The sequence below is a fragment of the Oncorhynchus tshawytscha genome, linkage group LG07 (genome assembly GCF_018296145.1).
Source record: "Oncorhynchus tshawytscha isolate Ot180627B linkage group LG07, Otsh_v2.0, whole genome shotgun sequence".
In the NCBI taxonomy this organism is placed as follows: Eukaryota; Metazoa; Chordata; class Actinopteri; order Salmoniformes; family Salmonidae; genus Oncorhynchus; species Oncorhynchus tshawytscha.
Window position 1 is genome coordinate 52,469,011 of NC_056435.1, and position 144,179 is coordinate 52,613,189.

A 144,179-nucleotide genomic window follows, 5' to 3' on the forward strand; every position below is an offset into this window, starting at 1 on the left:
CACACAAAGCCATACACGTGGTCTGCGGTTGTGAAGCCAGTTGGACGTACTGCCAAATTCTCTAAAATGACATTGGAGGTGGCTTATGGTAGAGAAATTAACATTCAATTATCTGGCAACAGCTCTGGTGGACATTCCTGCAGTCAACATGCAAATTGAACGCTCGCTCAAATTTGAGACATCTGTGGCATTGTGTTGTGTTACAAAACGGCACATTTTAGAGTGTCCTTTTACTGGCCCCAGCACAAGGTGCACCTGTGTACTGATCATGCTATTTAATCAGCTTCTTGATATGCCACACCTGTCAGGTGGATGGATTATCTTGGCAAAGGAGAAATGCTCACTAACAAGGATGCAAACAATTATGTGCACAAAATTTGAGAGAAATACACTTTCTCTCTGGGATCTTTTATTTCAGCTCATGAAACATGGGGTCAACACTTTACATGTTGCATTTATATATTTGTTCAGTATAACTGCCCATATAAAAGCTACCACCAAATTGAAATATGAAAGCCATCATTTGAAGATTGAGTTATCATTACAAGATTATTGTGATAAATTTAATTTTACTCTAAAACATTCCCTAAAAACAACCTATTTTAGGTAACTGGAAGTGGGCCCGACAGAGAGAGCAAAGACAGAATGATATTGAATAATCACTCGCTCTTTCTCAATTCAATTCAAAAGTGAAATAAACAATTAACAGTAAACATTACTCACAAAAGTTTCAAAGGAATAGATACATTTCAAAGATTAAATTATGGCTATGTACAGTGTTGTAACAATGTGCAAGTAGTAGAGTACGAAAGGGAAAATAAATAAACATAAATATTTATCACTATCTCACGCCGCTCTCTCTCTCTCCAATTACATGTGTCCCATGATAGAGCTCCTCAGGGGACGCTACTGACAAGATTACGTGTGCCGTGCGTGAAAGGGTTTATTTCGACAGGAGAAGAGTGGAATTGTTTAGGGCATGGACTTAACGTCTCCGTTTAAATGTAATAAATATGAATCGAAACGAAGTATTTGAAGACTTGTTGGTTGATACACTTTAATGATGACATATCAGGCACGTCAACTCAGTTTGCACATGGCATTGGACAATAATGAAGTTGCTGAATAGCGACGCACTTGCATTGTTTGAGAAATTTCTGAAGAACGTCAGTAGTAGCCTATAGTGGAGAAGCAGAAAGGTTTTTTTTATTTTAATTTTAGACGAATACATTTATCTCGCCTGCTGACGGATGCGTGCGTAGGCCTACAAAAATATTTATGGAATTGAGCAGAGAACATTCGAATTTCGGAGGATTACCTTGATAGACAACCTTCATCATGATGAATCGGGCTTTCTGGGATGCGATATTTCTCATTACTGGTGAGTTCAATGAAAAAAAAACAGTTGGTAAAATATTTGAATGTGTAAAATGTTAAATAAAAAATGGATTTGAGTAAATCTGAATTTGCTATACCATAAGGGAAAAGGTCATTATTATTTCCTAATAAACTAGCTTTGCTTCTGTAGACCATTTTCCTTACAAATAAAACCTCAACCAGAGGTCCCTGAAAAAGCAGGGAGAAACGACAATTGTAAATACAAAATATTAACAGTAACCTCTATCTCAATATTTTCGTGGGCATCAGAAAGGACAAAGTTGATACTCCAGGCCTATATAGCCTAACCTAGCCTACTCATACCCTGGGAATTTGGTTTCCAGGATTCATTGAATATGGCTCCAATTTGTGAATTCTAACCATTTTTTGTGGCTATCCCTCAGGGTCAGTGGCATTTCACCTTTTCTATGAGAAAAAAAGATGGTTGGCCGACCAATGAGCCACTGTTGATGTTTGATGTAGCATGCGTTAACTGTCAGTTCAGACCTATTCATAGGTTTCTAATGGCCTCGTCCTTTTAGTAGGGAGGGAATACTTGACCCTGCTACTGTTATTGGTTGTTCAGTTACACTGGTTGTGTACAAAATATAGCCCTATTCCCTAAACAGTGTACTAATTTTGACCAGGGGTCTTAGGGCTTGGGTTAAAAGTAGTGCACTATGTAGGGAATAGGGTGCCATTGGGGACAATCGCTGCCTTGACACAGCATTCATTTGCCCTCTCTATTTCTGGACTTTGTACCTTGTTACGCGCACAGTGTCCTTAGCAAGATCACAGGGATGTCACCCATTTAACTGACGCTCAGTATTTAAAATTGTTTTATTTAATTTTTAACCATCATTTGAAATCTCAGAAAGGGAAGAGCTTGCAAGAAAATGGCCCTTCCTGAAACCCTTATGACAGACTGCAACCATCTCTTATCTATTTGAGCAGTATGGTGATGGCTAATTTGATACTCAGCATTTTTATTGTCTGAGTGGCGCAGCGGTCTAAGGCACTGCATCTCAGTGCTAGAGGCGTCACTACAGATCATGGTTTGATTCCAGGCTGTATCACAACCGGCCGTGATTGACAACAAGATGGCGCCGAAGAACATGGCTGACGTTTTACATTCTCCCAACCAATTGTGCTATTTTGTTAGTTTTTTTGCGTTTTTATTTTTTTAACTCATTGTGTACATAATGTTGCTCTTATGACTGAAAATAACTTATTCTTGAACTGCACTGTTGGTTAAGGGCTTGTAAGTAAGTATTTCACGGTAAAGTGTACACTTGTTGTATTTGGCGCATGTGACAAATAAAGTTTGATTTTGATTGGGAGTCCCATTTAGGGTTTGGCTGGGGTAGGCCGTCATTCTAAATAAGAATTTGTTCTTAACTGACTTGCCTAGTTAAATAAAGGTTCAATAAAAAAATGCCTTTCTCCATATCACTGAATAACAGTGAATACTTACAGTATTCTAATTGTGTGATCTCTCTCCCAAGACCTGTCTATATTAAGACTATCCCAGCTTAGACCTATTATAGACCCATTGTAGTGTGTTCATCCTATTGCCACTCTTGGACTACTCAACTGGTAAGAGGAGCTCCAAACATAATGATAAATGTGAGCGGTATGAGTACAGAACATGCCTCAGCATGCAATCCACAATGAGCCCAGTGCAATATAAAAAAGAGGAGTGGTTAATTAGGATCAAGTAATAGAAATAAGATACTATAATATGATTGCAGTGCAAAGATCTCCTGGCAAAAGCCAAGACATTGAACAGAAGAGGGAGGTGGAAAGCAATCATGGGAAATCCTATCCTCCCAATGGGGCAAAGTGGTTTAAGTCAAGTAAGTTTGATGTGAACATGTAATGGTTGGAAACAGAAAACAAAAATCAGTGTTCTTAGGTAGTACCCCCCCCATGGCTACGTTTACACAGGCTGCCCAATTCTGATATTTGTTTCACTAATTGGTCTTTTGATAAGCTCTGAAAAAGTGATGATGTGGCTGCGCAGCCCATTTCAGTCAGTTTCACCTCAGTGAATAGTACTCAGGATGATAAATGGGGATCTAATTAATGCCACCTTGTCTTGTGTTCCAAGTGGGAGATTAGTTATACTTTAAGAGCAACAAGTAATCTGGAGACGGCCTGTTTCCTGATTGTCAACTATTAAAGCCAACTGGAATTTTGTTAGTTTTTCACTGATCACTCTTGACATTATTACTGATGTATGTACTTTATCATTTCATAATCTGTTTCTTCCAATAGGTTCCCTCTTTACATATGGAACAGGCCAGGATAATTCCACTATTGCTACTAATTCTACAATTACCACCACACCTCCTGTAACTACCACCACTACCACTGTAAATGTTACTACCTCTTCTACTACCACCACCAGTATCACCACTACAACCACCATTCCAGTGAAAAGTATGTATTTGTGTGTGTGTTTTGTCTCTGTGTGTGTGGATGTGCAGGTGACTGCACACACACATTTTATAAATGCCTTTATAAAACCTCTCTACAGGGTGCTCCAGAGAATTGTTCACCTCTTCAGACTCATTAACTGGTGCCAATGGTAATTCAAGGCTTTTCTAGTGAAGAGTCAGATGGCAACAGAGAATGTATTTCAAAAGTGGACACATACTAAGCTACACATGAATTAATTGGTTTATTTTTTTCATAAATCTAGTTTCTCAGCCTGGATAGAATGTAGCAAAAAAAAAAAAACAAGTAGCCTAAATCCCAGGTTACCAACTATCACATTTCCGTCATTATCTGCGAGGCACCATTTAAAATCCAGAAATGCCTAATGACTAATTTCCGTTCCTCCTAAATGTTATCCTCGACTGACTGCCAAAATCACATGAAGAGAGAGATGGAGCTGTATCCCAAATAGTGCACTATGTAGGGAATAGGGTTCCATGTTTGACCAGAGCCCTATGGTCCCTGGTCAAAAATAGTGCACTATAGTGAATAGGGTACAATTTGGGACTGCTAGAGAGGGGCTGAGGGGTAGCTGGGGCAGATGCCTCAGGGAAGAACAGAGAGCTTTATACAGACTCTGAAAGAGAGAGGGGAGAAAGGACAATGCATGTAGGCTGGAATCCAACCAGCCATTTACTAATGGAATGGAGTGTGTTACGGTCGGCTGTACTGCAGCAGTCTGTCTGTTCATCCTCTCTCTCTTTCTCACTTACTCCCTCTCTTCCTCCCTCTCTGAATGCCACATTGTGACATCTGTTTTGGCTGCCCGAGAAAAGATACTCAGACTTTTGTTTGGGCCAGTCAGGTTGGAATTTGAAACCCTGACTGTATAGTTGATGAGTAAGAAATTTGTCCAGACACAAAAATGTGGTTACCGTGTTCTTCCTGAGTTCTGACCTCTTCAGCTCATCCCAATGTTAATTTATTTCAGAAGATGAATTTTGTTATTCTAGCCATAATAAATCAAGTTTGATTGGATGTAAAGGGTAGAGGAGAGAGGCTGTCTGAGAAGCTTACTAGCTGTCAAATCCTTGTCTCCTCTGTCCTTGTTTCCTGAATTCCTCTCAAAGCTCAATAGAGTAGAGCTCGGAAGGAGGGACCTTTTGATCCACTCCATAAGGAGGAAGCAAGGACATGATGGCTAGTAATCTTTTCAGACACAACCATGGAGTGAAAAGGGTGAGCGTTTTACTTCCTGGCTTCAGGGATGTGCTTCTAATGGGTTTGATGATGGACAGATGTTTTGTTTGCTGTGTCGTGGCACTGGGGATTTGACATGGGGTTAGACTTGTCCCTTGGAGGGCCCTGTCCCTGACATAAGCCATGACAACCCCAGTCACTCAGCGATGTAACAAAAGGCTTAGAATAAGTCTCCTCTGCCTCAGGAACTTCCCAAACTGGAGGCATGGGATGGAGGCGTGGGAGTAGATTTTGACATTGTTGTCCAAGAATTAAGTTATTTTCGATCTATGACACTGACTGACCTATGGAGTTTTGGTAAGGCGTATGGCCAGGTTATTGGGCTCTTTTACAGTGTAATCCTACAAAGAGAGAAACGGCATGTTGGAGGGGATCAGTTTGAGCAAAGCTAAGTGCAGAATTTCTCATCATCACATATTGAGTAGTTATTTGGAATACAAGGTGATTTATAAATCATTGAGTACGTGCAATCTGACTGCAATCCAGTTGCACAATGTTTTAGAAATACCCTTAAATGTCATTCATTCTCTCTGTCAGAGTTTGTTGCAGCAGCTGTTCGATCCCACTTCGATGACTGTCCTGACTCCCACAGCCACTTCTGTTTCCATGGCACCTGTCGTTTCTTGATTCTGGAGGAGACACCCGCATGTGTGTAAGTTCAACTTCTCTTTCTCTCTCGCTGATACACGCACCCACATAGTTGAAATAAGGCTACGTCCCACAGTAAGGCATTGTCGTCATTATTTCAAAATCAGGTGAATCATCATTGTTACTCAGTCTGTATGGGAAATTGTTCTTCGATAATGAACTTGTGCCCTGTCTTTGCTGGTGACCTGTCACAAGTAAACTGTAAAAGGTTAGCATATGTTGTAAGTATTTTATTTTGAGTGGTCACCAGTTAGTAGGATTTATGGAGAGTTTGTTGGGTAAGCCACCCAGTTTTAGGTCTGTCTGTGACATCCACTTGCTTATCCCAGTTACTAATAATCATGTACCCATTAAGAAAATTACTAAAACTGTTACATCCCTGTGGATTGATAAGTAATTGAAAAATTGTATGGTTGAGAGGGATGAGGCAAAGGGAATGGCAATTTAAGTCTGGCTGCACAACTGCTTGGCAAACGTACTGCAAATTGAGAAATCATTTGACTAAACTGAATAAAAAGAAGAAGAAACTACACTATGAAACAAAGATAAATGACAAAAGAATGATAGTAAAAAGCTTTGGAGCACCTTAAATGAAATTGTGAAAAAACATTCCTCTACCTAAGAATAGTAAAGCCCCCTTTACTGGCTGAAATAGCTGACCAATCAGCCTGTTACCAACCCTTAGTAAAGTTTTGGAGAAAATGGTGTTTGACCAGATACAATGCTATTTTACAGTAAACAAATTGACAACAGTCTTTCAGCACGCTTATAGGGAAGGACATTTAACAAGCACAGAACTTACACAAATGACTGATTGGCTGAGTGAAATTGATGATAAAAAGATTGGGGGGCTGTTTTGTTCAGACTTCAGTGTGGCTTTTGAAATTATCGATCATAGTCTGCTGCTGGAAAAACATATGTGTTATTGCTTTACATCCCCTGCTATATTGTGTATAAAGAGTTACCTGTCTAACAGAACACAGAGGGCGTGGAAGCTTCTCCAACATAATCCAGGTAGAATCAGGAATTCCCCAGGGCAGCTGTCTATGCCAATCTTTACTAACGACAGTGTGTCTATGTATGTGGTGTATGAGTAAAGCCAGTGTGTCTATGTATGCAGATGACTCAACACTATACACATCAGCCACTACAGCAACTGAAATGACTGCAACACTTAACAAAGAGCTGCAGTTAGTTTCAGAATGAGTGGCAAGGAATAAGTTATTCCTAAATATTTAAAAAACTAAAAGCATTGTATTTGTGACTAATCATTCACTAAACTCTACTAAATCTTGTAATAAATAATGTGGAAATTGAGCAAGTTGAGGTGACTAAACTGCTTGGAGTAACCCTAGATTGTAAACTGTCATGGTCAAAACATATTGATACAACAGTAGCTAAGATGGGGATAAGTCTGTCCATAATAAAGTGCTGCTCTACCTTCTTAACAACACAATCAACAAGGCAGGTCCTACAGGTCCTAGTTTTGTCACTCCTGGACTACTGTTCAGTCGTGTGGTCAGGTGCCACAGAGGGACTCAGGAAAATTGCAATTGGCTCAGAACATGTATGTCAATCTCTCCTGGCTCAAAGTAGAGGAGAGATTGACTTCATCACTACTTGTATTAGTGAGAGGTATTGACATGTTGAAAGCACCGAGCTGTCTGTTTAAACAACTAGCACACAGCTCAGACACCCATGTATACCCCACAAGACATGCCACCAGAGGTCTCTTCACAGTCCCCAAATTCAGAACAGACTGGGATGCACACAGTACCACAGAACCATGACTATATGGAACTCTATTCCACATCAGGTGCAAGCAGTAGAATAAGATTTTTATAAAAATGAAAATTACACCTTATGGAACAGCGGGGACTGTGAAGCAACACACACACATAGGCACAGACATATGCATCTATATACACACACGATAACATACACACACATACACATTTTGTGTTGTAGATAGTGGAGTATCGACCTCAGGGAACACACTTAGTGTGTTGTGAATTATGTCATTAATGTATTGTCATGTTTTTCTAAAATTGTTTAACTGCCTTAATTTTGCTGGACCCCAGAACGAGTTCATTTGGATCCATAATAAATACAAATGCATCCAAAGTGTGTTTAGGATCTGTTCTGTCAGTGCTATGTTTGTACACTGATTCGCTGCAGTTCGTAGAGCTGGTCTGATCATGATACGAATTTCACTGGCCTATGGAATTGGAGCGCGACAGTTCACTTCTCACTGAGTGAGATGAGCAGAAAAGGGAATTCCGTCCAGGGTTAGGCTCTTTGACCTAAACCCTTTACTAAAATGCTCTTCAGTAGCGACCTCTTGAGACACTTTATGGCATGTTCATAATACAAAGGGTATTGTATGGGTAGCAATATGATGCAAAATAGTTTTGCAGACTGAACTATTCTTTCTGAAACGTAGGGCTAATAGTTCTACTTACCTGTTCTACTTCATTAATCTCTACCTCTATTAGTCTCTTCCATAGAGATACAATTTATTTATAGATGTTATATTTAATGCTGTGGTCTCTCCATTGCAAATGGAGTCAGTGAGTTTGTCAAACAGCCTTGAAGGATCAAGTCCATGCTGCTGTATGAAGTTTTATGTCCTTTCTCCACTTCATGTTTGACAGGTGTCACCAAGGCTTTGTAGGGATGCGATGTGAGCACGCTGACCTGCTAGCTGTGGTGGCCACCAATCACAGGCAACAGACAGTTGCCACGGTGCTAGTTCTGTGTGTGATTGGTTGCGTCTTGACGATGCTGCTCTGCACCCTTTTACAGTAAGTACATGATGTCTGCTTAATAGGAAAATCTCTCCATGACTTATCCCATTTACTGAAATGGCATATCATAAAGACAACTACGTGGTTGATTAACCAACCACACTGTGCTTAACCAACCACACTGTGATTCTGCTCAATGTGCTGTCCACAAGAGAACAGCAATCTCCCTCTGACACTGCCCATTCACTGAGCCTACATACCTTGTGTAGACATCTGCGTCATCACACTGTGATTAACCAAACATACTGCACATGCTACCATGATGAGTTTGTCCATAAAGTAAGATTAAAAACCCTCCACTGGTCTTTAGAAGGTAATTTGGTGTGTTGACCTGAAATCATTCGTCATGAAGAGTTTGTCCTCTCTCTCCTAGTTGCTGGTGGAGGCGGGACGGTTTGGGGCGGAGGCACAGACTCCACTGTGCCCCAGAGAAACAAGGCAGTATGCTGAAGGGCAGAGGGTCATGCTGTCACTCTGAAAGTGGTACAGACTTCAACTTACTTTTCATTTTGTACTTATACCTAGTTTTGTCTTTTGTCTGTTTCACATTCTCAACTGTTATCATGTTTGAAATGTGAAACTACAGGGTTTCTAATTATGGTAGTCGGTATGGGGTATTTTTGTAATCAACTGGAGAGGGTAGATGGCTATGAGCCTTAGAGGTCGGTTTAATGGCCTACTGTGTCCAATCTGCTGAAGCATACTGAACCTTTCTCTGTGCATATAGGACCCATCTGGTTTGATCATGACCGTATTAAAGGCTCACGCGGTGTATGGGAACCATTGAGGTGTTGCTGACACTGCTGTAGCTAATGGACGTTTCCTGTCCTTTACATCCATAGACTTGTAGAACTCTCACTTGAGGACTCTACTCTAGCTCCCACACAGGGTTCTGAGAACACTATACTGAGAAAATTGTTATGCCCATATTAGAACAGGGTTCTCTATAGACTATGCTTACTACTGTACTCTTTCTCATGCTGTATGAACTTTGAATGTTCTTGACTCGTGTTTTGGGGGAAGTACACACTAACAACATTATCACACCCAGACCGCAATGTCAATCAAATTATAAACCACCTTCCTCCATAGATATACTGTACTGTAGTTAGATGCTTGAAAGACTCAGGTCTTCTCAGTGGCCTCTCTTACCCAGCAGTGGCATGCTATGGGTCTATCTGATGGTTATGCAAACCCAGGGCCAATATTTCCTTAACTTCTGCCCCCTCATGTAAGTTTCCTATATCATGTAGAAATTTGACTTAATCTGAAACACAATTTTAGAATATAAGGTACTTTTCTGATATAATTGAATGACATGTTCTGTTTCTACTTTGTCCTCACATCCCTTATTCACAAGGTACCATTGGGATTGTGTTTTGTTGTTTTTAGGTGGCCTAGACTACAGACTTTATCTCTGTTTGGTGGGATAGTGTGTTATTGTAGTCCAGATCAATGGTTGGAAACTCATCTCTCATTTAAAACAGCGATCAGACAATTCTCATGGAATTGTCTTCAAACCTTAGTGCATAGAATAGACTGTAGTGACTTTGAGCATGACTTCTGAGTCTCCATACCACAATGTCCTTTTTACAAAATGGGTTGATATGGCTATCTGATTTCCTTGTTTTTTTTATCTTATGATTTCCCCTCAGTGGTGTAAGAGAAGAACTCCTGCTTGGAACGCCAGGGATTTTCATGATGGGCTGCCTTCTCTCTTCCTCTGTCTATTCAATCCTAAAGACTGCTGGGACATATGGATCATCCCTAAGATGGGCATCAGACACCTGGCTAATAACATCCTCATAAGACTGAGAGGGAGTAGAGACCCCCTCTATCTCTATTACCAGACCAAGGGAGGCCCATTTGATGTGAGAGTTTCATGTCGTTTCAGAACCTCCGCACACTTTGAATACTGTGATCTCACTACTGTTTTAATGCATGGAGGAGAAGAGATGGGAACTGACCGGTCAGAAATACCAAATTCTCCGGGAACAGCTCTCTGGAACTGGACTCCTGAACAGATACCCTCTAAATTGTGAGCGCTTAGTGTGACATCATCACTGTAAAGATGATGAAGTCAAGGACATGACCAGGAACATGCTGGACATAAGAGAAATACTTTTGACAACTTGGTGTCCTGTGGGGTTTTTGGCACATGAAAGCAACTATTTCAGATTTCGATTTGAGGTATAACTTTGTTTTATTCACTCAAACTCAGAGGAACTCCAAATTTTTGTCTTTTAAGAAGCTAAAAACACAATGAACAATTGTTTCATCAAAACTTAAAGCGCACAGAGATTTAGGTGGGGCAAGAACATTTTAGTTTCTGTTTTAAGCAAGGGATATTGACATACCTCACCTGACAAAAATGGGAGATTGCTACTGGGACTCTTTAACCCCACTGTGGATTAAGGACCAATGGTGGGACTTGGACATAGATATGGGAGAAATTAAATGCATGCTAAAAAAGTAGATATAAGAGGACTGTATAGTCTCCAAAAACATTGCCAACCTATAGTCCCTTATTAACTTATCTCCCACCATGTATCATTATTCCTGATATGCCCGGCTTTCTATGAGTGTGCACATTGCATTGTACCTCAGATATTGTAGTGTTGGTTGTTTCTTTCCGTTCCTGCACAAAACCTGCATTACATTTTCCTCTGCCTCAGAGGTTTGAGTGAGTGATGCACATACAAACAGACGTTGTGTTCTAGCACTTGTTTTATGCACATATGTTACTGGGAACATTGTATGCATGAGATTCTTATCATGACCTATTCTAGATGTACACTTCATTGTATAGTAATGTTTTCTTGTGGTACACGTCATAGCAAGCTTGCTCACGATTGCATAGCACACTTCTGCACTTAGGTTTCTGTTACTTCACATGTGAGAGATGCCAAATGCACCTGAAGATCTTACATGTCTGATAGAGCACAGAAAGACTCATGTGACAAGCGTCAGTTCTGGGTAATAACACTGTAACAGAACGATTGAGACTCAGATATTTCACGTTAAAATATATGTAAAGGAAAAAACAATAATTGCAAAGTTAAACAAACCATACAGTTAAATGCACAGATCTACTTTGAACAACTTCCACAGAAAATGTTACAAAAACATAACGGAAGGATAGTTTGTGCTGTTTGTGCCATCATTCTTTTTACCAAACTTTGTATATGCACTGTTCTTCAATGTATTTATTTGTATGTCAAAGTAGTCCTTATGCATAGTTGTATGGTTTAACTTTGCAAACAGTTTTTTGTTTGACATACATTTAAAGTGAAACCTCTGTCCCAGCATCACTGTTACCATGGAATTGCCCTTCTATAGGGTGCATCCAGTCATGCATACACAGGACCCTGTTTCTATTTATGAAACATATTAGACAGCACAGTGTTTGTATTTATTGCACACCACAAATATGCACAAAACACAGCTTTTAGCTGGAATGACTTGTTAACTGGAAATTGTGCAACACTTTTTATAGAGCATCATTTTTAGAAACTGTTAAAACCACACTTTACAGATATGGTACAATAGATGTCTGAATAAGAAAATATGGTGGAAGTAGAGCGCTGAAGCGTATGAATGGCAATTCTTGTACAGTTTTGGACAAAAATGAATTGCTGAAAAACAAATACTTGGGGAAAAGAAAGTTGGATGGAGACCTGCTTTATATTTATTTATAAATGTATATATTTAATTCAGACATTTTGTCTATGATTATTATACCATAAGCCTACCATTTGGTGGAAATGGAAAGCAGCCTAAAACCACATTTTGAAGTAAATAAATGTTTGGAGCTTTCAAGTGTATTAAAAATTTGCAAGAGATGGTGAAAGAGAATTGAAGTAGGAGGGGTAAGCATGGAAAACACACCTACTGAACAATGTAAAGTTGTAAACTATACAAATGAAATATAATTTGTGTACTCCCATGTTTTTAATTTGAAGAGAATAAGGATCATGGACTATACAGTATTAACTTCAGACTTGACCTTGTCAATGATTAACCTCTTGGATATTCATCAACAGTACAACTGTACTGGATATTTTCGTTGGAACTAACCAGTTGTATGATGATGTAATGTCCTTGACTTATGTTTTTTTTCTTTTTCAATGAAGACTGAAATCTGTGAAGGTGGCTGTCTCCCTGCTGTTTTCTGTTGCACAGTAACATAGCAAGACGTCTACTCGCTAACAGAGGAGAAAGGGTCAATAATGAGAAGCTGTGGATTGTTGGAACACAGTGTAGACTTACACCCGTCTATATGACACACTTTTTGATCCTCACTTGACTTTCTCTCTCCCTCCATACTCTCTCCATTGCGTGCCGCTACTTTCACCTCTCCTCTTACGGCAGTTGCTCTCTTTATTCAGAGCTCTGTCCACCCCCCCTTCTACTGAATATTTTAAAAGGCAGAATAAATGAAAAAAAAAACTCTAAACAAAACCTCAGGCACAATTGGGGAATAAAGAGCCTCGGTCCTGAGTGCTTTTTTTTTTAGCTGAGGGAAGGAAAGGTTTTATTCTAATTACTTCCATGGCTATTTGTTTGCTTGTTCCTTGTTGAGTAAGAGTAGATGTCGCTACAAGAAAAAAATAAACTGTGCCTGTACTTGTTCAGTGCATGAGTATAGCCTGTGTGACGTTGACTCACTATCTCCATTCATTTGGCTTTTTCAGTTGCAGATGTCTTTTGCTTGACCACCACCACCACTCGTATCCATCTTTTGCTCTACCCTTCCTGTTTCTCCCTCCACGTGCTTCGTTTCCCAATCCCATTATGTTAACAATTGGATTTGTGTGGAGTGCTTAAGAGCCGTTTGGCTGAGCTACTAAACCCAGCTTTGAATTAAGAAGCTCTTTTGGGGCATCCCTCCCTATGGATACCACTGGAGGCTGGTTGCTATTTAATTGGTGAGGATGGACTCATTCCAATGGCTGGAATGGAATGATATCAAACACATGGTTTCCACGTGGCTAATACCATTCCATTCACTCTCTTCCAGCCCTTATTATGAGCCATCCTCCCCTCGGCAGCCTCCTGTGATAGATGCACAAAAGGCTTACTGTGTGATAGAGAGGAAGAATGGATAGAAAGAAGAGGATGATCAGATGGAGGTAAAGGGGAAAAACCAAAGGCAAAGCTCCAGTTCAGCTGTTATGGCCCTATAATGGAGACAATGATTTTGCCTAAAGCTCTTTGGTGCCTCTCAGGGCCATCTTTTTCTTTTGGTGTTGGTTTTGAACTTCTGACCATCCTCTCTGATCCTAACCCAACATTCCCAGCATCTGCCTTGGTGCAGATGGCAAGGCTAGGCTAGGAATAACAGTATTAGGGTTAAGTGAGCAAGCTCCATCTCCCCCGCCTAGCTGTCCATCCTCCCAGCCCGATGTTCCTTCTCTCCCCCTCTGATATAATCGCTGATTGTGCTCATACACATCATCATGATCTCTGCACTCAACATGTATGTAAACGCAGGCACTCTTCAATGGGATATTTTTTTGTAAAAAGGGATCTATTGTTTCCGCAGTAACGGCCTAACTCTTCCGTTTCCGCATTCACTTATCTCTTCCATTGACGCAGTGCATGGTTATCTCGTGTCTTTGGCATCATTAAATTGAATACTTATTTTATCAAATAAATTCTCTATTATTACGTGATTAAACTAAGCATGTAAATGTAACTAACTAGGAAGTATGGGCACCAAAGAAAATCTTCAGATTACAAAGTTATAATTTTCCTAATAACTCTTCAGATATTTTAATATCTGATCATTTAGTCTAATTAATGAATGATTCTTTACCTCATGTTAGTCTCATTCCAAACGTCGTAAATTGTTGGTTATCTGCATGAACCCAGCCTCTATGATTCATCCGTACATCAATTGTCTTAATAATTTATTTACTAACTAAATAAATAATACAAATGCATAAACGAACAGATATGGTTACAAGGAAATGATAGGGGAGATTCCCTAGTGGGCTAAGCCGATATGACGGCTTGGTGGAGAAAGGGAAGTGTGTGTGGACTGAGAAGGGTGGGAAAGACAAATGAGTCGCTACACAGTTGATAATTATATTAATTGAAATGCTAATCCTCTGCACATGAACGCTCACTCATTTGGGAATAATTGCAATCAATATATATGTCATCTTGATCTCTGTTGGAATCATCCGTCTTTCTGTTGGAAAGTTCATCCAAGCGTCTCTCTGCTTCCCGGAAGTCTTTCGTGGTTAGAATAGATACTTCAGAGTACCATTCAGAAATGTTCTTATAGAATAGATGTTTCGGCAGTTGTCGGTCTTCGCATCCCAGGTTAACAATTTCTAGCTGCGGACTAGTAATTAGTATCTAAGATTTGCTCTTATTCTGTTTAACCATTTCCACCCTTGTAGCCAATGCTCCACGTGGTATGGTTAGAAATTCCACAACCATTACAACCTTAGCTTGTACTGAGGGTTTTGTGGTCTCTACTCAAACCTTTGCCCCCTCAGCTGACCTAGGTAAGCATGGTCTGAAGAGGAATTCTTCAGGTGGGGTTTTTATTCGTAACAGTAGAGAAGGGCTGTTCCATGACGCCAGATCCTGTCTGTGCTCATGGGGGCGGGCCAATGACTTAGTTAAACTTTAAAGGGAATACAATTCTCTCACATTAACATCATTTCACAAATAGTTTAATCTTTACTCATCTCATTCATTTTATACAATAATTAGACATGAACCTCATAATGGAGGAACCTGTATAAACAGAGATATGGTCATGTGGCTGTGTTGTCTTTCATGAGGTCACAAACATGAAACAAAACGGACCAGGTCGTAGCTGGCTTCTCCACCGACTGTTTACACATTCTCCAAAACATGGATAATTGTTCAGTTCTGTGATTGTAGAAGAAGTTCCTTTATTCTATTGTGAAACTCTATCTCTATACTGCATGGCCAGGAGGAGTCTCTTCCAGGAATTTACGACCTGAGTTAACAGAACCTGGGTGTAGGAGAGGGAGGGGTTTGCCACACTCTATACCCAGAAAGGGCCACGTCATGACAGTTGTATAGCAGATGTCAAACTCATTCCATGGAGGGCTGAATGTCTGCAGATTCTCTCCACCCTTGCACTTGATCGATTAATTAAGGTCACTAATAATTAAGGAACTCCCCTTTCCTGGTTGTCTAGGTCTTTAATTGAAAAGAAACTAAAAACCTTATGTTTTGTAGGATTTTGTCATCCCAATCATAATCATATTACAACTTTTTTTCTTAATTGAACCCATTATATTTGAGTTCGTTGTCATTTGATCCAGTACAATACAACAAAATGAATGTATCATTGATTAGATACCTTTTTCAACAAAACTTGAGTTATTTGATTCTTATTCATGCCACATCTTTGAATTAGACATTACAATACTAGAACAAGATTAGAGGATTTCCCCCCTTATATGCAAATAAAAGTGAAAAATGTGGTACAGTATCAAAGATATGAGCATTTCTTTCATTTAGTATACAGTAGAATAGTCAGCATGCATACAAATAGAGAATGTAGCCTCTACCCTCTGTTGGGATAGGGGGGTCCCCCCCCACCCACCCACCCAAATCAACACCATTATCCCAGGACCCCTAGACCCACTCCAATTTGCATACCGCCCCAACAGATCCACAGATGACACAATCTCTATTGCACTCCACACTACCCTTTCCCACCTGGACAAAAGGAACCCCCCATGTGAGAATGCTATTCATTGACTACAGCTCAGTGTTCAACACCATAGTGCCCTCAAAGCTCATCAATAAGCTAAGGACCCTGGGACTAAACACCTCCCTCTGCAACTGGATTCTGGACATCCTGATGGGCCACCCCAAAGTGGTAAGGGTAGGTAACAACACATCTGCCACACTGATCACCGCCTGGTATGGCAACTGCTCGGCCTCCGACCACAAGTTACGACAGAGCCTGGGCACAAACCCAGAGTCTCTGGTGGCACAGCTGGCGCTGCAGTACAGCGCCCTTAACCACTGCGCCACCCGGGAGGCCACCTAGGTTTATTTGAGTAAATACTTCAACTTGTTTTTCTTAACTGCATTGTTGGTTAAGGGCTTTTAAGCATTTCACTAAGGTCTCCACCTGTTGTATTTGGCGCATGTGACAAATTTAAATTTGTTTTGACCTACAGTGCATTTGTGAAGTACTTAGGCCCCCTTGAATTGTTCCATTTTGTTGTTACAGCATTATTTTAAAATTAAATTGAAGAAGAAAAAAAATCTACATACAATACCCCATAATGACAAAGCAAAAACATGATTAGACATTTTTGCAAAATGTATTAAAAATAAAAAGTATCACTTTTACATAAATATTCAGACCCTTTACTCAGTATTTTGAAGTCTTCTTGGGCATGACGCTACAAGCTTGGCACACCTGTATTTACGGAGTTTCACCCATTCTTCTCTACAGATCCTCTCAAGCTCTGTCAGGTTTGATGGGGAGCATCGCTGCACAGCTATTTTCAGTTCTCTCCAGAGATGTTAGATCGGGTTCAAGTCCGGGCTCTGTCTGGGCCACTCAAAGACATTGTCCCGAAGCCACTCCTGCGTTGTCTTGGCTGTGTGCTTAGGGTCCTTGTCCTGTTGGAAGGTGAACCTTCACCCCAGTCTGAGGTCCTGAGAGCTCTGGAGCAGGTTTTTTAATCAAGGATCCTCTGTACTTTGCTCCGTTCATCTTTCCCTCAATCCTGACTAGTCTCCCAGTCCCTGCCACTGAAAAGCATCCCCCCAGCAGGATGCTGCCACCACCATGCTTCACCGTAGGGATGGTGTCAGGTTTCCTCCAGACGTGACACTTGGCATTCAGCCCAAAGTGTTCAATCTTGGTTTCATCAGACCAGAGAATCTTGTTTCTCATGGTCAGAGTCCTTTAGGTGCCTTTTGGCAAACTCCAAGCTGGCTGTCATGTGCCTTTTACTGAAGAGTGGCTTCCATCTTGCCACACATAAAGGCCTGATTGGTGGAGTGCTGCAGAGATAGTTGTCCTTCTGGAAGGTTCTCCCATCTCCACAAAGGAACTCTATCAGAGTGAACATCGGGTTCTTGGTCACCTCCCTGACAAAGGCCATTCTCCCTTGATTGTCCAGTTTGGCCGGGCGGCCAGCTCTAGGAAGTCATAGTGTTTCCAAACTTCTTCCATTTAAGAATGATGGAAGCCACTGTGCTCTTAGGGACCTTCAATGTTGCATAAATGTGTTGGTACCCTTCCCCAGATCTGTGCCTCAACACAATCCTGTCTCGGAACTCTACGGACAATTCGTTTGACTCCATGGCTTGATTTTTGCTCTGGCATGCACTGTCAACTGTGCAACCTTTTTATATAGACAGGTGTGTGTGCCTTTCAAACCATGTCCAATCAATTGAATTTACCAAAGTTGGACTCCAATCAAGTTGTAGAAACATCAAGGATGATCAATAGAAACAGGATGAACCTGAGCTCAATTATGAGACTCATAGCAAAGGGTCTGAATAATTATGTAAATACGTTTTTTTATTTTTAGTTTGAATACATTTGCAAAAATGTCTAAACCTTTGTTCACTTTGTTATTATGAGGATATTTATTTAATTCATTTTAGAATAAAGGCTTTAACGTAACAAAATGTGGGAAAAAACTAGGTTTGAGTACTTTCCGAATGCACCGTATACAATCAGCTGACCTATAGACAAAGGAACTTGTATCTTACTCTATAATTATGTAGCATGCGTTATGACGTAGAAGTATTTACCACATGTAAAGACATTAATTTGGCTCCCTGACTTGCATACTGCTAGGCTACTGCTTTTTGAGCTCCAGACAACAATTATCTGTAGAGAAGTTATAAACATATTCTCTGAAGATGGGAATTTCCTCACTGCAGGAACAATAGGCAGTGAGGTGTGAGCCTCATTCTGGTACACGCTTAATTTAAGTTTGTTGTGGAGGACAGGCTCATAGTAACACACAGTGTTGAAAATGTTAACTCCTGAATCAACACAAAGAATGTTATATTGAAAAGGTAACACTGGCCAATTTGCTGTGTAACAAAAGAGCTCTACTATTAATGAAAGACCAACAAAGAATTCATGCCTTTTAGGCCAAAACTACACAACAATGAAAATAGGCTTAAGATGGATAGCGGTATGCTTTTCACTGGGTTGTACTGAATGGTGGGATGGACCACCCATGCAAACAAATAAAGACTGGTTCCTGCCCTCAGATTGGATGCACTTTGGAGTGCTTCTCTCAATCATGTGCAGCCAGTCATAGCTTTTTATGTCAGGTAACAGTTTTGACTGGATGGGATGCAGTTAATGTCAGAAGTGACGAACAGGTTTGGAGAACTTATGTAGACGGTTAGGAGAATTAGATTAAAGTTAAGTAAAATGCTAAAAACATGCAACTTTTGATATCACTTTGACATTAGCTGCATCATATCTAGCCACGACCATAAATAACCGGCCCGATTCCTCCTCGCTCAAGTGAGCTGAAATCTAATGCTGTATGGAAAAAAAATGTATTCATTTCCAAGAGAAGTTAAGTTGTAGAAGAACGTAGCACTGGCTGTAGAACAGGCATTTTTATTTATTGAACATAATACATTAATTGGAGGGTGTCACAATGTGATATATATTGGCGAAATAAGTTACAAAAACATTAGATAAATTATACGTACATATTTAGATAATCTAAAAGTGGTCATTGCATATGTTAAGTTTTGGGGCTAGTTTCACTGCCATAGATTAAGGCTTGGCTTTTATATATAGTTTTTATACTTTAATGTCAAGTGCAGTGAAACAGTGCGGTTTGTTTGAGTCCTGGCTAGAGTTTACTTGTGTAATAGATAACATTTAGTCCATATGTTGCTGGAGACGTGCAGGTAGCTCCTCCAGGGTCTTTAGTCGATGCTGTGGGGGAACATCAGGGTATTTATTCCTGCCCTGTCTGTCCAGCAAGTACCCATGGAGGCCCAGTGACCGAGAGGTCACATAGTCATAGACATAATGGTCCCCAATGTGAGCTACACTCGCGGCTGTTACGCCACATTTCTCTAGTGCCCGGTGGAAGATGGCTGGGTTAGGCTTGGCTATACCGGCCTCCTCTGAGGTGAGCAGGAAGCTAAAGTGAGACAGAAGGCCACAGCCTCGTAGAATCCCCTCCAGGCGATTGTCAAAGTTGGACACCACACCCTGCTTCAGTCCCAGGGAGGATATGCTCTCCAGGGTCTTCGCCGAGTCTGGAAATACCTTAGGACGGAAGATACAGGCTATTAATTTCACAATGTGGCACAATTGTTCCAATTGATATTGAGGATGTTTACAATTTAACTATTTTAATGAATGCATGATCATTTTGCACAATCATAATATCACATTTTTGGAGATGTTACATGAATTATACAACATACTGTCATGCTGAGTGAAGCAATTATTATAATCCCCTCACCTCCCAGTTATTAGGGCTGCAGAAGCCATGATACAAGTTGTGGGCCAGTGTGTCCAGTAGGGCTGCGTCCTGTACTCTACACTGGGCGAAGGTGTCCCGAACCACTCCCATCCACCAGGCCTTCCCCCCCAGGCCCTTGGCCGTACCGTAGTTGGGGTAGAGTTTGGAGTACTGGTGGAAGGACTGGCGGAAGGCAGCCTCCACCTCTGTAGGGTTAAGACTGAAACCTGCTGTTCGCTGGACCTCCTGGCAGTACTGCTCCCCGACAGACCTGCGCACCTTCAGCAGGGTGTCTTTCACATCCCACAGCACCCAGCGCAGTGGCACATGCATCACACCTGCCACAGAAATACACAGATCCACAAGCATCTCATGTTGTAGATGTAGCTGAGATGGAGGAAATCAGAAAAAGTATGAAAAATGGCTCAGCTACTTCACTGCATTGACAAAAAGAAAATTAACAAAATAGCTAAGGCTGCAAAATAAAACACAAAAAAGCTCTGGAAGGCACTGAAAGATTAGTGGAATCTGTGTGGGTAGCTGGACAGGTAGAATGACTGACAGTGAGGGTGAACAGGTGGTCACGGGTCGAGTGACAGAGGAATGGATGAGACTGAGGAAGGAATTATTTTAACCATAAAGTGGTACATTTACTGAGTAGTCTGTGTTGCATCACAAAGGAAACAATATAACATGTATCCAATCAAATTCATAATCAAAGATCAAATCATATCATTCATTATTAACATAATTTAAGGAATTCAACAGTCCAGTTCATTAAGAAGTCAATAGTAATCATCCGTGAGTTATTTAGGCTCGTAACTATTTATCATAAATCATGAAAGAATACGAACAGTGAATGGTTATTCAATCTATAATCCCCAGTAGTTTGATATCAAAGTTGATCAGTTCAGCAAACAATGACGTTTCTCATTTCACCCCTTCATGTGTACATGTAATTAATTTCATTAACCATTTAACCATATCGATTGCATAATTGGCATATGAGGATCCGTAGGGCCGTGATCATTGACAATTCACATTACACAATATGTTTGAAGCGTGCGCTCCGCAGTAATAACAAACAATAACTGATGGCCCACTCTCCGGATCGCAACAGATTGTTACCTTTCATCTGAACTGAGTCGGTGGATTTACGTGGATTCATGGACGCACAGAACTTCTGGATCATACGGAGTTAAGGAAGAGAAAGCAGTGAGCTCAGGCGATGGCAATTTCCTCCTTTTTTTTGGAGTTGAGATCTGTCTGACTTTTCCACCTGACCTAATTAAAGCGCCCCTGGCCCAGCTGAGTAAGTGGCAATGAGTTAAAGGATTATTCCACCAACTCCATGGGCCTTTTCTACAGGTACAAAGTCCAGATACTGTTTTATTTCTAACTGATTGATCCCACAGTAATACACTGACTTTTTTGTTAGTTGCTCAATGATAACACCACATAGTGGTGCCTGGAGAAGTGACTATACTCTGAGCAAAACATTTCCCAAATGGCCTGCCCGGTGAAAGAAAGCTGCTCTGTGTGAAAATGTATGAGAAACAGTGACATACACTCTGAATGACCTACAATTATCTTTCACAGTCAGGCCAACCCAAGCTGTACTGTACAGGTAGGCCTACTAGTGAAACAGATAAATGGAGGCTGTCAACTAAGCCAGGTTTTCGCTCTCAAAGTTGTTAAATTCATATTTCTGTTATTACGGGGCTATCACTCAGTCAAGAGTGTGCCTGCGCAGGGAGTCTTGTGGTTGATGGACATAGCCTAGAGTGGAATGGCTACCTTGTAGTGTGTTCATACGGTATAGTAAACTTTGTTCAACTGGAACCTTGTCGTTGTGTCATTTCGAGTTAAAAGTCACACTTTTTTAATAGAAAAACAACTAAATAGGATGTTATATGTCCATAACAATGCTTAAACCACACCAGGAGACCACTAAGGTCTGGGAATTGTATTTGTTGTTGTGTAGTTATCGTTTAATTTAAGTGTCAGGCACCTAGAACTGCTGTTTGGCTAGCAGTGTTTCTGAGATGTTGTTAGCACAACATATGGCCACTGAACTGATGCAGATAATCATGATATCATTCTGCCAGGTAGGCAAAGACTACTTTGTAGCTAGTTAACATTTTAAATTGAGAGTTTTTGGGAAAGCCTTTCCATCTACCAGAAGACGGTTAGGCCTACCATTAGCATCGCTATATTTTTCCTTCCTTACGTTTTACGTCATGACATTATGAGGCATGTTTTGCCTTGCTTCATAGTAGCCTATAGCCAAAATCCCACCATAGAAACACGGAGAGAATGATTTTATAAAGACCTCAATGTTCTCCTGTTCTATTGGTTTACTTTAAACTTTATTACATTGTCTAGCAGCCAAAGGTATGATCCTAGTCATATGATCCTAGCAACCCATGATAGTTGTAAGTTGTTGCATCTTCAGAGCTCCCTTCTTTCTAAAATGTCTAATGGATATTTCTATTTCTATCTATAAAACTGCTTTCAGGTATGGGTGGTGCACATTTTAGAATGCTTTTCCTGTAAATTGCAATTTGGAACATTCACATGTAGGCCTGCACCGTGTGTGCATTGCTGCACCTAAAATGTGAGGAAATAATAGTTAATCAACATTTTAAGCTAAACATTTTGATATGTTCCATCAACCTTATTAATTGATATGACATATACCTTCAACCAAAAAAAATTGATCATATTACTCCAGTGCTAGCCTCCCTACACTGGCTTCCTGTCAAGGCAAGGGCTGATTTCAAGGTTTTACTGCTAACCTACAAAGCATTACATGGGCTTGCTGCTACCTATCTATGTACATACCTACACGTACTCTACGGTCACAAGACGCAGGCCTCCTAATTGTCCCTAGAATTTCTAAGCAAACAGCTGGAGGCAGGGCTTTCTCCTATAGAGCTCCATTTTTATGGAATGATCTGCCTACCCATGTAAGAGACGCAAACTCGGTCTCAATCTTTAAGTCTTTACTGAAGACTCATCTCTTCAGTGGGTCATATGATTGAGTGTAGTCTGGCCCAGGAGTGGGAAGGTGAACAGAAAGGCTCTGGAGCAACGAACCGCTCTTGCTGTCTCTGCCTGGCCGGTTCCCCTCGTTCCACTGGGATTCTCTGCCTCCAACCCTATTACAGGGGCTGAGTCACTGGCTTACTGGGGCTCTTTCATACCGTCCCTAGGAGGGGTGCGTCACTTGAGTGGGTTGAGTCACTGATGTGATCTTCCTGTCTGGGTTGGCCCCCCTTGGATTGTGCCGTGGCGGAGATCTTTGTGGGCTATACTCGGCCTTGTCTCAGGATGGTAAGTTGGTAGTTGAAGATATCCCTCTAGTGGTGTGGGGGCTGTGCTTTGGCAAAGTGGGTGGGGTTATATCCTTCCTGTTTGGCCCTGTCCGGGGGTGTCCTCGGATGGGGCCACAGTGTCTCCTGACCCCTCCCGTCTCAGCCTCCAGTATTTATGCTGCAGTAGTTTATGTGTCGGGGGGCGAGGGTCAGTTTGTTTTATCTGGAGTACTTTTCCTGTCCTATTCGGTGTCCTGTGTGAATTTAAGTGTGCTCTCTCTAATTCTCTCTTTCTTTCTCTCTGAGGACCTGAGCCCTAGGACCATGCCTCAGGACTACCTGACATGACGACTCCTTGCTGTCCCCAGTCCACCTGGCCGTGCTGCTGCTCCAGTTTCAACTGTTCTGCATTATTATTATTATTCGACCATGCTGGTCATTTATGAACATTTGAACATCTTGGCCATGTTCTGTTAAAATCTCCACCCGGCACAGCCAGAAGAGGACTGGCCACCCCACATAGCCTGGTTCCTCTCTAGGTTTCTTCCTAGGTTTTGGTCTTTCTAGGGAGTTTTTCCTAGCCACCATGCTTCTACACCTGCATTGCTTGGGGTTTTAGGCTGGGTTTCTGTACACACTTTGAGATATCAGCTGATGTACAAAGGGCTATATAAATAAATTTGATTTGATTCACTAGACCACTTTGAAATGCATCGAGGGGATTAAGTAGTGAGTATACGCAATGCCCATTGAAAAATAAGTGGCTATACAGTGTATACCCTCCACTACACCACTGACAACACACATAGGGGCAGGTGTACCGAGACTGCTTGCGTTACACGCGTTATTACATGCTGACGTTCGTCATGGTGTATACTTTTTAACCATGAAACAAATCAAATTTTATTTGTCACACTTTGTAAACAACAGACTAACAGTGAAATGCTTACTTACGAGCCCTTTCCAACAATGCAGAGAATACAAAGAAATAATAGAACAATTATAACAAGAAGAATAAATACACTGAGTAACGATAAGTTGGCTATATACACGGGGTACCAGTAGCGAGTCAATATGCAGAGGTAGTTAGCGACACCGTGTGCTATGGGGGGTGATCAGGGACATAAACCTAGGCAACCGTACCACCTGACATGATACCAACGCCTTACAAACGTCTGTGTGACTCCTGCGTTACGGGTCTGACTGACATGACACCAACGCCTTACTAACGTGTGCGTGATGCCTGCATCACATATTAACCTCTCTAGAGTTTGTGGGACGCCATCGTCCCACCTGTCCAACATCCAGTGAGATTGCAGAGCGCCAAATACAGAAAAGATACAACTATTTTACATTGGTTTAAAGATGAACTTCTTGTGAATCCAACCACTGTCAGATTTCAAAAATGCTTTATGGCAAAAGCATACCGTACAATTATTTGAGAACATAGCCCTGCAGACAAATCATTACAAACAGTAACCAGCCAAGTAGAAGAGTTACACAAGTCAGAAATAGAGAGAGAATTAATCACTTACCTTTGATGATCTTCATATGTTTGCACTCAGAAGACATTCATTTATTCTTATATCCGAAAATCTCAGTTTTGTTTGCTTGTTTTCTTTAGTAATCCACAGGCTCACACAGTCACAACAGGCAGACAAAAAACAAAAAAATTCAAATTGTATCCATAAAGTTCATAGAAACATGTCAAACGATGTTTAGATTCAATCATCAGGTTGTTTTTAGCCTAAATAATCTACAATATTTCAACCGGACAATAACGTTGTCAATATAAAAGGTAAACAAGAAAGGCACTCTCTGGTCGCGCTCATGAAAAAGCTCTGACGCGGCAGGGTCCACTCATTCAAAATGCTCTTACTCCCTCATTTTTCAGAATATAGGCCTGAAACAATTTCTAAAGACGTAACATCTGGTGGAAGGCATAGTCCTAAATCAATGGATACTGTAATGGCATTGAATAGAAAACTACAACAACAAAAAAATCCTACTTCCTGAATGGATTTTTCTCCGGTTTTCGCCTGCCAAATCAGTTCTGTTATACTCACAGACATTATTTTAACAGTTTTGGAAACTTTAGAGTTTTCTATCCAAATCTACTAAATATATACATTTCCTATCTTCTGGGCCTGAGTAGAAGGCAGTTTAATTTGGGCATGCTTTTCATCCAAAATTCCAAATGCTGTCCCCTACCCTAGAGAAGTTAATGAAAGTCATAATGTGCATTATTTATATTAATTAAGTCTCAACCATAAATGTTAGAAACGTACAATTTCTCCCGTGCAAACAGACATTCCAACGTAGCCACATTGAACTATAGTGTAGCCTACGTGTATATTTCCTGTTATGGCCTAGAAAAGATGATGCCCAATCTATAGATAATCTGTCTTTCCCTCAACACCTCATAGCATGGTATGTTATCTTATCTCTATACAGATCTAAATGTTAGCCAATCACAGACGGTGTTGTTACCAGTTCCACAGACAAGCAATAACAGTTGTGTCCACAGCTTTCAGAGGAGTTCATAGGTGCAATTAGGGATCCTTGGGATGTCCTTTCAGTCGAATAGAGCAGTTCATAGACTTTCCCAGAGGGTCTGTGCTAATCGGACTCCTTGGGATGTCCCTCCCTCTATCAAGTACAGAGGGAGCCCCTGAACAAAGCAGTTAACCCACTGTTCCTAGGCCATCATTGAAAATAAGAATTTGTTCTTAACCGACTTGCCTAGTTAAAAAAAGGCACAAAATAAAACAAAATAAAAAAGTATAATAATGTAAATTGGTTAAGTTTAGTGTTAAAGGTAAGGACGTCCCAAGGAATCCAGATTGCAGTGACTGTTCATAAAGTGAGAGACTGGTACGGTATTTGAGAGCTCGGCGGCGACACATTAATTCATTCTTGTTTTTTTTTACAAGTGACAGAAGCGATTTGAGTGTCTGTCCCAGGTAGTTTCATTAGAAACTATGAAAATAATTACCAAGGTGTACTTGATCCAATTGAGGCGTAAGTAGGCTATATCGTTAGGAAATATTTAGGCCTACTGTGTTAAGGCAAATTTGGTTTATTTGAAAATAATATTTTTTTGTTGATAACATATTGTCGAAAGCACGTAGGCACTATTATTTACTGAGGAGTTCATATGCTTTCCCAGAGGGTCCATGCTATTTGGGCTCCTTGGAATGTCCCTATCAAGTATAAATGTATAAAATTGTAAAGTTCAGGGTAAGGACGTCCCAAGGAATCCGGATAGCAGTGACAGTTCATAAAGTGAGTGACTGGTACGGTATTTGAGAGCTAGGCGGCAACACAGACATTCAGTTGTTTGTTTGTTTGTTTTTCTACAAGTGGCACAAGCGATTTGAGTGTCTGCCCCAGATAGTTTCCTCATTAGAGACGATGAAAAGAATTACCAAGATGTCCTTGATCCAATTGAAGAGTAAGTGGGCTATATTTAAGTTGCGATATCGTTAGGAAATATTTATGTCTACTGTTAAGGCAAATGTGGTTTATTTGAAAATAATTTTTTGTTGATAACGTATTGTCGAAAGCACGTAGGCAATATTATTTACTATGTCGATAGCAGAGTAGGATAGTGTACAATAACGTCATTTGATGTGCTAGTATTATTTATTTCATGGATTAATTAAATTGTAAATTAAATAACTACTTTTCACTAAAGGGAAATGAGGTACAACATGCAACTTCGATTGGAGACCTAAAACCACACAACGGTATCCTAATATAGTGTGGATACAGTAGTAGCCTATTCTACAATCTAACTGTATGTGCTAGTATTATTTATCTAATTTATCAATTAACTGTGGATGGGTATGCTATTTCATTCCATGATTATGTTATTGTAGATACAAGAGTAGTCTATATCTACAACAATAATGTAATTGAATGTGATATAGTATAATTTATTTCATTGATGAATACAATTGTAAATGGGGATGGGTAGGCTACTTTATTCAGTGAATACATTGCTATCTGAATACATTGCTAGTATGTTAATGACAGCTTTTCAGCTGTTGAACTATGGCAATGTCTAACTAATTTCTGAATCGCTTTCTTTTAGTCAAGATGTGATGAGCCAGTGCAACCAATCAGCTTCACTGCAGGTGCTCAACCCACCACTGTTCTCCCTCCATAAGTAACCACATCCTCTTCTCCTGTTCAACTAATTTGCCACCACACAAAAAATGACTGTACATATACCCCTGTGCCCATCTCAATGTAACATGATCCATCCAAGGCCTCAGCTGGAGGCCTAAAATGTGAGAAATGTAAGCAAGGTGCTATATTGTGTGTGTGTGTGTGTGTGTGTGTGGATGGAGTTCAAAGTAAAGACATGAGAAGATGGCAAAGGAGGTAGTGAGAGCATACAGTATGAAAATTAAGATCCCATGGGATCTAAAATGAGTGTGGGGTGCCTTGTCTGCTTTTTGTCCGTTTGAGGATACTACAGTCACCCCTGGTGGAGGTTCTTGGAACACTGCGATTTAAGTCTGAGCACAGGTTGACGAAAACCTTCAAAAGGTGGTGGTGCTATGTTGCATATTATCTTGAATACCAGGCAGATGTTTGAGTACAGAATCAAATGGTGTAAACTTAACAGGCTAAACTTGTTGAGTACACTCTTTGAGAAATGGGTTCCAACAGGGTTCTTTGGTTGTCACCAAAGGAGAAAACATTATGGTTCTAGGATCTACCTGGAATCAAAAAGGGTTCTCCTATGGGGACAGCGGAAGAATCCTGTTAGTTTGTAGATAGCACCTTTTTAACCGAGTGTAGGCCTGTACTGCAGTTGTGGAGATCTGTGCAAAATACAATTAATTGGTGCTGGTGAGTTAAGATAATCAGAAATACTATGAAACATCCCCACTTTTAGCACACATTTGCAAGCAGGCAAAATAACCTGTGTGTGATCACAACATTGACAGGACCAACAAAAAAAAGACTTGCTTGGGACACCCGAGTGGCACAGCAGTCTAAGTCACTGCATCTCAGTGTTAGAGGCAAAACTACAGACCCTGGTTCGTTTCTAGGCTGTATCACACCCGGCTGTGATTGAGAGTCTCATAGGGCAGTGCACAATTGGCCCAGCGTCGTCCGGGTTTAGCTGGGGTAGGTCGTCATTGTAAATAAGAATTTGTTCTTAACTGACTTGCCGAGTTAAATAAAGGTTCAATAAAAAAATTAAAAAACATACAAACAAAAGATGACACGTCTAACTTGCACCGTTATGCAATTATTATGAGACTAGATACATTGCTGCTACTGCATTGCCCCCCTCTCCATTTGTTTTGTACAATGCTGTTACTCGTTGTTTATTAAACTCTTCTTGAACTGCACTGTTGGTTAAGGGCTTGTAAGTAAGCATTTCACGGTAAGGTCTACACTTGTATGTGGCGCATGTGAAAAAGTTTGATTTTATTTGAAATAGCTAATCCTGGCTACCAATGTTCTAGAATTCATTTATTGAGGCAAGCAGATCATAGATGTCAAGGTGGTACTCAAGCATATGCCATGTGCATACAGTGGGGCAAAAAAGTATTTAGTCAGCCACCAATTGTGCAAGTTCTCCCACTTAAAAAGATGAGGCATGTAATTTTCATCATAGGTACACTTCAACTATGACAGACAAAATGAGAAGAAAAAAAATCCAGAAAATCACATTGTAGGATTTTTTATGAATTTATTTGCAAATTATGATGGAAAATAAGTATTTGGTCAATAACAAAAGTTTCTCAATACTTTGTTCTATACCCTTTGTTGGCACAAGGTTTTAACACTGTTGCTGGTATTTTGTCCCATTCCTCCATGCAGATCTCCTCGAGAGCAGTGATGTTTTGGGGCTGTTGCTGGGCAACACAGACTTTCAACTCCCTCCAAAGATTTTCTATGGGGTTGAGATCTGGAGACTGGCTAGGCCACTCCAGGACCTTGAAATGCTTCTTACGAAGCCACTCCTTCGTTGCCCGGGCGGTGTGTTTGGGATCATTGTCATGCTGAAAGACCCAGCCACGTTTCATCTTCAATGCCCTTGCTGATGGAAGGAGGTTTTCACTCAAAATCTCACGATACATGGCCCCATTCATTCTTTCCTTTACACGGATCAGTCGTCCTGGTCCCTTTGCAGAAAAACAGCCGCAAAGCATGATGTTTCCACCCCCATGCTTCACAGTAGGTATGGTGTTCTTTGGATGCAACTCAGCATTCTTTGTCCTCCAAACACGACGAGTTGAGTTTTTACCAAAAAGTTATAAACATCTGGCACTGCAGGATTTGAGTCCCTGGCGGCATAGTGTGTTACTGATGGTAGGCTTTGTTACTTTGGTCCCAGCTCTCTGCAAGTCATTCACTAGGTCCCCCCGTGTGGTTCTGGGATTTTTGCTCACCGTTCTTGTGATCATTTTGACCCCACGGGGTGAGATCTTGCGTGGAGCCCCAGATCGAGGGAGATTATCAGTGGTCTTGTATGTCTTCCATTTCCTAATAATTGCTCCCACAGTTGATTTCTTCAAACCAAGCTGCTTACCTATTGCAGATTCAGTCTTCCCAGACTGGTGCAGGTCTACAATTTTGTTTCTGGTGTCCTTTGACAGCTCTTTGGTCTTGGCCTTAGTGGAGTTTGGAGTGTGACTGTTTGAGGTTTTGGACAGGTGTCTTTTATACTGATAACAAGTTCAAACAGGTGCCATTAATACAGGTAACGAGTGGAGGATAGAGGAGCCTCTTGAAGAAGAAGTTACAGGTCTGTGAGAGCCAGAAATCTTGCTTGTTTGTAGGTGACCAAATACTTATTTTCCACCATAATTTGCAAATAAATTCATTTAAAAATCCTACAATGTCATTTTCTGGATTGTTTTCCCCCTCATTTTCTCTGTCATAGTTGAAGTGTACCTATGATAAATTACAGGCCTCTCATCTTTTTAAGTGGGAGAACTTGCACAATTGGTAGCTGACTAAATACTTTTTTGCCCCACTGTATGTGACACACATACAGTTAAAGTCGGAAGTTTACATACATACACTTAGGTTGGAGACATTAAAACTTGTTTCTCAACCACTCCACAAATTTCTTGTTAACAAACTATAGTTTTGGCAAGTCATTTAAGGACATCTACTTTGTGCATGACAAGTCATTTTTCCAACAATTGTTTACAGACAGATTATTTCACTGTATCACACTTCCAGTGGATCAGAAGTTTACATACACTAAGTTGACTGTGCCTTTAAACAGCTTGGAAAATTCCAGAAAATGATGTCATGGCTTTAGAAGCTTCTGAAAGACATCATTTGAGTCAATTGGAGGTGTACCAGTGGATGTATTTCAAGGCCCACCTTCAAACTCAGTGCCTCTTTGCTTGACATCATGGGAAAATCAAAAGAAATCAGCCAAGACCTCAGAAAAAAAGTGTCAAGGATGAAACAAGTCTGGTTCCTCCTTGGGAGTAATTTCCAAACGCCTGTAGGTACCACGTTCATCTGTACAACCAATACTATGCAAGTATAAACACCATGGGACCACGCAGCCGTCATACCGCTCAGGAAGGAGACATGTTCTTTCTCCTAGAGATGAATGTACTTTGGTGCGGAAAGTGCAAATCAATACCAGAACAACAGCAAAGGACCATGTGACGATGCTGGAGGAAACAGGTACAAAAGTATCTATATCCACAGTAAAACAAGCCCTATATCGACATAACCTGAAAGGCCGCTCAGCAAGGAAGAAGACACTGCCCCAAAACCCACATAAAAAAGCCCGACGACGGTTTGCAACTGCACACGGGGACAAAGATAGTACTTTTTGGAGAAATGTCCTCTGGTCTGAAGAAACAAAAAATAGAACTGTTTGGCCATAATGACCATCATTATGTTTGGAGGAAAAAGGTGGACACCATCCCAACCTGTGAAGCACATGTTGTGGGGGTGCTTTGCTGCAGGACGGACTGGTGCACTTCACAAAATAGATGGCATCATGAGACAGGAAAATATGGATATATTAAAGCAACATCTCAAGACATCAGTCAGGAAGTTAAAGCTTTGTCCATTTGGAAGACCCATTTGCGACCATCACCCCAAGCATACTTCCAAAGTCGTGGTAAAATAGCTTAAGGACAACAAAGTCAAGGTATTGGAGTGGCCATCACAAAGCCCTGACCTCAATCCTATAGAAAATCTGTGGGCAGAACTGAAAAAGTGTGTATGAGCAAGAAGGCCTACAAACCTGACTCAGTTACACCAGCTCTGTCAGGAGGAATGGGCCAAAATTCACCCAACTTATTGTGGGAAGCTTGTGGAAGGCTACCCGAAATGTTTCACCATAGTTGAACAATTTAAAGGCAATGCTACCAAATACTAATTGAGTGTATGTAAACTTCTGACCCACTGGGAATGTGATGAAAGAAATCAAAGCTGAAATAAATCATTATTTCTACTAAACTCAGCAAAAAAAGAAACATCCCTTTTTCAGGACACTGTCTTTCAAAGATAATTAGTAAAACTCCAAATAACTTCACTGTAAAGCGTTTAAACACTGTTTCCCATGCTTGTTCAATGAACCATAAACAATTAATGAACATGCCACTGTGGAACGGTCGTGAAGACACTAACAGCTAACAGATGGTAGGCAATTAAGGTCACAGTTGTGAAAATGTATGACACTAAAGAGGCCTTTCCACGGACTCTGAAAAACACCAAAATAAAGATGCCCAGGATCCCTGCTAATCTGCAGGAACGTTCCTCAGGCATGCTGCAAGGAGGCATGAGGACTGCAGATGTGGATAGGGCAATAAACTGCAATGTCCGTACTGTGAGACCCCTAAGACAGCGCTACAGGGTGACAAGAAAGACATCCTCCTCTCTCATGTGGTACCCTTCTTGCAGGCTCATCCTGACATGACCCTCCAGCATGACAATGCCACCAGCCATACTGCTCATTCTGTGTGTGATTTCCTGCAAGACAGGAATTTAAGTGTTCTGCCATGGCCAGCGAAAAGCCCGGATCTCAATCCCATTGAGCACGTCTGGGACCTGTTGGATAGGAGGGTGAGGGCTAGGGCAATTGCCCCTAGAAATGTCCGGGAACTTGCAGGTGCCTTGGTGGAAGTGTGGGGTAACATCTCACAGCAAGAACTGGCAAATCTGGTGCAGTCCATGAGGAGGAGATGCACTGCAGTACTTAATGCAGATGGTGGCCACACCAGACACTGACTTACTTTTGATTTTGACCCCTCCTTTGTTCAGGGACACATTATTCCATGTCTGTGGAACTTGTTCAGTTTATGTCTCAGTTGTTTAGTCTTGTTATGTTCATTAAGTTTGCTGAAAATAAACACAGTTGACAGTGAGAGGACCTTTCTTTTTTGCTGTGTTTATTATTCTGACATTTCACATTCTTAAAATAAAGTGGCAATCCTAACTGACCTAAGACTGGGAATTTTTACTAGGATTAAATGTCAGGAATTGTGAAACTGAGTTTAAATGTATTTGGCTAAGGTAAACTTCCAACTTCAACTGCATGTATGGTCATATTTTTTATATTTCATTTTCCTCCCAGGCATTTTCATTTAATGTATGTATATAATTACTGCCGCTAGGGGAGCTGTGACATCAATGAAGGGAGTTAGTAAGATATTTAACGTTTCTTATTTAATATATATTTAACATTTCTACATTATGGAGAATGACTAGTTCTGAAAATGAACGTTTCTCTGTCTCAACACTAACTATTAATTCAGGTACGTAATGTGCAAAAATGCAATATGACTCAAAATATTGAGATAACATGGTTAATTACATAGTCCATGAGTTTGATGATGTTTGAAGGCAGTTTTAACTGAGTGAAATACTGGTTGGTATTATCCCCATTGTACGTAAGTTAATGGAATTAGGCTAGGTTGCTAATGGTTTACATTTATTTTTATTTCACCTTTATTTAGCCAGGTAGGCAAGTTGAGAACAAGTTCTCATTTACAACTGCGACCTGGACAAGAATAAAGCAAAGCAGTTCGACACATACAACAACACAGAGTTACACATGGAATAAACAAAACATACAGTAAATAATACAGTTGAATAAAATGTATATACAGTGTGTGCAAATGCGGTAAGAAAAGGGAGTTAAGGCAATAAATAGACCATGGTGGCGAAGTAATTACAATATACCAATTAGACACTAGAGTGATTGATGTGCAGAAGATGAATGTGCAAGTAGAGATACAGAGGTGCAAAGGAGCACGATAAATAAATAAATACAGTATGGGGATGAGGTAGTTGGATGGGCTATTTACAGATGGGATATGTACAGGTGCAGTGATCTGTGAGCTGCTCAGACAGCTGGTGCTTAAAGCTAGTGAGGGAGGTAAGAGTCAGTGATTTTTGCAATTCATTCCAGTCATTGGCAGCAGAGAACTGGAAGGAGAGGCGGCCAAAGTAGGAATTGGCTTTTGGGGTGACTAGAGAGATTTACCTGCTGGAGCGCGTGCTAAGGGTGGGTGCTGCTATGGTGACCAGTGAGCTGAGATAAGACTGGGCCTTACATATCAGAGACTTGTAGATGTCCTGAAGCCAGTGGGTTTGGCATCGAGTATGAAGCGAGGGCCAGCCAACGAGAGCGTACAGGTTGCAGTGGTGGGTAGGATATGGGGCTTTGGTGACAAAACAGATGGCACTGTGATAGACTGCATCCAATTTGTTGAGTAGAGTGTTGGGAGCTATTTTGTAAATGACATCGCCGAAGTTGACGATCGGTAGGATGGTATGTTTGGCAGCATGAGGGAAGGATGCTTTGTTGCGAAATAGGAAGCCGATTCTAGATTTAATTTTGGATTGGAGTTTCTTAATGTGAGTCTGGAAAGAGAGTTTACAGTCTAACCAGACACCCAGGTATTTGTAGTTGTCCACATATTCTAAGTCAGAACCGTCCAGAGAAGTGATGCTGGGAAGGCGGGCAGGTGTGGGCAGCGATCGGTTGAAGAGCATGCATTTAGTTTTACTTGCATTTAAGAGCAGTTGGAGGCCACGGTAGGAGAGTTGTATGGCATTGAAGCTTGTCTGGAGGTTAGTTAACAGTGTCCAAAGAAGGGCCAGATATATACAGAATGGTGTCGTCTGCGCAGAGGTAGATCAGAGAATCACCAGCAGCAAGATCGACATCATTGATGTTTACAGATAAGAGAGTCGGCCCGATAATTTAACCTTGTGGCACCCTCATAGAGACTGCCAGAGGTCCGGACAACAGGCCCTCTGATTTGACACACTGAACTCTTGTCAGAGAAGTAGTTGGTGAACCAGGCGAGGAGGTCATTTGAGAAACCAAGGCTGTTTTGTCTGCCGATAAGAATGTGGTGATTTGACAGAGTCGAAAGCCTTGGCCAGGTCGATGAAGACTGCTGCACAGTAATGTCTCTTATCGATGGCAGTTATGATGACGTTTAGGACCTTGAGCGTGGCTGAGGTGCACCCATGACCAGCTCTGAAACCAGATTGAACAGCGGAGAAGGTACAGTGGGATTCAAATGGTTGGTAATCTGTTTGTTAACTTGGTTTCGAAGAAATTAGAAAGTGTAGTGGAAATGTCCTGTATTACCAAATCACAAGAGAGCAAAACCCACACACAAGTCAGAGTTATCATAAAGTGCATCTTTAATTACATGAGCTCCATCACAACCCTGTGACTCTCAGGTCAATTCAGTGTCTATAAATGAATTCTCTGAAAGTGCTTACACATTGCAACTGAGATCCTTTATAGCAAAGACACACATAGCCAGACAGCATTGGCAATAAATTATCATTCAGCTTTGTCTCCTAAACTAAGCTCTTATCTCGTTCTTGGTACAAAATAGTACCAAGACATTACCTCACCCAATGGTATATATCAATTTTCATTTTAGACACTCCCATCCCAAATACAATCCATCCTGGACAAGCTCACGGAGAGGAGAGTGAGCCTCTACGTCAAGATAAGGGCAACCTCAGAGGGAACATAGAATGGTTCCAGACACTGCCGTCCTCCTCTCCCCGATGGGAAAAGTAGGGAGTGACTGGCACACAGACATTGTGAAGCCAAGAGATAATTGGTTCCCCCTCAATCATCCCTTCACATGGTTTAAAAGATACGTTTACATATGAAGACAAGCTTGACCTCTCCCCTTTCTGTGGCCCAAGTAACTGAACCCTGACAGAGAACAGATAACTGCAAACGGCCAACACTATAGTACAACAAAATACTTTCTAAATGACAAGTATCTCACAAGCATATTCTGAAAATAAAACATCTTATCTATGTTACCCAACTAATTCTGATTCTGCCACAACAAAAGGCAGGGTAGGATAGATATAGGTCTGTAACAGTTTGGGTCTAGAGTGTCTCCCACTTTGAAGAGGGGGATGACCGCGGCAGCTTTCCAATCTTTGGGAATCTCAGACGATACAAAAGAGAGATTGAACAGGCTAGTAATAGGGGTTGCAAAAATGTTGGCAGATAATTTTAGAAAGAGAGGGTCCAGATTGTCTGGCCTGGCTGATTTGTAGGGGTCCAGATTTTGCAGCTCTTTCAGAACATCAGCTATCTGGATTTGGGTGAAGGAGAAATGGTGGGTGCCGGGCAGTTGACCGGGGTAGGGATGGAGGTGGAAATCATGGCCAGCCATAGAAAAATGCTTATTGAAATTCTCAATTATAGTGGATTTATCGGTAGTGACAGTGTTTCCTAGCCTCAGTGCAGTGGGCAGCTGGGAGTAGGTGCTCTTATTCTCCATGGACTTTACAGTGTCCAATAACCTTTTTGAGTTTGTACTACAGGATGCAAATTTCTGTTTGAAAAAGCTAGCCTTAGCTTTCCTAACTGCCTGTGTATATTGCTTCCTAACTTCCCTGAAAAGTTACATATCACAGGGGCTATTCGATGCTAATGCAGACCGCCACATGATGATTTTGTGCTGGTCAAGGGCAGACAGGTCTGGAGTGAACCAAGGGCTATATCTATTCCTGGTTCAATTTTTTTTGAATGGAGCATGCTTATTTAAGATGGTAAGGAAGGCACTTTTAAAGAATAACCAGGCATCCTCTACAGACGGGATGAGGTCAATGTCATTCCAGGATACGCCGGCCAGGTCGATTAGAAAGGCCTGTTCGCTGAAGTGTTTTAGGGAGCGTTTGACAGCGATGAAGGGTGGTCATTTGTCCGCAGACCCATTACGTATATGCAGGCAATGAGGCAGTGATCGCTGAGATCTTGATTGAAATCAGCAGAGGTGTATTTGGAGGGCGAGTAAGTTAGGATGATATCTATGAGGGTGCCCGTGTTTACGGATTTGGGGTTATACCTGGTAGGTTCATTGATAATTTGTGTGAGATTGAGGGCATCAAACTTAGATTGTAGGATGGCTGGGGTGTTAAGCATGTCCCGGTTTAGGTCACCTAGCAGCAGAAGCTCAGAAGATAGATGGGGGGCAATCAATTCACATACGGTGTCCAGGGCACAGCTGGGGGCAGAGGGTGGTCTATAGAAAGCAGCAACGGTGAGAGACTTGTTTCTGGAAAGGTGAAGTTTCAGAAGTAGAAGCTCAAATTGTTTTGGTACAGACCTGGATACTAAAGACAGAACTCTGCAGGCTATCTCTGCAGTAGATTGCAACACCGCCCCCTTTGGCAGTTCTATCATGGCGGAAAATGTTATAGTTAGGGATGGAAATGTCAGGGTTTTTGGTGGTTTTCCTAAGCCAGTATTCAGACACGGCTAAGACATCCGGGTTGGCAGAATGTGCTAAAGCTGTGAATAAAGCAAACTTAGGGGGTAGGCTTCTACTGTTAACATGCATGAAACCAAGGCTTTTACGGTTACAGAAGTCAACCCATGAGAGCACCTGGGGAGTAGGAGTGGAGCTAGGCATTGCAGGTCCTGGATTAACCTCTACATCACCAGCGGAACAGAGGAGAAGTAGGATAAGGGTATGGCTAAAGGCTATAAGAACTGGCCGTCTAGCACATTCGGAACAGAGAGTAAAAGGAGCAGATTTCAGGGCACGATACCATAGATTCTGTACAGACAAAGGAACAAGAAGGGATTAACATGGCGCCCAAACATTCTGTACTTTATTTCAACGTTATAGATCCAAGTTGTTTTATTTTCTATGAACAAAGGCTCAGTTCACTTTAGGTGATACATGTAAATATGTGACGTCACGATAAAATGTGTTAGTGTTAATATTTGTACAAAAATAGTGTAACAATTCACTAGCTTGATGCTAACCAAATTTAGCTTGGCTAAGCACAATAGTAGTTAGCTCTAGCCTAGTTGGTTTTAGTTGAAGTCAGCTTAATGTAATGGTTGTGGCATTGTTTTGCACTGGCGCCCAGTAATTTAGAGTTTTTTCTAAATTGACACTGATCGTACAGTGAGTTATATATAATGCGAATGTGTAGATGTATGGGGACTCCACGTTTGGATGAACGGACCAACGGGACTGTCACGGGCAAGTCCCTTGACGGGTACCAGGAATGGTGGAAGGACAATCTGAAGGTAATTGTCTTTGCACACAACACAGCAGTGTCCAGGCCTCCAGAGTATTCACTCTATTGCCTGCCATATGGAGGGGAGCCGCAGCAGTTAACTGACGTAAACAATGCAATTGTATATAACATTATTGCATATACTGTAGTATAATCTTTGTTTAATTGACTTAGTGTTTTTCTTTTGCTGTTTTTGTATAACGTACTTTGAGGTCACTGATATTCCACCTGATGTGGTGGAAGTTGAAGCAGATCAGAATGCCTTTGAAGACCACCTTTAGGTGTTCTGTTAATCCGGTAAAGTGGTAAATCTGGGAAGTGGGGGGGAAACTAGGTCAAATCATGATGTCAGTGATGTTCAGGTCCGAGTAAGATGCAGAGATTCTGAGTTAGATGACTGTTCAAAACAAAAATTCCAGAGTTCCCAGTTGTCTTGAAGGCACTGTATTCGGAAGTCAGAGATTGATTTGCCCGACTTGTGAGTTGTTTTGAATATGCCACTAGACACCTAGGCTACCTCCAACAAAGAAAAGGGGGATACCTAGTCAGTTGTATAACTGAATGCATTCAACTGAAATGTGTCTTTCGCGTTTAACCCAATCGCGTTTAACCTGAATCAGAGAGGTGCGGGGGGCTGCCTTAATCAAAATCCATGTATTCTCAGCCCGGGGGAACAGTGCTTTGCTTGGACAAGACAACAAAAAAGTGAATCTTTTCCGCTTTGGGATTCAATCTAGCAACCTTTCGGTTACTGGCTCAGCGCTTTAACCACTAGGCTACCAAGAAACCATTGTGTTTCTATTGATGCGAGAAATAGGCATATCTACACAGTAATGGTGGCTACGATATCAACTAGCCTAATAATTTTTGCATTGAGGTGATAGGCCTATTTTAGCTAAATCAACAAATGAAATTGCTAAACTAAACAGACACTTAAACTAACATGTAACACATGTAGACGTTTTTAAGGCATTCATGGTAAAATCATTCAGAATAAACTTACACGTGACGTGTTACACGATGTGAACATCACGAACACTATGTCTACGTGTCAGCAGTTTGATGCCTTAGAAACAAACTTGTCTCCATTGACAATCCATGTTAATTCTTGGCGTCTTTTTATGGCGCTAGGAAGATGTTAGGTGACTTGGTGAGAGGGATCAGTAGCTTCACGAGGCTTAATTATGGCATGAATCACCCCCCATAGTGTGCTGGCTAGCTAGCACAAAGTGTCACTCCCACCTCTCGCCTGCTGTGTCCCGGAGTTCTCCGTAGGACTAGCTGGATAAACTGGCACAGTGTCCTTCGCTCCCGAATTCTGGACACCAGCCCTCGGCATCGTTAACAGAACTGCAGGAAAACAGTGCCCGTTGTCACCCCGCCCCTTCTTCTGTGGGTTTAATCAGCGGCTGGCATCCAACGTTATTGTTCAATAACGCCACCTACTGTACTGGATCGCTTCTGCCTTCCCTAACCTAAAAATGTACTTATATAAGTATAAAGAGGGGTTCCTGCTGATACAGGAATGCAGGCCGAAATTGCACCATTCTCTTTCTCTAAGGCCTAGACACATCACTACTATGGGCGCAAGACGAGCAAATAATCAGAGGCGCAAACAGTTGTTTTCCCACGAAAATGCTGGTAATGTTAGCTAGCTAGTGTTGTAGTAGTGTGACAATGGCAACAGCGGCTGTAGAAGCTGTTATTTACTTCAAGGTGGATGTTGTTGCTAATTTGTTAGCACCACCCTTTTAACTTTTAAACTTTGTTTACAAATGATAATCTTGTGAATGGCACTTTTTTCAGCTCACTTGATGTTTGCGATCTCTGAAAATAATGACTATGAAACATGGTTGCATTTAAACTTTAGATCACTGGTTAGTGTGATGAAGGTCATAAAATAACTTTTGTTAATTTCATTTGGAAAATGAAAAGGTTGTGCTTTTGTATTGTTATGATTTTCTGTCTCCGAGGCTCGGCCAGGCCTGTTTTCATTCCTCCTTCAGTAGAACTAGAATGGTCCGACTACAGAAGCTATAATAAATTATACTATGTTTTCTGTTATTTTCTTGATTTGAATTTGACACAACGTATTGGAAGATTTTTGGTCCCTCTGAAGACTAGGGCCATAGTTACGGTTCGCCACTGATTTATAGGCAGGGATAAAGTGACTAAGCAACAGGATAAACAGCAGCAGCATATATGACAACATCGGAGTTAAATGATACGTATGTAAAGGAAGATGTGCGTGTGTATCGTACCTGATCACTCTCGACGCTACAATCACAGACAGAAGAAGGGTTAGTTACCAGTATATTTGCTACAATGCAACGAGGTATACCCTTACTGGCAGTCGGTCCTAGGGTGCAGCACTTCAAATATCACGACGGAATCTCTTGCACAGAAGAAAGGGTTCCTTTTGAGTCCTGCACTCAAACATGTAGCCTACCGTGTAATGTTTGTTGTGTTAATCCTTTGCATAAATGTAGTATAATACTGAGGTTGGACAAAAAGTTACAGGACGTTCAAAATAGAGTAAATCCATTCTAAATTGTGACATAACTGCTTCTCCTGCCATCTAATGTTGGGATAACCCAATATGTACTTACTCTTAATAAGGAGCCTGTCTTAAGGTTCAAGGACCTTGTATGTTATTTTAGAGGTAGACTGGCTCTGGCATCAAACTATTCCATTGAAACGTGGATCGATTCTCAATTGGAATACGGTTCTAGAAACAGAAGCCGGTTACGTTCGTTCATATAACATTCAAATAATTTATCGCAAAATATACACTGTACACTGTTTACCGGCTTTATCACAGTTGCAGCCGACAGTATTTTTTCAGTGACAACACGTTTCTGGTGGCCTTTTTCCATTACATACACAGGCGTTCAGAGCACGATAGATTGCTAATTAGCAGAGGTGGTCCGTCTGTCTTCCAAAAGACACGCGCTGTAACATAGCGATATGGCCGTGTGGGAACACTAACCCTAAAAAAGGTGTATCAATTTAACCGTTTAAATTTATTTATTTTTTAAACGTATTGCTTGCTGATATGAAAAATAAGGTTCTTACGTTTCCATAACTGTACTGCAAGCAACGCGTGTTAATGTTCAAAACAAGCGTCAGGGATCTTAACAAAACCCCTATACAGAAGACTCCTTCGCCCAATGACTTATGTGTAATGTAATGGAACTGAGGTTCATGATCAAGGGCTAATGTTGAGATGGCTCAAGCTACTTACTAGTGTTTCTTAAAACTAATAATATTTATTAGCTTATTTCCCCCTACAGATTGAGATGATCACATAATTTGGTATATTTTAATTTAAAAGAACAGACATTAAGTAATACAAACTGGTCATACATTTTTACATTGACCTAAAGAAAGCAGACATTGCATATGAAAAAATCATTGGTTTTCCAACAGCCACATCGGCCTAGGCTCCAGGCTTCGCACTCGTAGGTCAGGTGAAAGCCTGTGGCAGAGACTACATCTTCATTGACTAAAACCAGCATGTTTTGAGGCTGATGTAGCTTTCAAGGATATCTATTCCAAGGACATCAAGAGCCAAATGCTTTTGAGGTCAATACAGAGTGTAACCGGTGGGAATCACCAGTGACTGCTGCTTCCTCTGCCATCTCCTGTCTCTGACTGGCTGTTCCTGTATCCTTCCCTGGCTGTGTGTGCTTGGCTTTGCTAGCCTTTCTGGAAGAGCGGTACTGTCTGATGGCCTGTATGACATCTGGGGAAGTCCAGTGTTGATGGGTCAAGGCGTGTTGTATGGTGAAGGGCCCGTCTCGAGTGCGGCGCACTCCCTTACATACGGCCGTGCTGCGGAGCTCCAAGCCCACTTCATGCAGGATTCTGCACAGGTACCGCTGGGTTTCATTCAAACACTGCACCTCTGCGAGAGTGAGAAAACTGGTTAATGAAATGTACAAAACTGAATTAGCAAGTTTCAAGTTGTATTAGTCGTATGTACGGGACACGCATGGTATACATTGTCCAACGAAATGCTTACTTGCAGGCTCCTTTTTGACATTGCATTAACAATATGAAATAGTACAAAAATAAGAATATGAACATAAAGTAAATGGCAGTAGAATAGAATTACCATTTGAGAAATATGCATAATACAGATAGGCACAATTTATAGTACCATATTTACACATGTATTGGGGGAGGGGAGTGTATACATTTAATTGAGCACTGGGCAATTCCACAGTAACAGATTTGATTTATAGTACAATATTTACACATGTATTGGGAAAAGAGTGTCAAGTGTATAAATTGAATTAAGCACTGGGCAGTTCCACGGTAACATAACTGTATGTCAAACAAAAACCAATGATTGCAAAGTTAAACAAGCCATACAACTATGCACAAGAACTACGTTGAACTATTTATACTGTAGTTCTTGTGCATAGTTGTATGGCTTGTTTAACTTTGTAATCATTGGTTTTGGTTTGGCATACATTTTAAAGTGAAAAATCAGTCTCAGTGTCACTGTCATCATGGAATTGCCCCACTATTCAAGAATACCGGATACATATCTAATGCAACGGGGTGTCTGTTGCAGTTCATCAGTTAGAAAGAGCCATGTGCCATGTCCTATTGCATGTGAGTGTGTCCCTGTGTCTTTGTGTGTGATCAAGTGTCTATCTAGCAGGGTGTTGTACAGGTGAAACTGGAGGTGGCAATACATTTACCCAAGGTAAAATGGGGTGGTTGGAAGTGTAATAAACGCAGGCCTGTCATAATAGGGGGAGACTTCCCGTCGGGACGCAGTTCCCCCTTCACAGCCAGCTCATAGGCCCCCTGGGTACTCATGTCCACCTTAGAGTACCTGCCAGAACAAACAGTTATCCTACACTGCTCCACACACTAGGTATAGCAAAAATAACAAATAAGCTTTCACTGGCACAGACAACAACTGACTGGCACTTATATCACAGCATTAGTTTGGTAAGTAATGGGGTTGAATTGGTACAGGTCTATGGGAATGCTCTAATTGCAATATACCTTGGTTCAGTGAGTAGATAAAGTAAGGTGAACAGAGAGGGATAAGAGGTGGACCACAGAACTAGAATGAAGGGTGGACGTACGTGAGCAGGGCCTTCTGATTGGATCCTTGCATCATGGCCAGGACTCTCTCCAGCTTGTCCCGTGTAATGTGATCTGGAAGGCATGTCAAGGGTTGCTACACAGTCAAGATAATGTTTTTATAGATTCTGTATTTATTTCAATAAGGTGAAAGGCAAAAAAATAAAGTGCTGCTGTACCTACCATATGTGGTCCTCTCTATGAGGCGGCCTGTGTGAGAGAAATTATCTGTGGCCATCCCCAATTCACCTTCCAATGTATAATCCTGAATAAATGATCGAAAGTTGAACAAGAAATGCATCATGGCAATCTCAGCATTCTATCAGAATGATGCCATATGGATTTTCCACCTCCAATAAACTGTATGCTCTTTTACTTGTAACATAAATAGAGATGAACGCTTACTCTAGTGACATGAGATCTGTAGAGATCAGTCAGAGCCTTGTTTGACTGGCCAACACCTAGAACTGAGGAGAAACAGATGCCATGATGTACATGATCAAACATGAAAACTTATATCGGTGCAGTAATGCAGGCCCGATGTGGTTCAAATGAGCATATCCCTCAGCAATATATATAATTTTTTGTAATTTGGAGGACATGACAGAAAGTCCCACCTAGAACTCCAGAGGAGAATACGTCCAGGCGATGTCCCACTCCTACTCCTATATGCTGGAAATCAGGTCCACTCACTGACAAGAAAACAGTAAGACTGTTATTGAATTCACACAGATCCAGCATCATTACGATATGGAGAGCCTCACCTTTAAAATACAAGTGAACACACTTATAGGTTGTGTAAGGGACAGGTCATGAAAGACTTGGAAGTGATTGTACAGTGAACCTGAACATACCCAGAGGGTGATGAGCCAGAGCTGGGACAGAGGCTGCAGACAAGGTGAGCTCATTGGAACCCTCAGCCACAACACTGGTGGACTCAGCCAGGAACTGGACCCGCTGACGAGGGGCTGGAGGAGGGGCAGCATTTATCCCTTTGGAAAGAGATTGCATCATCATCGGTCCCGTCTGACTCAGTTAGTAGAGCATGGTGGTTGAAATGCCAGGGTAGTGGGTTCGATTCCCAGCGGGACCAGGACAAATATTTTTTATGAAAATGTATGCTCTTGCTACTAAGTCACCCTGGATAATCTGCTAAATGACTAGAAATGTAACTGCACTGCTGTTAATGAACTGGACATGTGACAGGAAATCCCTTGCTGGCATTTCTTGTCAAGTGGTAAACCCAGTAGGTAACAGCAGTAGCAACTCATAACGTTACTACTAAACATGACCGGCTCTCTAAAATGTCGGGTAAGCAATACTTTCCTGTGGATATTTTGTCTCAAATTACGAGCAGCTATAGTGCAAACCGCACAGACAACAGGTAGAGTAAGCTTAAATGTATTTTTTTTTTCAACATTCAGGCTTGTAAGGTAACGTTACATTTACACGATTTTACAGGCATTATTTCCAGGCTGAATATACCAATTCATTGTGTATTACAGCCTGATTAATCAAACTACAATTAAGCATGTAATTATCAAAATAACAACATGGGGGATTATGTTGCATTTGTAGTGCAAAAGTAAATGCTAGTGTCAGTAACGTTACAGTACCTTTGAGCAGGTTTGTCTCGATGGTATCCCGGACGAGTTTCCAGTGGACACCGGGGGGTTTGTAAATGGAAAACAATCCCTCTAGTTTATGAAACACGCGAACAGATGGCCTCGCCATGACACTAGATCTCAACAAATATTGTCCAGCATTTGTTACCCATAAACGGTGTTAAATAACGCTACACTTCGTCAAATTTCACATAAACGCAGTTCCAACCTGGCAATGTTTCACATCTCGACAATGTCAACATGTGGACCTAATGCGTAGACGTGACTTCGATATTCCAGAACACTGCCACCTAACGAGCTGGAGTAGTTACTTCACGAATTTCCGAAAAAGTAGGGGGGAGGCTTAACAGGTTAACAAATGTTTCCTATGCCAATAAAGCCCTTGAATTGAATTTAAATTGAATTGTATTTATTTAACCTAAACCCAAATAAATAAATGTTAGAGTTAGAGTTATCAAAATAATAGAAAATAATAAAACTTTATTGTTCATTATGGCGATTAGGATTAAGAAGATCACACATCAAATCACATTTTATTGGTCACATACACATGGTTAGCAGATGTTATTGCGAGTGTAGCGAAATGCCTGTGCTTCTAGTTCGACAGTGCAGCAATATCTAACAAGTAATCTAACAATTCCACAACAACTACCTAATAAAGGAATGGAATAAGAATATATACATCTAAATATATCAATGAGCAATGATTGAGCTGCATCGTCAAAATGCAATAGATGGTTTAAAATACAGTATATACTGTACATACAGTGGCGGTTCTAGCTTGTATGGCTCCCTTGGCGAACCCCCACTTTTGTGCCTAGCTCACAAACTAGAATCAGGGCACCCACTCCGACAAGGTTAATTGATCCACAGTCCCATATGGTGACATATCACTGACGTGACATGCAAATGAGCGATAGAAAATTGATTGCGCAAATGTCACCATTCCAAATGTTTTTGTATGCCGCCCCCGGGAAGATGCCGCCCCGGGCGGCTGCCCATGTCGCCTATACCTAAATCCGCCACTGTAAACATATGAGATGAGTAATGCAAGATATGTAAACATTATTAAAGTGACTAGTGATCCATTTATTAAAGAGAGTGTGTACAATCCACTTTCAAATTTGCGACGCACTTGGATTGAAACAAAACTAAACTAATTTTAACGATATAACCAGGTGCGCAACTTTGGCTTTAGAAGTGTAGCATCGCTACAGCAATATTTGTGCTTAGCATATACTCATGTCCTGAAATGGGGTGTTATGGCTGTGCGTTGCTGGTGGAGAAGTCAGGTGCAGGAGAGCAGGGAGTATTGAACAAGCGCACACTTTATTATGGCAGGAGATAAAAAATAACAGAAGAATGCAGCTTCTTAAAAAAACTCCAGCCCACAAGGCAAAAGTGCAAGGCGCGAATAATGTTCAATACAAGACACTGTAAATACCAAAATAAACAAACTGTGCAAAAGACACAGAACCATGAAACCCAGTCTGGCGCGTAACGATAACCACGTAACACGAAACAATTTCACGCAAAGACATGGAGGGGAACAGAGGACTAAATACATGCAGTGTGATTACGGAATGAAAACCAGGTGTGTATGGAACAAGACAAAACAAATGGAAATGTGAAAAATGGAGCCCGAACAAGGAGAGGGGCCGACTTCAGCGGAAGTCGTGACATGCAGACTTTGTGTTTGGAATGAATTGTAAGTTCTTGTTTCTAAGCTGCAATGTTATTCACCAACCATTTTTTTTGTTGTATTATTGATGTTTTTTATTTTTTATTATCCAGTCTGATAAACACTCAAAACAGCCTACCCGACCGCTCAGAGTCTTCCGAATGGTCCTAAAGCACACAGTTGCCTCATTTTGTATCACATTCCAATTTATAAAACTGGAGGGACAAAAATGGTATTTCAGAATGTGAGGGGTACATGTCCCCCCTGTTCCCAGTGAAAGTTGCACCCCCAGATATAACTATAAACAAAACAAAAAAATTCACGCAGGTGAGCTCGGGGTCTGGCAGCAATGCCGCGCCCCCAATGTCTCTTTAATTAGAAACATTATAATAAAACACACAGAACACTCAATGCATAATTAGTACAAAAAATATAAAGATGATACCGCCTACCCTGTGTCCAGTGCTATATGTGACATTGTATCCACAAATATCAAACTGTATGCTTGTGTCAGAGGAGTCGACTCAACTAGCCTCCAGCACTAGCCTAACCATGGAGCTTCAGCGGTAATGTCCTAAGGAATTTCAGTAGCCCAGTAATGTTATGTAATGTAAGGTTGCAAAAATCTGGTAACTTTCCCCAAATTCTCAGTGTTTCCAGAAATCCCAGTTATGGATTTCCAGTTTCGCAACACTAGATCTGTGAAACTTCAGTGGTAGTGTTCTATGGGGCTTCAGGTAATGTCCTGAGATTTGGTGATTGATACAGACTTAGTGCAAATAGTTCTTAATTATTCAAATGGGTATGAAGAAAGGAACCACCGATCACTCCAACTCCAAAGCAACTTGTGTGTGTGTGTAACGTGCGTGCATTACTGAGTATGTTTGTGCAAATTATCACGTTTCTGTAATGCCGCACAATTGAATTGAGCATAGGTATTCTGTGAACTGATCTGTAATTATTGATTATTGATAGGTTTTATTCACACCTAAACATTATAAATCCTAAACGTTAATTTATAATTGACTCTGATGGGTTGCAGTCTTTGTGTGGGAGGCACAGGCCAGAGGTAAGTTTTTGTAACGGACTAATCAGGGAGCAAAAAGTGAGTGTGGAGAAAAGACATGGGAGAGGGTGCTCACACAGGTGCTCGGAGTCCAGAGGGCCATTGCCATAGCAACAAACGATGGGCATTTATTTATTTGTCAAGTTACATAACATTGATATCTCCATACAAGTTATATCGGAGTGTTTTCAGTGTAAAGTGAATTGTTGTCTGTGCCCTCTCTTTCACAGTGTGGTGTCTGTGCCACCTCTGCAGTGTGCTGTCTGTGCCTCCACTTTCACAGTGTGCTATCTGTGCCTCCTCTTTCACAGTGTGCTGTCTGTGCCCCTGCTTTCACACTGTGCTGTCTGTGCCTACTCTACTACAGTTTGTTGTGTGGCCCATGAAGGCTGTCAAGATCACTGTCCTTGGCTCAGAAAACAAAGGTTTCATTCATCACACTGACTTCTGAAACAACATGCAAAGCTCTGCGAAGCACACTATCAACAAACAGTATTATGTGATGAAACATTGCATATGTGAATATATCAAAACTTTCACATGTAACCCAACTCTTTTGAGAAACTACACAAACCAAACTATGGACACATGGGGAAAATGTATTAATAGTGTATTTGAAGTGGACAAGTTTTCTTTACAAAACGTTATATCCACCAAAGTCAAACGTTACAACACGTTCTAAACCGCTCTGATGACAAACACTTTTTTCCTTGTCTCCACTTGTCCACGTGGCTGCTGGCTGCGCTTCGCAAACCCTGAAAATATTGTGAAGTTTGACCACCATTTTGTTTTTGTAAGGACACAAAAAACAGAGGCAGTGGGAAAAACAATTCAGGTAAATAAATACACTTTTAAAATGTTAAAATACAATATATTATTAGCTAGTTAGATAGCTGTAGGTCACATTGTTGGCTAACTAAAATTAGCTGCTAGCTAGCTAACTGTACACACTGTTTAGCTAAGTTAATTAAATTGTTATTTTTTTGCTCCTTTGCACCCCAGTATCTCCACTTGCACATTCATCTTCTGCACATATATCACTCCAGTGTTTAATTGCAATATTGTAATTATTTTGCCACTACGGCCTATTTAATGCTTTACCTCCCTAATCTTTCCTCATTTGCACACACTGTATATAGATTTTTTTCTATTGTGTTATTGACTGTACGTTTATTTATCCCACGTGTAACTCTGCTTTGCTTTATCCCGCCCAGGTCGCAGTTGTAAATGAGAACTTGTTCTCAACTGTCCTACCTGGTTAAATTAAGATGAAATACAATGCAAAAAATAAATACAAATGTCATCAAGCTACACTCGTAGAAAAAGGGTTCTAAAAGGGTTCTTCAGCTGTCCCCATAGGATAGCCATTTTTGGTTCCAGGTAGAACCATTTTTGGTTTCAGGTAGAATCCTTTTGGAACCCTCTGTGGAAAGGGTTCTTCATGAAGCCAAAAAGGGGTTTTCAAAGTGTACTGCTATGGGGACAGCCGAGTAACAGCTACACTCTTAGAAAAAAAGGTGCTAACTTCCTATTAGTTAGCTATCTTGATGTAATCATTGTAAATTAAAAACACAGTCTCCAAGTGCATTTGTAGATAACAGCCATGGAAAATTGGGTGAAATTGCAGATCCATCTGTCATTTAAAGGGAGAGTGTAGGCTACTGGATAGGGCAGGTAATTTTGTGGGAGGACATTACGTAAAGATTCTCTAGTTTCAGCCCCTAGAGGGGAAATCTTTGAGGACAGAGAGATAATAGCAACATAATATAGAGTGCTCTCTAATTTGTGTATAATGCCTGTTTCTTTGTGATGGTTTCGGTCCTTAGAAATGGAAAGTTGTTGAAGGCAGATGAAGAGAGAGGTCCCAATGAATGTCCCTAGAGACTAAGGATATATCCTATATGCCATGGGTTATATGTGTAGGCCTACCTATGTTAGCAAATGTTGTATACAAAAATATAGTTAAACATCACACACAATGTATAAACCTATTACAATTGGAGCAGGCCAACCCTGCTTGTGGTGTGCAGGGTTCTGTTTCAGCCCAGCAATAACACAGCTGATTTAACTTATCAAATTTAATGAGTATATAATCAAGTGTGCTTTTGCTGGGCTGGAAAAGAAGTCGGCTCACCTAGTAGATCAGGGATCAGTGGAGCAAGGTTGGCCACCACTGGTATGGAGTTTTTTTGTTCACTTGAAATTATGCTTCAGTAATTATAGTCTACTTACCACTTAATTATCTATTGTTGTTTCGACTAAGATGTCTAATCTTTACATACGAGTTAGCTTATTTGTATGTTTTGAAGTGATGAAGTGTTAATTCTTTGAAGTAAAGTGTTTAACCTTGTTTTAAATGTTAAACTATTATTCAAAAGTAACCAGTGTCTGTTGATTAATCACATATCACAATCTGCAATAAATAGGGGAGGGGGTTCTGTCTATAATGTGTCTGTGTTTATGTGTTGTATTCTCAATTGAACATTTCCTTTTTGTCTATTTGTAAGATCTCAAATCTGTTTTATTTGACTGTCACCTTCTCTCATTATGTCAGCTATGTGAATCCATTTAGCAGCTTATCATTTGGCATGCATCACCAATGCAGCCATAGGCCTACAGTATGGTGGCATTACTGGGCGTATGTGCATCTGTCATCTGAGGCAGAGAATAGCTGAACTCACACATTGTTTACATGTTGAGCTATACACTGAGTATACAAATATTAAGAACACCTGATCTTTACATTACATAAACTGACCAGGTAAATCCAGGTGAAAGCTATGATCCCTTATTGATGTCACTTGTTAAATACACTTCAATCAGCATAGATGAAGGGGAGGAGACTGTAAAAGACAGGTTCAAGAATGATTTTTAAGGCTTGAGACAATTGGGACATGGATTGTGTACGTGTGCCATTTAGAGCATGAATGGGAAAGACAAAAAATGTAAGCATGTATTGAATGTATTGAAATGTATTGAAAACTCAATATTAGAATGGTGTTTGTAATGTTTGGTATACTCAGTGTATTTTCTCAATTTAAAATGATACCAGTAGACAATGTATATGAGGCAAACCATATACTAGATTTTGTACATGCCCTGTAAGTGCTGACATATAAAATTGTTTAGTGTAAATCCAAGCTGTGTTATCGAGGTACTAATAAAGGAGAATTAGGCTACAGGAGATGAGCATTACAGGTGACATTTTATGAGGTTAATTTTATTTTATTTCCTTTATTTGAGCAAAGTTTCTAGCAAAATTATTGCAGTTCCCATAAATAGAAAACCTCCCACTAATAGTACATGGCTGCTTCATGTATCACTGACTCTGGATAAGCTTGTGTGGCAAACACAGCTAACATTTTAGGTAAAATTAAAGGTTAGCTTTACAATCGTGAGAGGATTTAAACTAGCTAGTAGCTAGCTAGTTAATTATGCCTAGGTAGCTTACAAGGTTAGCTGACCTTTCTCTAAACAAACCTCATTGTGGCTAGATACTTGTCCCTCATGCTAGCCTTTACAGCCAAATATCATTTCAGAAACATCAACATACAAATATTGATATGGCCAGCTTTGTAGACCATTTCTCTCCTCTTGCTGCATGTTTAGCTCATCTCGAAATAACAGAGAAAAATGTTTTGTCACCTGTGCTTGTTTTGTTGACATTTTAATCCTCAGTGTTGCTCCTATGGCACTAATCTGGTGAGCACCTATAGAGTACCACAGTATGAGTCATAATACCTATCAAACCTAGCGGTCAAACAAGGAAATGGTTCCAATAGTTTTTCCACCATTCATTTTTCACATAAGGGATTTTAGGAACACTTAAAATAAGGGCTGTGTTTCATGTAGGCCTACCCTGGCGTGATGTTTTGATAACAGTGTAAATCTCTCTAGGACAAAGTGACTTTTATCAATATATTCGCCTGTATTTACCACCCAAAAATGAAATGCTAATTAGCTGCTAATGTGAAGAACTACAAATGCCATCATGATCTGGATGAGTCTGACGACTTGAGGCAAAGGTAATAATCTCTGGATTAACTATATCATATTAACAAAATGTTGTAATTAATCAACTAGCTACATTTCTTTAAATTCACAATTCTGTGAACTTTCTTGTGCAAGTTTTAAGTTGACACAATACCTGCTAGCAAACGTGTCAGCTCGAGATGACATGCAGAAGCTTGCAGGGATTTGTAGTCTTGCATAATGTCTACTTTGGAGCTTGCAGGGATTTGTAGTCTTGCATAATGTCTACTTTAATGCTAATTAGCATTTTTGAATTTGAGAGTAAATAGAGGCAAATATATTGATAAAAGTCAACTTGTCCGAGAGAGATTTACATGGTTATCAAAACGTGTTTCATAAATTAGCTATGGGGAAAAAGTTATGGTGGAAAAACGATTGGAACCTTTTCCCTGTTTGACCGATAGGTTTTATGGGTATCATGACACCTCCACTGTGGGGCTCTATTGAGGAATGTATTGACCCTGAGGGTAGGGCTTGGTTTTAGTGGTTTCAGTAAAGATAAGAGACAGTATCTTGTTAGTGGTTTCAGTAAAGATAAGAGACCTGCCCTGTGTGCAAGTGCAAAGTCAAGTGTTGAACGCTCAAACATTTGTCTTTCATGGTTATTTCAAAGGCAGCATTGTCAGCATTACGTCAAGCATGAGACATCACATACTTCAAATGTCCACATATTCAATGTATTCAAATTCGTGAGTAGCTGTGAGGGCTCTAACATTACATTTCAGCCTACCACTTGAGGAAGAAAGATGACAAATTGTACAGTGTATCAGATCTTGGGAGGAAGAGAGAGAGTGTGAGTTTATTAGGGATACGTGAGGTAGGGAGGGAAAGAGTGAGAGAGAGAGAGTGCGTAAGTGATAGTCAGTGAGAGCACAAGAGAAAGGGGGAGAACGCCTATACTCTGGTCAGTGTAAGATCTTGCAAAACATTTCTAAGGTAACGCATCTGTTTCTAATTTGACCTGGGGGTCAGAGAGAAGAGATCACAGAGAAGAAACTTCTGTGAGGGTAAGTCCAGTTGTTTTGACCATGTTGGACCTTGGAGGATCAAGTGGAAAACTCCTGTCGTCATCTCATGTTTTAATAGAAGAGTTCAGGGGCTTTCTCTGTTAATGGTTGACTACTAGTCAGTCACTGCTCCTATTTGTCTTTCATGGTTATTTCAAAGGCAGCATTATCTGTTCAATATGTTAGGCAAAATTCTCTCATGTTAACATCTTTATAATAGCACTATGCAGTAAACCAAGACAAAACTATACTGTTAAGCGACATGTACATTTTGGATGTACAGACAGCATTTTAAGATCACATAATGTACAATAGTCTTTGTCAGTTCTTTACACCTTTGGAGAAGAGGAGACAGTGGCATAGGAGACAAGTGGCATAAATACATTACACTCACAATTGCTGTGGTAAAATCTGAATCAGAATATATATATATATATATTTGTCCTTGCCAACTCTGTAACGAGTCTGATAAGAATCTGATCAAATAAAGCAGATACATCAGATAAGATATACATTATTTTGGGATAGACTGTGTACATTGTGCTTATTTATAGAAACTAGTACTGTTATAATGTTATAAATAATGTTATATTTATGAATGAAGATCGATGACAATGTAATATTTCACACTGATGGCATGAAGAAAAAAAACTCCAGTGTAATTTGTTTTTATAATCAAAAGATTGATTTTAGAGAGACAGTTGATTAGTTCTCAACAAATTTGCCATGTGTGTGTATGTTTGACCGGTAGAGTGGGCTTACGTGTGTTTGGAATGAAGATGTCCCTGGTAAAACAGATGTTCTCTTTCGCGATGGTGGCATAAAAACAAGACCAAAGTGTAATTTACTCTGTGTGTATGTGTGTGCGTGTGTGTGTGTGTGTGTCCGGGAGAGTGGGCTTACAGGTGTGTTTGGAATGAAGCTGTCAATGGGGAAACAGGTTGCGCTGGCTGCAGTGGTGGTAGTGATGGGATGCGTGGGCATCATCGCTCTAATCCTCACATTAGTTCAGCACCACTTGGTGGATCTCCCCCATCGCATGCAGGTGATGAAGAAAAACTGTTACCTGGATTGTAACTACAGTAATTGGGGAATATTCACTCTGGGAACTCACCCATGTAAAATCCTAAAATCCACCTTAAAAATCGACGTTTTTCATGTTGAAATCATTTGACTTTGGGAACACCGTTCCAATGCGTTCCCTCCTAATTCCACCCTTGACCCGTTTGGATATCACATTTCCTTCATCATTTCCCAGACATCAATGTTACTTCACAAAGCACATACCTCACAGGATGCAACAGGGCCCCTGTCAAGCTCCCAATATGGGACAATATTCAACAATAATATGGGAAAGTAGGTACTCAAAAATGTCAAAAACATTAATATGGGACTTTATGAAAAATGTATATTTATGAGATGGTCCCAGTAAGGACGAGGTACTCTTAGTTTTTCTCTGTCTGTTGGTATTTGACTTCTCTGTCTCTGTGTGTCCTTCAGTATGGGATGGTGTTCGATGCTGGATCCACACACACTTCTCTCTACATGTACCATTGGCCTGGCAACAAAGAAAACAACACTGGGGTGGTGTCACAGATGCTGGTTTGTGATGTTGACGGTCAGTGCTGAGTGCTGTCAGTGAACCATTATTACTACTCTATTATTTGATTTCTTAGGGGTGAATACTAACTTCTACGTAAGGCGAATCTTCACTTAGTCATGCAATGACGTTAAGGTTTAAAAATTCCAGTAACTTTCCCAAAATTCCCAGGTTTTGGAATGTAGAGGGAATAAGCTGCAGGGGCAGCCTCCAACCTGGAGTTCCTCATCTGGGATTTTGGGAAAGTTACCAGAATTTGTCAATCAAAATTGATGTCAATGGGAGAGTAGATAGGATTTGCCCCTAGAAGGTAGAAGTTAGAATATGCCCTTAAGTCATCTTACACCTATTTTCATGGCAGCTTGATCGCAAGGGCCAAGACAAATCACCCAGTACCACCCAGTAATGGTTGTCACATAAAAAAATATACCAGTGACTCACACCCCTGTCCCCTGCTTGTCCATAGGAGATGGCATCTCTAGCTATGCCCAGGACCCACCTGGTGCAGGGCTCAGTCTGAGGAAGTGCCTGGAAAGTGCACTGGCAGCCGTCCCTGCAAACCAGCAGAGGGAAACTCCTGTGTACCTTGGTGCTACCGCTGGCATGCGACTCTTGCAGTAAGCCGAGACTGCCCGGTGTTATCTTGATAGGTGTAATCATTTTCATTTACCTCATCCCAATACTACGACTTTATGAATGAATGTGCAAGGAAAACCTCCCACTAATCTATGTGGTGACTACACTCTAAGAATAAAAAGGTGCTATCTAGAACCTATAACAGTTCTTCGGCTGTCCCCATAGGAGACCCTTTTTGAAGAACCATTTTGGTTCCAGGAAGATCCCTTTTGGGTTCCATGTAAAACCCTTTCCACAGAGGGCTCTACCTGAAACCACAAAGCTTTTGGAACCCTTTTTTCTGAGTGTATTTAACCTCCTGTACATTATGACTGGGTGATGTATGCTATTTCAGGCTGCAGAACTTGGTTTTAATAATAAAGTAGCATTTATGAAATCTACTTTCATTGTCCGGTAAGAGTGGCTGAATATTTTCCTCTCCTCAGGCTACAGAATCACACCCAGTCTTATCAGGTGTTGGAGCAGGTAACCAAGGTGATCCAGGGGTATCCCTTTGACTTCCGGGGGGCACGGATCCTATCTGGGATGGAGGAAGGGGCTTACGGATGGATCACCATCAACTATCTACAAGAGAGCTTCATCAAGGTGTGTATGAGAGGTATTGACATGTTGAATGCACCAAGCTGTCTGTCTAAACTACTTGCACATAGCTTGGCCACCCATACATACCCCACAAGACATGCCACAAGAGGTCTCTTCACAGTCCCCAAGTACAGAACAGACTATGGGAGGCACACAATACCACATAGAGCCATGACTACATGGAACTCTATTCCACATCAAGTAACTGACACAAGCAGTAAAATTTGATTTAAAAAACATATTAAAAAAACACCATATGGAACAGCAGGGACTGTGAAGGAACACAAACATTGGCACAGACACATGCATACACACTCACACACATACACGATAACATACGCACTATACATACACATGGATTTAGTACTGTAGATATGTGGTAGTGGTGGAGTAGGGGCCTTAGGGCACACAGTGTGTTGTGAAATCTGTGACTGTATTGTAATGTTTTTAACATGAACATTAAACTGCCTTAATTTCGCTGGACCCCAGGAAGAGAAGCTTCTGCATTGGCTAATGGGGATCAATAAAAAATATGAATACAAATATAGGGAACGCGCACACGCACCCACACACACACACACACCCGAATGGTGTCAACCTTGTTTAGGCAAAATTAACAGAGGTTTGTGGATATACAGTAGTAGTACCATTTATAACCACTGTAAAAGCTTGTTATAATGGTGAATTGCAGATCTTTGCAGCTTAACATTATAGCTAACATACAGTATTTGTACTTCTCCTGAGCAGCACACCTTTGAGGGAGAATGGGTGAGCCCTAAAGGAAGGAAGATCTGGGGCGCACTGGACATGGGAGGTTCTTCTACCCAGATATCCTTTACCCCCGGCCAACCGGTACAGGACCCTGCCTCCGCCCTGGGACCCAAGCTCTATGGTTACCAATATGAGGTGTACACACACAGCTACCTGTGCTATGGCAAGGAACAGGCCATGAGGCAGCTACGGGTTAATCTACTGAAGGTACTGTGAGTAGTTGTCTGGTCACCTGTTAGATATGACTCAAAGAAATTGCAGAATGGTTTTGGGTACTGTAAAAATGCCAGGTAAACTTCCCCTACATGTCGATATAAAACCAGTTTTCAGGAATAGAAACGTGTAAACAGGCAATAGTGTTTTGGCTTTACCCAGGCCTTCTTTAAAGCTAAGATCTGCATAAGTTGAAACAGCGCCACTGGATGCCTCAGGTGCATTTATTATTGTTTTTAGATTTTAAAAAATTGTAACTGGTCAGAGGAGCATCCTGCATCGTGGTAAAAATAATCATAGTGCATACTCTGCTGTTTTATTGCACGTGCAATGGTGTCCGAGGGGGAAAAACAATGTTCGTTGTTTAAAGTAGCCACTTTGTTGTTATCGCAAACAGACGTGGCAGTTTCACCGCTATGGATTCCAGCTTTAAAGCACATGATAAATATCTTTGGGCCAATCTAATTCCCCAAAATCTGTTTGACTGAATGCTTCTCAGTTGAGTCAGAAGCATTTTATGGCTGTTTAAAGGGCTGTTTTTCTTTTGATTCAAGCAAACTTCCTCCTCTCTTAGATGAGTGGGTCTACCCGCCCAGTCAAGCACCCCTGCTACCACCTGGGCTACAACATAACCCTGACTCTGGGTGACCTCTATGACTCCCCCTGCGTTGCCAGACCTGTGACCTTTGACCCAGCCTCAGAGGTGACCTTCACAGGGACCAGTGAGGCACTGCAGTGTCTCAACCAGATGAAGAAAATCATGAACCTGACTGACTGCTCCCTGGCTCCTGACTGTGGCTTCAACGGGGTATACCAGCCCCCAGTCAGTGGCGACTTCTTTGTGAGTGTTCATCCTATATCTACGCAAAGCCCACTCAACTGGCACTCCAGGCAGGCTCATCAAACACTCCAATTTGAAACATGTCTGAACTTTGTACAGTATATATTGTCACCATCATACTGTTCCTTCTCCCTAGGCTTTCTCAACATACTATTACACCTTTGACTTCCTTGGTCTGGCTCCTCAGTCCTCTCTGGCTCAGGCTACCACAACTATAGACACATTCTGTAAAAGGACCTGGGACTCGGTGAGATATAGAGACCTCTGCTGACCTTCCACATTACCAGTACACTTCCTAAAACCGAGCGGCATCTCGTTGTTGTTGGCAATCAAGCCTACTAATGTTGTGTCATCACAACGGTGGTTTGATAGAAATAGGAGACAGAGAATATTAAGGTAGCCTGTAATTAAAACATTTGAGAGGGCCCATCTCAGCAAGCAAAAAAGCCTTGTAATTGAAATACTGCATAATGGCACAGCATTTCATAAACTTTAATAGATCTAAAACAAGTGTCATTTATATTTACAATGCATTTATCCAAACAGATTAATAATTTACCTACTGTAGCTCTTATCAAGTTGTAAATTACAGTGCATGGAGAATGGTGTTATTTCTATCTGAAAAATTAATTTGATGCTTTTTCCACTTGGGACGGGTAGGTAGACTCCACGTTATTCATGGTTTCCTCACATGTAAAGGTGGTGGAATTATTAGGGAAATAAGTCAAGGTCAGAATACAGCATATCTGTCTACACACCTTCATTTATTTGATCGCCACCCCCAACAAATAGGGGGTGAATAGCATGCTATTCTCACGCTTAAGTTCAAGGTCAGAATACACATAGAGAGAAAAGTGCATAAAAAGGGAATTATGTTCCATTTACGCCACTGATGAAGACAGCTTGTCTGTCGAAACGTTGGTTATTAGGTTATTCAATTATTGCATCTGAGCTCCTAGAGTGTGTGGCTCTCCTTTTCTTTTTCATATGTTTTACTCCGCAAGCCAGCACCTCACCTAAACAGGTGTGCGTTTCTTTCACCTCCATGTACACCACTTACCTCGGGTCAGAATTGGCCCCAATGTTACTACAACTTTGTTTGTGATAATATCAATTATTTTGGCAGCTCAAGACAGAGTATAGTGAAAAGGACAAGTACCTTCGTGATTACTGTGCCTCAGCAAACTACATAATGACAGTACTACTAGACGGCTACAAGTTCAACCAGACCTGGGGAAATATATACTTCCAGAGACAGGTGTGTGCTTAACTATACACTTGTGTATTGACATATGTAAAACATCAACATCCAATTCGAAAGATTTTGCTTCAGGACACAGAATGAAAGACATTTTACCACAGAAATCATGAAAAAAGGAATGTTCTTGTATGGCAGTCAATGTGAATAGCTGTGCTGCCTTAATGAAGCTGTGTGTCTATCATATAAAGTCGTGGGCAAAAGTTTTGAGAATGACACATTAATTTTCACAAAGTCTGCTGCCTCAGTTTGCATGATGGCAATTTGCATATACTCCAGAATGTTATGAAGAGTGATCAGATGAACTGCAATTAATTACAAAGTCCCTCTTTGCCATGCAAACGAACTGAATTCCCCAAAAATATTTCCACTGCATTTCAGCCCTGCCACAAAAAGACCAGCTGACATCATGTCAGTGATTCTCTCGTTAACACAGGTGTGAGTGTTGACGAGGACAGGGCTGGAGATCACTCTGTCATGCTGATTGAGTTTGAATAACAGACTGCAAGCTTCAAAAGGAGGGTGGTGCTTGGAATCATTGTTCTTCCTCTGTCAACCATGGTTACCTGAAAGGAAACACGTGCCGTCATCATTTCTTTGCACAAAAAGCGCTTCACAGGCAAGGATACTGCTGCCAGTAAGATTGCACCTAAATCAACCATTTATCAGATCATCAAGAACTTCAAGGAGAGCGGTTCAATTGTTGTGAAGAAGGCTTCAGGGCGCCCAACCCAAAGTTGATTCAGCTGCGGGATCGGGGCACCACCAGTACAGAGCTTGCTCAGGAATGGCAGCAGGCAGGTGTGACTGCATCTGCACGCACAGTGAGGCGAATACTTTTGGAGGATGGCCTGGTGTCAAGAAGGGCAGCAAAGAAGCCACTTCTCTCCAGGAAAAACATCAGGGACAGACTGATATTCTGAAAAAGGTACAGGGATTGGACTGATGAGGACTGGGGTAAAGTCATTTTCTCTGATGAATCCCCTTTCCGATTGTTTGGGGCATCCGGAAAAAAGCTTGTCCAGAGAAGACAAGGTGAGCACTACCATCAGTCCTTAGTCATGCCAACAGTAAAGCATCCTGAGACCATTAATGTGTGGGGTTGCTTCTCAGCCAAGGGAGTGGGCTCACTCACAATTTTGCCTAAGAACACAGCCATGAATAAAGAATGGTACCAACACATCCTCAGAGAGCAACTTCTCCCAACCATCCAGGAACAGTTTGATGACGAACAATGCCTTTTCCAGCATGATGGAGCACCTTGCCATAAGGCAAAAGTGATAACTAAGTTGCTCGGGGAACAAAACATTGATATTTTGGGTCCATGGCCAGGAAACTCCCCAGACCTTAATCCCATTGAGAACTTGTGGTCAATACTCAAGAGGCGGATGGACAAACAAAAACCCACAAATTCTGACAAACTCCAAGCATTGATTATGCAAGAATGGGCTGCCATCAGTTGGGATGTGGCCCAGAAGTTAATTGACAGCATGCCAGGGCGTATTGCAGAGGTCTTGAAAAAGGGTCAACACTGCAAATATTGACTCTTTGCATCAACTTCATGTAATTGTCAATAAAAGCCTTTGACACTTATGAAATGCTTATAATTATACTTCAGTATTCCATAGTAACATCTGACAAAAATATCTAAAGACACTGAAGCAGCAAACTTTGTGGAAATGAATATTTGTGTCATTCTCTAAACTTTTAGCCACGACTGTACATGCATATAAACTCAGCAAAAAAATAAACGTCCTCTCATTGTCAACTGCGTTTATTTTCAGCAAACTTAACACGTGTAAATATTTGTATGAACATAACAAGATTCAACAACTGAGACATAAACTGAACAAGTTCCACAGACATGTGACTAACAGAAATGGAATAATGTGTCCCTGAACAAAAGGGGGGGTTAAAATAGTAACAGTCAGCAAAAACAATTGAACCGCTCTCCTGGTATGGCCACCAGCTGCATTAAGTACTGCAGTGCATCTCCTCCTCATGGACTCTTCCACCAAGGCACATGCAAGTTCCCGGACATTTCTGCGAGGAATGGCCTTAGCCCTCACCCTCCGATCCAACAGGTCCCAGACGTGCTCAATGAGATTGAGATCTGGGCTCTTCACTGACCATGGCAGAACACTGACATTCCTGTCTTGCAGGAAATCACGCACAGAACGAGCAGTATGGCTGGTGGCATTGTCATGCTGGAGGGTCATGTCAGGATGAGCCTCCAGGAAGGGTACCACATGAGGGAGGATGTCTTCCCTGTAACGCACAGTGTTGAGATTGCCTGCAATGACAACAAGCTCAGTCCGATGATGCTGTGACACTCCGCCCCAGACCATGATGGACCCTCCACCTCTAAATCGATCCCGCTCCAGAGTACAGGCCTCGGTGTAACGCTCATTCCTTCTACGATAAACGTGAATCCGACCATCACCGCTGTTGAGACAAAACCATGACTCGTCAGAGAAGAGCACTTTTTTCCAGTCCTGTCTTGTCCAGCAATGGTGGGTTTGTGCCCATAGGCGACGTTGTTGCCGGTGATGTCTGGTGAGGACCTGCCTTACAACAGGCCTACAAATCCTCAGTCCAGCCTCTCTCGGCCTATTGCGGACAGTCTGAGCACTGATGGAGGGATTGTGCATTCCTGGTGTAACTCTGCAGTTGTTGTTGCCATCCTATACCTGTCCCGCAGGTGTGATGTTCGGATGTATCGTTCCTGTGCAGGTGTTGTTACACGTGGTCTGCCACCGCGAGGACGATCAGCTGTCCTTCCTGTCTCCCTGTAGCGCTGTCTTAGGCGTCTCACAGTATGGACATTGCAATGTATTGCCCTGGCCACATCTGCAGTCCTCGTGCCTCCTTGCAGCATGAATAAGGAACGTTCATGCAGATGAGCAGGGACCCTGGGAGTCAGTAGAAAGACCTCTTTAGTGTCCTAAGTTTTCATAACTGTGACCTTAATTGCCTACCGTCTGTTAGTGTCTTAACGACCATTCCACAGGTGCATTTGTATTACTTGTTTCTGGTTCATTGTACAAGCAGTGTTTAAACCCTTTACAATAAAGATCTGTGAAGTTATTTGGAATTTTACAAATGATCTTTGAAACACAGGGTCCTGAAAAAGGGACGTTTATTTTTTGCTGAGTTTATGTTTATATACATCACTGTCTATCAGGTGGCAGATACAGACATCAACTGGACGCTGGGCTACATGTTGAACCTGACCAACCTGATCCCCTCAGAGCACCCCCTGGTGGTGACAGGTGTGCAGCATGGCCAGTGGGCAGCAGAAGTCTTCTTCATAACATTTGCTGTGTTCCTCAGTCTGTTGGTGCTAGCCATACTGTTGCTCTGGAACCCATGAGGCAACACAACAATCGATGCAATCACACTTTGAACGTCTCTGACTTCTAGTCTCTTCTAGTCCATACAGATTATTACAATGTGATAATAGCAGTGAGTCAATAAGATCGACGGATCGGACGAGCGTGGCAGCTCCTGGAACTCACAGTAATAGTTAAAGAAATAATTTGTAATATTTTCTGTCAATATGACTGGAATTATGGAGGCAATTGAATGTATTATGTATTTATTAGGCTTGTATAAACTGCATAGGTGGATGTTTTCAAGCAAAAAGAAACCCAACAATAAATTGTAATATGACACTATCTACTGCAAATAAATAGTGTTGCTATGAATATATATCTCTTCATAATCTAATAAATATATTTTTCCCCCCACAAACAGTGTTTGAAAGAAGTAGAAAAGGGAGAATCATCTCAAGCGTTACATTACTACCACTACAGTATATGCTTTGGTATGCACTGACAAATGTTTTTAACATTTAAATCTGCTTTATTACATATAGAACATTTAGAAATAAAAATACTATCATAAGGGGCTATAGGGCACAAATGCATGTGTGTGTGCGTACGTGTGTGCGTACGTGTGTGCGTACGTGTGTGCGTACGTGTGTGCGTACGTGTGTGCGTACGTGCGTACGTGTGCGTACGTGTGTGCGTACGTGTGTGCGTACGTGTGTGCGTACGTGTGTGCGTACGTGTGTGCGTACGTGGGTGCGTACGTGGGTGCGTGCGTGCGTGCGTGTATGTGCTGCAGATTATGACATGTACCAATCTTCTCCACCTTGATCAGCAGCAGCCTGATTTCTTCATTGGCGGTTCTTTCTGCAACACCAAGCTTCCCTCTTCTTGTCTTGTCTGCTCACCCAGCTGCTTTAGCATCCTTGAAGCAACAACACACCAAATCAATGTTTGAATATTCACAGAACAGAGTCCTCTTCCACTTGCAGATAATGACAATACGCAGCCAAATCCAGACTACACACAACAACACAAACAAACAATAGCTTTTACTGTACTTGGAAGACCTGTCGGCATGTCTTACCTTGCCAGAGTTTCCATAGACAGAGTCACATTGTCACCTGTTGCAGCACTACACTCCATAAAGAGCATGTCGTACCCCTTTAAGAGTGAGGTCAAGTATCATCAATAAAAGTATTATTTGTATTTATTATGAATGATCTCAATCCTGCTTTGCTACCACTGTCAATTTCAGCACCAGCTACAGAAGTGTAAAATAATCATTTATATCACATCACCTGTAAATCCTACAGTCCAGTCGCCCACATTCTGGCTGTTAAAGTTACAGTAACGTCAACATACCTTTGCAAGGTTCTCCCCTTCATGAGTCTGAACCTCTCGATCTAGTTCAGCACAATCAGTCTTGTTCCCAAGGAGTATAACGATGACATCATCTGGAGCCCCCTCCTACAAAATACAAAAGGTTATGACAGTACAATAGATACCAGTGGAAGAACTGTGAATCCTGCAAACAATTGTTTGTGTTGTTACATAGTTGTTCTTTGATTATAATATTAAAGGCATGATTTAAATGCCCCCTACCTGAATGCAATTGACCCAGTAGCAGATGTCACAGAAGCTCTGAGACGAAGTGATGTCATACATAAGCATTAGACCCTGGGCTTTGTGGAACACTTGTCTGGTGATGCTGTGGAATCTGGGGAGTAGAGTGTAACAATAGTATAACATGTATGTAATTATATACTAACAAAGAAAACACACACATGGAGGGTTCAAATTAGGACAGAGGAACAGATTCTGTATCGATGCATTACATATAATGAACAATTGTGATGAACTTAGGTTAGAGACCCACCTTTCCTGACCTGCAGTATCCCATAACTGTAGAGTCACTGGGCTGCCATCCACGGTCACAGACTGTATACAGGTATCAATACCTGCTCAGATGATAAGCACACAAACAAACAAACATGAAACCAGACATGAATGAGTATTATGAATAATGTACAGTAATACATGGTGTGTTCATTTCTTCACATGACATGAAAGGGCATGATGCCAAACATACAACAAGGATGATGATACTCACCAATGGTTGCATTGTGGTGCAGACAGAACTCTCCACTTTGGAAACGCCTCATGAAGGAGGTTTTGCCCACACTGCTGTTTCCAACCATCACCACGTTGTAGGGGTTTGAACTAGAGCCAGAGCTTCCGAAGGTACCTGGAGGGGGATCAAAGAGACTGGTCTATTACAGTTGATATCACTTCTCTGATCTCACGCAAACCTAACTTGACTTATTCCTTTGGCTACAAGTGGAGAGCAAAGGGCCTCAACAGTGCATATCCAGCAGTTAATTCCAGGTGATTCCTGCCTGGTGGGTTTACATACTCAAGACTAACCTTTCCATCCCACTTGTACATCCTCACTGTTGCTATTCGATACTTACCCGGAGGCTTCTCCACACGCTCTGCCTTTTCTTGACCTCTTTTATTCCCAGGGCCTGGCTGTGGAGCTGGAGCCACTGGTTCAGACCCTTTTCCACTCAAAACCGTGCTTGAGGCAACCACCTTAGACAAATAGAAAACATAATCTCCCACAAAGGACAGTATATGATCATCTCTTCAAAATGAAATGTGAAATATCGTTGTGTGTTCAAAAATCTATATACCTTCTGGTATACACACTATGTAAAACATTTAAAAGTAACAAATCAGATGTTTGATATATATTGAAATGTCAGGGCCGAATTCAGACTTACAGTATATGAACAATTTCAGTTGTGACATCACTGCAGCTCTTTATCATAAAATGTTGAATCCTCAAATATCCTCAAGTACTCAGCCGTGGGGTGTTTGTACATGTCAAGAATGCTATGAGTTCAATAAAATAGGTGAAGCCATTTGTAAGAAAAGCCAAAGTACCTCTATGAGTATTGTCTCCTTCTCTGTGCTCTGTATCTCCTGTTGGTCCTCCAGACTGACAGCTTCAGCCCTGCGCTCCTCTTGAAATCTTTCCAAAACAGCATTGACTTCTGGATTTCCAATGGTTTCTGCTCTGACCTCTGCCTCTGTTATATTTTCTCCTGTCTCCTGCTTCTCATCCTCTGCGTGGAGTCCTCCCTGTGTCTGATGAGTAAAGCCCATCTTTCTTCTCTTCCCTGTAGCTTTGGATTCACCAACATCCTCGTGAGATTGGGAACTCAGAGACAGAGATGATTTTGAAAGAAGACTGGGGCTATTACTTTGTGTTAACAGACATTGCTCCATGTCTGCTGTTTGGGTAAGTTGAAAAGCAGAGATGTGAGGGTCTATACAAACCATGTCACCTGACTCTTGGGCCTCTACTGTAAGAGTCAGGTCAGTTTGGCTGCTCTCGCTCTCCATGACTGTATTCACTTCAACTTCTATCTCCTCCACCTCTCTAACTTTTACTGTTGAAATCAGTGTGTCATCAGTCAAGTGGGACTCAAGATTAGGAACATTAGGGTTGTGAAGAGTTTCCATAACCTCAGAGAAATCTGATTGACGTAGAAGCATGAGTTTTGCTGTCATTGAATGATTTATAATTGATTGGCTCTCACTTTCTATATTGTCAGCCTCTATGTTTCTTCCCTCTTGATTTGAAGTACTGAATGAACAGCTGAGGTCAGTCTCCTCATTTCTCTCTTCTCCTTCATTCTTCTCATTACCAGCTCCATCCTTAGATTCCATCAACATTTCAAACTCCATGCAAGAACCTTCCACTGCATCCATGTTTTCTCTCTTGTCTTCTATCTCTGTGCTTTCTATTTCCACTTCTTGTTTCTCCTCTGTGTCCTCCTCTTCTCTTTGTACAACTCTAGGATGCCTACGAGTCGACCCCATCTTTCTCCTCCTGCTCGGAGAAGGACTCTGATTGGAGTTGATGTTTGCTGCGTTATCACCTTGGTCCTGAACACTCTGCAGTAAGAGTGAATTGGGAAAAGAGTTATGGCTTTCATCCGAGTATGGAGTTTGGTTGAGTTGACTAGCAGAGATATTGGGATCAGTGCTCAAAGCCTCATCTGTTTGGCAGGGCTCTGTTGTGAGAGTTCTATCATCATACGTCATTTGGCTACTGACACTCACTTCATTTACAAGCGGCACATGATCACTCATTTCCTCCTCGCTGAGTAACATGACCTCTGATGTGTCCAGTCCCCTGTGGTATTGGGGTCAGTGTTTGCACCACCCTCATTACCCTGAATACTCTGCGGTAATAATGGTTTGAGAAAGGGGTTAGTGATTTCAATACATGGAGTTTGGATGAGTTGACTAGGAGAGATTTTGGGATCAGTGCTGAAAGTGTCATCTGACTCTAGTGTAAGAGCACAATCATATGCTATTTGGCTGCACTTGATCACTTCAGAATTATTCACAAGCAGTGTGTAATCACTAACTTCTTCCTCCCTGAGTAAAGTGACTCCTGATTGGTCCAGTCCAACACTGAAGGGCTCTATTGGGTCAACATTGTGGGCCATGCTTGCTTCATTGTTGCTCTCAGTTTCTGTATTGACAGAGTCTACAGTGAATCTGTTGCCTTTCTCTTGGTTATATAATTGATCTGCAATACCAAATGAATCGATGTATTGATCAAAAGGGGTGGGTTCAATCAGACGTTCTTCTTCCATTCCTTTCTTCTCCTCATCTGCTCCATGCTCTGGTTCCAATAACATCAGAGACTCTTCCGATGTTTCAACACCAGATCCTTCCACTGTTCCCATGTCCCTTTCCAACCTCCTTCCTGTCTGTCCTATGTTTTCTGTGTCTTCCTCTGTTTGTAAATTCTCCTTTTCCATCTGCTCTCCTTCTTTCTCGTCTACACTGGCACTATCTTTAGGCTCCATAGATATTTCAAACTCAGTCTCTTCGATGCCAAACAATTCTTCTTTTCCCAATATGACCTCTTCTCCCTCATCATAAAGGTAACGATATCCACGCATCTTACTCTCTCCATGTTCTTCCGCCTCATGTATACCTCCATGATTCCTGCGAGTTGAACCCATCTTTCTTCTCCTGGATTCTGATTGAGCACTTTTGACATGACCCAAAGAGCTGTCTGAGGGGGTTGATTGTAAAAAGCAGGTCATATCCTCACTTTGTTCAGGTTCAATACTTTCTACATGGTCTTGTTGTCTAAAATGAGTTATATTTGCCATTACTATGTTTTCCTCAACTATCAGATCAACAAAGTTCTCATCTTCATCTCTTTGGTGCAACGTTTCCTGATTGCCTGGACCAGTAGAGTTAATATCATCTTGCAATTCTGACTCATTTACAACAGGTTCAAGTTTCTCTTCACCTTCTCCACTTTGGAGGATTATTGTGTTATTGAATGACTCAAACTCTTCTGTGTTGGTTAAAGTGTCTGACTCAAGGGATTGATCTAATGACTGTCTAGAGCTGAGAAATGTGGGGGACTCCACCTCGGCATGCTCACTTTCCTGCCTCCTCTCTTCCTCTTTCTTCAACTCCTCTGTTATGGGTTCAGCAGCGAATCCATGAACAACTTGCAATGCAAGATCTAGGGGCAGATGCAAGAGTGATTCGGTTCCAAGAGTATCTTGAAGCAATTCACTGCTATAACTAACTACAGCTTCACTACTAGGTTCAATATCCTCACCATCTTCCTCTTTCCATCTGTCATCCTGTTTGTCGAGTGTGTTAGAAGCAAACAAAAGACACTCAGTGTCCGTTTCACTTTCCTTTGGACCCAGGAGCTCTTTTGTGTTGCTGTAGGACCCGGATTCCACAACTGCAATGGATGCCTGAAGTTGTAGGGATTTTTCTGTGTCTCCAGTTTTGGCGTCTTGTTTCTCCCCAAAGTCCGTCTCTGCTTGTTTACCTTTATTCCGACGAGTAGAACCCCTTTTCCTTCTCTTCTTTGCAGTGTCAGGTGATTCCAGCAGATATGGGTTTTCAGTTTGAGACAGATTTATTTCTGTGAGTTCATTTAATAAGGGATTATTGTCTTCCAGGTATTGTGATGTTATATATGGCTCTATACAAACCATGTCACATGACTCTTGGGCCTCTACTGTAAGAGCTGCTGTGTCAGAGGGAGTTTGGTTGCTCTCGCTCTCTGCGACTATTTTCACTTCTACTTCTATCTCCTCCGCCTCTCTAACTTTTTCTGTATGTTCTACAAGCTCAGACCTTTCGATGCCAGATTCTCCTTCTACTACTATGTTGACCTCTCCCTCCACTACTATGATCGCTGGGTCTCCCATCGCCTGCTCCTCTGTCACTTTTTCTAGAAGTTCCTCAAGCTCTACAAGCTCAGTCTTTTCTATGCTAGAATCCATTTCTGCTGTTGTAATGACATCTCCCACCTCCCCTATAACATCTGTGTCTTCTCCTTTCTCCTCCTCCTGTCCCTCCTCTCTTCTCTCCTCTCCTTTTCTACCTGGATGAGACTTGCTGCGAGTGGAACCGATCTTCCTTTTCCTCCCTGGAGTGTAGGATTCTACCTCTGCTGTTTCCTCTGACCCAAGAGAACTCTGCAGTGAGGGTGGATCTGGAGGGGAGTCAGTGTTTCCTCTTGATTCATCAAGTGTTTCCTCCAATGATGTTCCTTTGTGTTGCAAACCAGTGATGGCAGGATTTGAGTTCAGTGTGTCATCGGTCAGGTAGGAGTCATATGACTCTATAGTAGGAACATCAGGGTAAGTGTTGTGAAGAGTTTGACTAATCTGAGTCAACTCTACTTCACGTAGAAGCAAGAGTTTTGTTGCCATTGATTCCTTTATAATTGATTGGCTCTCACTTTCTATATTGTCAGCCTCTATGTTTCTTCCCTCTTGATTTGAAGTACTGAATGAACAGCTGAGGTCAGTCAGGACAGTCTCCTCATTTCTCTCTTCTCCTTCATTCTTCTCATTACCAGCTCCATCCTTAGATTCCATCAACATTTCAAACTCCATGCAAGAACCTTCCACTGCATCCATGTTTTCTCTCTTGTCTTCTATCTCTGTGCTTTCTATTTCCACTTCTTGTTTCTCCTCTGTGTCCTCCTCTTCTCTTTGTACAACTCTAGGATGCCTACGAGTCGACCCCATCTTTCTCCTCCTGCTCGGAGAAGGACTCTGATTGGAGTTGATGTTTGCTGCGTTATCACCTTGGTCCTGAACACTCTGCAGTAAGAGTGAATTGGGAAAAGAGTTATGGCTTTCATCCGAGTATGGAGTTTGGTTGAGTTGACTAGCAGAGATATTGGGATCAGTGCTCAAAGCCTCATCTGTTTGGCAGGGCTCTGTTGTGAGAGTTCTATCATCATACGTCATTTGGCTACTGACACTCACTTCATTTACAAGCGGCACATGATCACTCATTTCCTCCTCGCTGAGTAACATGACCTCTGATGTGTCCAGTCCCCTGTGGTATTGGGGTCAGTGTTTGCACCACCCTCATTACCCTGAATACTCTGCGGTAATAATGGTTTGAGAAAGGGGTTAGTGATTTCAATACATGGAGTTTGGATGAGTTGACTAGGAGAGATTTTGGGATCAGTGCTGAAAGTGTCATCTGACTCTAGTGTAAGAGCACAATCATATGCTATTTGGCTGCACTTGATCACTTCAGAATTATTCACAAGCAGTGTGTAATCACTAACTTCTTCCTCCCTGAGTAAAGTGACTCCTGATTGGTCCAGTCCAACACTGAAGGGCTCTATTGGGTCAACATTGTGGGCCATGCTTGCTTCATTGTTGCTCTCAGTTTCTGTATTGACAGAGTCTACAGTGAATCTGTTGCCTTTCTCTTGGTTATATAATTGATCTGCAATACCAAATGAATCGATGTATTGATCAAAGGGGTGGGTTCAATCAGACGTTCTTCTTCCATTCCTTTCTTCTCCTCATCTGCTCCATGCTCTGGTTCCAATAACATCAGAGACTCTTCCGATGTTTCAACACCAGATCCTTCCACTGTTCCCATGTCCCTTTCCAACCTCCTTCCTGTCTGTCCTATGTTTTCTGTGTCTTCCTCTGTTTGTAAATTCTCCTTTTCCATCTGCTCTCCTTCTTTCTCGTCTACACTGGCACTATCTTTAGGCTCCATAGATATTTCAAACTCAGTCTCTTCGATGCCAAACAATTCTTCTTTTCCCAATATGACCTCTTCTCCCTCATCATAAAGGTAACGATATCCACGCATCTTACTCTCTCCATGTTCTTCCGCCTCATGTATACCTCCATGATTCCTGCGAGTTGAACCCATCTTTCTTCTCCTGGATTCTGATTGAGCACTTTTGTCATGACCCAAAGAGCTGTCTGAGGGGGTTGATTGTAAAAAGCAGGTCATATCCTCACTTTGTTCAGGTTCAATACTTTCTACATGGTCTTGTTGTCTAAAATGAGTTATATTTGCCATTACTATGTTTTCCTCAACTATCAGATCAACAAAGTTCTCATCTTCATCTCTTTGGTGCAACGTTTCCTGATTGCCTGGACCAGTAGAGTTAATATCATCTTGCAATTCTGACTCATTTACAACAGGTTCAAGTTTCTCTTCACCTTCTCTACTTTGGAGGATTATTGTGTTATTGAATGACTCAAACTCTTCTGTGTTGGTTAAAGTGTCTGACTCAAGGGATTGATCTAATGACTGTCTAGAGCTGAGAAATGTGGGGGACTCCACCTCGGCATGCTCACTTTCCTGCCTCCTCTCTTCCTCTTTCTTCAACTCCTCTGTTATGGGTTCAGCAGCGAATCCATGAACAACTTGCAATGCAAGATCTAGGGGCAGATGCAAGAGTGATTCGGTTCCAAGAGTATCTTGAAGCAATTCACTGCTATAACTAACTACAGCTTCACTACTAGGTTCAATATCCTCACCAACTTCCTCTTTCCATCTGTCATCCTGTTTGTCGAGTGTGTTAGAAGCAAACAAAAGACACTCAGTGTCCGTTTCACTTTCCTTTGGACCCAGGAGCTCTTTTGTGTTGCTGTAGGACCCGGATTCCACAACTGCAATGGATGCCTGAAGTTGTAGGGATTTTTCTGTGTCTCCAGTTTTGGCGTCTTGTTTCTCCCCAAAGTCCGTCTCTGCTTGTTTACCTTTATTCCGACGAGTAGAACCCCTTTTCCTTCTCTTCTTTGCAGTGTCAGGTGATTCCAGCAGATATGGGTTTTCAGTTTGAGACAGATTTATTTCTGTGAGTTCATTTAATAAGGGATTATTGTCTTCCAGGTATTGTGATGTTATATATGGCTCTATACAAACCATGTCACATGACTCTTGGGCCTCTACTGTAAGAGCTGCTGTGTCAGAGGGAGTTTGGTTGCTCTCGCTCTCTGCGACTATTTTCACTTCTACTTCTATCTCCTCCGCCTCTCTAACTTTTTCTGTATGTTCTACAAGCTCAGACCTTTCGATGCCAGATTCTCCTTCTACTACTATGTTGACCTCTCCCTCCACTACTATGATCGCTGGGTCTCCCATCGCCTGCTCCTCTGTCACTTTTTCTAGAAGTTCCTCAAGCTCTACAAGCTCAGTCTTTTCTATGCTAGAATCCATTTCTGCTGTTGTAATGACATCTCCCACCTCCCCTATAACATCTGTGTCTTCTCCTTTCTCCTCCTCCTGTCCCTCCTCTCTTCTCTCCTCTCCTTTTCTACCTGGATGAGACTTGCTGCGAGTGGAACCGATCTTCCTTTTCCTCCCTGGAGTGTAGGATTCTACCTCTGCTGTTTCCTCTGACCCAAGAGAACTCTGCAGTGAGGGTGGATCTGGAGGGGAGTCAGTGTTTCCTCTTGATTCATCAAGTGTTTCCTCCAATGATGTTCCTTTGTGTTGCAAACCAGTGATGGCAGGATTTGAGTTCAGTGTGTCATCGGTCAGGTAGGAGTCATATGACTCTATAGTAGGAACATCAGGGTAAGTGTTGTGAAGAGTTTGACTAATCTGAGTCAACTCTACTTCACGTAGAAGCAAGAGTTTTGTTGCCATTGATTCCTTTATAATTGATTGGCTCTCACTTTCTATATTGTCAGCCTCTATGTTTCTTCCCTCTTGATTTGAAGTACTGAATGAACAGCTGAGGTCAGTCAGGACAGTCTCCTCATTTCTCTCTTCTCCTTCATTCTTCTCATTACCAGCTCCATCCTTAGATTCCATCAACATTTCAAACTCCATGCAAGAACCTTCCACTGCATCCATGTTTTCTCTCTTGTCTTCTATCTCTGTGCTTTCTATTTCCACTTCTTGTTTCTCCTCTGTGTCCTCCTCTTCTCTTTGTACAACTCTAGGATGCCTACGAGTCGACCCCATCTTTCTCCTCCTGCTCGGAGAAGGACTCTGATTGGAGTTGATGCTTGCTGCGTTATCACCTTGGTCCTGAACACTCTGCAGTAAGAGTGAATTGGGAAAAGAGTTATGGCTTTCATCCGAGTATGGAGTTTGGTTGAGTTGACTAGCAGAGATATTGGGATCAGTGCTCAAAGCCTCATCTGTTTGGCAGGGCTCTGTTGTGAGAGTTCTATCATCATACGTCATTTGGCTACTGACACTCACTTCATTTACAAGCGGCACATGATCACTCATTTCCTCCTCGCTGAGTAACATGACCTCTGATGTGTCCAGTCCCCCTGTGGTATTGAGGTCAGTGTTTGCACCACCCTCAATACCCTGAATACTCTGCGGTAATAATGGTTTGAGAAAGGGGTTAGTGATTTCCATACATGGAGTTTGGATGAGTTGACTAGGAGAGATTTTGGGATCAGAGCTGAAAGTGTCATCTGACTCTAGTGTAAGAGCACAATCATATGCTATTTGGCTGCACTTGATCACTTCAGAATTATTCACAAGCAGTGTGTAATCACTAACTTCTTCCTCCCTGAGTAAAGTGACTCCTGATTGGTCCAGTCCAACACTGAAGGGCTCTATTGGGTCAACATTGTGGGCCATGCTTGCTTCATTGTTGCTCTCAGTTTCTGTATTGACAGAGTCTACAGTGAATCTGTTGCCTTTCTCTTGGTTATATAATTGATCTGCAATACCAAATGAATCGATGTATTGATCAAAAGGGGTGGGTTCAATCAGACGTTCTTCTTCCATTCCTTTCTTCTCCTCATCTGCTCCATGCTCTGGTTCCAATAACATCAGAGACTCTTCCGATGTTTCAACACCAGATCCTTCCACTGTTCCCATGTCCCTTTCCAACCTCCTTCCTGTCTGTCCTATATTTTCTGTGTCTTCCTCTGTTTGGAAATTCTCCTTTTCCATCTGCTCTCCTTCTTTCTCGTCTACACTGGCACTATCTTTAGGCTCCATAGATATTTCAAACTCAGTCTCTTCGATGCCAAACATTTCTTTTTTTCCCAATATGACCTCTTCTCCCTCATCATAAAGGTAACGATATCCACGCATCTTACTCTCTCCATGTTCTTCCGCCTCATGTATACCTCCATGATTCCTGCGAGTTGAACCCATCTTTCTTCTCCTGGATTCTGATTGAGCACTTTTGTCATGACCCAAAGAGCTGTCTGAGGGGGTTGATTGTAAAAGCAGGTCATATCCTCACTTTGTTCAGGTTCAATACTTTCTACATGGTCTTGTTGTCTAAAATGAGTTATATTTGCCATTACTATGTTTTCCTCAACTATCAGATCAACAAAGTTCTCATCTTCATCTCTTTGGTGCAACGTTTCCTGATTGCCTGGACCAGTAGAGTTAATATCATCTTGCAATTCTGACTCATTTACAACAGGTTCAAGTTTCTCTTCACCTTCTCCACTTTGGAGGATTATTGTGTTATTGAATGACTCAAACTCTTCTGTGTTGGTTAAAGTGTCTGACTCAAGGGATTGATCTAATGACTGTCTAGAGCTGAGAAATGTGGGGGGACTCCACCTCGGCATGCTCACTTTCCTGCCTCCTCTCTTCCTCTTTCTTCAACTCCTCTGTTATGGGTTCAGCAGCGAATCCATGAACAACTTGCAATGCAAGATCTAGGGGCAGATGCAAGAGTGATTCGGTTCAAGAGTATCTTGAAGCAATTCACTGCTATAACTAACTACAGCTTCACTACTAGGTTCAATATCCTCACCAACTTCCTCTTTCCATCTGTCATCCTGTTTGTCGAGTGTGTTAGAAGCAAACAAAAGACACTCAGTGTCCGTTTCACTTTCCTTTGGACCCAGGAGCTCTTTTGTGTTGCTGTAGGACCCGGATTCCACAACTGCAATGGATGCCTGAAGTTGTAGGGATTTTTCTGTGTCTCCAGTTTTGGCGTCTTGTTTCTCCCCAAAGTCCGTCTCTGCTTGTTTACCTTTATTCCGACGAGTAGAACCCCTTTTCCTTCTCTTCTTTGCAGTGTCAGGTGATTCCAGCAGATATGGGTTTTCAGTTTGAGACAGATTTATTTCTGTGAGTTCATTTAATAAGGGATTATTGTCTTCCAGGTATTGTGATGTTATATATGGCTCTATACAAACCATGTCACATGACTCTTGGGCCTCTACTGTAAGAGCTGCTGTGTCAGAGGGAGTTTGGTTGCTCTCGCTCTCTGCGACTATTTTCACTTCTACTTCTATCTCCTCCGCCTCTCTAACTTTTTCTGTATGTTCTACAAGCTCAGACCTTTCGATGCCAGATTCTCCTTCTACTACTATGTTGACCTCTCCCTCCACTACTATGATCGCTGGGTCTCCCATCGCCTGCTCCTCTGTCACTTTTTCTAGAAGTTCCTCAAGCTCTACAAGCTCAGTCTTTTCTATGCTAGAATCCATTTCTGCTGTTGTAATGACATCTCCCACCTCCCCTATAACATCTGTGTCTTCTCCTTTCTCCTCCTCCTGTCCCTCCTCTCTTCTCTCCTCTCCTTTTCTACCTGGATGAGACTTGCTGCGAGTGGAACCGATCTTCCTTTTCCTCCCTGGAGTGTAGGATTCTACCTCTGCTGTTTCCTCTGACCCAAGAGAACTCTGCAGTGAGGGTGGATCTGGAGGGAGTCAGTGTTTCCTCTTGATTCATCAAGTGTTTCCTCCAATGATGTTCCTTTGTGTTGCAAACCAGTGATGGCAGGATTTGAGTTCAGTGTGTCATCGGTCAGGTAGGAGTCATATGACTCTATAGTAGGAACATCAGGGTAAGTGTTGTGAAGAGTTTGACTAATCTGAGTCAACTCTACTTCACGTAGAAGCAAGAGTTTTGTTGCCATTGATTCCTTTATAATTGATTGGCTCTCACTTTCTATATTGTCAGCCTCTATGTTTCTTCCCTCTTGATTTGAAGTACTGAATGAACAGCTGAGGTCAGTCAGGACAGTCTCCTCATTTCTCTCTTCTCCTTCATTCTTCTCATTACCAGCTCCATCCTTAGATTCCATCAACATTTCAAACTCCATGCAAGAACCTTCCACTGCATCCATGTTTTCTCTCTTGTCTTCTATCTCTGTGCTTTCTATTTCCACTTCTTGTTTCTCCTCTGTGTCCTCCTCTTCTCTTTGTACAACTCTAGGATGCCTACGAGTCGACCCCATCTTTCTCCTCCTGCTCGGAGAAGGACTCTGATTGGAGTTGATGTTTGCTGCGTTATCACCTTGGTCCTGAACACTCTGCAGTAAGAGTGAATTGGGAAAAGAGTTATGGCTTTCATCCGAGTATGGAGTTTGGTTGAGTTGACTAGCAGAGATATTGGGATCAGTGCTCAAAGCCTCATCTGTTTGGCAGGGCTCTGTTGTGAGAGTTCTATCATCATACGTCATTTGGCTACTGACACTCACTTCATTTACAAGCGGCACATGATCACTCATTTCCTCCTCGCTGAGTAACATGACCTCTGATGTGTCCAGTCCCCCTGTGGTATTGGGGTCAGTGTTTGCACCACCCTCATTACCCTGAATACTCTGCGGTAATAATGGTTTGAGAAAGGGGTTAGTGATTTCAATACATGGAGTTTGGATGAGTTGACTAGGAGAGATTTTGGGATCAGTGCTGAAAGTGTCATCTGACTCTAGTGTAAGAGCACAATCATATGCTATTTGGCTGCACTTGATCACTTCAGAATTATTCACAAGCAGTGTGTAATCACTAACTTCTTCCTCCCTGAGTAAAGTGACTCCTGATTGGTCCAGTCCAACACTGAAGGGCTCTATTGGGTCAACATTGTGGGCCATGCTTGCTTCATTGTTGCTCTCAGTTTCTGTATTGACAGAGTCTACAGTGAATCTGTTGCCTTTCTCTTGGTTATATAATTGATCTGCAATACCAAATGAATCGATGTATTGATCAAAAGGGGTGGGTTCAATCAGACGTTCTTCTTCCATTCCTTTCTTCTCCTCATCTGCTCCATGCTCTGGTTCCAATAACATCAGAGACTCTTCCGATGTTTCAACACCAGATCCTTCCACTGTTCCCATGTCCCTTTCCAACCTCCTTCCTGTCTGTCCTATGTTTTCTGTGTCTTCCTCTGTTTGGAAATTCTCCTTTTCCATCTGCTCTCCTTCTTTCTCGTCTACACTGGCACTATCTTTAGGCTCCATAGATATTTCAAACTCAGTCTCTTCGATGCCAAACATTTCTTTTTTCCCAATATGACCTCTTCTCCCTCATCATAAAGGTAACGATATCCACGCATCTTACTCTCTCCATGTTCTTCCTCCTCATGTATACCTCTATAATTCCTGCGAGTTGAACCCATCTTTCTTCTCCTGGATTCTGATTGAGCACTTTTGTCATGACCCAAAGTGCTGTCTGAGGGGGTTGATTGTAAAAAGCAGGTCATATCCTCACTTTGTTCAGGTTCATAGCTTTCTACATGGTCTGGTTGTCTAAAAGGAGTTATATTTGCCAGTACTATATTTTCCTCAACTATTAGGTCAACAAAGTTCTCATCTTCATCTCTTTGGTGCAATGTTTCCTGATTGCCTGGACCAGTAGAGTTAATATCATCCTGCAATTCTGACTCATTTACAACAGGTTCAAGTTTCTCTTCACCTTCTCCACTTTGGAAGATTATTGTGTTATTGAATGACTCAAACTCTTCTGTGTTGGTTAAAGTGTCTGACTCAAGGGATTGATCTAATGACTGTCTAGAGCTGAGAAATGTGGGGGACTCCACCTCGGCATGCTCACTTTCCTGCCTCCTCTCTTCCTCTTTCTTCAACTCCTCTGTTATGGGTTCAGCAGCGAATCCATGAACAACTTCTAACGCAAGATCTAGGGGCAGATGCAAGAGTGATTCGGTTCCAAGAGTATCTTGAAGCATTTCAGTGCCATAACTAACCACAGTTTTAGTTCTAGGTTCAGTATCCTCACCAACTTCCTCTTTACATCTGTCATCCGGTTGGTTGAGTGTGTTAGAAGCAAACAAAATAAACTCACTTTGACTTCTGCTCTGAGTGTTCATTTCACTTTCTTTAGGACCCAGGCACTCTTCTCCTTTACTGTGGGACTCAGATTCCACAACTGCAATAGATGCCTGAAGTTCTAGGGATTGTTCTGTGTCTCCAGTTTTGGTGTCTTGTATCACCCCAAAGTCTGTCTCCTCTGGCTTTCTTTTATTCTGACGAGTAGACCCCATTTTCCTTCTCTTCCCTGTAGTGTCAAGTGATTTTAGAAGATATGGGTTTACAGGTTGAGACAGATGTGACTCTGTGACGTAATTTAATGGTGGATTATTTCTTTCTGTGTGTTGTTGTGTTATTGTTGATAAATCTGATGAGACAAGGTCCGTTTGGAGCATCACTGAAACTGAATCAGCCCCAACTTCAACTACTTTCCTTTCCTTTGACAACATTTGGGACCCATCATCATCTTTGTTAGTCTCATGTTCATCTTGATTCTGACGTGGTTGACGTGATGATCCCATTCTCACTTTTCTTGAATTCTTGCCAGACATGGTTCTTCAAAGTCCCTCCTATATCACGACACAGACAATAGATTGTTAATCACTAAACCCCGCTGGAATTAAAAGGCTTCCGGGGATTATATGCTCCTTGCATTTTTTACACAATAAAATGACTCACTGTGAAGGCACCACTAAAAGAATGTTGGCATCACTCAACCTTTTTAGAGACGCAGTCCAGCTATTTTTGAACTTTTTCTGTTGAAAAACAATAACCCACATATAAATACAGTAATGTACACACACTTTAGCGTAAAAAAAATGGTTTTGAGCAAAATAGTGTTTTATAGACACAAGTGCAAACTTCATGCAGTAGGCCAGGTTTCCCCAATAGGTGGCCCGTGGGTCGAATTGATTTTATTTGCACTCCAAGTGTTCTGAGCAACAAAACAAAAAAAAGGAAATGAGCTCAAAGTGATTTTAATTTTGGAAATATGTTCCCAAGTATTCCCACGCATAAATAGAAATCATATGTGATTGTATCCAAATGTAATCAATGTTGGAAATGATTCTGTTTTTGTCAAATAATATATCTGTTTGGGATTCTTGTGGTCAATTTGCAGTCCACAAATGATTTATAACTGTTACTAGGTTTCCATCCAAAATGTTTATGCAAGTAAAGTACATCAGATAAAATGTAATTACAGGCCTGATGGAAACTGATTTTTTTTTCAGTAAACTTTACCTGCTGGGGCAGGAGGTACCCTAGTGGTTAGAGGTTTGGGCCAGCCGAAAGGTTGCTAGATCGAATCCCCGAGCTGACAAGGTAAAAATCTCTAGTTCTGCCCCTGAACAAGGCAGTTACTGACTGTTCCTAGGCCGTCATTGTAAATAAGAATTTGTTCTTAAACTGACTTGCCTAGTTAAATAAATGTTGACAAACAAACTATTTTTGTTATATAGTTCTGCTAATACAGGACTATTTAAGGCCCAGTGCAGTGCTTTTGTGAGAGAGAGAAAAGAACGAACCCTCGGCTATGTCACAGGGTGGTGAAAGTGCAAGGTGATGAGCTTGATCCTCCTTTCCAATAAATATCCAGGGTCTTATTCTGAGGGTTTTATTCTGGTGATATGATAATCGATGTTTAGCAGCCGTTTGACAATAAAAAATAATCTCGCTCTATTGTCCATAATAATAATCTCATCATGTTGGCTATACTGTATCTGGGCTCTACCCAATCATCAGTAGAGTTGAAAATGGGATGGAAACCCATTTAAGTTTTTTTATTTGGTACATGGAAATTGTGCACTACGTCATTGGGCACAGCCTTGTATCTGCAACTAGTGAATTTGATGGAAACACATCTCTCATGGGAAAATATGAATATTGTTTTTATGCAGATTTTTTAATATTCGCATGAAAATCTGTCGCCAATTGGATGGAAACCTAGCCTGTAACCAGGTTTCCAGTTGTACTTGTTTGGGCCCGCTCGCTCTTGTGGTTTCTTCACGCACTCTCACTCTAAAGTGGTTCTCGCGCTGGCCTGCCTGGAAGTCACTGAGTCAGTTGAATGAGAAAGCCAACTGAAAACTGAAGAGACCCACCATATAAACGAACTATTTTACACCTTATCATCACGGTGAGCAAGTTATAAAGCATAGGATATGAAACACTAAGTTAAGCGGAGTGTAATGATTGTGTAACAACCCTGGGTTTGTAAGCGTGGATATCGACTCTGCCGTTCGAGCATGCTGTTGGGGCACAGTCGATAGCGCCCTGGACTTCGGGCTAGAAGGTTGAGGGTCCGATGCCAGCTCCCTGCCTGTTTCATTTCAATATAATTGTTATTTTTATGATGTTTTGATAGTTTAATTAATTTATAAATGCCCGTTAACTTTAAACCGACGTTAGCTTCTACGCTAACTCCAGTCAAGCAAGCCTGCCATAGTTAAGGCGAAAGGACCATCGGACTTGCTTAAACAAACGGAAACATCGTTACATGACGTTTTTAGTGATATGTTGAAAATTACATGATGAAAATGTATCTTTTAGATATTATAGTAATTCATACCTTTTTACAAATCGTGTTTTTAGTATGTCGTCTATTTAGAATTGTATAAGAGTAAAAATCAGTTGAATGAGGGAGCCAACTGAAAACTGTAAAGAGAGAAGCACCACATAAAACTATTTTAAATCTTCAGGGCAATTCCAGCGTTATGGATTTGACATTAGGACGCAAAACGAAATGGTTCCACAATAACAACCTTTCCTCAAAAACTTTTCGGGTGTGACACTGCCTGTCCAAATCAGATTCTATCTATCTTCACTAGATTGTAGAATTCTATACTAGCACTCAATGTACAAAAATGTGTTTGATATTTTTTCATTAACCTTCCGACTTGGTCAGAAACACAGGGGGACAGATGTGAGTACCAAAACATGTTCTGTGAGCCGTAGCCAAATGCTATTAAATCTGGATGACTAAAATGACCTATTTTGAGACTTTGTATACTACTTTGTAATAACAATAACATTACACTTGTCAAATATAAAGGCCAAATGTAGTCTTTACCTCATAATACACACATTCAAGGTAAATATGAAAGTTGTTTTTTCATGCTCAGGTTGACCGTACTATGGAAATATGGAACTGCACTTCAAGGTTTCAGATTGCCTTCATTCTTCTCACCATACCCTATCCAGCTCCCATGTATGTTATGGTTTTTCACTATGAGCTAGAGATTTAAGGTACTAGGCCTACGCTTTGCAATTGCAGAGCTAGTGGTCAATGTAGTCCATAAATTACATTTTTGGTCACTTTACCTGAATCAAACAGTGGGGCACAGACCACCATAATACATTGTAAACAACTACCATGCTTTCATGTTTCACTACATGCTGCTAGTACAAAACAATGGTATTTTTTTCATTGTACTACCATGGTACATTTTTGTAAGGGAGAAAAGCCTCCATTTCACGAGGATATCTGGATTACATGATGTCCACAAAAACTATGGAGAATATACAACATTTACATTAAATGCACAAATTAAGTCAAGAGTTATCAATGTAAGTGATGCAAACAAAGGTTTGCAACAACACCATTTTAAACACCTGTCTGATTCATCATTTCCTGTTTCGATATGAAAACCCACAAGAGTATCACACACAGTACATGACTCTTATCAGAAATGTTTAAATATGTTTTATATAAATGTTCAAGAAACTAATTTCTGAAGTTACTCGGTACCTGCCCCAATTCTCAATAAAATCTAGCTTTTTAAAGGTGAGGGTTTTTTAATTCAACCAATTAAAGTATGTGCTGGAGTTTGTTGCTAAAACCATGTCATTGCAAATAATATGTATTATGAATTGTAATGCAGCAGTATTGTAGTAAATATGCATGTGTAGATATATTTATAAAACCCCAATAAAAATATATTTAAAGAAACCATATCATTACTGTAATATCTAACATTTGCATTGGAATCTGCACATATACAAACCCTTGACATGACATATGCCCTGCTCTAACCATAATACAACATTTATGTACTCACCTCCAGAGTCCACTTGTGGCAAACTTTCATATAAAATGTTCAGGAAATCATTTACAATACACCGTATGATGTCAAGTGCTGGCTAGAATTATAGCATGTCATGTTTCATTCTTCTAAAACATTTTCCTATTTCTGCAACCGTGACCAAAGACTTCCTGTGTGACCAAAGACTTCCTGTGTAATTAACACCAACCCCTATGTTGAAACAAACTGAGCAAAAATTATCCTTCCCGGAAAATGCTTAACTTACAGCTTTGAGACATCTCTGGTCATGAGAACGTCACTGTAAATATGATATACGGAAGGTAAAACTCAACAATTAAAAACAAATCTTTACCAACAACATAACTGTTGCTACCTGGGTTTGTGCAGGCAATATTGTGATGTACAGTGCCTTCACACCCCTTTACTTTTTCCATGTATTGTGTTACAGCTTGAATTTGAAATGTATTCAAATGTAGATGTGTCACTGGCCAACACAAAAATACACAATACACAAAACATGCATCTTGTTTGCAATAACACACTAAAGTAAAAGTGCCAAAAATGTGTCAAAGAACTTAATGCTTTGTATTCAGGACATAAAATTATGTTTGGGGAGTATCCAACAACGCATTAGAGTACCACTTCAAATTTTATGCATGGTGGTGGCTGCATCATGTTATGGGTATGCCCGTCATCAGCAAGGACTGAATTTTTTTTAGGTTAAAAATAAATGGAATAGAGCTAAGCACAGGCAAAATTCTAGAGGGAAACCTAGTTCAGTCTGCTTTCCAAAAGACAAATTCAACTTTCAGCTGGACAATAACCTAAAACACAAAGGCCAAATATACACTGTAGTTTCTTACCAAGACAACACAATGTTCTTGAGTGGCCTAGTCACAGTTTACTTAAATCTGCTTTAGAATCTACAGCAAAACTTGAAAATGGCTATCAATGATCAACAACCAACTTGACGGAGCTTGAATAATTTTAAAAAGATAAATGTGCAAATATTGTACAATCCAGGTGTCCAAAGCTCTTAGACTTGCCCAGAAAGACTCACAGCTGTAATCGCTGCCAAAGGTGATTCTAACACATACTGACTCAGGGGTGTGAATATTTATTTAAATGGAATATTACTGCATTTCATAAAGTTGTAAAAACATGTCATTATGGGATATTGTGTATAGATGGGTGAGAACAAAACTATTTAATCAATTTTGAATACTTACTTAACTATGACTTTGTTATAAAGGGATTGCAAGTTAAAACTTACAATTTAAGTATTAAGGTATATACAGTGCATTGGGAAAGTATTCAGACCCCTTCCCTTTAAACATTGGTTACGTTACAGCCTTACTCTAAAATGGATTAAAATACATTTTTGCTCCTCATCCAGCTACACACAATACCCCATAATGACAAAGCAAAAACATGTTACGAAATGTCTGAAAATGTAAAAAATAACAGAATTACATTTACATAAGTATTTCAGACCCTTTGCTATGAGACTAAATTGAGCTCAGGTGCATCCTGTTTCCACTTGTGGTAAATTCAATTGATTGGACATGATTTGGAAAAGGCACACACACACCTATCTATATAAAAAAGTCCCACAGCTGACAGTGCATGTCAGAGCAAAACCAAGCCATGAGGTTGAAGGAATTGTCCGTAAAGCTCCAAGACTGGATTGTGTCAAGGCACAGCTCTGAAGGGTACTAAATAAAATAGTCTTTAGCATTGAAGTTCCCCCAAGAACACAGTGATCTCCATTATCCTTAAAAATGAAGAGGTTTGGAACCACCAAGACTCTTCCTAGAGCTGGCTGCCCGGCCAAACTGAGCAAATCGGGAGAAGGGCCTTGGTGAGGGACGTGACCAAGAACCGGATGGCCACACTGACAGAGCTCCAGAGTTTTTCCTGGAGAAAGAACCTTCCAGAAGGACAACCAACTCTGCAGCACTCCACCAATCAGGCCTTTATGGTAGTGGCCAGACAGAAGCCACTCCTCAGTAAAAAGGCACATGACAGCCTGCTTGGAGTTTGCCAAAAGGCACCTAAAGGACTGACCATGAGAAACAAGATTATCTGGTCTAATGAATCCAAGATTGAACATGACGGCCTGAATGCTAAGCGCCAGGTCTAGAGGAAACCTAGCACCAACCCTATGGTGAAGCATGGGTGGCGGCAGCATACTGTGTGGATGTTTTTCAGTGGCAAGGACTAGGAGACTAGTCAGGATCGAGGGAAAGATTCAAGCGCAAAGTACAGAGATCCTTGATGAAAACATGCTCCATGAAGGTTCACCTTCCAACAGCACAACAACCAAGTAAATTATTTTTTTATTTATTCAATTTAACATTTAATACATTTGCAAACATTTCTAAAACCCCATTTTTGCTTTGCCATTTTGGGGTATTGTGTGTCAATTGAGATTTTTTTAAATACTCAGTTTCAGAATAAGGCTGTAAAGTAACAAAATGGAGAAAGTAAAATGGGTCTAAATACATTTTCAAATGCACTGTACTTGCAATGTGGGTAGAGCTCAACAAATCAGTCAGAATCAATTAAATATGCAGAAGTTAAAATGGGATGTACTCAAGCTGAGTTAGACAAATTTCTACTTGAAGAACAATTTAATGACATAACGGTTAAAGTGTAACTCAAAAGCTTTATCTCCCACCAAGAACATTGTCACAATCAAAATATTACATCATTCAAAAATGCAAAAATGTATGCCCAGTGAAACATGTTACCAAATGTTTAATTCAATCACTTCAAACAGTTTAACAGAAACAAATAAAGTAGTTGTTATTCCCACATTGACAGATACTCCCATATTTAGGCTGGACTGAATGTTCAAAACCAACCCCTGCCCCTATTGGACAATGTGTTAGGTGTAAGTTGGACAGTATAAGTCAGTCATCTGTATGTTTAAACAAGTGAAAGAGACATTTGGTAGAATAAAGACAGTAATTTGAACTATACAGCTTTCAAAAACAGTTGTTTCACAGATGGACAGACATGGCTGTCTCACCTAAACACAAATCTAAAAAGGCTAATCATTTAAAAATGAAATGCACTCATCCAGAACCTGATTCTATACAAGACATACTCAGGTTTGGACTGAGTTCAGACTGTCAGACACTCACTTTCTCTCAGCGGTCCTGGAGCGGCTGAAAAATAAAACAAAAAGTTGTCAGAAACAAGAATAACTTGCGCAATGCATTACTACAATCCATAGAACTAAAAAACAAGCCTATATAGGAAGACGCATGTCAATACACAGACGCCAGTGAACACACACACATTTACCTCCGAGACCTTGAGAAGGATCTTGAAGGTTTATGGTTCCTGTCTCTGGAGATAGACCTCTCTCTTCTTCGGTCTCTTGACAGAGACCTAGAGAAGAACAAGTTAGTGTTTCCAATGTACTGACATGTATTCAGACATCTCTCAGGATTATTACATTTGAAGAACTGTCACTTGAAACTAGACAGCCCCAATTAGTATCAACAATGTGAGAACCATGTGTACTAGGGGTGTAACGGTACACGTAGTGAGGAAGCTCAGTCAACCCTGTGAACCTGAATACAGAAAATAAACACTGCATTGTAGGCCTATGCACCTCAAGTAAATATCTATGGCTTACGTTAACTAGACCCTATGGGGCTTCCCAAGCTGCGCAGCGGTATAAGGCATCGCAGTGCTTGAAGCGTCACTACAGACCTGGGTTTGATCCCAGGATGTCACAACCGTGAGTCCCATAGGGCAGCACACAATTGCCCAGCGTCATCCGGGTTAGGGGAGGGTTTGGCATTACTTGGCTCATTGCGCTCTAGCGACTCCTTGTGGCGGGCCGGGTGCCTCTAGGCTGACTTCAGTCATCAGCTGAACTGTTTTCTGCGACACATTGGTGCGGCTGGCTTCCGAGTTAAGCAAGCACGTGTTAAGCGTGGTTTGGCGGGTCATGTTTCGGAGAACGCATGGTTCGACCGTCGCCTCTCCCGAGCCCGTTGGGGAATTGCAGCAATGAGACAAGATCGTAATTGGATAAGGTCAGACGGATTACCAGGACGTGTACTGCGAGCATGCGCTGACCAACTGGCAAGTGTCTTCACTGATATTTTCAACCTCTCCCTGGCCGAGTCTAATACCAACATGTATTAAGCAGACCACCATAGTCCTTGTGCCCAAGAACACTAAGGTAACCTGCCTAAATGACTACCAACCCGTAGCACTCACATCTGTAGCCATGAGATGCTTTGAAAGGCTAGTCAAGGCTCACATCAACACCGTTATCCTAAAAACCCTAAACCCACTCAAATTTGCATACCACCCCAACAGATCCACAGATGAGTGCAATAGAGATTGTATCCACACAGCCCTTTCCCACCTGGACAAAAGGAACACCTATTTTAGAATGCTATTCATTGACTACAGCTCAGCATTCAACACCACAGTACCCGCAAAGCGCAACAATAAGCTAAGGACCTTAGGACTAAACACCTCCCTCTGCAAGTGGATCCTAGACTTCCTGACGGGCCACCTCCTGGTGGTAAGGGTAAGCAACAACACATCTGCCACGCTGATCCTCACCACAGGGGCCACTCAGGGGTGCGTGCTCAGTCCCTTCCTATACGCCCTGTTCACCCACAACTGCACAGCCAGGCACGACTCCAACACCGTTAAGTTTGCTGATGACAACAGCGGTAGGCCTGATTACCGACAACAATGAGACAGCCTATAGGGAGGTGGTCCGAGACCTGGTCGTGTGGTTCCAGGACAACAACAACCTCTCCCTCAACGTGATCAAGACAAAATGAGATGATTGTGGACTACAGGAAAATGAGGACCGAGCACACACCCACTCATCAACAGGGCTGTAGTGGAGCAGGTTGAGAGCGTCAAGTTCCTTTGTATCCACATCAACAAACTAACATGGTCCAAGCACACCAAGACAGTTGTGAGGAACCTATTCCCTTCCAGGAGACTGAAAAAAATTTGGCACGGGTCCTCAGATACTAAAAAGGTTCTACAGCTGCACCATCGAGAGCTGATTGGTATGGCAAATGCTCGGCCTCCGACCGCAAGGCACTACAGAGGGTAGTGCGTACGGCCCAGTTCATCACTGGAGCCAAGCCAGAACATCTACAGCAGGCGGTGTCAGAGGAAGGCCCTAAAAATTGTCAAAGACTCCAGCCACCCTAGTTATAGACTGCACATCAAGCAGTACCGGAACACCATGGCTAGGTCCAAGAGGCTTCTAAACAGCTTCTACCCCCATGCCATAATACTCCTGAACAACTAATCAAATAGTTACCCAGACTATTTGCATCCCCCCCCCTTTAACACCACTGCTACTCTCATCTATGCATAGTCACTTTAACCTTTATTTAAAAAAAAACATTTTTATCCATTAAAATAAATGGTTTAACAATGATCTATACTGTATTTCTAATGCTGTAAATGACTATTGTAGCTGGAAACAGATTTTTTATGGAATATCTACATAGGCGTAGAGGCCCATTATCAGCATCCATCACTCCTGTGTTCCAATGGCACGTTGTGTTAGCTAACCCTAGTTTATCATTTTAAAAGGCGAATCGATCATTAGAAAACCCTTTTGCAATTATGTTAGCACAGCTGAAAACTGTTGTGCTGATTAAAAAAGCAATAAAACTGGCCTTTAGACTAGTTCAGTATCTGGAGCATCAGCATTTGTGGGTTCGATTACTGGCTCAAAATGGCCAGAAACAAATAACTTTCTTCTAAAACTGTATATGAGAACTTGTTCAACTGGCCTATCTGGTGATATATATAAAAATATATATACACACACACACATTTTTTTTTAACTTGTCAGTCTATTCTTCTGAGAAATTAAGGATATTTCATGTGAGAAATTGCCAAGAAACTGAAGATCTCGTACAGCGCTGTGTACGATTCCCTTCAAAGAACACCGCAAACTGTCTCTAACCAGAATAGTGGGAGGCCCCGGTGCACAACTGAGAAAGAGGACAAGTACATTAGTGTCTAGCTTGAGAAACAGACGCCTCTCACGTCCTCAACTGGCAGCTTTATTAAATAGTACAGGCAAACACCAGTCTCAACGTCAACAGTGAAGAGGCGACATTGGGATGCTGGCCTTCTAGGCAGAGTTCCTCTGTCCAGTGTCTGTTCTTTTGCCCATCTTAATCTTTTATATTTATTGGCCAGTCTGAGATATGGCTTTTTCTTTGCAACTCTGCCTAGAATGCCAGCATCCCGGGGTCGCCTCTTCACTGTTGAGACTGGTGTTTTGCGGGTACTATTTAAATTAAGCTGCCAGTTGAGGACTTGTGAGGCATCTGTTTCTCAAACTAGGTAGGCCAGTTGAGAACAAGTTCTCATTTAGTTTCAGAATAAAGTGTTTTTCCTGGCCATTTTGAGCCTGGAATCAAACCTAAAAATGCTGATGCTCCAGATACTCAACTAGTATAAAAGGCCAGTTTTATTGCTTCTTTAAATCAGAACAACAGTTTTCAGCTGTGCTAACATAATTGCAAAAGGGTTTAATGCTCAATTAGCCTTTTTAAAATGATAAACTAGGGTTAGCTAACATGTCCCTGGAACACAGGAGTGATGGTTTCTGTTAATAGGTCTCTGTACACCTATGTAGATATTCCATGGTCATACAGCATTAACAATGTCTACACTGCATTTATGATCAATTTGATGTCATTTTATTGGAGAAATTGTGCCTTTCTTTCAAAAACAAGGACATTTCTAAGTGACCCCAAACTTTTGAACGGTAGTGTACATATTACCTCAATTACGTTGACTAACAGGTGCCCCCGCACATTGGCTCTGTACTGGTACCCCCTTTATATAGTCTCGCTATTGTTATTTTTTTCTGTAGCTCTTTAACTACTTGTTACTTTTATTTCTTATTTGTACTTTTTAAACGGCATTGTTGGTTAGGGGTCTGTAAGTACAGTTTAAAATCGGAAGTTTACACACTTAGGTTGGAGACATTTAAAACTTGTTTATCAACCACTCCACAAATTTCTTGTTAACAAACTATAGTTTTGGCAAGTCAGTTAGTACAACTACTTTGTGCAGAAGTCATTTTCCCAACAATTGTTTGGGAAAAAAGCCTGACTACCGTTTGCAACTGCACATGGGAAAAAAAGATTGTACTTTGGTCTGATGAAACAAAAATAGAACTGTCTGGCCATAATTATGTTTGGAGGAAAAAGGGCGAGGCTTGCAAGCCGAAGAACACCATCCCAACCTTGAAGCACGGGGTGTCGGCATCATGTTGTGTGGGTGCTTTGCTGCAGGAGGGACTGGTGCACTTCACAAAATAGATGGCATCATGAGACAGGAAAATTATGTGGATATATTGAAGCAACATCTCAAGACGTCAGGAAGTTAAAGCTTGGTCGCAAATGGGTCTTCCAAATGGACAATCACCCCAAGCATACTTCCAAAGTTGTGGCAAAATGGCTTAAGAACAACAAAGTCACGGTATTGGAGTGGCAATCACAAAGCCCTGACCTCAATCCAATACATTTGTGGGCAGAACTGAAAGAGTGTGCGAGCAAGGATGCCTTCAAACCTGACTCAGTTACACTAGCTCTGTCAGGAGGAATGGGCCAAAATTCCCCCAACTTATTGTGGGAAGCTTGTGGAATGCTAACTGAAAAATTTGACCCAAATTAAACAATTTAAAAGGCAATGCTAACAAATACTAATTGAGTTAATGTAAACTTCTGACCAACCGGGAATGTGATTAAAGAAAAAAGCTGAAATAAATAACTAGTATTATTCTAACATATCACATTCTTAAAATGAAGTGGTGATCCTAACTGACCTAAGACAGGGAATTTTTACTAGGGTTAAATGTCAGGAATTGTGAAAAACCGAGTTTAAATGTAGTTGTCTAAGGTGTATGTAAACTTCAACTGTAAGAATTTCATTGTAAGTCTACCCCTGTTGTATTCGGCGCATGTTACTAATAAAATTTGATTTATTTTAGTTGTGAGTACTGGGTTGGTATTCCTGATTGTGCTTTCATCAGGCATTACAGGACTCATGATCATGCATGTAAATAAGAAAGAGCACCACTTTGTAATTTATTAAATAAACATTTACTACAGAAACTGTTGGCATTTAATTTTTCCGCTGTACCGAAAAAGAACCTTGACCCCATGGGTTTGGTGTACTGTTACACCCCTAATCTGTACTAGACTGATCTACTATTGGGTACAGATATATTTATATTTGTGAGGAAAACTATAGTTAGTTACCACAACACTGATTACGTTGTAGGCTGGGGTAAAGAGGCACTTCGGCTCACCTGCTGCGACTGCGGCTGAAGCTCCTCCTCCTAGGAGAGCTGGAGGTGGATGGAGCAGGAAAAACATTTAATACAGTGCATGAAGGCATCACCTCCAATCAAATATGGCATTCCTTATCCCTGAAGAAACACCATCCCAATCATTTAACAATACGACACAGCCTTCCTCTTTCTGCAGACAGATCAGAATAGGACATCCTCTCTGCACCCCTGCTAGAGGACAGAATGCTTGGACAACCAACTGAGGTCAAAATGAGACCTCTTATAAAACCAAGTGAGAATGAATTAGAGAGAACATTTTTAAGTACAGGTATGCAGACTTAAGCTACATACTGTACTGTTTTGTTGCATAGATGGACATAGGGCACATTACCAATATTGGACCTCACAGTTCATGCTAACCAGGGCAGCTCCAAGACCACAGAACTTTTGAGTTTAAGGATAAAAGCTTTTCATTTATGATCTATGGGAGGGGGATTCAAGATTCTTATTATTGTACTCACAAGTTGATGTTTGAAACTAAATTCAAATGACAATTTCCATGACCGCCAATTTCATACCATCAAGCAGCTGTAAAACCAAACCTGTGGTAAGCATGACACTACAAAAAGCAGGAGAAAAGGAACTTACTATTTTTTCAGGTTTGGACACAAGATAGAAATGACGCAAGGAAGCCAGACTGATGGCGAGGGAGGTAGAATTTGCAGAGAGGATTTGCCACAAGTTGCAAGTGTTGGAGATATGAAGTTGGTTGGCTGGAGGGGGTACAGTAGTTGTAGATTTTCCCTGTCTTTTTGGGGTTAGCCGAGGGCTGCTGTGCTGCTTGTAGGTAGTTGTGTTGATAATTGGGGAATGGAGTTAAAATCGCTGATTGGTCGGAATTGTGAGGTGGGCTGCGACGATGCCGATCGGGTTAAGGTTGGAGGAGGCTGAGAGCTGCATGCTCAGGAACCAATAGGCTGGAACATGACTGGCCATGCCTGGGTCATGTGACACGGCACCAGCCAAGCTGATTGGGTGGGGCACGGTGCTGGCGCTGGTCAGTGGTCACATGATGCTGTAAGAGGACTAGTTGACTGTCTGAGAGGGTGGTGAGAAGAGGGATGGTGATGACTCTGCAACGGGGTTTATTTTTATTAATATAGATAGAAAAAAATCAAACTGAGAAAAGTGAAACAAAACCAACATCCATATAGTAGTCAAATGATCAAACAAGTACCCCCTTTATTGAAATTTGTTCCAATTATCTAAAATGTAATTTAAAAAATGTATTGCCTAGATCTAAACAAATGATGCCTGAATTAAGCCTTTCAAAATCACCTAAATTGTCACTGTTAAAAGGGGACCCAATCCCTGTGATGAGTAAATTGACATTTCTCAGCTCTGATTGTGTCCATAGTAAAAAAAAGTTCTAACGTATCACAGCACTAACGAACCTACAGTGCGGGATCGTGTGTTAGGTCCAAGCATTTAATTATAGTACATATGGAACAGTTGGAAGTGAGGGAGATGTGATGGAAGGGCTTGGGGTTGACTGGCAAGGTAGGTGATAAACACTTGTAGGACTACATGTTAAAAGTGGGTGAGAATAAGTGTAGGTGAGAGGTGATGTATTATACCGGCGTCTGACAGGCGGGCTCCCACGGCGCCTGCTGCTGTAGTCTTCACGTCCAGTGCGACGGCTCCAGGAGGGAGGAGGTCCACGGCTCCTCGAGCGTTTCTCCCCATTGGACAATTCAACTCTCACTCTGCAGCCACACAGCGTCCTGTTCACATGGAGCAATAGCAGAATCACAAGTTAAACTGGAATACTCTTTCAATGTCTGTATGTCATGAGCTATGACCCAAATAATCAAGTGAATATCCCCTTGAGGCCTACCGTCCATCCAGTTCTCTCACAGCATCAGTTGCATCTCTGGGATCCTCAAACTCGACAAAGGCAAAGCCTGGGGGGTTCCTGGCCACCCACACACTCCGCAAAGGGCCATAGTACCCAAACGCCCTCTCCAACTCAGTCTTGTTTCCACTGTTGCCCAAATTCCCTACATACACCTTGCAATCCAGAGGACAATCTCTGAGATGAGCAGGTTCTGAGAGTGAAAGGTTAAAGAGGAAAATTAAATTATCTAGATGAGATCCAGTCATGCACAATTACATTAATTAATATATTATGAAATCCATATATCGTGATTTGTGACAACGCTGTTAGTGCCAAGCAGTTATTTTCATTTTCAGATCAGGAGACCGGAAAAGACGATGGATGCATAGCTAATTACCTCCCATCTCGACGGATCCTGGTTTCCTTTGAAGAGCTGACGAAATAATAAATAAACTGGAACAAAAGAGGGAGTCTTGATTAGTTAGCTAGGTACTGGACAAATTATAGTGCTTAGCCAACGTTAGCTAATATTAACATTAGGTTTCGACCTTGCTACTTTGCAAAAAAAAGTGCATGGTTACATATGCATTTAATAATTACAGACAGTTAGTAAAAAAAAATGTTTTTTTTAAAACTACTTTATTAATTGTATCACTCTAGTTAGTCAATGATGTTCATTGTTAGTTTCCATTAGTTAGCAGCCACATTAGCCGTGGAGGCGCATCGGGGTTAGCAAGCTAGCTAGCTGGCTTTTGTTGACGGTTCAATTTAACTGAAGATAAACTATTTTACAGTGCATGTTACTACATCTTAAATTGTTTTCATTCCCAGTTCCATGAATCGAAATGTTACCAGTTATGTATTGGCCAAAGTCTCCGATTACAGCTCCGAATAATTTTTGCTAGCAGCAGAAGAAGTCCACAAGGCGTTCGAAAATGGCGTTGACCGGAAATAAATAATCTTACTAGCCAGTTTGTGGCATAAATATTAGAGAAAGGCCTCTTCCAGCAGACTGTCGACCAATCGCGTTGACGTTGTCATGCTGCGTCACGCGGTTTCTAAACAAATCGTCACGCAAATCCCTTCTCAATGTAAGGGAATGAGTCGAGAAACCTGCCCGTTTCCCTCAAAAGTACGTACTGTCACGATTCCAAAGCTATATGATAGTACAGAGAACAAGTTAATTATCTCACATGTCGGAAAATATGTGTAATGTTGTACTTCTTGTTGACAAAATTCATACTAATGTTGGGTTTTCGAGCTAGCGCCCAATTGACTCCCATTCACTACTTGAAGGAGAGCTTTCTTTGCCTCATAGTCGCCCACAATGTACTATCAATTCAAGGGCTTAATTGGCATGGGAAACAAATGTTAACATTGCCGAAGCAAGTGAAGTAGGTAATAAACAAAAGTGAAATAAACAATAAAAATGAACAGTAAACATTACACTCACAGAAGTTCCAAAAGAATAAAGACATTTCAAATGTCATATTATGTATATATACACATAATATAGCCCATTGAAGATGCATGAGCAACGTACACAATGGAGTTTTCCCATTTCCTCAAAAGTATATCTGCTGGGGTTAGTAAAGAAAGTGCTCTACCCCTAGCCTATCGCCGTCTACTGGAGTGGAGTAGTATGGCTATGCCGTCTCTGGTATGACTACATGAACAAGTATTTTTTTCTTCAATAAAAAGCGGTGTAGAGAGACCAATGATGTATACTGAGCAAAAATTGTAACGCGACATGTAAAGTGTTGGTCCCATGTTTCATCAGCTGAAATGAAATATCCCATAAATGTTCCATATGCACAAAAAGCTTATTTCTCTAAAATGTTGTGCACAAATCTGTTTACATCCATGTTGGTAAGCGTTTATCATTTACCAAGGTAATCCATCTACCTGACAGGTGTGGCATATCAAGAAGCTAATTAAACAACATGATCATAACACAGATACACCTTGTGCTGGGGATCAAAAAACTACATTTTGTCACACAACACAATGCCACAGATGTCTCGAGTTTTAAGGGACCGTGCAATTGGCATGCTGACTGCAGGAATGTCCACCAGAGTGGTTTCCAGAGAATTGAATGTTCATTTCTCTACCATAAGCCACCTCCAACGTCATTTTAGGGAATTTGGCAATATGTCCAACTGGCCTCACAACCACATGTAACCACGCCAGCCCAATTGACTGATTTCCTTCTATTACAGGGTATGTTATGTAGAATACATTAGTATTGTTTATCCAGCATTTATGACAGGGTTTCCCAAACTCGGTCCTGCAATTTATGCTTTGGCCACAAATACGAGTATGGGATGAGTCAACAGCATTATTTGGGTATGAGTTAACAGAATATGGATTTTTAAAAGTGCGATTTTCACTGAACAGTTATTTTAACACAGTAATATGACATTATATTTGATAATGCAAATTATAAACCGGGTAGTTTGGGTCCTGGATGTTGATTGGCTGAAACAGCATTTCAGCCATGTGTATATCAGACAATATATATCTGATATGACCCAACAATACTTGTTAACTTTTCTATTTATGTTGGTAACCAGTTTATAATAACAATAAGGCACCTTGGGGGTTTGTGGTATATGGCCAATAAACTACCAAGTGAGTGCACACATAGTGGGTATCATACTGGCAATAAATTGTATCTACTTTCACACCTGAATGCAATTCAATGTTTACAGAGGAAACACTGCAATGTTTTCTCAGAGGGACTAAGCCTCACACCAAAAGGCCTTTCTCAGCTTACAATGTAATGGCTATAAAATAGAACAAGGCAACCATAAACATGTCATCCCCCACAAATGATGGAGCACCCCCCCTTGGGCCAATTAGTGACAATTATTCTAATTTATGATGGGTGGATTAATGAGAGAGAGAAACAAACAATCAAGTGTTGCTGTTACTATAATTCCACCCATGGTCCAATTAGTGTAATTTTATAAATGCCGGATGTTGACAGCAAGAAGCATCATTCATCCACGATTCGTCAATATGGGAAAACAGGGCAGGATATATGCTTGTTCAAAGTTTGGTGGGGGACAAAAGGTCAACTTTGCTGAAAATCTAATGTTCAGGGGTTATAGGTCCTTATGGGAAAGTTGTTTCTCATGAGGGACTCCATTTGCTGTATGTACAACATGTAATAACTGTAGCTCAAACGGGACAGGAGATACGCTTGTTCAAAGTCTGGAATTTAAGTTGATTACTATAGACGCCCCTTGGGCCAATCAGTGTAATTTTGTAAATGCAGAATCTCGATGGCAAGACGCATCATTCAACCAAGTTTTGTCAAAATCGGGTCAGCAGTGTCTTAGATATAACTTGTGACAGACGTATTAACATATGGACGGAGACAGATCCATAGTATCCCTCCCGATTTCATCATGTGGTACTATCAGGAGTCATGGAATCCCAACAAGCGTCACCACTTGTAGCCGAATTTGGTTAAGTTCAGACTGTTTGACTTAGTTTCTAATTACAAACAGTCCTCTGTCTTTGCCTTCCAATAAAACATATTCCCTTTCTTCTTTTCACTCATTCTCCTTTCCTACAGCCAGGTCCCTCCGTCTAACTTATTTAAACCACAAACATGGTGCTTAGCTTTGCCCTATTCATTAAAAAAACAGGGCTTAGTAGTTGACTCTGGCCCCAGCTCAGAGCTCTAAGCTTTGAGATAATATCTAACGGAATGTATGAATTAGAGCACAGCGCGGTTCAGCCCGACGACTTCCATGTTCCTCAACTATCACCCCCTCTGACCCCCGGAGGCCAAAAGTCCACAGCTAAAAAGGATTAGGACAGGAGTTTAAATTTATGGGGTTGCATAACACACATGCCTCGCTAACAAACAAAGAGCATGATGTTACTCAGCTTTTATTTTGTTGCAGTGTTCATGTTTGAGTGAGAGTGCACTAGGCAACTTTTCTCACACTATGGGCTAACAAAATCCAACAAAATGTCTTGTGTCTGTGGTTCAAATGTTTTGTTGTTTTCGTTGTTGTTGCTCTTCTTCGCCTGTGACACAGAATTCTCTTTTAGCTTAAATAAAACATCTTATTTTTTTCTTCCAACCACTCAGGGCAGTGTTTTTCAATCAGATTAGTGCAGCACATTCTGTTCTGTTTCACTTCCTGATGACTCGGTATCCTTGCATGAACCCGCCCTCGTACTTGCAGTTACACACACACACACACACACACACACACACACACACACACACACACACACACACACACACACACACACACACACACACACACACACACACACACACACACACACACAGACTCTCTCTCTCTCTTTCTGATAATAGTGGCATTGAATTCTAGAGTCTGTTTGAAGGAGAATATATATTATTTTCAGAACAAGTACTGTTTTTCCAGAAGATAAGCAAAATGATAGTTCAGCAATAATACAATAATTCCTTAAAATCTAAAAAACAAGTATAATTACACTTTTGTATAAATACATATACTATACCGTTCAAAAGTTTGGGGTCACTTAGACATTTCCTTGTTTTTGAAAGAAAAACATTTTTTTGTCCATTAAAATAACATCAAATTGATCAGAAATACAGTGTAGACATTGTTAATGTTGTAAATGACTATTGTAGGTGGAAACGGCTGATATTTTATGGAATATCTACATAGGTGTACAGAAGCCTAATATACCACGAACGTGGTGACATATTGGCCATATACGACAAATCCCCAAGGTGTCACGCCCTGACCTTTGAGATCTTTATTATTCTCTATGTTTGGTTAGGTCAGGGTGTGACTCGGGTGGGAAATTCTATGTCTTCTGTTTCTTTGTTTTTGGCCGAGTGTGGTTCCCAATCAGAGGCAGCTGTCTATCGTTGTTTCTGATTGGGGATCATACTTAGGCAGCCCTTTTCCCACCATTAGGTTGTGTGATCTTGTTTTCTGTTTAGTGTCTGAGCCTGACAGAACTGTGCGCTTTTGTTTTTTTGACTTTGTTATTTTGTTTGGTGTCATCAATAAAGTTAAGATGTACGCCTACCACGCTGCGCCTTGGTCTCCTACCAACGAGAGCTGTTACACAAGGTGCCTTATTGCTATTATAAACTGGTTACCAACATAAATAGAAAAGTTAACAAGTATTGTTCAACTTTTGAACGGTAGTGTATATATTCACAATTGCACATACTAAAAAATACAAAATGCTGTGTTGGGAAAAAACAACCGAACACCCCAGAACTATGTGAGCATCAAAGTCATTTTTTGGAATGAGTTCTGGTGAGCAATGCGCAATGTCACCATTTGTGTATAGGTGTAGTGTATGTAACCTTTATTTAACTAGGCAAGTCAGTTAAGAACAAATTCTTATTTACAATGACGGCCTACACCGGCCAAACCCAGACAATGATGGGCCAATTGTGAGCCGCCCTATGGGACTCGCCAGTTGTGATACAGCCTGGATACCTAGGAAACTAAACCAGCAGTAGGCATTGCAGAACAAAAACAGGACAGGGGAAATAAAGCACTTTATTGGACTGACTGACTAATGCCCTGACTCATTTTACCTGAGGGATATGAAACAGATCAAGTATAGCCCTTAGAATTAGGCTTTCCTGATGTTACCTAGTCCAGTAAATTGTTGAATGTGTCCTAGTAGAGCAACAGAATATGATCATGCTCAATTAACTTACTTTCCAACATATGAAGAGACGGTGACTATGATGGATGGGAAAAACTTGCAGAAATAGTGCCAGAGGGTTATGATTAATACTCATAATAAATTATAAACTTTTTATTTATTTTTTATCAGAAACCTCAATGTGCTCATTATAGGATAGCATGTAGCCTAGTGGTTCCTCATGAAACTAGAACAATAAAAAACATTTTCACTAAATGTAATCCTTTGGTGGAAGGATTGTCAACATATATTTGATATTATATATTAAAGCATAATTGAGAAATAATGAATTGAAGATGGAATATTTGTGACATTTTGGCCTTACCCATGCCTTCTTTAATAGCTCAGAATCCCCCATACGATTGTCAAACTTTTGCCTGCCGACAGTATTGGCACCTCTGAAAAGTGGCGGCAGTCAATCTATTTTGTGTTCACACAGCAAAGACCTCTGAAGTCATCAGCCACTCAGCCTTGTTAATATACTCCAAACCAGAAGGTGGCAGTAGCGTTGTTTGGCAATTGCATATCTGTGTGTGTTGCTTACTTTATGGTCTGTTGCTATTTTGTTGAAAGCCCTTATTGATACTAGTCAGATGGCCACAGCTAGGGCTGTTATGGTGATCTTATTACTGCTACACCAGCAGTCAGGAGTCATGACCGCAGTCAAATTCCACGTGACCATTGGGTCACGGTAACTAGGCTTCTCCAAAACTGTGTTCTGAGCCTCTGAAGGTCATTAGTAGCCTACCAAACTTGCTAATGGCCAGTCACCAATGATCACTCTGACATCAATGTAAATACAATCGAAAATCTAATCAAAATCTTCATGAGAGCCCTGACATTCAGAGTTTGAGTGGAATAGGATCGATTACCTGTTGTGCAGCGAAAGCCAGCTCCTCATAGCTGGTTGATGCATGTAATAAATAAGTGCAACATTTAGATAGGCTATGCTATGCAATTGCGTGAGAAAACAGTTTTGATGACCTCTATCGAAAAGAGGAGGATCCCATGAGCTTTCTATAGGCTAGGCCTATAGAGGAGCCTACTGGCTGGCATGAAAATTAACAGTGGGAAAATAGTCCTCCATTTGCTATTCAAGTGCATAAAGAAGGTGTGTTTTTTTTTACCCCTGTTCTGACAGGTGTATGATACTGGCACATTCTAAATCAAAACTAATTTCACACATATTATTTAGTATATGCAAATACAAGACAGTGCAAATCATAGTCGCATGCATCATCTAGCTTACCACATAGGCCTACAGTGGAAGTCGGAAGTTTACATACACTTAGGTTGGAGACATTAAAACTTGTTTTTCAACCACTCCACAAATTTCTTGTTAACAAACTATAGTTTTGGCAAGTCGGTTAGGACATTTACTTTGTGTAATTTGTTCAACAATCGTTTACAGACCGATTATTTCACTTATAATTCACTATCACAATTCCAGTGGGTCAGAAGTTTACATACTGTCACGCCCTGACCTTAGTTATCTTTGTTTTCTTTAGTATTTTGGTTAGGTCAGGCTGTGACGAGGGTGGTTTGTTAGTTTTTGTATGTCTAGGGTTTTTTGTAAGTCCAGGTGTTTATATGTCTATGGTTGCCTGAATTGGTTCTCAATCAGTGGCAGCTGTTTATCATTGTCTCTGATTGGGGACCATATTTAGGTAGCCATATTCCTTGGGTATTTCGTGGGTTCTTGGTCTATGTTTAGTTGCCTGTCTGCGTCATGGTAAGTTTTGATAGTTTGTTCAGTGTTCTTTCTTTTATTACAGAAGAATGTACGCTTACTACGCTGCGCCTTGGTCTCCTCTATACACCGAGCGTGACACATACACTAAGTTGACTGTGCCTTTAAACAGCTTGGAAAATTCCAGAAAATTATGTAATGGCTTTAGAAGTTTCTGATAGGCTAATTGACATAATTGGAGTCAATTGGAGGTGTACCTGTGGATGTATTTCAAGGCCTACCTTCAAAATCATTGCATCTTTGCTTGACATCATGGGAAAATCAAAAGAAATCAGCCAAGACCTCAAAAAAAAATTGTAGACCTCCACAAGTCTGGTTCTTCCTTGGGAGCAATATCCAAACGCCTGAAGGTGACATGTTCATCTGTACAAACAATAGTACGCAAGTATAAAAACCATGAGACCACGCAGCCGTCATACAGCTCAGGAAGGAGGCGCGTTATGTCTCCTAGAGCTGAACGTACTTTCTGACTCTCTTCTTTGTATACATCAATAATGTTGCTCTTGCTGCTGGTGATTCTCTGATCAACCTCTACGCAGACGACACCATTCTGTATACCTCTGGACCTTCTTTGGACACTGTTAACTAACCTGCAGATGAGCTTCAATGCCATACAACTCTCCTTCCATGGCCTCAAATTGCTCTTAAATGCAAGTAAAACTAAATGCATGCTATTCAACCGATCGCTGCCCGCACCTGCCCGCCCGTCCAGCATCACTACTCTGGACGGTTCTGACTTAGAATATGTGGACAACTACAAATACCTAGGTGTCTGGTTAGACTAAACTTTCCTTCCAGACTCGCATTAAGCATCTCCAGGCCTTCTTTAATAAATCTAGAATCGGCTTCCTATTTCGCAACAAAGTATTCTTCACTCATGCTGCCAAACATACCTTCGTAAAACTGACCAGCCTACTGATCCTCGACTTTGGCGATGTCATTTACAAAACAGCCTCAAACGCTCTACTCAAAGTGGATGCAGTCTATCACAGTGCCATCTGTTTTGTCACCAAAGCCCCATATACTACCCACCACTGCGACCTGTACGCTCTCGTTGGCTGGCCCTCGCTTCATACTCTCCGCCAAACCCACTGGCTCCAGGTCATCTACAAGTCTCTGCTAGGTAAAGCCCTGCATTATCTCAGCTCATTGGTCACCATAGCAGCACCCACTCTTAGCACGCGCTCCAGCAGGTATATCTCATTGGTCACCCCCAAAGCCAATTCTTCCTTTGGCACATAATCATGTGCTTATGTGCCAAAGGACAGTTCTCTGCTGCCAATGACTGGTTCCCGTTCTCTGCTGCCAATGACTGGCACAAACTGCAAAAATCACTGAAGCTGGAGACTCACTTTCTCCTGACTCTGAAAAACACCAAAAGAAAGATGCCCAGGGTACCTGCTCATCTGCGTGAACTTGCATGCTGCAAGGAGGCATGAGGACTGCAGATGTGGTCAGGGCAATAAATGGCAATGTCTGTACTGTGAGATGCCTAAGACAGCTCTACAGGGAGACAGGACGGACAGCTGATCGTCCTCGCAGTGGCAGACCACGTGTAACAACACATGCACAGGATCTGTACGTCCGAACATCACACCCGCGGGACAGGCACAGGATGGCAACAACAACTGCCTGAGTTACACCAGGAACGCACAATCCCTCCAGTGCTGACTGTCTGAAATAGGCTGAGAGAGACTGGACTGAGGGCTTGTAGGCCTATTGTAAGGCAGGTCCTCACCAGACAGCACCAGCAACAATGTCGTCTATGGGCACAAACCCACCGTTGCTGGACCAGACAGGACTGGCAAAAAGTACTCTTCATTGACGACTCGCGGTTTTGTCTCACAAGGTGTGATGGTCGAATTTGTGTTTATCATCGAAGGAATGAGTTTACACCGAGGCCTGTACTCTGGAGCAGGATTGAGGTGGAGGGTCCGTCATGGTCTGGGGCGATGTGCCACAGCATCATCGGACTAAGCTTGTTGTCATTGCAGGCAATCTCAATGCTGTGCGTTACAGGGAAGACATCCTCCTCTGACTTCATCTGTATATATTCAGATCATGTGACCACTTAGATTGCACACAGGTGGACTTTATTTAACTAATTATGTGACTTCTGAAGGTAATTGGTTGCACCAGATACACGTGCACGCACCACTTTTCTTTTTTTCCTTCTTTTTTTTGTTGAAAGAAGTTGTTTTTTTCATTTCACATACACTATTTTGTGTATGTCCATTTACATGAAATCCAAATAAAAATTATTTAAATTACAGGTTGTAATGCAACAAAATAGGAAAAACGCCAAGGGGAATGAATACTTTTGGCACTGTAGCTTATATATTTGACATATATTTAGCCTTTATATTTTATCCATACTGAGGCCTAGGCCTAGAAAAATGAGAATCAATCACTATGTTCCTCAAGTATTATAACAACATGTCTTAACCAATGTTTTAAAAACATATGTCTTATAGATGAATTGCCTTACACTATCTTTTAGGAAAACCCACAGAATAGAGCCCATTACCAGAGAGAACTCCAATACATTATTAGAAGTGAAATCAGTAGGCTGTATGAGGAGCTACAGAATGAACTGTGATTCAACTGTAACTGGCAGAGGACATTTGTTGCTAGTTTATACTGCATGTATGTCATGTAGGTAAATTATAGTGTATATCATGTCAGGTGTTTCTCAACTAGGCTATATAATCCAAATAAACATAAAAATATCAGGTGTTATTTTAAAGGTATATATCACCTTCATATTTTGTGAATCTTGTCTTTTGGAGTTAAAAAAAATATGGTCCTGCCAATGTTTAGTGTGCCAAAATCAACTCCAGTTCTCAGTGAAATAGGAAGTTGAGGATGTGTATATTGTCTAAGTATAGGATTCCAGTTGCTATAATCCACAGGCAGTTCTTTGTTTGCCTCGGGGCACTCTGAACAAGAACGTTTCCAATTGAATTCGGACCCGCAGCCACTCCGAAAATGAAATTCATAGTATAGTTTCTGTAATGGTTTACAAAGGGAGGAAAATGGCACCTAACTATACTATGAATTGATATGCCTAGAGCTAAATAACATACCTCCATGCTTTCAAGTAACAGTTGAACAACAATAGAAATCAAAACTGTGTGGTGTTCAGAGATGGGTGGGAGGGGTTGAGTGGAGCTGAAGGATGGGACTAAAAACAAACAAAAGATAAATATTGTAAAATATACTGCGTCCATACAATATACATTTTATGTATAACCTGGAAGTAGAAGCCTTGTCCATTAGTTTACTCCAATTAGGGGAGGGGTGGCAGGGTTAGGGTTAAAATAATAAAGTTAAAATATGTATATATGTATATAAGTATATATATATGTGTATATGTATATATAGTATGTGTATATGTGTATATATATATGTATATATATATATAGTATATGTGTGTATATATATATAGTATATGTGTGTATATATATATAGTATATGTGTGTGTATATATATAGTATATGTATATATATAGTATATGTATATATAGTGTGTATGTGTGTGTGTGTATATATATATATAGTATATGTGTATATATTGTATATGTATATATATTGTATGTATATGTGTATATATATAGTATATGTGTGTATATATATACATATACGTATATACATATGTGTGTGTGTGTGTATATATAGTATATATGTGTATATGTATATAAAATATGTATGTGTATGGGGTATTGGAAAAGATGCAGACAATTACTTTGAAGGAAGCCACAATCTTTTTGCAATATTAAAGGTGATCTACCACCCTAAAAAAAGTGTACATCACTTGAGAGTGAAATTCTTGCACGAGATAATGCTATAAGGCCTCACACCCCTGACGTTGCCAAAGGTCAATGAGCTGCTATTCTGCTGCTTGGAGTTTAGCCTTCATACACATCGCTTTCCCTATCAGATTCATGTCATGGGAATTTTATAAAATACAAAATAACACACAGTAATTCACATACATGACAAATTGACCCTTTCATAAGAGTTTTGTTTCACTTTGTAACCATTGGCCTGTTAATCACATTACATTGTAATTTGAATATGATGTAGTTACTGTGTTATTCGTGCTAATAGTGCTATTTAACCTCAATACACAATTCAGCAATGCGAGTGTAATTTAGCTTAATTCTACACGGGTAGTGACGAAAGCCAGTAGTGTAGTGGAGGGTATACGCAGGTATACGCGGTATACCCACTTATTTTTCCATGGGCATTGTGTATACTCACCTCTTAATCTCCACTGATACGTACCAAAATAGTGTAGTGGAAGTATTGGCAGTTTCAATTAATACATCTGGATGAACAGATCAGAATGTTTAGCTTAAAATGTTGATCAACTATTTCTTCACATTTTAAGTGCAGCAATGTACAGACGGCGGTAGGCCTTCGTGTGAATGTTCCAAAATGCAACAATTATCATGGCTAGGATAATGCCTTTGGCTGCTAGACAATGAAATAAAGTTGAAAGAAAATCAATAGAACAGGAGAAAGCGTATGAGTAAGTCTTTATAAAAATAACTGCCACCATGTTTCTATGGTGGGATTTTGGCTATAGGCTACTTTCAAGTAAGGTAAGACATGCCTCAAAATGTGAAGTAAAATGCCCAGGTTTCAAACAATTAAGGAATAGATGCTAATGGTAGGCCTAACCATCTCCTGGTAGATTGAAAGGCTTTCCCAAAAACCGTCTTTTATTAAATGTTAACTAAAGTAGCTACAAAGTGGCCTATTCCTACCCGTCAGAATGATAACATGATTATTTGCATCAATCCAGTAGCCATTTATTTTTGCAAACTCCATCTCATGGTCTACAGAAACACTGCTAACCAAACAGTGCTAGAGAGGATGCTCCAGAGTGGTGCACCGGTCTAAGGCACTGCATCTCAGTGCTAGAGGCATCACTACAGACACTCTGGTTCAAATTCAGGCTGTGTCACAACCGGCTGTGATTGGGAGTCCCATAGGGTGGCGCACAATTGGCCCAGCGTCGTCCCGGTTTGGCTGGTGTAGGCCGTCATTGTAAATAAGAATTTACAGTGCCTTGCAAAAGTATTCACCCCCCTCTGTGTTTTTTTCCTATTTTGTTGCATTACAACCTCTAATTGAATAGGATTTTAATTTGGATTTCATGTAATGGACATACACAAAATAGTCCAAATTGGTGAAGTGAAATGAAAAAAATTACTAAAATAACGGAAAAGTGGTGCGTGCATACGTATTCACCCCCTTTGCTAGGAAGCTAAATAAGATCTGGTGCAACCAATTACCTTCAGAAGTCCCATAATTAGTTAGATTGCACACAGGTGGACTTTATTTAAGTCTTGCATGATCTCAATATATACAGATGAAGTCGGAAGTTTACATACAGTTAGGTTGGAGTCATTAACTCATTTTTCAACCACTCCACAAATTTCTTGTTAAACTATAGTTTTGGCAAGTCGGGTAGGACATCTACTTTGTGCAATTTTTCCAACAATTGTTTACAGGCAGATTATTTCACTGATAATTCACTATCACAATTCCAGTTGGTCAGAAGTTTACATACACTAAGTTGACTGCCTTTAAACAGCTTGGAAAATTCCATAAAATGACGTCAGGCCTTTTAGAAGCTTCTGATAGGCTAATTGACATAATTTGCGTCAATTGGAGATGTACCTGTGGATGTATTTCAAGGCCTACCTTCAAACTCAGTGCCTCTTTGCTTGACATCATGGGAAAATCAAAATAAATCAGCCAAGACCTCAGAAAAATATTGTAGACCTCCACAAGTCTGGTTGATCCTTGGGAGCAATTTCCACATGCCTGAAGGTACCATGTTCATCTGTACCAACAATAGTATGCAAGTATAAACACCATGGGACCACGTAGCCGTCATACAGCTCAGGAAGGAGGCGCGTTCTGTCTCCTAGAGATGAATGTACTTTGGTGTGGAAAGTGCAAATCAATCCCAGAACAACAGCAAAGGACCTTGTGAAGATGCTGGGGGAAACGGGTACAAAAGTATCTATATCCACAGTATAACGAGTCCTACATCGACATAACCTGAAAGGCCACTCTGCAAGGAAGAAGCCACTGCTCCAAAACCGCCATTAAAAAAAGCCAGACTACAGGTTGCAACTGCACATGGGGACAAAGATCTGACTTTTTGGAGAAATGTCCTCTGGTCTGATGAAACAAAAATAGAACTGTCTGGCCATAATGACCATCGTTATTGTTTGGAGGAAAAAGGGGGAGGCTTGCAAGCCGAAGAAAACCATCCCAACTTTGAAGCACAGGGGTGGCAACATCATGTTGTGAGGGTGCTTTGCTGCAGGAGGGACTGGTGCACTTCACAAAATAGATGGCCCCACGAGACAGGAAAATTATGTGGATATATTAAAGCAACATCTCAAGACATCGGTCAGGAAGTTAAAGCTTGGTCGCAAATGGGTCTTCCAAATGAACAATCACTCCTAGCATTCCAAAGTTGTGGAAAATGGCTTAAGGACAACAAAGTCAAGGTATTGGAGTGGCCATCACAAAGCCCTTGTGGGCAGAACTGAAAAAGCGTGTGCGAGCAAGGAGGGCAACAAATGATCAAAATATACAAATTCCCCAAAAATGTATTTTAATTCCAGGTTGTAAGGCAACAAAATATGACAAATGCCAAGGGGGTGAATACTTTCACAAGCCACTGTAATTACAGTGCATTCGGGAAAAGCAAATTGTGTTACGTTACAGCCTTATTGTAAAATAGATTCAATATAGTTTTGTTCCTCATCAATCTTCACACAATATGCCATAATGACAAAGCAAAAATAAGTTTGTAGAATTAAAAAAGGAATCTATTCAAAATAAACAACAGAAATACATTATTTACATACAGTACCCGTCAAAAGTTTGAACACACCTACTCATTCAAGGTTTTTTCTTTTCTTTTTGCTATTTTCTACATTGTAGAATAATAGTGAAGACATCAAAACTATAAAATAACACATGGAATCATGTAGTATCCAAAAACGTGTTCAACAAATAAAAATATATTTTATAATTTAGATCCTTCAAAACAGTCCCACATTGCCTTGATGACAGCTTTGCACACTCTTGGCATTCTCTCAACCAGCTTTACCTGGTCTTGAAGGTGTTCCCACATATGCTGAGCACTTGTTGGCTGTTTATCCTTCTCTCTGCCGTCCAACTCATCCCAAACCATCTCAATTGGGTTGAGGTCGGGTGATTGCGGATGCCAGGATATCTGATGCAGCACTCAATCACTTTCCTTCTTGGTCAAATAGCCCTTACACAGTCTGGAGGTGTGTTGAGTCATTGTCCTATTGAAAAACAAATGATAGTCCCATTAAGCGCAAACCAGATGGGATGGCGTATTGCTGCAGAATGCTGTTGTAGCCATACTGGTTAAGTGTGCCTTGAATTTGAAATAAATCACAGACAGTGTCACCAGCAAAGCACCTCCACATTATACCTCTCCCTCCATGCTTCACGGTGGGAATCATACATGCAGAGATCATCTGTTCACCTACTCTGCATCTCACAAAGATACACAAAGATACTTCTGGTTGCAGCAATTCGACCATGAAGGCCTGTTTCACGCAGTCTCCTCTGAACAGTTGATGTTGAGATGTGTCTGTGCAGAGATGTTACTTGAACTCTGCATTTATTTGGCTGCATTTATTTGGGCTGCAATCTGAGGTGCAGTTAACTCTGCAGTTAACTTATCCTCTGCAGCAGAGGTAACTCTGGGTCTTCCTTTCCTGTTGCGGTCCTCATGAGAGCCAGTTTCATCATAGCGCTTGATGGTTTTTGCGACTGCAGTTGAAGAAACTTTCAAAGTTCTTAAAATTTTCCAGATTGACTGACCATCATGTCTTAAAGTAAATGGCGGACTGTCATTTCGCTTTGCTTTTTTGAGCTGTCACTGCCATAATATGGATTTGGTCTTTTACCAAATAGGACTGATCTTCTCTATACCACCCCTACCTTGTCACAACACAACTGATTGGCTCAAACACATTAAGAAGGAAAGAAATTCCACAAATGAACTTTTAACAAGGCACACCTGTTAATTGAAATGCATTCCAGGTGACTACCTCATGAAGCTGGTTGAGAGAATACGAAGATGTGTTATTTCATAGTTTTGATTAGTGATGCACCGATATGACATTTTTGGCCGATACCGATATCCGATATTTTCCTTGCCAAATTAAACGATACCGATATTTAAAATATTTGCAGCCTTTTAGGTATTCTAGTACAATTAAATAGTTAACACACACGTACACAGCGGTCTAAGGCACTGCATCTCAGTGCACGAGGCATCACTACAGTCCTTGGTTCGAATCCAGGCTGTTTCACATCCGGCTGTGATTGGGAGTCCCATAGGGAAATTTTATAGATTGACTGACATTCATGTCTTAAAGTAATGATGGACTGTCATTTGTCCTTGTTTATTTGAGATGTTTTTGCCATAATATGGACTTGGTCTTTTACCAAATAGGTCTATCGTCTGTATACAACCCCTACCTTTTCACAACACAACTGACTGGCTCAAACGCATTAAGAAGGAAAGAAATTCCACAAATAGAATTTTAACAAGGCACACCTATCAAAGCACAAGGCGAGACCCACATTCAGACACAGGAGGCAGATGGTTGGAGTCTTACAATGTTTCTTAATCCAAAGGGGTAGGCAAAGAGAATGGTCATGGACAGGCAAAAAGGTCAAAACCAGAACACAGTCGAGAGTGGCAGACAGGCTCTCGTGGTCAAGGCAGGCAGAATGGTCAGGCAGGCGGGTACAAAGTAGAGAAACTGGCAAGGGTCATAACCGGGAGGACTAGGAAAAGGAGAATGCAAAAAGCAGGAAAAAGGAAAAAACGCTGGTTTACTTGGAATCATACAAGACGAACTGGCACAAAGAGGCAGGAAACAGGGATACATACACTGGGGAATATAAGTGACACCAGGAGGGGTTGGAGACAATCACAAGAACAGGTGAAACAGATCAGGGCGTGACGACACCTGTTCATTGAAATGCATTCTAGGTGACTACCTCATGAAGCTGGTTGAGAGAATTCCAAAGGTGTGCCTAGGTGTCATCAAGGAAAAGGGTGGCTTCTTTGAAGAATCTCAAATATAAAATGTATTTTGATTTGTTAAACACTTTGTTACTCCATGATTCCATATTAGCTATTTCATAGTTTTGATGTCTTCACTACTATTCTACAATGTAGAAAATGGTACAAATAAAGCAAAACCCTTGAAGGAGTAGACTTTTGACTGGTACCGTAAGTATTCAGACCCTTTGGTATGGGTGTCGAAATTGAGCTCAGGTGCATCCTTTTTTCCATTGATCACCCATGAGATGTTTCTACAACTTGATTAGAGTCCATCTGTGGTAAATTCAATTGATTGGACATGATTTGGAAAGGCACACACCTGTCTATATAAGGTTCCACATTTGACAGTTCATGTCAGAGCAAAACCCAATCCATGAGGTCAAAGGAATTGTCCGTAGAGCTCTGAGACAGGATTGTGTCAAGGCACAGATCTGGGGAAGGGTACCAAGACTCTTCCTAGAGCTGTCTGCCCAGCCAAACTTAGCAATCGCGGGAGAATGGCCTTGGTCAGGAAGGTGACCAAGAACCAGATGGTTACTCTGACAGAGCTCTGGAGTTCCTCTGTGGAGATGGAAGAACCTTTCAGAAGGACAACCATCTCTGCAGCACTCCACCAATCAGGCCTTTATGGTAGAGTGGCCAGACGGAAGCCACTCCTTAGTAAAAGGCACATGACAGCCCGCTTGGAGTTTGCCAAAAGGCACGTATTGACTCTCAGACCATGAGAAACAATATTATCTGGTCTAATGAAAACAAGTTTGAACTCTTTGGCCTGAATGCCAAGCGTCACGTCTGGAGGAAACCTGGCACCATCCCTATGTTGAAGCATGGTGGTGGCAGCATCATGCTGTGGGAAGTTTTTCAGCTACAAAAAAATGGGAGACTAGTCAGGATCGAGGGAAAGATTAACAGAGAAAAGTACAGAGAGATCCTTGATGAAAACCTGCTCCAGAGTGCTCAGGACCTCAGACTGGGGCGAAGGTTCACCTTCCAACAGGACAACGACCCTAAGCACACAGCCAAGACAACGCAGGAGTGGCTTTGGGACAAGTCTCTGAATGTCCTTGAGTGTCCCAGCCAGAGCCCGGAATTGAACCCGATCGAACATCTCTGGAGAGACCTGAAAATGGCTGTGCATCCAACTTGACAGACCTTGAGAGGATCTGCAGAGAAAAATGTGAGAAACTCCCCAAATACAGGTGTGCCATGCTTGTAGCATCATACCCAAGAAGACTCAAAGCTGTAATCGCTGCCAACGGTGGTTCAACAAAGTACTGAGTAAACGGTCTGAATACTTATGTAAATGTGATATTTCAGGTTTATTTTTTGCTTTGTCATTATGGGGTATTGTGTGTAGATTGATGGGAAAACAACTATTTTAATACATTTTAGAATAATGCTGTACATAAAAAATGTGGAAAAAGCCAAGGTGTCTCTGTACTTTCTGAATGTACTGTATAGGTTAAATCCCCCCCAAGTATTGAAAGGTTGTTCACACAGGCCTACCTGAAATAGATACAATATACTGCATGTAATTGAGTAGGTATTCATTGACAAGATCCAAAGTTAATGTACACAACACAGGGAACACAGTGACATCTACTGATCCAATTTCCAACTTGGCACTTATGAGGTACATGATGGAATATATCATAAACTAACATAACAGAATTGTCCTGCTCCTTGAGGACTTGGTCTACTTCCAAAAACAGATGTATATGTCAGTCTCCTTGTACAACACAGAAGAAAGTGTAAATATAGATGTTATTCGCACTCATGGCTGCTCAAGTGTAATAGCTTAAGAACTTATGTTGTTGATGGTTAATTTGAAAAAGAAAATGCCCATTACAAGCATTTAATGCATTGCTTGTAGTATGTATGTTTTACAATGTGTAATTGTATCCATTTCATAGGCTATTACAGTAGGCTTATACTACATGTAATCCTTACTGATGACAACCTATAGGATTGGTGGTATTTTGTGACCTGAAAGCTTAAGTAACATACATCATGTCCCTGAGAGAGCTATTGAGCATGATTTGATAGCGTCAATGTGTATCCTTAAAATATAAGAAAAACATCAACAACATACACTAGCATAAAGGCCTAGTTTTTAGCCTAGGGCCTATAACATATTGTGGATTAGGCTACACCACACTTGGTAAAACTGCCAATCTTGGTTTATGAAACAAAAATAGGACCATATGATTGGAGCACTAAACTAACTACAAACGTTATATATTGTTCATATATTATTCATATTTTGGTACATTTTATTGTTATTAGTCCAAAACATGGTCTACACAAAGACCCTTGATTATGAGGCCTAAATATATGACTGGATTCTGCTTTGTAAAAAATACAAAAATAAAAATATGTCTAAAAAGAAACCCCCCAAATACATTTTCAATCTGTCGAATTTTATAATAAATGTCTCATGTGCTTGATTAATCTAATTAATTGTGGCTGACAATCAATGCTCCAAATAGCCTGCTTGTTGTTATGATGATTAAGATGTGAAAATTACTATTTAAATATTATTCACCCCCCCAAAAATATTTAATTTAGCCAACATAGCAAATTGAATGACATTTAATTCCACATCTCATTATTAACCTAGGCAGCCAGTATGTTACTTGATAAATTATTCCATTCAATATGGCGTAGCCTAACTATCTGTGCTCCAGTAAAGCATTGAACACTTCTGAAACGCAAAGTTCATCTGTGTACTTACTATTCCGTTTATTGGAGCTGAGCTGTTCTCGAGGACAGAGTGAGTACACTGCTGTACAGGCTGTTCCTGGTAATTGCGTTGCGCTGCGCTGCGCGAGCTGCGGCGGCGCTCGGAACAGAACGGGTTACAGGGTCAGGGTGTCTGCTAGAACAGTGTGTCCTCATCAGAGCGCAGCTTCAGTACTACCGGAACATTGTGTTACTTTCTGGCTACTTTCCAAGGCCTGTTCGTATTTTTTACACTAAACCGCCCTCCCCTCGTAGTTCCCTCCGCCTTCTTCCTAGTGTAATTTCAATTCTCCTCTCCTTAGGGCTCACACTCGCGTTTTGATCTTCACTAATGTCGGGGGTTTTGAGTGTAAACAACTGCCGGCAGAACATTCAGTACCCTGTTTTGTTATGAGAGGGCGGGTTTGAAATCAGCAGCATAGCGTGCTTACTTGCATTGCAGAGCTAGCGGTGATATACCGGCTGAAGTTAGCACAAAAGCAGCACACGAGCAATCAAAAGAGAGAAAAGACAAAAGATAAATAGGTAAGTTATAGCTTTATTTCTTTGTCTTGTATGGACATAGGATAACTGGTTTGCTGTCTTCTGAATGGCTTTATTGGGCATATTTTATCTAGCGAGACCAATGAGTATTGAGTTACATTGTATACAATTGTAGCCTAGTGTTGTATATACAATTGTAGCCTCAGAATAAGATGAAAAAGTAGATAATAAGCAATATGTTTTTAATAAGTGCAGTTTTTAAAACATATGATTCCGGTAATTTGGCTAATGTGTAGAATCAGTGTTCAGTGCAATTAAGTTCTGTTCTATGGTTCTTTTCCAGATACATGTAGGCTAGATCTCATGCTCATGTTCTAGTCCTTCATTTATCACGTGTCAATGTTTTTAATGCGAGTGAGATGAATTTACATCCATTGAAGGCTGTAATCCAATGCTATTATAACCGATTTACTCTGTTCATGATTTTTCTTTCTTTCTCACTCTCTTCACACACACACACACACACACACACACACACACACACACACACACACACACACACACACACACACACACACACACAGCGAGAGAGAATAATATATCAATTACAATTTCTATTTAATTCAAGGAAAATCTATAATTGACCTAAAATGAATATTTAGCCCTATTTCTTATTATAGGCTTATTACATATAGTTTAAGAAATAGCAATATAGCAGACTTTGTATGCTAGATGTTTACATTTATTCAACATGTTTCTCCAGAACTGTTGCTTATGCAGTGAAGCATAGTACAATAGGTGTGACTATTGTTAAAAACAGTATGATTTTATCCAATCATTGTTTCAGTCTAATTACTGACTGGAAGACTGGGCAAAACGGATAGAAAACTAGGACACTGTTAAATATGTTAATCTGTCATTTCCTTTGCATTGTGATTGCTGGATAAGGTTGCAGGTTGAAGGCAACCAAAGCATTTATTGCAGCACAGTTCAAGGCTTGTTATGTGTGGGGGATTAGGTGTACATACTGTACCCTCTATTATCAGACCAAGGTTTCCTCCCAAGGTCTGCTTGGCCACACAATGGTTTACTGCATGTTTATATGTGGATTAGTCTGTAGCATTGATTTGTGATAGAGAGCTTGGAGGCACAGTATGCATCTGTGTAGTGACTGTGCTGCTCGAGCTCTCAGGACTGAATGTTCTCTGCTTTGTTGTGTTCTGTCCGTGCATTTATCCACAGGGTCTCTGTTCCACTCTCTCTGAATAACCTTTTACTGCAGTGTACTAAATCAGGGTCACACAGAGTGTTTCTTGATTCTTAAACAAATCTACTTTGAAACAAAAGTATACACCTCACACATGGTTAAGGGCTTAAAAAAAGACATGCACCATGTCAGATAGAGTTGAAATGTATTACATTTTGAGTTTGCATCCCAATATTACACTTTATATACATCACAGAATACAGAAATATAACAACATTGTTTGACATAGAAACACTGGATAAAAATAAAATAAAAAGTTGATTAATTATGAAAAAAATAACATTCCACCCATGAGGCCACTAGGTCATTTGACTGCAGGCAAGGGCTACGAGACGAACTAACGCACTACCGGCTGTAACACAGCTGTAACTTACATTGATAATAACATACCAAGATGGTTTATATTTCTTCATCATAAATATGAACTTAAAGACAAATTCACAAGGATTCCGAATGAATGATGTTTGGATTAAATACTGTGGTACATAATTAATAACATTTACATTCCGCTATTAATGTTCCGTAGCCTGTGTTACCAAACATTTTAACGCCTTCCAAACTCAGATTTGACATTTCAGAAATTAAAATAATAGATTTTTTAGTACATCTGCGTCAATCCCTGCATTTCCCCCATTAAAAGAAGACTGAATGTGTGTTAGTCTCTATTTGTGTTGCGGGGAGCCTATTTGGATATCGCCACCGATGCTGTGTTGTGACTGAGTGGGTTTCAGATTGGTGAACACCATCAGATTGTGCCAGGAATTTGGAATGGAAGAGTCATCGTGTTCACACACACACACACACACACACACACACACACACACACACACACAACCTTAAACCTGACCTTAACCCTGAACCTAACCTCTAACACTAACCTGAATTGTAAACCTAAACCTAACCCCTAAACCTAAAATAGCCTTTTTCCTTGTGGGTACTGGGAAAATATTCCCACACAACAGAATTGTCCTTGTTTGACTAATTTCTGGTTCCCACAAGGATAGTAAAACCACACACACAGACACACACGCACGCACACACACAAGCACACACAGACACACAGACACACAGGCACACAGACACATAGACAGACTTACCCACACAGATGGAAACACACACTACTGCGCAGGTGGACACAAACAGAGATCGACAGAGGTGGACAGACAGAGATGGACATAGAGTCATACAGGCTATTACACAGGTTTATTTCATAATTATATTACTAGATCATTAAATCAACTAATTGTTCTTACATGTTAGTTGTGTGTGTGTTTATGCATTTGGCTCTGTCAATGTGGAAACTATACATTTACAGCTCCCAGAACATGATGTTCCGTTCCAACATTTCTTAGAAGTGATATCCATATGAGGAAAGACAGAGTCACAGAAAACAATAATAATTTGAAGATTTATTACTATGGTTATTGTTGTTTATGTTAACAATGACAAGTGATCACAGGCTCCCTATATCATTCTGACATACTGTATGCGGGAACAAATGTGAGATTCTTACAGATCTAAATTAAGCATCAAATGTGTGTGAGAGTATGTGTGTATGAGAGCGAGAGTGCGTGTCAGTGGAGGCAGGTGGAAGAAGCTATAGGAGGATGGGCTCATTGTAATGTCTGAAATGGAATAAATGGAACGTAGTCAAATGCGGTTTCCATATGTTTGATCTGTTTGATACCATTCCATGAATTCCATTCCAGACATTACAATGAGCCCGTCCTCCTATAGCTCCTCCCACAAGCCTCCTGTGTGTGTGTGTGCGAGCTCACAAATACCTCTGTACAATATGCACCAGTATACCAATAGGTACTCTCCACCTGAGCCATTGCCTGTTTACCCCGCTACCATCTAGAAGGCTGAGACAGTATAGATGCATCAAAGCTGGGACTGACGAGAGATTGATAAACAGCTTCTATCTCCAGGCCATCAGACTGTTAAACAGTCATCACTAGCCGGCCACTGCCCAGTACCCTTCCCTGAACCTGAGACACTATCACTAGCCGGCTACCATCCGGTACTCAATCCTGCACCTTAGAGACTGCTGCCTTACAGAGTCATTGAACCCCTGTCACTATAATAATGTTTGCATACTGTTTTACCACTTTATATGTATATACTGAATTGTAGTCATGGTTCGTCCTATATAACTACTGCTGTACATACCTTTTCTATTCATATACTGTACATACTGTCTATACACACCATTCACATATGTACCAGTCAAAAGTTTGGACACACCTACTCATTCAAGACTTTTTCTTTATTTTTACAATTGTCTACATTGTAGAATAATAGTGAAGACATCAAAACTAGGGATGCACGATATATCAGTGAACATATCGTAATCAGACGATATTAGCTAAAAATGCCAACATCGGTATCGGCCGATGTCTAGTTTAACGCCGATGTGCAAAATCAATGTCAAAGCTGATGTGCAAAAGATACAGTAGCACTGTCAAATCTGCACAAAAAAGTCTGCAAACACCGGCCACGAACTATGCGTTTTCAATACTGCGTTGGTAATAAAGCATAATTTGTTCGACCGCAACTTCTGGGGTAGATAGCTTTAGCTTGGTACCTAGCTAGCACCAATACAACCAGCCTGAAAACAATGACCAGTAGAAACTGCAGTCATTTTCATTATTCTTAGCAATGATTTTAGGAATCCTTTTAAGTATTTGCCAGGTTTCCACTTGTTGTTCGCCTATTGAAATTGAACTTCAGTTCATGAAAATAAATAGCTAGCCAGCTACTTAACCCTGTTGACCAAAGCTAACTTTATAAGTAGCCAGCTAGCTTCATCTAGCTAGTGATGCTCGACCGGACCTGGTTGTGTGTTGTGAAGCTAGCTACAATAAAGATTATGTATAATAGTGGAATTTGTTGTTTGCCTTCAAAATAAAAGCATGTCATTGACAGTGATGCAAATTAATATAAATAGTAGAATTATGCCATACTTTTATTTTGAAGGCTAACCTTAGTCACTTGTGGCTAATCCTTATTGTGGCTAGCGTCACATGGTTGGGTCCGACCACCATTAATCAAATAAGAACTGTCTTACAGGCTGACCACACTGCTCGCTCGCGTCAACGAGTGTCTGCGTTGCCAAGGGCTAAAATAGAACTCCTTTCTATTTCTGACTCAGATCGCGCTGCAAGTCCTGCCTCTCCCATCTCCTCATTGGTTTATATAAGCAGGTACCCACGTGCCATCTCCTCATTGGTTATACCCACGTGCGTGATTTGAAAGACTAACTGTGTTGCCTGTCGGTGTAGTAATACTATGAAAGTTTAGATGCCAATCACCATATAAGTTCAAAGATGAAAAAGCCTGGAAGGAGGAGAGATGACTAGAAACGATTCGGTTGACCGTTTTATGTGTGGATTAATTGTCAGAGTAGAGGACCTTGTACATTTCGGGTAAAATAACAACTCAATGTATATATCCCAGGACAAATTAGCTAGCAACAGCAAGCTAGCTAAATAGGACAAATTAGCTAGCAAGTGCAAGCTAACTAGCTAAATTGCCATAAATGTTTAATGCTTTTCGACCTGTTCCCAAATTAATGTAATTGGTTCAGAGTTTGTTTTGATATTTTAACCTGCGTGTCGTGATCGCGTTGGATGTAGAGGGACAAAATAAATGTATACACAATGGCACGCAATGGTGCACGCGCGCAGCCGGTTTGGGTTCCGTGTTATAAATTATGGTAATTTTAGATGACACCTAGCAATATAGTTAGCTAGCCAACTATACCTACTGAAGCAGATTGTCGTTTTGCTATGTTTTTGGGGAAGAACATTGTTTGCGTCCATGAGCTAGCTAGCTTTTTTTTATGACCAGCACTGGAGGTGCGCGAGACAACTTTACCAGCATCATAGCATATGTATCGATGAATCGTTGTGACATATGAAATACGAGTGATAGTGTAATCAATGTGTAATAACTACGTAAAAAATGAATGAACGTGTTAAATTATTATGTCATATTCAGGTCCTGATTGGTCAACAAGCTTAATTGACACGTCAAATAGTGTTAAATAGTATATTTTTTGACACGCAAAGACCCAAACGGCGTTCCATAGAAATCATGGTTGAGAATGAAATGACTGAACAAATTAAAAACGAAACAGCACAGCAAGTAAGTGAAAGAATTAGTTTTTGATTATATTTTACAGGTAATGGGGAGACACGTAAATGTCAACAAAATAACTTTTGGTCAGTGGTGTGTGTGTGTGTGCGTGTAACCTTTATTTAACTAGGCAAGTCAGTTAAGAACAAATTCTTATTTACAATGACGGCCTACCCCGGCCAAAGCCGGACGATGCTGGGCCAATTGTGCGCCTCCCTATGGGACTCCCAATCACAGCTGGATGTGAAACAGCCTGGATTCTAATCAAGGACTGTAGTGATGCCTCGTGCACTGAGATGCAGTGCCTTAGACCGCTGTGTACGTGTGTGTTAACTATTTAATTGTACTAGAATGCCTAAAAGGCCGCAAATGTTTTAAATGTCTGTTTCGTTTTATTTGGCAAGGAAAATTTAGGATATCGGTATCTGCCAAAAATGTAATATCGGTGCATCACTAATCAAAACTATGAAATAACACATCTTGGTATTCTCTCAACCAGCTTCATGAGGTAGTCACCTGGAATGCATTTCAATTAACAGGTGTGCCTTGTTAAAATTCTATTTGTGGAATTTCTTTCCTTAATGCGTTTGAGCCAATCAGTTGTGTTGTGACAAGGTAAGGGTGGTATACAGAAGATAAGTCCTATAAAGGTCAGTCCATCTGAAAAATTTCAAGAACTTTGAAAGTTTCTTCAACTGCAGTCACAAAAACCATCAAGTGCTATGATGAAACTAGCTTTCATGAGGACCGCAACAGGAAAGGAAGACCCAGAGTTACCTCTGCTGCAGAGGATAAGTTCATTAGAGTTAACTGCACCTCAGATTGCAGCCTAAATAAATGCTTCACCGAGTTCAAGTAACAGACACATCTCAACATCAACTTTTCAGATGAGACTGCGTGAATCAGGCCTTCATGGTCAAATTGCTGTAGAGAAACCAGTGCTAAAGGACACCAATAATAAGAAGAGACTTGCTTGGGCCAAGAAACAGAAGCAATGGACATTAGACCGGTGGAAATCTGTCCTTTGGTATGATGAGTCCAAATTTGAGATTTTTGGTTTCAACTGCAGTGTCTGTGAGATGCAGAGTAGTTGAACGGAGGATTTCCACATGTGTGGTTCCCACCGTGAAGCAGGGAGGAGATAGTGTGGAGGGACAAAATAAATGTATGCACAATGGCACGCAATGGTGCACGATGGATGATGGATGTTTGATGGTGACACTGTGATTTATTTAGAATTCAAGACACACTTAACCAGCATGACTACCACAGCAGTGATACGCCATCCCATCTGGTTTGCGCTTAATGGGACTATAATTTGTTTTTCAACAGGACAATGACCAAAAACACACTTCCAGTCTATGTAAGAGCTATTTGACCAAGAAGGAGAGTGATGGAGTGCTGCATCAGATGACATGGCCTCCACAATCACACGACCTCAACCCAATTGAGATGGTTTGGGATGAGTTGGATGGCAGAGGGAAGGATAAGAAGCCAACAAGTGCTCAGCATATGTGGGAAATCCTTCAAGACTGTTGGAAAAGCATTCCTCATGAAGCTGGTTGAGAGAATGCCAAGAGTGTGCAAAGCTGTCATCAAGGCAAAGGGTGACTACTTTGAAGAATCTCAAATATAGTTTGATTTGTTTAACACTTTTTTTGGTTAATACATGATTCCATATGTGTTATTTCATAGTTTTGATGTCTTAAATATTATTTTACAATGTAGACACTAGTAAAAATAAAGAAAAACCCTTGAATGAGTTGGTGTGTCCTTGGTTTTATGTTTGTATGTGTGTATATATATATATATATATGCCTTAATTTATTTCTCTCTTTTTATTTTTAATTAAACATTTTGGGATTATGGGTGTATTGTTATTATATTGCATTTCGCTGCACCTGCCATAACATCTGCAAAATTGTGTAGGTGACAAACTTTGATTTGATCAGGAAGAGTGGAAGGGTAATGTGTGAGCGAGGGGTAAAGAAAGAGGCAGAGAAGATGTTTCAGAGGAGGGGGTTGGTTGTAGAGGGGTGGAAGAGATGGAGGAGAGATGGACCACAATGATTAGTAGAAAGCCATTTAAAGACATGTTACAGTACTTTGGCGACTAGTATCTATTTTTTAATCCTCCCACTTTGGGCTGGATGTGTCAATGTGTAGTTTATACATGCATAATATGTGAGCAGAATTATTGTTTTACCTCAACTATCCACGAAATCCCTAGTCTGAAAGTGACTGTTTTCTGGAAGCTGTGCAGCACCATTTCCCCTACATTTTCCAGACCGCTAGCAACTAGCGTTTCCTCCAATGAGCTTCGGCCCCTCGTCATTTGAGTGACAGCTAGCAAGATGCACACACAGGAGAGCAAGAGAGCGAGAGCAATTACGTGGTGCACATACCTGCACATATGTGACGTAGTACGCATTTTTCAGGGACCACTTTTGGCTCGTGAGCACTACTTTAAGAATTACTTGCTAAAAAGTATATGAAAGTACCGGAAAATGCCTTGAACTTAGTTCATCATGTCTGGTATGGATTGTCCAGACCAGCAGTGAAGCAAGTAGGTCACTGGGTATCTAGAGGGCCAACAGATCAACTGTGTCAGCTGCTCCCAATTTGCTCTCTTTCCCTTGGTTCTAACCATTCAATGTTTCCAGATTTGTAAGGTTTAAGCAATATGGTGGAAGCTCCACCACCACACTGCGTATACAGTACCTATCTAGACTCTTCAGATCGAGATATATTAAAGGTTTAGGGCCAAGGGGAAAGTGTAGGTAGTGAATGGCGAAGGTGCATAACGATGTCGGAAGTCAGATATGATTTCATGTTTTACCACTATCCATGGAGTTTTTTTGAACTACGATGCACGACATGGTTCAATGCGCCAATAAATCAGCACTGTAAATGTTTTTGTTTTTTCTAATTGCCTGCATCTTGGAGCTTAAATTGGGATCATGTATATGTGCTAATGACAATACAAAACATGAGTAACTGTCACGCTCTGACCTTAGTATTCTTTGTTTTCTTTATTATTTTGGTTAGGTCAGGGTGTGACATGGGTGATGTATGTGTTTTTGTTCCTGTCTAGGGGTTTTGTATGTGTATGGGTGTTTACTAGTCTAGGTGTTATGTATGTCTATGGTTGCCTAGATTGGTTCTCAATTAGAGGCAACTGTTTATCGTTGTCTCTGATTGGAACCATATTTAGGCAGCCATATTCCTTGGGTATTTCATGGGTTATTGTCTATGTTTAGTTGCCTTTGTCAGCACAATTATTATAGCTTCACGTTCGTTTTGTTGTTTTTGTAAGTTTGTTTAAGTTTCTTCGTTTCATTAAAGAAGATTTATTCTCATCACGCTACGCTTTGGTCTCATCGCTGTAACTGCCCGAGTTACACCAGGAATGCACAATCCCTCCATCAGTGCTCAGGCCTGTCCGCAAAAGGCTGAGAGAGGCTGGACTGAGGGGTGGTAGGCCTGTTGTAAGGCAGGTCCTCACCAGACATCACCGGCAACGACATCGCCCATGGGCACAAACCCACCGTCGCTGGACCCGACAGGACTGGCAAAAAGTGCTCTTCACTGACGAGTTGCGGTTTTGTCTCACCAGGGTGATGGTCGGATTTGCGTTTATCGTCAAAGGAATGAGCTTTACACCGAGGCCTGTACTCTGGAGCAGGATCAATTTGGGGTTGGAGGGTCTGTCATGGTCTGGGGCGGTGTGCGTTATAGGGAAGACATCCTCCTCCCTCATGTGGTACTCTTCCTGCAGGCTCATCCTGATATGACCCTCCAGCAAGACAATGCCACCAGCCATATTGCTTGTACTGTGCGTGATTTCCCGCAAGACAGAAATGTCAGTGTTCTGCCATGGCCAGCGACGAGCCCGGATCTCAATCTCATTGAGCACGTCTGGGATATGTTGGATCGGAGGGTGAGGGCTAGGGCCAGGGCCATTCCCTCCAGAAATGTCAGGGAACTTGCAGGTAGGTGGAAGAGTGGGGTAACATCTCACAGTAAGAACTGGCAAATCTGGGGCAGTCCATGAGGAGGAGATGCACTGCATTACTTAATGCAGCTGATGGTCACACCAGATACTGTTACTTTCGATTTTGACCCCCCCTTTGTTCAGGGACACATTATTCCATTTCTTTTAGTCACATGTCTGTGGAACATGTTCAGTTTGTCTCAGTTCTTGAATGCTGTTATGTTCATACAAATATTTACACATGTTAAGTTTGCTTAACTTAAACACAGGTGACAGTGAGAGGACATTACTTTTTTTGATGAGTTTGTATATGTACATATATCAGTTTAAGTCTAAAGTGTACATACACTTAGATTGGAGTCATTCCAACTCGTTTTTCAACCACTCCACAAATTTCTTGTTAACAAATAATAGTTTTGGCAAGTCTGTTAGGACATCTACTTTGTGCATGATATAAGTCATTTTTCCAACAACTGTTTACAGACCGATTATTTCACTCATAATTCACTGTATCACAATTCCAGTGGGTCAGAGGTTTACATAGACTAAATTGACTGTGCCTTTAAACAACTTGGAAAATTACAGAAAATTATATCATGGCTTAAGAAGTTTCTGATAGGCTAATTGACATCAATTAACATGTCAATATGCATCATATACCATTGTTTAGGGCAGCTCTCATTGTTTTATTTTACTGCGGAGACCCTAGTCCTGCTCAACATGCCCTCAGAGAGTTCCCTTGTCCCACCCCCCACACATGCGGAGACCGCACCTAGCTTAACTGGCACCTCCAGAGATACAACCTCTCTCATCGTGACTCAATGCCTAGGTTTACCCCCACTGTACTCACACCCTACCATACCCTTGTCTGTACACTATGCCCCGAATCTATCCTACCACGCCCAGAAATCTGCTCCTTTTATTCTCTGTTCCCAAAGCACTAGACAACCAGTTCTTAGAGCCTTTAGCTGTACCCTCATCATACTCCTCCTCTGTTCCTCTGGTGATGTAGAGGCTAACCCTGGCCCTGTGTGTCCCCAGGCGCTCTCATTTGTTGCCTTCCGCAACCGTAAAAGCCTTGGGTTCATGCATGTTAACATCAGAAGCCTCCTCCCGAAGTTTGCTTTAGCACACTCCGCCAACCCTGATGTCCTAGCCATGTCTGAATCCTGGCTTAGGAAGGCCACCAAAAATTCTGAAATTTACATCCCCATCAAGACAGAACTGCTAAAGGGGGTGGAATTGCAATCTACTGTAGAGAGATCCTGCAGAGTTCTGTCATACTATCCAGGTCTATGCCTAAACAGTTCGAGCTTCTACTTTTAAAGATCCATCTCTCTAGAAATAAGTCCCTCACTGTTGCCGCTTGTTATAGACCCCCTCAGCTAACAGCTGTGCCCTGGACACTATGTGAATTGATTGCCCCCCATCTATCGTCAGAGTTCGTACTGCTAGGTGACTTAAATTGGGATATGCTTAACATCCTACAACGTCCTACAATCTAAGCTAGATGCCCTCAATCTCACACAAATTATCAAGGAACCTACCAGGTACAACCCCAAATCCGTAAACATGGGCACCCTCATAGATATCATCCTGACCAACTTGCCCTCTAAATACACCTCTGCTGTTTTCAACCAGGATCTCAGCGATCACTGCCTCATTGCCTGCGTCCATTATGGGTCCATGGTCAAACGACTACCCCTCATCACTGTCAAACGCTCCCTAAAACACTTCTGCGAGCAGGCCTTTCTAATCAACCTGGCCCGGGTATCCTGAAAGGATATTGACTCCATCTTGTCAGTAGAGGATGCCTGGTTGTTCTTTAAAAGTGCTTTCCTCTCCCTCTTAAATAAGCATACTGCACTCGCTTCGAATAGTCCCCGTGATATGCAACTTTTCAGGGAAGTCAGGGACCAATACACACAGTCAGTTAGGAAAGCAAAGGCTAGCTTTTTCAAACAGAAATTTGCATCCTGCAGCACTAATTCCAAAAAGTTTTGGGACACTGTAAAGTCCATGGAGAATAAGAGTATCTCCTCCCAGCTGCCCACTGCACTGAGACTAGGAAACACTGTCACCACTGATAAATCCACGACAATTGAGAATTTCAATAAGCATTTCTCTACGGCTGGCCATGCTTTCCACCTGGCTACCCCTACCCCGGCCAACAGCTCCACACCCCCCGCAGCAACTGGCCCAAGCCCCCCCTGCTTCTCCTTCACCCAAATCCAGACAGCTGATGTTTGGAAAAAGCTGCGAAATCTGGATCCCTACAAATCAGCTGGAATAGACAATCTGGACCCTCTCTTTCTAAAATGATCTGCCGACATTGTTGCAACCCCTATTACTAGTCTGTTCAACTTCTCTTTCATATCGTCTGAGATCCCTAAAGATTGGAAAGCGGCCGCGGTCATCCCCCTCTTCAAAGGGGGAGACACTCTAGACCCAAATTGTTACAGACCTATATCCATCCTGCCCTGCCTTTCCAAAGTCTTCGAAGGCCAAGTGAATAAACAGATCACCAACCATTTCAAATCCCACCGTAACTTCCCTGCAATGCAATCTGGTTTCCGAGCTGGTCAAGGGTGTACCTCAGCCACGCTCAAGGTCCTAAACGATATCATAACTGCCATCGATAAAAGACAGTATTGTGCAGCCGTCTTCATCAACCTGGCCAAGGCTTTCGACCGTGTTCTTTCACCCGTATTGTTATCGGCAGACTCAACAGACTTGGTTTCTCTAATGACTGCCTCGCCTGGTTCACTAACTATTTCTCAGATAGAGTTCAGTGTATCAAATCGGAAGGCCTTTTGTCCGGACCTCTGGCAGTCTCTATGGGGGTGTCACAGGGTTCAATTCTCGGGCCGACTCTTTCTTTTCTGTATATATCAATGATGTCGCTCTTGCTGCGGGTGATTTGTTGAACCACCTCTACACAGACAACACCTGTATACATCTGGCCCCTCTTTGGACACTGTTAACAAAACTCCAAATGAGCTTCAATGCCATACAACACTCCTTCCGTGGCCTCCAACTGCTAGTAAAACAAAATGTATGCTCTTCAACCGATCGCTGCCTGCACCTGCCCGCCTGACTATAAATACCTAGGTGTCTGGCTAGACTGTAAACTCGCCTTCCAGACTCACATTAAGCATCTCCAATCCAGAATTAAATCTAGAATTGGCTTCCTATTTCGCAACAAAGCCTTCAACACTCATGCTGCCAAACATACCCTCGTAAAACTGACTATCCTGCTGATCCTTGACTTCGGCGATGTCATTTACAAAATAGCCTCCAACACTCTACTCAGACTGCATTCAATTTGCTATCACAGTGCCATTCGTTTTGTAACCAAAGCCCCATATACTACCCACCAATGCGACCTGTATGCTCTCGTTGGCTGGTCCTCGCTACATATTTGTCGCCAAACCCACTGGCTCCAGGGCATCTATAAGTCTTTGCTAGGTAAAGCTCCACCTTATCTCAGCTCACTTGTCACCATAGCAACACCCACCAGTAGCATGCGCTCCAGCAGGTATTTTTCACTGGTCATCTGTCATGTCCTGACCTTAGTTCCTTTTTTATGTCTCTATTTTGGTTTGGTCAGGGTGTGAGTTGGGGTGGGCAATCTATGTTTTGTTCTGTGTGTTGTATTTCTATGTGTTTGGCCTGGTATGGTTCCCAATCAGAGGCAGCTGTCAATCATTGTCTCTGATTGAGAACCATACTTAGGTAGCCTGTTCCCACCTGTGTTTGTGGGTAGTTGTTTCCTGTTTTGTGTTTTTTCACCTTACAGGACTGTTTCGTGTCGTTCACTCTCTTTGTTGTTTTTTGTCATTCAGTGTTCAGTTTAATTAATTACATTTACTATGAACACTTACCACGCTGCGTGTTGGTCCGATGATTCCTATTCCTCATCATCAGACGAAGAGGAGAGCCGTTACATCATCCCCAAAGCCAACACCTACTTTGGCTGCCTTTCCTTCCAGTTCTCTGCTGCCAATGACTGGAACGAATTGCAAAAATCACAGAAGTTGGAGACTTATATCCTCCTCACTAACTTTAAGCGTCAGCTGTTAGAGCAGCTTACCGATCGCTGCAGCTGTACACAGCCCATCTGTAAATAGCCCATCCAACCAACTACCTACCTCATGCCCATATTTTTTTTTGTTTTTCTGCACTTTTGCACACCAGTATTTATACTTGCACATTTATTGCCTTACCTCCTTACTTCATTTGCACACACAGATTTTTTATTTGTGTTATTGACTGTACATTTGTTTATCCCATGTGTAACTCTGTGTTGTTGTTTTTGTCACACTGCTTTGCTTTATCTTGGCCAGGTTGCAGTTGTAAATGAGAACTTGTTCTCAACTGGCCTACCTGGTTAAAATGCGTCACATATCAATTTGCATTTGGTACCTTGGTTCAAGTGTTAGCATCAACTCACAAAACCCCCGTTTCTTGACCGTGTAAATTAGGGCCATGTCTTTGCAGACTTAAGTTGTAACGGCAGCTGTTATCTCCTTCCATCTTTGATTCTTTGCCATATGGTGTGTCGCGGGCAAAAGCCTCTTGCAACGTCTGAGTCTGGGGTTTGTTTTGAGCACTCGACTGTACTTTTTTGGGTCTCATCCATAGACTCTCTCCGTACTGTTTAACATGATTCTTGAGTAGGTGGTAAGAGGTTAGTGGTGTTTGAGCCTGTTGTCTGGACCGGCCTGCGGCATATTTTGCAAAGGACGGTTTACTGGTCCGTGTCAGACTTTTCATACCCAAACCACGTCCATGCGCCAAAGTAGCCCCTCTTTTAGGTACGAGCTCCGTGTCTCCATGCTCTGTGTCCCGTTCACTCTCCGCCATGTTTGTTTGTGTTACAAATTTCCTTCCACACGGCACGAAAAGCATCGTCCAATTGAGGAAAAATATTGCTGTAAAGAGTGATTTTTCAACACAACGAAATAAACGATATATGTTTTTTTATCGTTTCATATTATGCTCTATCGTCACACAATATATATCATCATATCGGCCAGCCCTAGTTCATGGGCAGGCTAAAGCTATAAACAGATATAGACATTCCAAAATCAAACATTAACACAATACACGTTAACTTGGCAAATATGACAGCAAAGCAGCATTTTAATACCATAGCGTTCTTTAGGTAGTCACATAGCATCATGGTGGACTGAACTCAAATCTGGAGTTGATGAAAGATGAATGATGATGACTTTAACCCTGATTGCGTCTACCTAATTTTCTTATGTCCTAAGGCATGGGACCAGGCCCTAATCTTATTGCCCTGAGGGGAAAATTAAGTTGTATCTTATCTCTAAAGATGCAACAGGCTCTGGCGTAGCACACCCACCCCCCTGTCTTTTTTTGTGTGTGGGATTTTTCATTCAATTAATGTGAGGAGTTTTTACAGTTAGTTCTAAACTATGTGCACTGCACAGTTGATGCTAGTATTATGGTACGACAGCAACAAATTCCATGAGTTAACATGATGTATTGTGGTTTGAGAGACAACTCATGAAGGCTGCATTGAAAGACATCAGGATAATATTATATGTTAGCTCATCATCAGAAAGCTCTTTTGGCTCTTCAACGGTGTCCCAGAACGCACTGTGCAGCATCACAAAGATTGACTGCACTGTTGCACCATCATCTCTCATATTTCATTCATCAAGGGCCAGTTTTCAGAATGAAGTAGGAACAAAAATATTTTTATTTTGCCATGGAAGAAAAACAGTTACTGTGTAAATCGCTTACCACATTGCAGTTTTGATTGAATTTAACATTTTGGCATTGTCAATAGTGAATGTGGGAATAGTATACTGCAATGAAACAGCATAGATACTGTACATGAAGACCTACAGATGTAAGATCTTAATTTGATCACCTTGTTGCAGGAGAACTTTCCTGCAATGCAGGATATTTTTAACTTGTAGTGTATTTGAAGTTTAAAAAGGCGTCTGGAGTTTGTAATTTCCACTTTGAAATTTCAGACTTGATTTTCCCTTATGAAAAAAGGTATCATCTCCTACAATGAATTATAATCCACATAACAATTTTGCATTTCCTGTTGCTTCCGGATTATTTTCCTGATGTAGTAAACTGACTCGAATTAAGATGCTACATGTGTACGTTTTCTGGTGTCTTGACATTAGTGTGATGGTATGACTGCAGAAAGTTAACACAATGTATTATGAGTTAACACGATGTATTATGAGTTAACACGATGTACTGTGGGCTGGGAGATAAGGCAGCCATTGAGGTACTTTCTCTAGCTCCTCATCAGAAAACATGTTTGGCTCTTCAATGACAACATTCTACCAAGAACGTACTGTGCTGCATGCCTCACAAAGAGGGACGGAGCAGTGTTTATTCTTTGTTAGTCAGCACCTCAACATACATTTTTGGGTGTGCGTCAGCTCATGCATTTTATCAGAATGAAGAAGAAACAGAGTTGAGATGTTAGAAGCGCCATTCCCTGACTCACATGATGTCAGAGATACTGTATAATATAGTTAAGAATGTACCTACCTAAAGGTCATATGAATATCATTGATTACATTTAAAGTGAGAGTAAGGTGGTTCTGAGAGGCCTTTCTACTGGTGACTTTGTGTGTTGGTGGGGTTTTGTGAGTGTGTTATTACATTGGTGCGTATCCCAGTTCTAACAATGTTTGTGTGTGACTCTTTTGTGCAGGGTTAGAGTGGCATTCTCAGGTGCAGATATGACCACAGATAAGGATCAGTCCATGGATGACCAGTCTCCTGCTGTGGTTTTTGCGGTTAAGGGCATTGACGTCACTCCTAACAAAGACGAGGGAGTTCGCAAGGTAGGCTTTAACCTCATCCCACCATCCTCTGTAAAGGACAAACTCGGACTTGACATAAAGGAGCGTAGCTCAAATTATTATTAGGATTCAGATCTACTTTTCATACTCTGTGTTGCTTATCATTCCATAAACATGCGTTGTTGGTTATGAAAGGGATCTATTCAGTGTTAGGATGTGTTCTACTGTTGTCATCCTCTTTTAAGCCAGGCCTGAAGCACACACACAATGTGTTCCCTTTGGCATGTTATTCAGAGAGACTTCAGAGATACTCTTCTTTCATAATTCTGCCACCACTCAAGTGTTCCTTTGTTTTGAGCACATCCTCCTCTAAACGTGGCAAGAAGAACAGAGCACGGCAAGAAATACCGTTAGGATTAAAAATACTAGTAGGGGTACATGAAAGATAAATATTTCACATGAATAAAGTCATATCATATTTTTTTTAAATCACTACAGCTGTGATGGATACAGGACGTTTCGGTACAATTTTATGAATGCCGACAGATAATTTGTTAATTTGACATTGTGTGATCTTTTTGTGTCTGTAAAATCAGTAATACGAGAAATGGTGGTGGAAACGCTTTTATGCACAAATATTGATATAATGGCAATCATATCAAAGTAAATTTGGAGTCACACGATGCTATGGTGTGTGGTCCTCCCACTACAACTCGGGAAACCTTGCAGTTTATTAGGCTATAGGTAAAATAATGAACTTCAGTGTGAAAGTGCACAGTGATCTTGATGCTCCATTCCAATAAATATCAAGGGTCTTATTCTGATGACATGATGATCGATGCTTGACTACCATTTGACAAATAAAAATATTCTTGCTCTTATCCATAATAATCTCATCATGTATACTAGCCTACCCACACTGTATCTGTGAACTGTTGGCTAGAGAGCATGTGCCAAGACCAGAGCAACGTTAGGCACATTTGCTATTTAATGCAACTGTTTTTGTGACAAAACTATCGGTAGAGTTGAAAATTATATGGAAACACATTGAACTTTAGATTTGTATTCGGTACATGAAAACTTACGCAAAATGTAATTTTGAGGGCACTACGTCATCACGCAGTGATTTTTATTCGCAATAAATCCAATTGGTGGAAACGTATATTTTCTTTATGCGGATTCTAGAATATTTGCATGAAAATCTTTCGCCAATTGGATGGAAACCTAGCTACTGTCTAGCTATAGAAAACAAATACTAACTAGCATGCTGAGCTGAACTGATCTTAGGGCTGACATCTGTTCTTTGTACAGGTGGTGAAAAAACAGGGAGAGGATGGGGACAGACCCATGATCGGGGACAAGGTAGCAGTGCACTACACTGGCAAACTTCTCAATGGGAAGAAGTTTGACTCCAGTATGGACCGCAAGAAACCCTTCATCTTCAATCTGGGAAAAGGTATGTTCGAGTCTGAGTCTGCCTCTTCCTTCCAGTACTCGTTTCTGTACATCTCCATACCTTTTAGTTGAAGATGACCGTTATCAGGATCTACAGATGTACATAGCTTTTACATCAGGTAAAACTTTATATTAAGGTCCCTTAATAAACCATTTATAAACAGTTTGTAAAGTGTTTGTTGGCCATTTATTAATCATTGTTCCTACATTTGTAAATGTCAATATGCAATCTCTAAATAGTTATTTACGTATTTATAAACACTATTTTAAATTATTTATTAAAGGTTAATAAGATAATGAATAAGGTGTTTGATCATAGCAATGTACTACTAATGTACTTATAAACCAGTTATAACGGCGTTATTGTGGCTCAGTTGGTTGGGCATGGCGCTTGCTACACCAAGGTTTTTGGGTTCGATTCCCATGGGGGCCCAGAATAAAAAATAAAAAATGATGCACTCTACTGTAAGTCGCTCTGGATAAAAGCATCTGCTAAATAACTAAAATGAAAAAAATCAAATGTCTAACTCACAAGACTATTTATAAGGAATTTATTAACGGTTTTTAAAGACATGATGGTGCCGACAGAGAGGGTCGCCTCGCTTCTAGTCCTTAAACCATATAAAACCATATATCCTGAGGTTGCATTTATTGTAGCTGGGGATTTTAACAAAGCAAATTTGAGAACAAGGCTACCTAAATTCTATCAACATGGCCTTTTGAAATCAGACAATGGTGGATTAACAAGTTTATCTAAAAGATTTTTGGAATTTTAATTATGAGATTTCTGTTTGAATTTGGTGCCCTGCACTTTCACTGGCTGTTGTCAAATCGATCCCGTTTCAGCCGTCAGTTAACAAACAAATTTATTGACTGTAGCACAATACTGGATCACTGTTACTCTAACTTCCGCGATGCATACAAGTCTCTCCCCCTCCCTCCTTTTGCCAAATCTGACCACGACTCCATATTACTTCTCCTGTCTATAGGCATAAATTCAAACAGGATGTACCTGTCACAAAAAGTTTTCAACCTCTGGTCTGACCAATCGGAATCCACGCTTCAAGATTCTTTTGATCACGCGGACTGGGACATCGCCTCAGAGAATAATATTGATTTGTACGCTGATTCGGTGAGTCAGTTTATAAGGAAGTGCATTGGAGATGTGGATAGATGGCGGCATTTGCGCAAAACTGAAAGCGTGAACCACCACATTTAACCATGGAAAGATAACTGGGAATATGGCCGAATAAAAACGGTGTAGTTATTCCCTCCGCAAGGAAATCAAGCGAAATGTTGGTATAGGGCCAAAGTGGAGTCGCAATTCAACGGCTCAGACACGAGACGTATGTGGCAGGGTCTACAGGCAATCACGGACTACAAAAAGGAAAAACCAGCCACGTCACGAACACTGACGTCTCGCTTCCAGACAAATAAACACCTTTGCCTACTTTGAGGGTAATACAGTGCCACCGACATGGCCCGCAACTGCGGCCTCTCCCTCTCCTTGTTCGTGGCCGATGTGAGTAAGACATTTAAAACATGTTAACCCTCGCAAGGCTGCCGGCCCAGACGGCATCCCTAGCCGGGTCCTCAGAGCATGCGCAAAACAGCTGGCTGGTGTGTTTAAGGGCATATTCAATCTCTCCATATCCCAGTCTGCTATCCCCACATGCTTCAAGATGGCCACCATTGTTCCTGTACCCAAGAAGGCAAAGGTAAACTTATCTAAATGACTATCGCCCCATAGCACTCATCATGAAGTGCTTTGAGAGGCTAGTCCAGGATCATATCACCTACACCTTACCTGCCACCCTAGACCAACTTCAATATGCATACCGCCCCAATAGATCCACAGACGATGCAATCGCCATCACACTGCACACTGCCTTATCCCATCTGGACAAGAGGAATACCTACGTATGTAAGAACGCTGTTCATTTACTACAGCTCAGCATTCAACACCATAGTACCCTCCAAGCTCATCATTAAGTTTGAGGCCCTGGGTCTCAACGCCGCCCTGTGCATTTGGATCCTGGACTTGCTGACGGGCCACCCCCACTTCGCTGATCCTCAACACTGGGGCCCCACAAGGGTGCGTGCTCAGCCCCCTCTTGTACTCCCTGTTCACCCATGACTGCATGGCCATGCACTCCTCCAACTCAATCATCAAGTTTGCAGATTAAACAACAGTAGTAGGCTTGATCACCAACAACGAGACAGCCTATAGGGAGGAGGTGAGGGCACTCAGAGTATGGTGTCAGCAAAACAACCTCTCACTCAATGTCAACAAAATAAAGGAGATGATCGTGGACTTCAGGAAACAGCAGAGCGAGCACCACCCTATCCACATTGATGGGACAGCAGTGGAGAAGGTGGAAAGTTTTAAGTTCCTTGGCGTACACATCACTGACAAACTGAAATGGTCTACCCACACAGACAGTGTGGTGAAGAAGGCGCAACAACGCCTCTTTAACCACAGGAGGCTGAAGAAATTTGGCTTGTCACCCTCAAACTTTTACAGATGCACAATTGAGAGCATCCTGTCGGGCTGTATCACCACCTGGTACGACAACTGCACTGCCACAGCCGCAGGGCTCTCCAGGAGGGTGGTGCGGTCTGCACAACGCATCACCCGGGGAAAACTACCTGCCCTCCAGGAGACCTACTGCACCCGTTGTCACAGGATGGCCAAAAAGATCATCAAGGACAACAACCACCCGAGCCACTGCCTGTTCACCCCGCTTACCACCCAGAAGGTGAGGCCAGTATAGGTGCATCAAAGCTGGGACCGAGAGATTGAAAAACAGCTTCTATCTAAAGGCCATCAGACTGTTAAACAGTCGTCACTAACACAGAGAGGCTGCTACCTACATACAGACTTTAAATCATTGGCCACTCTAATAAATAGATCACTAGTCACTTTAATAATGTTAACATATCTTGCATTACTCATCCCATATGTATATACACTGTATTTTTATACCATCTATTGCATCTTGCCTATGCCGCTCGGTCTTCGCTCATCCATATATTTATATGTATATATTCTTATTCCATCCTTAGCTTAGATTTGTGTGTATTAGGTAGCTGGGGAATTGTTAGATTACTTGTTAGGTATTACTCCACTGTTGGAACTAGAAGCACAAACATTTCGCTCCACTCACAGTAACATCTGCTAACCATGTGTATGTGACCAATAAAATTTGATTTGATGGTTTGTCTCTCCATTTGTATACAGTGCTTTCAGAAGTTATTCATACCACTAGACTTATTCCACATTGTGTTGTGTTACAGCCTGAATTCAAAGCCCATCTACACACAACATCCCAGAATGACAAAGTGAAAACTTTTGTTTTTTTTACATTTTACATTTTGCTAATTTATTGAAAATGAAATACAGAAAAAAACGAATTTACATATCACACCCGGGACAAAACTTTGTAGAAGCGCCTGTGGTAGCGATTGCAACTCTGAGTCTTTCTGGATACGTCTCTAACAGCTGAAAATCCACACCTGGATTTTGCAAAATTTGCAAAAAAAATAAATACATTTGTTGAACATTGCTCGACAACCATTTGCAGGTTATGGAGAGTGGTACGCAATAATTTTTTCAATATTACTTTTGTGCCTTCTTGCAATCAGGATACATGTTTTGAAAACATTTGTATTCTTACAGGCTTCCTTCTATTCATTTGGTCATTTAGGTTAGTATTGTGGAGTAACTATAATGTTGTTGACCCATCCTCAGTGTTCTATCACAGCCATTACATTCTGTAACTGTTTTAACGTTGTCATTGGCCTCATGGTAAAATCCATGAGCGGTTTCCTTCCTCTCTGGCAAATGAGTTAGGAAAGACGGCGGTATCTTTGTAGTGACTGGGTGTATTGATATACCATCCAAAGTGTAAATAATAACTTCACCATGCTCAAAGGGATATTCAATGTCTACTTTTTTATTTTACCCATCTACCAATAGGTGCCCTTCTTTGCGAGGCATTGGAAAACCTCCCTGGTCTTTGTGGTTGAATCTGTGTTTAAAATGTACTGTTCGACTGAGGGACCTTACAGATAATTGTATGTGTGGGGTACAGAGATGAGAAAGTCATTCAAAAATCATGTTTTAACACTAGTCAATGCATCTTATTATGTGTCTTGTTAAGTGAATTTCTACTCTTGAACGTATTTAGGCTTGCCATAACAAAGGGGATTGAATACTTATTAACTCAAGACATTTCAGCTTTTCATTTTCCAACTGTGACAAAAAAGAAACTACATTTATTATATTTTAAATTCAGGCTGTAACACAACAAAACATGGAAAAATTCAAGGGGTTGTGAATACTTTCTGAAGGCACTGTACGTATTTATAAATGTATATGTCATGAATTTATTAAATGAATTTATTAATTGTTAATGAGTGCATTTGAAGAGCATCTGATCTATAGTCACATTTGGTATTCATGTAATAATAAGGAATTCCCCTCGACTATGCCCACAAATTGGGAAAACAAGCATTCTTTCTCGTTGACCCCCTCTGTGAAAGAGCCACCTTCGTCGTAGATTTCTGTTATACAGAAATAAAAAAAACATGCTGACAGGCTGCTGTGTTGTTCAATGTACATGTAGCCAGGTCAAAAATGGCAACTTGCGGTTCGCAATGCTCCCCACGTAGGGAAGTGGAACCTGCGAGAAGAGCACTGTGGCTTCATGCTATTTGGTGTGGAAGAGTGGGAAATTGTGGGGACCCGTTGTCCAAGTAAGCTACACGTATCAATCAATCAATCAATCAAATTTTATTTGTCACATACACATGGTTAGCAGATGTTAATGCGAGTGTAGCGAAATGCGTGTGGAAAACATTTCATCACAGGTAAGACATCTCCATGTAGTTTTGTAATTGACTTAAGCAAGCAGACAAGAAGAAAATTGGTTTGAAAAAGGTCAGGTTTTTGCTGTGAGCCAATGGGACAATTTAATTTATAATTATAATTAATAACCAAGGTACCTTGGGTTGTTTTCCCCACAGGCGTGTGGGGCCGCAATGTTCTACTTTAAATGATATTATAAATTATATTATAGAATTATATTATATATTAAAATGGTATTATTTTATGCTATTTTATTGTGTTACTATTTCCTTTTTTATTGATTCATTTTCTTACTTTTAGCTGCATTGTTGGGAAAGGCTTAAGCAAATCTACACTTGTATTCGACACATGCGACATATACAATTTGATTAGATTGTGTAAGATATTACTGTTCTCAGATGTTTTATTCATAGATTTTAGATGTGATTTAAAAAGTGTTTTTGCAAAACTTAATACATCCATGTTTTGCTGGAATACTCTATGTGGTTGTCTCATCTAGCTATCCAGGTGAGACATCACAAAACATTTCTGAGATCTGGGACTTAAAAATAGTCATCTCAAAACTATACATTTTGCTGATAGAATCTTATAGTTCGAAGTAATTGAAAAATCAAGGACTTGGATCTTTTGACCACTTTTCAGAAGAATGGCCTTAATGTAAGCTCTTTATGGTAAAAACAAATAAATACAGATGTCTTAGAGCATGCTTCAAGCTCTTAGGAAAGGCATTGCTGTTTTTGTCTTGTTCTAGATCAATATGAAAACCTCCATGGAAGAGGTATTAAACAAAAATTACAAACTTACATCTTATTGCTAAATAGCAAGTAGATACTGACTTTGGGTGTCAGAGACCACAAAAATATTTACTTATACAGATCTAAGCTTTAGCAATGTTGCTAGTTACATACAGTACATTCAGAAAGTTTTCAGAACCCTTGACTTTTGTTACATTACAGCCTTATACTAAAATGTATATATTTAAAAAAATCTCAATCTACACACAAAAGCAAAAACAGGTTTTTAGACATTTTTGCAAATGTTTTAACCTGACAGAAGTTTTCAGACCCTTTTGTTAAAGCACTACAAGATTGCAACACCTGTATTTGGGGAGTTTCTCCCATTATTCTCTGCAGATCCTCTCAAGCTCTGTCAGGTTGGATGGGGAGCATTGCTGCATGGCTATTTTCAGGTCTATCCAGAGATGTTCGATCGGGTTCAAATCTGGCCTCTGGCTGTGCCACTCAAGGAGAGACTTGTCCCGAAGCCACTCCTGCGTTGTCTTGGCTGTTTGCTTAGGGTCGTTGTCCTGTTGGAAAGCGAACCTTCACCCCAGTCTTAGGTCCTGAGCGCTCTGGAGCAGGTTTTAGTCAAGGATCTCTCTGTACTTTGCTTCATTCCTCATTCCCTCAATCCTGACTTTCCCAAAACATCCCCACAGCATTTGTATTTATTTTTTAAACTTTATTTAACTAGGCAAGCCAGTTAAGAACAAATTCTTACTTGCAATGACGGCCTAGGAACAGTGGGTTAACTGCCTTGTTCAGGGGCAGAACGACAGATTTTTACCTTGTCAGCTCGGGGATTCGATCTTGCAACCTTTCGGTTACAAGTTACAAGTCCAACGCTCAAACCACTAGGCTACCTGCCGCCACAGCATGATGCTGCCACCTCCATAGGGATGGTGCCAGGTTTCCTCCAGACGTGACGCTTGGCATTCAGGCCAAAGAGTTCAATCTTGATATCATCAGACCAGAGAATCTTATTTCTCATGGTCTGAGAGTCATTAGGTGCCTTTTGGCAAACTCCAAGCGGACTGTCATGTGCCTTTTACTGAGCAGTGGCTTCCACCTGGCCACTCTGCCATAATGCCTGATTGGTGGAGTGCTGCAGACATGGTTGTCCTTCTGGAACGTTCTCCCATCTCCACAGAGGAACTCTGGAGTTCTGTCAGAGTGACCATCTGGTTCTGTGTCACCTCCCTGACCAAGGCCCTTCTCCCACGATTGCTTAGTTTGGCAGGGCGTCCATCTTTAGGAAGAGTCTTTATTCTGCTCTGGAATTGCGTTCCCATGCAGAATTAGACAGATAGCTAACAACTAAGTCTTCAATAAAACTCCCAAGGCTTGATTTTTCTTGAACGGATATATTGAAAACGTTTGTTGTGAAACTGCAAAATACAGAAAATAATATACTTTAGTATTCAATTCACATTGACATACTGTAGCTGTACATTATACATTTCAAGTTGAAGTTGCATAAATACAAAGCACCTGCCAAGAAACCATGTATCTGGCATGATGCCAAACTAGATAGCTAATTACCATATGAGTAGTAACTAGCCAACTCTTTTCATTACTCTAATAATGTGAAAACACCTCTGTACAATAACAAAGCATATTACACTAGGAACAGTAACAAAAGTACAGTATTGTAGGTTTTACAAACTAATACAGCTGACTGGCATACATGAAAGGCATTGCAATTTGTGGGAGTAAATGCAACCAACCAACATTGATAAGTAAGCAATTTTATCAATAAATAATATTATCATCACTAGCAATATGCTTGAATTGAACTTACAAACAAATATTTTCAGTGGCTGAAGCGTGACAAGGAATAGCATCACAGAAAGAACTGCACCATACTTCCTGATTCCGTGCAATCTTTCTAAGTATCAGAAAGCTCCACTAGGGGGCGATAAGCACAATGGAACACAATGAAAGTTCATCTTAACCACTATAATAAAGTACTATGTTACTTTCTAACAGGATGGCAGCACAGTCTTGGTGGTTCCAAACTTCTTCCATTTAAGAATGATGGAGGCCACTGTGTTCTTGGGGACCTTTTAATGCTGCAGAAATGTTTTGGTACCCTTCCCCAGATCTGTGCCTCGACACAATCCTGTCTCTGCGCTCTACGGACAATTCCTTCGACTTCATGGCTTGGTTTTTGCTCTGACATGCACTATCAACTGTGGGACCTTATATAAACAGCTGTGTGCCTTACCAAATCATGTCTAAACTATTGAATTTATCACAGGTGGACTCCAATTTCGAGTCTCATAGCAAAGGATCTGAATACTTATGTAAATCAGGTATTTCTGTTTATATTTCTAATAATGCAAGCATTTCTAAAAATCTGTTTTCGCTTTGTCATTATGGGGAAAAAATCTATTTAATCCATTTTAGAATGAGGCTGTAATGTAACAACATGTGGAAAAAGTCAAGGGGTCTGAATACTTTCTCAATGCACTGTAAATGGTCAAACAATTCATTTTTGACCTAGATAGCCTACATATCAATACATACACAAACTATGTGTGCCTTTTGTTTAAAAAAAAAAGTTTATGTAGTTCTGTCCTTGAGCTGTTGTCTATTGATGTTCTGTATTATGTCATGTTTTATGTGGACCCCAGGAAGAGTAGCTGCTGCTTTTGCATCATTATACTAATAATATACCGTATCAACCATGAACAAATGCCTCATAAATAATCTTATGAGTTGACAATAACTTCTTTAGAACTGGTTTATAAGTACATCAGTAATACATTATTAATCATTTACAAATTGTGAACATACAATGATGAAACACCTTAGTAATTTTCTTATAAATCATTAACACATTATTTAAAAGTGTTTATGTATGTGTAAATTACTATTTAGAGATTTCTTATTGACATGAACAAATATAGGAATAATGATTAATACTTGATAAGTAAACTCTATACAAACTTATAAATGGTTTATTAAGGGACTTTAATATAAATTGTTACCCTACCATCATACTTACATCTCAAAGTGTTGCATGTGTTTGACATCTGTGTGTGTTTGGGGGAAGGAGTGTGGATGGTGGGTTGTGGTAACACATCTTATTCACCTGCCGTATGTATCGCCTATATGTCACTGCATATGTAGCCTACATCTGTTCATCATGTCTCTTCTCATATATCACTCCACAGGTCAGGTGATTAAGGGCTTGGATATTGGTGTGTCCTCTATGCAGAGAGGAGAGGTGTGCATGCTCCTCTGCAAACCAGAATATGCTTATGGTTCAGCTGGATGCCTCCCCAAAATACCTCCCAATGCCATGCTACAGTTTGAGGTAGGTTAAGCAGAGTGGTTTCCAATGTGATGGTGGTATACGGGCCTTCATCTGCACATACAGTAGCAGGTTTCCCCTATACTGTATTCTGACTGTGGATTGTTCTAGATTCTCTCTCTGCATTGTGAACAAAACACATAAATAACACTGTCTCTGTCATAATTCTCATCATTATGGAATCTTATGGTTACTGTTGTGGTAAACTGCCAACAAATGGATGTGATTTGATGTTTTTTCTGTTCTTACGTGTCTCTTCACTTCCTTTAGGTGGAGCTGCTGAGCTTCAAAGGGGAGGTGCTGACGGACGATGGCGGCATCACGAGGAGGATAAAGGTCAAAGGGGAAGGTTATAATAGTCCCAATGATGGATCAACTGTCCACGGTGAGGCAGACATGCCTTCTCTCCATCACATTCATTGTGATCTCATTAACTGTGAACTTGGTGATCAATATTTGTATTGATTTTGGTACAAAGGCTTTGTCTCACGTTGACTGTGATCAACATTTTATTGATTTTTGTACAGTCTCAAACACAAACAGTGAACATTCAAACCTACATTACGTTTGTTATCTGAAGTAAAATAATATTTTCCATTTAAAAAAATGGGTATATTTTCAATTGCAGTCCTGTATTCCACAGTGCACCTGGAGGGTCGCTGTGGAGAGCGTCTGTTTGACTCCAGGAACGTGCACTTCATTGTGGGCGAGTCAGAGGACATGGGTGTTCCTCTGGGTGTAGACAGAGCCATGGAGAAGATGCAGAAAGGAGAATGCTGCATGCTCTACTTAAAACCCAAGTAAGGGCCTTTACTCTACTCTACTTCCTGTCGCTGAAGTGGACCTGTTGCAACACAAAGTAGATATGCTTACTCAGTCATCATCAGCAATGATTTGTAACCTTGAACAAGCATCTCTATAGAAAAATTGCGAAATAATGTAAGCCTTTCATGGAACAGGTGTGCGTCAGAAATAATCAGCCATACAATACTCTCGCTCTTGTTTTTTGTAGGTATGGCTTTGGGAAAGATGGTAGAGCACAGCATAAGATTGGACCAAACTCAGACCTGATGTATGAAGTGACTCTAAATGACTTTGAGAAGGTGAGTTCTACTTGAAGGATTCGATAGGGTAAAAATAATGTGTTCATGTATCCTATTAGTGTCCCTGGAAGATACCAACAGATTGCTTTTATTTGAGCTGGTGGAGTTTAGACAATGAGGGTCTCAGTTAGATATTGCATGATGGCAGAGTGACCCTGGAGAAAATAATGGGAAGAAACAGCCATAATCTCATTGAAAGTCACCATCTCTGAAACTGATAACAGTGTTTTCTTTTCAAGGCCTTCTCTGAAACCGATAACAGTATGTTTTCTTTTCAAGGCCTTCTCTGAAACCGATAACAGTATGTTTTCTTTTCAAGGCCTTCTCTGAAACCGATAACAGTATGTTTTCTTTTCAAGGCCTTCTCTGAAACCGATAACAGTATGTTTTCTTTTCAAGGCCTTCTCTGAAACCGATAACAGTATGTTTTCTTTTCAAGGCCTTCTCTGAAACCGATAACAGTATGTTTTCTTTTCAAGGCCTTCTCTGAAACCGATAACAGTATGTTTTCTTTTCAAGGCCTTCTCTGAAACTGATAACAGTATGTTTTCTTTTCAAGGCCTTCTCTGAAACTGATAACAGTATGTTTTCTTTTCAAGGCCAAAGAATCCTGGGAATTGGATCTAAAGGAGAAACTGGATTTGTCTGCTAGAGCCAAACAGAAAGGGACCCAATATTTCAAGGTATAGTGCACCATCTCTGTCTTTCAGACAATAGACAAAATGTAATGACCATTGGATGCATCTGTGTATGAATATTTTAGCTAGTGATGCACCGGTATGACATTTTTGGCCGATACCGATATCCGATAGTTTCCTTGCCAAAAGAAACCGATACTGATAACCGGTATTTAACATTTTAGCAGCCTTTTAAGCATTCTAGTACAGTTAAATAGTGAAAACACACACATGGACACAGCGGTCTAAGGCACTGCATCTCAGTGCAAGAGGCGTTACTACAGTCCGTGGTTCGAATCCAGGCGTTATCACATCCGGCCGTGATTGGGAGTCCCATTTGGCGGCGCACAATTGGCCAAGTGTCATCCGGGTTTGGCCCGGGGTAGGCTGTCATTGTGAATAAGAATTTTTTTCTTAACTGACTTGCCTAGTTAAATAAAGGTTACACACATATACACACACACACACACACACACACACCACACTGACCAAAACGTTATTTTCTTGGCATTTACGTATGTCCCCTTTACCAGTAAAACATAGTCAAAACCTATTTCTTTCACTTAGTTGCTTTGCTGTTTCGTTGTTAATTTGTTCAGTCGTTTCATTCTGAACCAGGATTTCTATGGAACGCCATTTGGGTCTTTGCATGTTATTTGACCTGTCAGATAAACTTGTTGACCAATCAGGACCTAAATATGACTGCACGTCACATAATCATTTAACACGTTCATTAGTTTTTTGCGTAGTTAATACACATTGATTACACTATCACTCGTATTTTATATGTCACAACGATTCATCGATAGGTATGCTATGATGCTGGTGAAGTTGTCTCGCGCATTGTCACGATTGTCGTAAAGAGGAGACCAAGGCGCAGCGTGAGTAGAGTTCCACATAATTTTAATCAACTGAAACTCACCTAACAAAAACAACCAAACAAACCGTGAGGCTACAGGTGTGCACTCAGACAACTCAATGTAGACAAGATCCCACACCAAAAGTGGGAAACAGGGCTGCCTAAATATGATCCCCAATCAGAGACAACGATAAACAGCTGTCTCTGATGCAGAACCATATCAGGCCAACATAGAAATACAAAAACCCCTAGACCTAGAACAACCTTAGACATACAAAACCCTAGACATACAACACTAGAGTACCCACCCTAGTCACACCTTGACCTAACCAAAATATATAGAAAACAGAGATATCTAAGGCCAGGGTGTGACACGCATCTACAGTGCTGGTCATAAAAAAAGCTAGCTAGCTCATGGATGCAAACAATGTTCTTCCCAAAAAACATAGCAAAACTACATAATCTGTTTCACTAGCTATAGTTAGCTAACTAACTATATAGCTAGTTGTCATACTCTAAAATAACCCTAATTTATAAGACCGTTCTTATTTGATTAATGGTGGTTGTACCCATCTATGTAAAGCTAGCCACAATAAGGATTAGCCACAATAGGGGACTTTGCGGTTAGCCTTCAAAATAAAAGAATGTAACTGACAGTGATGCAAATGCATACAAATAGTAGAATTATGCCATAATTGAATAGATCATGCTAAACGAGGATGGAATTTTGTTATATAAAATCAACAAAAGACAATTTGACAAAAATCTGTTGAAATCAGACTGGATGTATTACACTTTAGAATTGAATTGGGGGAATATTATTTCACTGTATAGCCTTACCTTTTTCTTTTTTTTTTTAACCTTTATTTAACTAGGCAAGTCAGTTAAGAACAAAATCTTATTTTCAATGATGGCCTAAGAACAGTGGGTTAACTGCCTGTTCAGGGGCAGAACGACAGATTTTTACCTTGTCAGCTCAGGGATTTGAACTTGCAACCTTCCGGTTACTAGTCCAACACTCTAACCACTAGGCTGCCCCACCTATGGATTGTGGATCAATGACATGGGGTATCAGTCTACTCAGTGACACTCAGAGAACATTAGCATCGTAGCCCTTATTTTAGGACTTTGAAACAACTGTGAATTGAGCCACATTTATTGTCAAAATATGTGTATTGAACACTATTCCCGAGGAAAAACAATACTGTGTGGATGTTTTGGAGGACATTGGGAAAAAACATATATATATATATAAAGCTGTACAGTGCAATATGAATGTCAATACACACAGTAATTCCCAATCAGTAGGCTGGAAAATCCTTTGACCTGCCTCTTCCCCTTCATCTACACTGAGTGAAGTGGATTTAATAATTGACATCAATAAGGTATCATTGCTTTCTTTCACCTGGTCAGTTTATGTCATGGAAAGAGCAGGTGTTCATAATGTTTTGTACAGTCAGTGTGTGTGTGTATATATATTGTTGTGTCTTTGGTTATGCTGGATTAAGTGACATGACATGCTATTCTATAAAATAATTTCTCTGTAATTCATAATACCTGATTCAGCTAATCAGTTGAATGTAATTAACTAGAAAGTCGGGGTACCACTAAAGAATGTTTATAGAGCTGTTATCTTCCAAATAAACTCTTAAAGACCTAGTGATCTTTTACATCAATAGCAGTCAATATTTAATCGTCACCTTGTTTAGTCTCATCTGAAAGTTGTAAGTTCTTGGTTATTTTCACGAACCCTGGCTAACAAGTTGCATCAGCAATACAAAATTTGGTTTCATTATTTATTTACTAAATACCTAAATAATCACACAGAATTACATATACACAGAATGTCTCATACATTGATTACAAATGATGTCATAAAGCGGACGGAACAGATATGACAGCTGATTACACAGAGAAAGGGGGTGGGGATTTGAATGAAAGAGCGGGAATAGGGAGAAGCTATGTCTCTATCGGGCCGTAGGCAGCTATGCTATCGAAAATATAGTATCTTATGCATTCTAAATTACCGCCCATTTCAAAAACGAAAATGCAATAAATATTTACTCTGAGCTGCGCTTCGAACGGTGGGTCGTTGATGGGAGGCCGGGTTGTCCTTTGAAGAATGTCTGATGGTAGAATGGATATTTGGTAGTACCGTCGTCTTGTGATAGCACAAATACTTTGTCCGTCCTCTCCTACTCCGTGTCTACAGTTGCTGCGCTAACGCGATGGCTAGGAAGTATCACTTCTTTAGTAAATAAGTTCATACCAAGTGGCCATGCTAATATGCTCATGCTATATTCTGGCTGGTATAGTCAAAATTCATCCTTCCGGCGTGTAGGTCGTCAACTTCACATTGAAATTCAATGCTAATTTTGTTAGGTTCTCTAAGGTTAGCTTAGTTCTGTTTGTGGTTGTCCTTTCACCTTGGGGACCTCAAGTCCACAAGTCCTTGGAACAGGAAGTTACATTTTCGTCAAGGGGCTTATATAGGATTGGGAGAGAGGGTCCTGTTTCATAGTTTACAACCACTGTCTGTTCACATGGGCGGGGCCACTGAGTTGGCCTAGTTTACTCTATAACAAACCGTTCTCTCATTAAGAAGCTAAAATACATTTAATCTATTCACAAATAGTTTCATATTTAAACATTTAAATTGCACAACAATTCCATGTGAATCTGATAACTATAATGTGTAGACTTTCCAAGATCAGAACAGTTTATGTCATCCTATCATTAGTATTAATGTCTCAGATGACAACTGATCTGGTATCATATTCTTTAAGTACCAACACATATTTTCAGCTGGTTGGATTACCGAAATATGGTTCCTTTCCCCACCCTTTTGATGTTATATGTATATATACACATACACATACACACACAGTACCAGTCAAAGGTTTGGACACACCTACTCATTCAAGGGTTTTTCTTTATTTTCACTATTTTTTTTACATTGTAGAATAATATTGAAGACATCAAAACTATGAAATAACACATGTGGAATAACCATGTAGTGACCAAAAAAGTGTTAAACAAATCAAAATATATTTTAGACTTTAGATTCTCCAAAGTAGCCACCCTTTGCCTTGATGACATCATTGCACACTCTTGGCATTCTCTTAACCAGCTTCATGAGGAATGCTTTTCCAACATTCTTGATGGAGTTCCCAAATATGCTGAGCACTTGTTGATTGCTTTTCTTTTACTCTGCGGTCCAACTCATCCCAAACCATCTCAATTGGGTTGAGGTCGGGTGATTGTGGAGGCCAGGTCATCTGATGCAGCACTCCATCACTCTCCTTGATCAAATAACCCTTACACAGCCGGGAGGTGTGTTTTGGGTCATTGTCCTGTTGAAAAACTAATGATAGTGACACTAAGCGCAAACCAGTTGGGATGGCGTATCGCTGCAGAATGCTGTGGTAGCCATGTTGATTAAGTGTGCCTTGAATTCTAACAGTCTCACCAGCAAAACACTCCCACACCATCACACCTCCTCCTCCATGCTTCACTGTGGAAACCACACATGCAGAGATCATCATTCACCTACTCTGCGTCTCACAAAGACACGGTGGTTGGAACCAAACATCTCAAATTTGGACTCATCAGACCAAAGGACAGATTTCCACCGGTCTAATGTCTATTGCTCATGTTTCTTGGCCCAAGCAAGTCTCTTCTTATTATTGGTATCCATTAATAGTGGTTTCCTTGCAACAATTCAACCATGAAGGCCTGATTCACACAGTCTCCTCTGAACAGTTGATGTTGAGATGTGTCTGTTTCTTGAACTCTGTGAAGCATTTATTTAGGCTGCAATCTGAGGTGCAGTTAACTCTAATGAACTTATCCTCTGCAGCAGAGGTAACTCTGGGTCCTCCTTTCCTGTGGCG

General features: G+C 41.0%; 7 protein-coding genes across 19 annotated transcripts in view; 3 read left to right on the forward strand and 4 right to left on the reverse strand.

The window, feature by feature from the left end:
* The first annotated feature begins 859 nt into the window (after positions 1-859).
* LOC112254807 (protransforming growth factor alpha) lies at positions 860-12,679 on the forward strand. The gene is made up of 6 exons (XM_024427683.1): positions 860-1,381; positions 3,655-3,819; positions 5,614-5,728; positions 8,379-8,528; positions 8,905-9,014; positions 10,187-12,679. Exons 1-6 carry the CDS (start codon positions 1,339-1,341, stop codon positions 10,192-10,194), a joined length of 591 nt encoding a protein of 196 aa, XP_024283451.1. The 5' UTR covers positions 860-1,338; the 3' UTR covers positions 10,195-12,679.
* A 6,448-nt stretch (positions 12,680-19,127) lies between these two features.
* hdhd3 (haloacid dehalogenase-like hydrolase domain containing 3) lies at positions 19,128-40,782 on the reverse strand. Of its 3 annotated transcripts, XM_042324609.1 has the most exons (4): positions 40,125-40,274; positions 21,137-21,191; positions 20,009-20,346; positions 19,128-19,809 (listed from the first exon to the last, which is right to left on the reverse strand). In XM_042324609.1, exons 2-4 carry the CDS (start codon positions 21,174-21,176, stop codon positions 19,414-19,416), a joined length of 774 nt encoding a protein of 257 aa, XP_042180543.1. In that variant the 5' UTR covers positions 21,177-21,191; positions 40,125-40,274; the 3' UTR covers positions 19,128-19,413. The 3 variants fall into 3 exon arrangements, with proteins under 3 accessions (XP_042180543.1, XP_024283460.1, XP_024283459.1); XM_024427692.2 differs by lacking the exons at positions 21,137-21,191; positions 40,125-40,274 and adding an exon at positions 40,473-40,782; XM_024427691.2 differs by lacking the exon at positions 21,137-21,191 and having other exon boundaries at positions 40,125-40,273.
* Positions 40,783-41,171: 389 nt separating this feature from the next.
* On the reverse strand, positions 41,172-44,877 carry trub2 (TruB pseudouridine (psi) synthase family member 2). Its single transcript, XM_024427690.2, has 8 exons — positions 44,586-44,877; positions 43,824-43,961; positions 43,587-43,661; positions 43,375-43,436; positions 43,153-43,234; positions 42,972-43,044; positions 42,576-42,712; positions 41,172-41,770 (listed from the first exon to the last, which is right to left on the reverse strand). Exons 1-8 carry the CDS (start codon positions 44,701-44,703, stop codon positions 41,427-41,429), a joined length of 1,029 nt encoding a protein of 342 aa, XP_024283458.1. The 5' UTR covers positions 44,704-44,877; the 3' UTR covers positions 41,172-41,426.
* entpd8 (ectonucleoside triphosphate diphosphohydrolase 8) lies at positions 44,197-61,958 on the forward strand. Of its 5 annotated transcripts, none has more exons than XM_024427686.2 (10): positions 44,223-44,280; positions 53,286-53,425; positions 53,881-53,998; positions 54,447-54,597; positions 55,042-55,201; positions 55,946-56,176; positions 56,757-57,023; positions 57,160-57,270; positions 58,150-58,281; positions 61,466-61,958. In XM_024427686.2, exons 1-10 carry the CDS (start codon positions 44,274-44,276, stop codon positions 61,652-61,654), a joined length of 1,506 nt encoding a protein of 501 aa, XP_024283454.1. In that variant the 5' UTR covers positions 44,223-44,273; the 3' UTR covers positions 61,655-61,958. The 5 variants fall into 5 exon arrangements, with proteins under 5 accessions (XP_024283457.1, XP_024283454.1, XP_042180542.1 ...); XM_024427688.2 differs by lacking the exon at positions 44,223-44,280 and adding an exon at positions 51,995-52,380 and having other exon boundaries at positions 53,273-53,425; XM_024427687.2 differs by lacking the exon at positions 44,223-44,280 and adding an exon at positions 51,996-52,380.
* Positions 61,863-76,180, reverse strand: LOC112254808 (EF-hand calcium-binding domain-containing protein 4B). The gene is made up of 9 exons (XM_042324607.1): positions 74,883-76,180; positions 64,560-65,257; positions 64,085-64,205; positions 63,724-63,858; positions 63,490-63,571; positions 63,216-63,330; positions 62,976-63,080; positions 62,698-62,774; positions 61,863-62,535 (listed from the first exon to the last, which is right to left on the reverse strand). Exons 1-9 carry the CDS (start codon positions 76,171-76,173, stop codon positions 62,442-62,444), a joined length of 2,718 nt encoding a protein of 905 aa, XP_042180541.1. The 5' UTR covers positions 76,174-76,180; the 3' UTR covers positions 61,863-62,441.
* A 7,547-nt stretch (positions 76,181-83,727) lies between these two features.
* Positions 83,728-110,548, reverse strand: LOC112254812 (serine/arginine-rich splicing factor 3). 5 transcript variants are annotated; one of them, XM_042324610.1, is made up of 7 exons: positions 110,527-110,548; positions 91,605-91,660; positions 91,208-91,418; positions 90,948-91,094; positions 89,329-89,367; positions 84,300-84,386; positions 83,728-84,160 (listed from the first exon to the last, which is right to left on the reverse strand). In XM_042324610.1, the coding sequence occupies exons 2-7, from the start codon at positions 91,609-91,611 to the stop codon at positions 84,133-84,135; spliced, it is 519 nt and encodes a 172-aa protein (XP_042180544.1). In that variant the 5' UTR covers positions 91,612-91,660; positions 110,527-110,548; the 3' UTR covers positions 83,728-84,132. The 5 variants fall into 5 exon arrangements, 3 of the variants coding, with proteins under 3 accessions (XP_042180544.1, XP_024283461.1, XP_024283462.1); XM_024427693.2 differs by lacking the exon at positions 110,527-110,548 and adding an exon at positions 92,060-92,211; XR_002954203.2 differs by lacking the exons at positions 83,728-84,160; positions 110,527-110,548 and adding exons at positions 89,959-90,443; positions 92,060-92,211.
* Positions 110,549-110,751: 203 nt separating this feature from the next.
* Positions 110,752-144,179, forward strand: part of fkbp5 (FKBP prolyl isomerase 5) — a 43,451-nt gene continuing 10,023 nt past the window's right edge. Inside the window, exons 1-8 of one of the 3 annotated variants that reach the window (XM_024427697.2) lie at positions 110,752-111,059; positions 127,134-127,266; positions 128,536-128,680; positions 137,508-137,650; positions 137,918-138,032; positions 138,276-138,447; positions 138,660-138,750; positions 139,350-139,433. In XM_024427697.2, the coding sequence (XP_024283465.1) occupies positions 127,162-127,266; positions 128,536-128,680; positions 137,508-137,650; positions 137,918-138,032; positions 138,276-138,447; positions 138,660-138,750; positions 139,350-139,433 (855 nt within the window). In that variant the 5' untranslated portion in view covers positions 110,752-111,059; positions 127,134-127,161. Of the gene's footprint in view, positions 111,060-113,164; positions 113,486-127,133; positions 127,267-128,535; positions 128,681-137,507; positions 137,651-137,917; positions 138,033-138,275; positions 138,448-138,659; positions 138,751-139,349; positions 139,434-144,179 lie in introns of those variants that run through there. The other 2 variants (XM_024427695.2, XM_024427696.2) reach the window with 2 other exon arrangements.

Bases quoted from the DNA above. Each gene is read 5' to 3' on its own strand.
- LOC112254807 (XM_024427683.1), top strand. From the start codon at position 1,339: ATGATGAATCGGGCTTTCTGGGATGCGATATTTCTCATTACTG. The intron at 1,382-3,654 runs GTGAGTTCAATG...TTCTTCCAATAG, and splicing joins TGCGATATTTCTCATTACTG to GTTCCCTCTTTACATATGGA. The intron at 5,729-8,378 runs GTAAGTTCAACT...CATGTTTGACAG, and splicing joins GAGGAGACACCCGCATGTGT to GTGTCACCAAGGCTTTGTAG.
- hdhd3 (XM_042324609.1), bottom strand. From the start codon at position 21,176: ATGAATCCACGTAAATCCACCGACTCAGTTCAGATGAAAG. The intron at 20,347-21,136 runs GTAACAATCTGT...TTTCTGTGGCAG, and splicing joins CGACTCAGTTCAGATGAAAG to GTGTGATGCATGTGCCACTG. The intron at 19,810-20,008 runs GTGAGGGGATTA...TTCCGTCCTAAG, and splicing joins GCAGCCCTAATAACTGGGAG to GTATTTCCAGACTCGGCGAA.
- entpd8 (XM_024427686.2), top strand. The intron at 53,426-53,880 runs GTGATGAAGAAA...TGTGTCCTTCAG, and splicing joins ATCTCCCCCATCGCATGCAG to TATGGGATGGTGTTCGATGC. The intron at 53,999-54,446 runs GTCAGTGCTGAG...GCTTGTCCATAG, and splicing joins GCTGGTTTGTGATGTTGACG to GAGATGGCATCTCTAGCTAT.
- trub2 (XM_024427690.2), bottom strand. From the start codon at position 44,703: ATGGCGAGGCCATCTGTTCGCGTGTTTCATAAACTAGAGGGATTGTTT. The intron at 43,045-43,152 runs GTAGGTACAGCA...CATGCCTTCCAG, and splicing joins CATAGAGAGGACCACATATG to ATCACATTACACGGGACAAG. The intron at 42,713-42,971 runs GTACGTCCACCC...TTGTTCTGGCAG, and splicing joins AATCAGAAGGCCCTGCTCAC to GTACTCTAAGGTGGACATGA.
- LOC112254808 (XM_042324607.1), bottom strand. From the start codon at position 76,173: ATGTTTGGCATCGAAGAGACTGAGTTTGAAATATCTATGGAGCCTAAA. The intron at 65,258-74,882 runs ATCAAGAGGGAA...TCAGTACTTCAA, and splicing joins CTGTTCATTCAGTACTTCAA to ATCAAGAGGGAAGAAACATA. The intron at 64,206-64,559 runs GTACTTTGGCTT...TATTTGTCTAAG, and splicing joins AGGAGACAATACTCATAGAG to GTGGTTGCCTCAAGCACGGT.
- LOC112254812 (XM_042324610.1), bottom strand. The intron at 84,387-89,328 runs GTGAGCCGAAGT...GTTCTTCTCTAG, and splicing joins TTCAGCCGCAGTCGCAGCAG to GTCTCTGTCAAGAGACCGAA. The intron at 84,161-84,299 runs GTAAATGTGTGT...TTTATTTTTCAG, and splicing joins TCCTTCTCAAGGTCTCGGAG to CCGCTCCAGGACCGCTGAGA.